The sequence below is a fragment of the Dipodomys spectabilis genome, unplaced genomic scaffold (genome assembly GCF_019054845.1).
Source record: "Dipodomys spectabilis isolate Male_0828 unplaced genomic scaffold, ASM1905484v1 ptg000118l, whole genome shotgun sequence".
Taxonomy (NCBI): Eukaryota; Metazoa; Chordata; class Mammalia; order Rodentia; family Heteromyidae; genus Dipodomys; species Dipodomys spectabilis.
The window spans coordinates 1,077,425-1,204,590 of record NW_024870795.1 but is presented as its reverse complement, the minus strand read 5'-3'; the positions used below and the strand labels follow the sequence as shown (position 1 = coordinate 1,204,590).

The 127,166-nt window shown below is 48.7% G+C and overlaps 4 protein-coding genes and 1 non-coding gene across 10 annotated transcripts; 3 read left to right on the top strand and 2 right to left on the bottom strand.

Annotated features, from left to right (window-relative positions):
* Positions 1 to 20,904: 20,904 nt before the first annotated feature.
* On the top strand, positions 20,905 to 89,237 carry Pla2g2c (phospholipase A2 group IIC). 5 transcript variants are annotated; one of them, XM_042688767.1, is made up of 7 exons: positions 72,119 to 72,184; positions 73,045 to 73,128; positions 74,090 to 74,130; positions 79,184 to 79,282; positions 81,466 to 81,610; positions 82,515 to 82,618; positions 88,178 to 89,237. In XM_042688767.1, the coding sequence occupies exons 4-7, from the start codon at positions 79,243 to 79,245 to the stop codon at positions 88,345 to 88,347; spliced, it is 459 nt and encodes a 152-aa protein (XP_042544701.1). In that variant the 5' UTR covers positions 72,119 to 72,184; positions 73,045 to 73,128; positions 74,090 to 74,130; positions 79,184 to 79,242; the 3' UTR covers positions 88,348 to 89,237. The 5 variants fall into 5 exon arrangements, with proteins under 5 accessions (XP_042544703.1, XP_042544701.1, XP_042544699.1 ...); XM_042688765.1 differs by having other exon boundaries at positions 72,121 to 72,193; XM_042688768.1 differs by lacking the exon at positions 72,119 to 72,184 and adding an exon at positions 72,215 to 72,590.
* On the top strand, positions 45,521 to 45,625 carry LOC122115358. Its single transcript, XR_006148758.1, has one exon. It is a non-coding gene; the product is annotated as a U6 spliceosomal RNA (small nuclear RNA).
* Positions 64,942 to 72,088, bottom strand: Ubxn10 (UBX domain protein 10). The gene is made up of 2 exons (XM_042688764.1): positions 72,009 to 72,088; positions 64,942 to 66,316 (listed from the first exon to the last, which is right to left on the bottom strand). The coding sequence occupies exon 2, from the start codon at positions 66,299 to 66,301 to the stop codon at positions 65,453 to 65,455; it is 849 nt and encodes a 282-aa protein (XP_042544698.1). The 5' UTR covers positions 66,302 to 66,316; positions 72,009 to 72,088; the 3' UTR covers positions 64,942 to 65,452.
* Positions 89,238 to 93,136: 3,899 nt separating the features above from the next.
* On the bottom strand, positions 93,137 to 97,026 carry Pla2g2f (phospholipase A2 group IIF). Its single transcript, XM_042688770.1, has 5 exons — positions 96,837 to 97,026; positions 96,185 to 96,237; positions 95,056 to 95,200; positions 94,224 to 94,333; positions 93,137 to 93,357 (listed from the first exon to the last, which is right to left on the bottom strand). Exons 1-5 carry the CDS (start codon positions 96,950 to 96,952, stop codon positions 93,146 to 93,148), a joined length of 636 nt encoding a protein of 211 aa, XP_042544704.1. The 5' UTR covers positions 96,953 to 97,026; the 3' UTR covers positions 93,137 to 93,145.
* Positions 97,027 to 110,681: 13,655 nt separating this feature from the next.
* Pla2g2d (phospholipase A2 group IID) lies at positions 110,682 to 117,469 on the top strand. 2 transcript variants are annotated; one of them, XR_006148735.1, is made up of 5 exons: positions 110,682 to 110,766; positions 113,553 to 113,697; positions 114,826 to 114,932; positions 116,014 to 116,339; positions 116,374 to 116,392. XR_006148735.1 is itself a non-coding variant. In XM_042688602.1 (4 exons), exons 1-4 carry the CDS (start codon positions 110,727 to 110,729, stop codon positions 116,157 to 116,159), a joined length of 438 nt encoding a protein of 145 aa, XP_042544536.1. In that variant the 5' UTR covers positions 110,682 to 110,726; the 3' UTR covers positions 116,160 to 117,469. The 2 variants fall into 2 exon arrangements, 1 of the variants encoding a protein (XP_042544536.1); XM_042688602.1 differs by having other exon boundaries at positions 116,014 to 117,469.
* The last annotated feature ends 9,697 nt before the right edge of the window (positions 117,470 to 127,166 follow it).

The following is a 127,166-nucleotide window of genomic DNA, read 5'->3' as shown; positions in this document are numbered from 1 at the left end:
CTGTGGCTCTCCTGGACCCCCCGAGAAAAATCAATTGCAATATATATTCCCAGAAAATTGAAGGTTTATTTTTTGTTTTGTTTTGTTTTTTCCCTCTCCCTCAAAGACATTGGTGACTTTGAACTTGAACCTTGGGCCAGTCCCCTGAGAGTGGAGAAGCCCGATCTGACATCCCTGGAAGCAGCCCTGGGCCTCTAAGGAGCTGGCTGTTGCCATGGTATCTGCCTTAGCCCTTCCGAGTCTGGACCCAGCCAGCACAGTCTGGCTAAGTGTCACTCACGCATTGGCTGCTGGCCATGTTGCCAAGGGGATGCTGCCCCCCCCCCCCCAGGCTTCTCGACCTGTGACTATCAGAAAGGAGCCTGAGGGGACAGAGACAGTTCTAGAATCCAGCCCTCTGCTCTTAAGAGGCCTGCTGGCCTTGGGTGTCTGGCTTTAATGCTTCCCCCATGGCTCCAGTCGTTCACTCATTCACTCATCTGGTACTAGTTAGCACTGTGTGCTGGACACCCACAATGCCCACTCTCATGAAGCCCCTACTTCATTGGGAGAGAAAGCCACTATTTAAGATAAGGCCAATGCCAAGAGAGGTACATGATATTTACCAGTCATGGGATTGGGCCCAGCTACAGAGGTCCAGAAGTCTACGAGAGTTAATGGCATACACAAAGACCCTGTGATAGGGACATGCAGATTGTGAGTATGGAAAGGAACAGCACTGAGGAGGCTGAGAACCAGACCCTGCAAAGCCTTCTGACTCACTGGGGAACCTGACCTTCATCTTAAGGGCCAACCAGGGAAGATATGATTGGAGCCATTCTGAAATGATCATGTGAATTCCAAGGGAAGATCTGGAGGGAACAGACATGGAGAGATTGGAGGTGGTGGAAAAGTGCTCAATAAATAAACCCGTTCTTTAAATCTACTCTGCCATCCTTCCCCACCCCCACTGCATGGCTTGGGCCTCCTCACCTCTCACTCAGGCCTAACCCACCCTGAACTGGACTTGTGCCTCTGCCTTGCCCATCTGTCACTCACCCTGCTTGTGGCCGGCAGAGATCCCACTCAAAATCCACTCCCATCAATCACTGGCAGATTACACATGTTCTCTCTCTTCCTTCTCCCAGCCTAAGATGTGGATGTCCCTCATGGCACTCACAGTCCCGACTCTGCCTCCGTCTGCTCTCCTACCAGCTTCTGGAACACTGGGTGACTCTCATTCTCTGGGCTGCTTGCTCCCTCATCTTGCAAGAGCTAACAGGGAGGACAGGAGGACTGGAAACTGTCCCTGGTGAACAGATCAATTCTGCACGTTGGCTCACATCTGGATTCCTCTCTAGAGGAATCTAGAAGAGATCCAACTGCCCAGACCAGGCTCTTGAAAACATATAAATCCATGGAAGCCTAGCAATCATCATTACATAGAGATGGGAAAACCGAGGCTGGGAAGGTAGCTCAGTGGTAGAGTGCTTGCCTTGCATGCATGAGGCCCTGGGTTCGATTCTTCAGCACCACATAAGCAGAAAAAAAAAGCCGGAGATGGGGAAACCGAGGCTCAGAGAAGGGACATCACCTGTTCAAGGTCATGCAGTGGAGTCAGGATCTCTACCACTACTTCTTTCTGAGCTAGGTAAGGGTAGAGGGGGAGGGGATGCTGTTTGTCCTTCAGGGAACAAAATTGAGGCAAATTTCTTGTTCCCTAGGTGTGCTCCTTTTAGAGTGCTCTCTCCTGAGGCATTGACATTCATATGTTTGTGTTATAAGTGTTTGCATGTTAGAAATCACAGGAACATTTGTATTGAGCCTGGATATCTGTCAGACACAATACAAACTGCCTAGGTGATAGTATCCCCAAAATGTTATACCAACTTTCAAGGGAGGTGTCATGCTATACCCTCCAGTTGAGAAGAAATGGACACTAAGGCTGCATCTGTGGTGAGCTAGATGGACCTGGGCTGGCCAAGCCCTCAGTCCCTACCCCTATTAAACCTCACATGTGTACCAGCAATGACTTTCCTGGGTCTCAAGGTCACTAAGGGGCTCAGACACTTCTGTGGTCCTCACAGCTTTTTCCAGGTCCTGGTCTTCCCAAAATGAGAATCTTCACTTCTGGAATTCTCAGGAAGGATGAAAGCAATTTTAATGTATTCTTCCATCCATCCATCCATTTACCCATTCATCTATCTATCCATCCATCTATCAATTCATCTATCCAGCTCACTATCCACATATTTATCCATCATTCATCTGTTCATCCACCAACCCATCCATCCATCCATCCATCCATGTAGCCATCGATTCATTCATTTATCCACGTATCATCCACCTGTCAATACATCTATCCACACATTCATCTGTCTATCTACTTATCCATCTGTCTATCCATCTATCCATCCACCTACCCAGCTTACTCATCCACCTGCCCATCCATTTATCATTCACCTGTTCACCAGTCTATCCATCCTTCCATCATCCATCCATTTAGCCACTTACCTACCCATTTATCCATCCATCCACCTACCCACCCACCCATCTTGTGTCTGTCCATCCATACATCCCAGCATGCATGCATCCAGCCATCTATCAATTCATCCACACACTCATATCAACACATCTACCAACACGTCAACACATCCACTCATCCACCAATTCACCTACCCACCCATCATCCATCCAACAAACATTTATTAATACTTACTATGTGTCATGGCCTACTATGTGCAAGGAAACAAAGAACAGAAAGGCAAGACCCTTATGTTACCCAAAGCTATTGGTTTTAAGCAGAGACCAGTCACAAAATCTGAATTCTGGAAGGGTCCAGTAACTAGTCAAAGGTTGGCGGCATAAAAAGCGTTCTCTCCAGATTCCCTGTATTTTCTTTCCACTGCCAGTTAGGGCTGGGGCAGATGTTGCAAAATGATGGGAAACAGAATTAGCTCAGCTGTTGGCTGTCCCTCATGAACGTCAACAATTAGGAAACATCTTGCAGAGCCTGAGCAAATTGTCATGGCTGGATTTCCCCAGGGCCAGGCAGCTTGCTGAGATTATTCCAGAGGCAGATTGTCACAGCTCCTCTGTCAGCGTCAGCTCAGGAGACATCGCTCAACAGTTTATTCTTCCTATTGACATTTCCGCCAGTGGGGCTAGCTGAGAGGCAAGCTCTGCCTTCCTACAGAAGCTTCTGGAAGAGCTGGCATTTATCCTGTGCTTTCTGTGAACCAGTTTCTTTATAAAGGATGGCGCCATTGCCCACCATGATGAAAGTGCTATTATATCCATTTTAGAGACCAAACACTGAGGCTCTGAGAGAGATCACTGAGTCAACCGGGGGTGGGGGGGGGGTGGGGGGTGGGATGCAGCCTTCAGTGACTTTGTTATAAGCTGTATTGTTTCATGGTCTGGCAGCTCAGCCTAAGGGTCAGCATGATATATAATTGTGACTTTTTAAAGAAGTTTCTAGCTGGTCCCTTTGCTTCTGGGGATTAAGGAAGGCATAGAGGGAGACAACAGGAGACTCCCAGATACAGCCACAGCTTATATAAAGATACTGTCTACAAGTTTGGAATCTATGTCCAGCACTAATGGCTCATGCCTATAATCCTAACTACTCAGGTACTGAGATCTGAGGATCCCGACTACACACCAGCCTAGGCAGAAAAGTCCTTGAGACTTATTTCCAATTAACCCATGAAAAGCTGTAAAAGGCGCTATAGCTTAAGTGGTAGAGCACACCAGCCTTAAGGGAAAAAGCAAAGCAAAAGCACAAGGCCCTGGGTTCAGTCTTCAGCATTGGCATGCACGTGTCTGTATTTATGCACGCAGGCACACACACACATGCACGCACATATACACACATAAAGTCTGGAATCTAAAATCCATCTGTCTAGGTAAGATGGTACTTGAACTTCCAGATTGGCTCTCAGTATATCTCATTCCTAAATCCACGAAGTGGTGCTAGTAGAATTTCAACCTGAGTTGCTGCATTCCAAGAATCTGCTTGCCTTACCAACAACAGCTCCCTCCTCCCCACGTCCAAAGCTGCACCTCAGAGCTCCTCCCTGAGACAAGGAGGGAGGCCTAAGTCCCTCCTTCCCCAGGGTCTGAGCCCTTGGGAATTCCAGTTATGCTCTACATCTAAGACAATGCCTGAAGCAAGTCAGGTTTTATACAGATGCCCATAGAAAAAGAAAGAAAATGGAGGCAGGAGGGGAGGGGGAGGAAAGAGGGAAGGAGGGAGGGAGGGAGGGAGGGGGAGAGAGAGGGAGAGAGAGAGAGGGAGAGGTAGAGAGGGAGAGGGAAAGGGAGAGGGAGAGAAAGAGGAAGAGGGAGGAGAGGGAAAGAGAGAGGGAGAGAGAGAAGGCAGGAAGTCAGGCAGGAAGGAAGGCAAGAAGGCTCCAGAAAACAAGACCAGGAAAAACAATAGTTTTGTTTACTTCTCAGGTACTTTGAGAAGCAAAGGGCAGGTTCCCCATATAAGCCAGCCATAGGCCTGTGCACTTTTCCTTCACCTACATGAATTTGCTTTTGGCTGGCTGACCTGTCTCAAAGATAAAGGGGAGGCAATCCCCACCCCCAGCCCTGCCCCCCAGGCCCTGGCTGCATCCCACCCTGCCCGCAAGGCCTGGAAGCTGAGGCTCCTTCCTTGCGTGTGACTTCTTCCCATCATGGGCATCCATCAGTCTGCTTGCCCTTTCCTGATGGCAGGAGACTTGGGCTGGTTGACAGGCACGGCTGAATGTTGCCATGGTGATGGCTATGATGTCACATGGGAGTAAATCAAATTGTAGAGCTCGGAGTGGAGCAGCTTCATTTGAGGGATATTAAGAAACAGGCTAGAGCTCTTTCACCTTGATGAGGTTCATTTGTCCATGCATTCATTTGTTTCAGTCATTTTTAAGTAACTACTATGTGCCAGGTGCTACACTAGATAAGATGGTGCCCAAGTAGCTGTGTGCTAGTGCAGCATCATGTGATTGCCACCATGCTGGGAAGGAAAGGCCTAGAAGTATGTTGTTTTCTAGGGCTGCCATCCCAAAGTGCCACAGATGGGAGCTATAAGTAGCTCCCATAAGCTACTTGTGCTCACAGTCCAGAACGCACAGAAAACAACTGGCCATCTTGTTAAGCCCTAGATTCAGCTTCAGTGGATCTAGGCTGGTGCCTGAGATTCAACTTGTTTCTTTCTTTCTCTTTCTTCCTTTTCTTTCTTCCTTTCTTTCTTTCTTTCTTCTTTCCTTCCTCCTTCCTTCCCTCCTTCCCTCCCTCCCTCCCTCCCTCCCTCCCTCCCTCTCTCCTTCCCTCCCTCCCTCCTTTCTTTCTTTCCTTCCTTCTTTCTTCTACTGGGGTTTGAACTCAGAGCCTTGTCTTGTGCTTCCTAAGCAGGTGCTCTACCACTTGAATCACAACCTCAGCCCTTTTTGCTTTCATTTAAAATGAAATGAAGGCAAAAAGCTTCCCTCATAGTTGGGATGACAGGCGCCTTCTCCCATGCCCAGGTCTCTGAAGTTTGTGTGTGTGTGTGTGTGTGTGTGTGTGTGTGTGTGTGTGTGTGGTGTGTGTGTGTGGTGTGTGTGTGTGTGTGTGTATGTGTGTATTTCCCCTTGGTTGGCCTTGAACTATGCCTTGAATTTGTGCTTCCTGAGTGGCCAGAGGCAAGAGCCAGTAGGCCCAGTGACATTTGAAATTTTTAACAAGGTGATGGGGCTGCTCCTGGCTCCTGGGCCCTCGATGGGCAGGGAAACCCCGCCCTACACAGCTGAAGCTGGGCTGGACTCGGCCCTGGACACAGCATCACACAACACAGAAGTAAAGGACATTTTAGGTGAAGGGAATCCATAGGCAAGAACACTGAGATAAGAAAGAGAAAGTTAGGTTGTGGGGGGGCGGGTATCATAGCTAAGCACAGAGTTGTGTTATAAGTTGGATTGGGGCCTCCAAACCATGTCCTAACCCCCAGAGCCTGCCTTTGTTTCCAAACCATTCTTGTGAATGGAATCAGTTCATATGCCTCCTACAGGAGCTAGGGCCTCTAACCCGCTAAGATCAAGGCCTTATAAAAAGCAAAGCTTAGATAGGAAGATGGGTATGCTGAGCTTTGGTGAGGTTGCCACAAAGCTAAGGGCCATAGATACGAAATGGCAGAACAGACATGAGAGCTTTGTGCTCTACCTCTCCCCATCCCTTCTCCCATTATGGTGACTCTGGGAAAGGAGGCCTGGAGCCAGAGCTCGCCTGAGGACTGAGCCAGCCCTGGAGGCTGGAGGACAGATCTGCCTCTGGAAGTTTACCCTGAGTAGGCAAGCTACTTTTAGTCAGACTGTTATTTGCCACAAACACACAAGTACCCTAAGACACTCGGTGGTTTGAGGTGAGCCAAGCCTTCAGGTGGAATCTCTGTCACAAAGCTGCAAAATGGGGAGTAGCCAGGGAACAATCGCCTCATTTCTCACCCACACCCTGAACCGAGAAGTAGGAACAAGAGAAAGGCAGATGGTGCTCCTCCCGAAAGATAAAATGAACATTGGGTAGAGCGGCTGTGTCTGCAGGGAAGTGGATGGCCGTATGTCCACACTCAGAATAGGCTGGCTCGCCCACGGGTGTAGGCAGCGTTGGGCCATGGCGGAACTCTGCTCTCCGTGGGCAGCTCCCTCCTCGTAAGGGAAGGGGAGGGAGAGAAAGGGGCATCATTATCCTGATCTACCACCCAACCACTTCATCTTTTTTGTTTCAGTTGCTTTTTCGTTTGTTCTTTCAGGCTAACTTTCGTTTGTTCTTAAGCTAACTTTGGCCTGGGCCAGATTGTGGCCTTGATTCTCCTACCTCCACCTCCTGAGAAACTGGGATTATAGGTGTTTGCTATTATACAAGACTCCTCCAAAAAAAAAAAAAAAGTGTTAAGGTTTTTGACAGTGTTGACACTTGGAAATGGGAAATCGGGGTGAAATGGTGGGAAAATCTCCATCCATACCTAAGCACCAAACGAGGCATCCTGACAGCCACTCTGCCCCTGCCTCTTCACCCCAAACTTCTCACAGCTTCCATCTCTCTTTCTCGGGAAATGGGGCCTCCAGGCTGGGCCAATTTCACACACACTGTCTTGCAGAGGTGTCTTGTCTTTGGGGGGTCTGACGGTGGGTATCTGACAACTGGGTCTATGGTGGTCACACACAGTGATGTTTACTGAACATCCAGCCTGGTCTGAAAATGCAGTAACCATTCTTATGTCAGAGGGGTGTCATGAACACTGAGTGGGGTCACCACACCCCACTCAACAGAAGCTCAATGCCAAGAGCTACAGAGCAAAGCCAAGCAGAGCCAGGACAGTCCTGAAGCAGATCTGACTTACTCTGAATCTGCTTCTGCTTCAGTGGGTGCCAGGGAGCAGCAGGGCCCCCTGGGGGACTTTGTGTTCCCAGATGACATGGACGCCACCAGCCTGGGATCTACTGTGGGAGGCCCAGGCCTGCATCTTGCAGTCACTGCATGCCTCCTGCAGTCCCTCCGCAGGCTTGGCTTCCCACCACCCACCCCCCTCACCGTGTATGCTGTCTAGCTCCAGCTCCAGACACCCAAACCCACAGCGCAGCCTCGTTTCCCAGTGGGATCCCAAAGGCAGGCTGAGCTTCCACACAGGGCAGGAGCCTTGCTTTCTAATGCCCTTCTTTCCTGCCCTCCTCCCTCCTTCCCTCTCTCCTCACCCTTGGACAACCTGGTACTGATCTCCCATGCCTGCCTAGGCATTAAGGAATGCCCCATATGCAGCTTTCTTCCCTATGTTTAAGCTAAAATGAGTTCATGCTGTATAATTATAGCTTCCAGCTTTCTCCTCCCCTCCCCTCCCCAACCTTTAACTCCCCTCCCCTCCCCTCCTCTCTCCTCCCTTCTCCTCTCCTCCCCTCCCCTCCCCTCCCCTTCCCTCTCTTCCCCTCACCTCTCCCCCCTTCTCCTCTCCTCTCCTCTCCTCTCCTCTCCTCTCCTCTCCTCTCCTCTCCTCTCCTCTCCTCTCCTCTCCTCTCTCCGGTGAGACAATATTACCATGACTATGCTGATGACTTTCACCTTTCACATGTATCCCCATATGAGTGACCCCTCATTTTACCAGGATGCCTGGAATAAGAAATTGAGAGAAACTTTAGGCTCCTGATTTCAGTCACAAGGTATGGGGGTGGGGGGGGGGGCTTTTGGCTCAATCAAGGTCATTATCAGAATTTTAGAATAAGGAATGGGTATGTTCCACACTGGAGAAATCAGAACATTCAAGAAAGAGCTGCATTCTGAGCTTCTCTGAGAATCCCATTAGCCCATGCCCAAGCTAATGGCATAACTGCCATATTGAATTGTTGAATGTATTTAGATGCTGAGTCTGTTTGACTGTTCCTACTGGATTTCCCCTGGCTGGATTCATGATCTGCTGTTCTCTGCAGCCACATAAACCCCATCAGCCAGCTGCCCTCAGCCTCTCTTGGGCTTCTGGTTGGAGGTAGCAAGAGGAGGTTGGTAGGCAGGACGAAGAGGGAGCAGTCCTTTGTGCTGCTCGCTTCCTCCTGCCTGGCTGCTTTCTCTGTGGCTATGTTTCTAGAGAATTCTCTCGGATGGCTCCAGTCTCACCAGCCAGCCATTTTTCTCATGCTCTCACGTCTTGTCCCATAGACATTACAGCTTTCTGCTGTGCTACCCTTCCTTCCCTGTCCCTGGGCTCCCATTAACCCCTGGATACTATGTACCTTCCTGATGGAACATTCCCTCAGTGCTGAGGGGATCCTGGCTCACACAGACACAAGGCATATGGTTAATGACAGCATGGCTGGTGTGTCTTCCTGTGTGTGTCTTGCTGGAGTGCTATACTCAGTTAACCCACTCTGTATAGAACATGCTACCTGGCAGTACTCTTGGGTGTGTTTGCTAAGTGCCCTTGCCCAATGGACTTCAGGCTTGATTCCAGATGAAGGAAACAGAGTGGTAAAGGCAAAAGGAAGCTTCTATAATAGTCCTGGACTCCTATCACCATGCTGTAGATGCTGATGTGGCAGGCCCAGCACTAGTTTTTGTTTGTTTGTTTTAGTGATAGGATGGGCTTTTGCCTCCCAAGCTCTTGGAGTATTAGACCTGCTTTTAGGATGTGGGTCTTTTCCAGGCCTCAGCCCTCCAGGGCCCAGGAACTGGCAGCCGGGCTCCAAGAACTCCTGTGGACTGATTGATTGGCTGATATTTGTGGCTGAATGAGTAGATGCTGCCAGGGGAAAATTCCAAGTGCAAAATATTATTATTAATTACCACGGCTGCTCTTTCAGCCGCAGGCACTGTGTCTGCTTAGGAGGAAGAGATAAGGCATCTGTGCCAAAGGAAAGAAGACTGATTAATGCTGATGCATTTCTGTCCTCTGAGAGGAGGCTACAGGGTGTTATTTATTTATTTATTGGCTTCTAGATGCAATTTTTTTAAATAAAAATCCTAGATTTGAGAACTGGCTTGGTGTAAGACCTGGCTGTGTGACCTTGAGTGAATTACTTAATCTCTCTGTGCCTCAGAGTTTCCACAGAGCCAGATAGCATCTAAGATTACCAAGGCAACCTTGCCTGTGGAGCTGACAGGCTACAGAGTCCAATCTCCTGTTGCATGCAGGGCCAGCGTAAGAAAAAGGGAAAGAATTTAAGGCCTGATCCAGAGTCTCTGCTTCACCCCACCCTCCAACTCTATTTTCTCCTTGTCTTCAGCATCACAAGAGCAGCTGTAAGCTGGGCACTGGTGGCTCATATCTGTAATCCTAGCTACTCAGGAGGCGGAGAGCTGAGGATCGTGGTTTGAATGAGGCACAAAAGTCCATAAGACTTGAATCTCCAATTGCCCATCAAAAGCCACAGCTCAGATGGTAAAGCCTTGAATGAAAAAGCTAAGGGAAAGCACTCAGGCCCTGAGTTCAAACACCAGGGTCTATGTGTGCAAGTGCACACATGCTCACAGACACACACACACACCACCACCACCACCACCACCAGCAATTATATGTGGGATCTTCATACAGTGTCTGGTCATTATTTCTAATCAGCACTTACAGAAACGAATCCTTCAATTCTCAGAGTATCTGTAAGTGGCCGGGGAGGGCGGGGAGCTGGGCACCCTCCCTCTCCCTCTTTTCTGATGGAGAATCAAGGCGGGAGCGCATGTGTCCCTCCTCTCAGGTCTTGCAGCTGGAAAGCTGTGTGGGCCTCATGGCTGGAAAGAGTGACAGAACCTCCCTGGCATTTTTAGGATGTGGGTTCTCCACCCCACTGCACTCTGGGGAGTTTAGAGTGTTGATGTGCCGGTACCTTGGCAGAGCTTCTGAATGGATTGGCCCAGGGTATGGCAGTTGGTTTGTTGTTGTTGTTTGTAATCTATGCCCTCATGATATGCCCCCATGATTCTGGTGTACAGCAAGTTTGAGAACCACTAATTTAGCGTAATTACTAGGTATGGAGGAGGGAATTGAGGGTCAGATGGAAATGGGTTCACCCAAATTTCTCTGTGGCATATCTGCCCTACAGGCCAAGGGTAGAGGCCTTTAATCTGACAGAGGATTTCCTGTCCTGCATGGCTCCTCCCAGCCCAGTAAGTCCTTCACCCCTTCTGCATAGGGAAGTGTGGGGTGGGAGGTGTGGAGAGAGCAGCCAGGGTGGAGGACACAGAGACCTTGCTGGGGTCAGCCCTGGGGACTTAATTATCCCTTACCGCATCTGAAGGCTTCCTTTCCATTCTCTCAGCGTGTGCTGTCCTGAGCAGATCCACACTTGTTTGAACCAGCAGAGATCCACACTGTCCCACCTACCGCAAGTGCTGGATGTTGCAGCCTGGGGCTGCAGCAAAACCTGAAGAGTTGTCCCTAAGAAGCACCTCCCACAAGCCAGGACCACAAACGTTATTTCACTTACCTTTCCTGCATACAAGGGGGAGAACCTCTGTTTCAGTGTTTGATGGAAGCATAGGGAGGTTCAGTGATACACCAAGAAGACATTGAAGAGTGACAGCATAGAGACCGCAGGTCACCCACTGAAGTCTGTCCACCTCCTGCAGGGTGTCCTCCACAGTGCTGGGGGGAGCTGGTCCTGGGGCTTGAACTCAAGGCCTAGATGCTGTCTCTTAGCTTTTTCACTCAAGGCTAGTGCTCTGTCATCTGAGCCATAGCTCCATGTCTGACTTTTTGGTGGTTAATTGGAAATAAGAGTCTGATGGATACTTTTTTTTTGGCCTGGGCTGGCTTTGAACTGTGATCCTTATGTCTCAGCCTCCTGAGTAGTTAGGATAACAGGTATGAGCTTCCACAGTGCTTTTGCTTCGTGCATTATTTGCACCATCTTTGAAGGGGACCATTCTTGTCCACACACTCCCAGCATAGCACCCCACCTAGTAGACCAGTTGCCTAGCGAAGATCTGTGGAAGCAAGCAAACAAACATTAACAAACTAAAAACAAAAATAAATGTTCCAACTTAACCAAAGTCACTGTCTATGCCTGTAGTTAAACAGATTTCCCCGAAGTTTATATGAACTAGTTGAGAATGAGCTCCAATCTTAACTTTCTCTAAGAAAGGAGGGGATTGTAGATGGAGGAAGCCTCAGAGTCTTTATCATTTTAAGAATGGAAATATCAAAAAAAAATTTAAGAAGAAAGGTCTCTTTTTTGGTAGTGCTGAGGATTGAACTCATGACCTTGCACTTAATAGACAAGCACTCTACCACTTGAGCCATGCTTCCAGCTGTATATTTTCAAGAAGGGTCTCACACTTGGGCCTGGACCATGATGATCCTCCTATTCAAGTCCTCCCACGTAGCTGGGATAATAGACAGGAACCACCACACCCAGCTTATCCGTTGAGATAGAAAGTCTTGCCTCAATACCTTTTTGCCTGGGTTGGTTTTGAACCATGATCTTCCTAATTTCTATTTCCCAAGTAGGCTAGGTTGACAGGCACGAGCCACTGTGTCTGGCTGCTCAAGAAGAAAAAAATCTTAAGGGGTCCATTCAAGCTGTGCATCCTTTCTGCTCCTGTTATTGGCCTGTGCTGAGCTGGCAGCGATCTGGACCATCGTGATTCCCCGAGCATTAGCGCGTGCCAGGTGGTGCTAGTGTCTAGGATTGCATTTTTCTACATTAACAGAAGCCAAGCCCGCGGAGGGCATAAAGTGGGGATTGTTTTTCCACACCCAGAGGAGGGAAGCTCACAGCTATACAGGCAAATCCTTGAGGGCCTCAGGTCCTCCCAGGCATCTGCTGAGTAACCCCCCCCTCGCCACTGCCCCGTGAACCCTTCGTCTTGTGGTCACGAGATGACCTCTCTACCTCTACATGTGTAGTCCAAGATTCTAGGTGGGAAGATAAGTGAAGGTAGACAGACCCTTTATGGCCTGACCCTTGAACAGGAGAATTCAACTTGCATCTCATTGGTCCACACTGGGTCCCTCTGAGGTCAGAGTCAAGGATGTGAACATTTGTAATTAAGCATGTTAGAGTGACAAGAGCAAGGAGTGTATGAATGACTTACCTGGGAGACATGGTACAGGTAGGGTAGGAGTTTTCGTGTAAATACTCCAAGGGCCCAGGCTTTCACAAGCTGGTCCCAAACATGCTGTTAACCCTAGTGCCTGAGATCACTCCATTGTGGGTTCTTTGTACTCATGCATAACACTGTTTTTTAAATCTTTGGGATGGGTCTTGAAGGATGCGTAGGAGTTTGCCATATAAACAGTATAAAAGCCTTGCCTCCAATATATCATTCAGACTGAGCCCTTGGGATTTCTGTGTACACTTTAGAAGCCCAGCCTACCTGCCATCTCCCTATCTTCCAAACCTGTTTTGTCTTGGTGACTTCCCACAAGTTCTTTTCCTGCCTACAATATTCTTCTCCTTTCCTTCTCCAGGATATGGCTCTCCTGGGGACAAGACTCATCCTTGGCCAGCTGTTTAGAGGGGGTGGAGGGACTTCATCAGAGTGAGACGCAGGCAGGATGGTGGCAGTCTCACTGCAGCTGCAGAACACAGACTTGCTGTTAGAAATGAGGGGAAGTGGGGAACCAGCTCTTAGTTGAGTCTCAGCCGTGTGAATGAACATCAAACCTTCCCTCAGCCTAGGAAGCCAGAATCCTGTGGGGTACAGCAATCCACCCATCTTCACACAGAGGCAAGTGGTACCCAGGCCTGAGTCTATGGGTCCAGTGCTGAAGCTCATACCTCTTCTTGCAATCTATGAGACTTTTATAGTGGCTTCCTGGCCCAGAGGTCTGGCTTTTCTCTGTGAGTTCAGTCCTAAAGGTGGAAATGATGCTTTTAAGGCTCCTCAAGATGAAGGCTTCTTCTAGAAGCCTCCCTCTTCCTCTTCCCTCTGACTCTGAGCTGTAGCAATGGCTCCCAGCCAAAAGACAACGAATACATAGGTAGGGTGCTCAGTGCTCTTACCTCTTGGGCAGCATCTGGAGAGCCTGGAGGCTCTCACTGAGACCCCTGTTTAGGCCCCTTGACTTCTAGAGCAGAAAGTCACAGACACCCCATCCAGTATTGTACTTCAAATTCCTGGTCTCCTTGGGATGGTGTGTTAGTAAGTTTGCTAAGGTCACTAGAAGAAAGCACCAAAAGCCGGGTGCTGGTGGCTCACGCCTGTAATCCTAGCTACTCAGGAGGCTGAGATCTGAGGATTGCGGTTCAAAGCCAGCCCGGGCAGGAGAGACCATGAGACTCCTATCTCCAATAAACCACCAGAAAACCGGAAGTGGCGCTGTAGCTCAAGTGGTAGAGCGCTCGCCTTGAGCTGAAGAGCTGAGGGACAGCGCCTAGGTCCAGAGTTCAAGTCCCACGACCGACAAAAAAAAAAAAAAAAAAGAAAGAAAGCACCAAAGCCTTGGACACTTAAATAGTAGACATTCAAATCTCACGATTGTGCAAGCTGGAAGCCCAAGTGCTGGCATGTTTGGTTCTTCCCAGGTTGGTGAGGTAACCTCACCTGCCCCTGGCCTCGCTCCTTGGCTTGTGGATGGAAGTCTGCTCCCAGCATGCTCACATTATCTTCCATCTCCACTGACTATGTCCGTACTTCCTCTTCTTAGAACACCTGACCGTGTGGAATAGCATGCACCCCCAACAATCTCATCTTAAGCACTTCTTTAAAGACCCTATCTCCAAATACAGGTGTGGCTGGGGTCCTGGGGCTTAGGGCTGCCACCTACGGAGGAGGTAGAACCCAGTGCAGCGCTCACAGCCATAGAGGCTGAGAAATGGGGGTTGCCATTATTGGACGGGAGTGAGACATGTAAGAAGTCCCTGGTCTCAGGGGGCTTATATCTGGGGTCGCGACCACAAACAAAGAAATTCATAAATCAATAGGTCATCTCCTAGGAACGAACACAGGACAGACCCACAGTGGACCTAGCTAGAGGCTGGGCTTTAGCTTGTGGGTTGGAGGTCCTCATGAGACCTTGAACATGCTGTTTGGCAGAGAAGCAGCCTGGGCTGAGGGAGTGTGGGAAAACGACAAATAATAAGACATTTTGGCCCAGGAAGCAAATTTTCTGAGGCACTGAGACAAGGACTTATTTTTCTTGGAGGGGACTCTGTTTTGTGTATGTGCCTGTACTGGAGCTTGAATTCAAAACCTCTGATTCTTGGTTAGCTTTTTCTCTCAAGGCTGGTGCTCTACCACTTGAGCCACACCCCCCACTCCCACTGCCAGTTTTTTACTGGCTAGTTGGAAATAAACATCTCATGGGCTTTTTTTTTTTTTTTGTCGGTCGTGGGGCTTGAACTCTGGGCCTGGGCGCTGTCCCTCAGCTCTTCAGCTCAAGGCGAGTGCTCTACCACTTGAGCTACAGCGCCACTTCCGGTTTTCTGGTGGTTTATTGGAGATAGGAATCTCACGGTCTCTCCTGCCCAGGCTGGCTTTGAACCGCGATCCTCAGATCTCAGCCTCCGGAGTAGCTAGGATTACAGGCATGAGCCACCAGCGCCCGGCCTCATGGGCTTTTTCTGCTGGCTTCGAACCTGGATCATCAGGTAACTAAGATCCTAAGTAACTAGGATTACAGACATGAACCACCATCAGACACCAGGTTTGAAGGGCCAAATTTTATTTTTGTTTTTTTTTTTGTTTTGGTCCAGTTGTGGGGCCTGAACTCTGGGCCTGGGCACTGTCCCTCAGCTCTTCAGCTCAAGGCTAGCGCTCTACCACTTGAGCCACAGTACCACTTCTGGCTTTTTTCTTTTTGCTTATGTGGTGCTGAGGAATGGAACCCAGGGCCTCAGGCATGCAAGGCAAGCGATCTACCACTGAGCCAACTTCCCAGCCCTGAAGGGCCAAATTTTAAACCAGCCTCATTACCTTGGACTGTGTGGCAGAGGGCGGCTGGGTGCTTAGTGCCCCTCAGCAGCCATCTCTGTCCTTGGACATCACCTTTATGTTCTCCTTGAAAGTCTTCCTGCCAGGGACGTGTCCAGAAGAACGGAGGACAGAGGCTGAGGAGCGAAGCTGGGCCTGGCCCATTCTGTGCTAGCCGTGCCAGGCCTGCAGGCGGGGCTGGGTGGTGGGGGGAGGCTCCTGGGATTCCTGGCTCATATTAAAGTTTTCATCTACATTTAAAATGTTGCCGTGGCCTCTGCTGGGATCTCAGGTCCATATGTTTGCGAGAGCTCTGGGGCCTGTGGTATTTGGTTTCTGAGTGTTTTATAATGAAGGCTAAAGGTGACTCATAATAAAGCCGAGTGAGCAGCAGCACAGAGGTGAAGCTGCCCTTCAGTAAATATTGACCGACGCCAGGCGTTCCTTCTCAACCACCATATCTGAGGCGGTGAGCCTGAGCAGACCCCAGAGGCCAGCTTTTCCAACTGGCTCAGCTTCCCTCCCATTTAACCTTCCCCCTCCCTCCTCCCTTTCTTCTAGAAATGTGCTGAGTTGGCTGTCATATCTGTGTTCTGTCAGTGCTCTAACAAATCACCACAAACTGTGGTTTAAAACAGCACTGACACTAAACACAGATGCCTCACCTTGTAATCCTACTGACTCAGGAGGCTGAGATCCAGAGGATCAAAGTTGGAGGCCAGCCCAAGTAGAAAAGTTAATGAGACTCTGTCTCCAAAATAACTGGCAAAAGGTAGGTCTGAAGGTGTGGTTCATGTGGTGGAAGGCCAGCTGAGCAAGTGTGAAGCCCTGAGTTCAAATCCTGATACCATCAAAAAACAAACAACTTTCCCCCCCCCCCCCCAACCTCCAAAAAACTAGCATGTTTTTTATTTTACAGTTGTGGAGCTCAGAGTCCAAAAATGGGTCTTAGGCTTCTCATTACCTTACTTATGTAACTGTAACCCCTCTGTACAGACAAAAAAATGGGTCTCAGGAAGGCAAAAGTCGAGGTGTTGGCAGGTTCCATTCCTGCTAGGTAGAGGCTCTAGGAGAGAGTCCATTTCTTAGCCTTTTCCTGCTTCTGGGAAGCAGGATTGTAAAGATGCTGTACCAGGGGGTTACAGTTACATGAGTAAGGTAATGAGTACATTTCTTGTTACCCCTGCCCTTATTTTTCTCCTACTATCCCTTCCCTCCCCCACCACAATTTTTTTTGTGCCTGTACTGGGGCTTGAACTTGAGGCCTGAATGTTGTATCTTAGTCTTTTTTTCTCATGGCTAGCATTCTACCACCTGAGCTACAGCTCTGCTTTGGATGGTTAAATGCAGGTAACAGTCTCACAGACTTTCCTTCCCTGGGCTGGCTTCAAACAAAGTTCTTCAGTTCTCAGCCTCCTGAATGGCTAGGATTACAAGTGCGAGCCATCGGTGCCTGGCTCCATTGAAAGACTTGATGGCAAGGTTTTCATGGAATCAGTTTGCTCCTCATGTAGAGGAAGGGTTGCAGGGGTGAGGGGTCATGGGACAGCCCCTGTGCCAAGGGAAAGCCTGTGCATGGGAAACCCAGTACTGGACCCCAGGATCTGTGGCCACACTAAAGAACCATGTGCCTGGACCTCCCCAAAAGGCCTTGCACCACCCACAAAATGAGAGAGTGTAGTAGTAAGCAGGCTTCCTGCTGTTCAGAACGAAGAACTATAAACTCCAATCTCTTTCAAAACCAGTCAGGGAGGAGTGAGCTAGAGAGAAATGCATTGAGTTGATAACTCACAGCCCCTTACTCCTGGATGCTCCACTCATAAATTATTGCTTCCTCCTTTGAACACCTTCTGCTAATTCTCCTCCTGTTTACATGCATTCAATTAACAACCATTTCTTTAGCATCAACTACGTGCCAAGTTCTGTGCAAGACACCTCATTAGACAGGAACCATCCTGGCTTGTTCTATGCCCTGTGGAACTTCTTACTAAATGGAAATAAAACATGAAACAAATAAATACATGTATTCTAACATCATGTTTAGTGTAGCAATCCCCATGAAGAAATCTGGGGTACTCAGAGGTAGTGTGATTAGGGAACCTGGGTGATGAATTACATCATCAATACTGTCCTTTCCTTGGATCCTCCATTGGGTCACGTGACTCTGAAGATTCTTGCCCAACAACAAAGTATATTTCCACAATCTCTTGGGTTTGGTCATGTGACTTGCTTGGGTCAGTAAGGAGAAGTGGAGATGACAGGGAGCCAATTCCAGGGCTGGGCCTTAAGAGGTCTTGGCATAATCCCATTTGCCCTTTTGTGTCTCTGATGTCACCTGTGAACGTGCCTGGGCTACCTGCTGCCCCCACAAAGAGTATGGGAAGAAGTACAGAGCCTTCCCAGTCATGTGAGTTCCCCCAGCCATATGACCTAGGGGCGTAGATTGTGCCCTCAGCCCTACAGTTGGGTGAGAGTCCAGGGGAGTTCAACAGAGCTGCTCATCCAATCACAACCCAGCTTAGCATCCAGTCCAGTTGCCCTTTTGTGCATTTGGAGTTCTATAAAGCCTATGGTCTCAGCTGCTGAGGGCTTGTGGCCATCTGTCACTTGACACTATTGCTTATAACTATCTAGTACACTGATTTATTTCTGATCCCATGAAGAAATGGATCTCAGTGAAGTCTGGCAAGGGAAGAGGTGAGGAGCCTTCCAGGCTGAGGAAACAGAATAAGCAAAGATCCTGAGGCAGGAAAGACATGAACATGTGAGAAACAAAGAAACTAGAAGTTCTTGGGGGAGACTATATAAAGACTCAGCAGTGACCAGCCATGATGAAAGAGTGTGGCAGGAAAAATAGATACCCATGCCCTTTTCAGCTTATGTGAAGTACCAGGCAAAATGGCTGAGCTTCAGTACTGTGCACTGAGGTTCTTGAGTTCTTGTGCATGTGCTCTACCACCTAAGCAACACTCCCAGACCTTTTTTTGCTTTGGGTATTTTTGAAGTAAATTCTTGTGTTTCTGCTTAGGTCAGCCTGGACTACAATTGTGTTGTATGCTTCCCTAATAGCTGGAATGGCAGTCACCTACAATTATACTCAACATTATATTGGCTAAGATGGGACCTCACAGACTTTTTTGTCCAGGCTGGCCTTGAACTACCCAATCTCTACCTTCTTGCTTAGCTCATAGATATAAGGTACCACACGTGGAATGTTAGACATTTTGGATGCTGCCAGATATATAGTCATCCTTTTGGGAAACACTAATTACTTATCTCATCTCTTCTCACCCTGCCAGAACAATCTTCTTTGCTACAGTAAATATCCAGTATTTAGTGAGTGATGGCAGGAGTGGAGCTAGTGCTAAGCTGATAAACTGCCAGACAGAATGCCTAAATCCTGAACGATTTAGGAACAAGAGGTGCTGAAAGAACAGCTCCTGAACTTCGGCACATTAACTACATTGTTCTTCCTTGGTAATGAGCTCATTCCTACCGCTGTTGTTTGAAAAAGGCACTCTTCTTTTTCCCCATCATTCTCTATGGGCATAGTATTTCCTCTTGGTATTTATGACTCCTGGAGGTACTATTTACTCAACTCTCTGTCTTCTCCATCTCTTCTACATAATGACAAGTTCGTAGCTTTGTTTCTTGTATCTTCAGTGCCTAAGACTGCTGACATGGGTGTCGGTGCACCAAAACCTACAATAAGACTATGAACAGGAGACTCTGAAGAACTTAAGAGTGAGCTAGGGGAACTCACATCGCTGGGATAGCTCTGTACTTCTTCCCATCCTCTTTGTGGGGGGAGCAGGTAACCCAAGCACATTCATAGGTGATGTCAGAGACACAGAGGGTAGATGGGATTATGCAAAGACCTCTTAAGACCCAGCCCTGGAATTAGTTCCCTGACATCTCCACTTCTCCTTACTGTATTGATTATTTGTTGGTTCTGTAAGAGAGCAAGGCAGAGTTCTTTTTTTTTTTTTCTTTTTTGTTGGTCGTGGGGGCTGAACTCTGGGCCTGGGCGCTGTCCCTCAGCTCTTCAGCTCAAGGCTAGCGCTCTACCACTTGAGCCACAGTGCCACTTCCAGCTTTTTCTGCTTATGTGGTGCTGAGGAATCGAACCCAGGGCCTCATGCATGCAAGGCAAGCACTCTACCACTGGGCCACCTTCCCAGCCAAGGCAGAGTTCTTATAGGGGACTGGAGGAGAACTCATAGACAGAACAGAAGGATCATTCTTACTAGGCCAGGTCACAATAGGTAACTGATGGGATTTGGGCACACCAGTACCTCATTATCATAGTCTTCTATTTACAAGATGTTTGCCACTTTAGAGGGCTTGCTTCCACACTAACTTGTTTAACAACACACATTCTATCTAAGATACATAGTGTTGCAGGTGAGTTATTCTGTCCTCTTACAAGTAAGGAAATCTAGGTTGGTGAGACTTCACTATTTGCTAGTTAGGCATCCTGTCTTGCAGTTTATCAACTTGCCACAGTGCATGGGGCTTTAAATCTTCAAAAGAAGGCAGGAGCCTGATGTCAGGTGTGTGTTGACTTCACTGTGCTCAGAAGGCTCTGCAGAATTGGTTTCTGCTAGCATCTCTAGCCACAGTCCAGGCCCTTCCCCCTGGTTCCTGAACACATCTACTGTATCCTTCTGCATCAAGCGTGTTCCTGATTCAGGGCCTCATGTGGTGCTTCTGGTTCCTCTGCTTGGAGCACACATCAATCCAGTTTTCAGTGGCATATCTCCTACTTCAGAAGGGAGTTGAAATGCCTTCCATTCTTACTTATCCTCCTCTTCCTTATACTTTTCACAAAAAATCCTGGGTTTTCTTTTTTCATTCCTCCTCTTCAATTTGGCCCTGTTAATTGCCAAATCATCCCATAATTTATAATTATTCATTTAATATCTGTGTCTCAAACTAGGCAAGAGTACTGAGAGTAGCTTATTTGACTTATTCACTACTTGATGCTAGGCACATAATATTCTTGTTTGCCTACATAATAAGTAGCGGCCAATGGGAGCAGCTAGAAAGGCAGATTATGAGTCAGACTACCTGGGTTTGAATCCCAAGTGCATTAAGTCCCCCAATTAATATTGAGAATTTTGGGTTAATGGCGTTGTTGGTGGTACAACAACAAGTCACAGATGTGTGTTTTAAAACTCTTCAGGAATTTTCTAGTAAAAACCCCAGGTCTAAAGTAGCTACAGAAAGGGATATGTTATATGTGATTATTTTTCTTCTTAAGTTACATCCCCGAAGTTTCTCCTCCTCTTCCTTATTTGGAGTTGTCGTCTAAGGTTCCACCTCTTGTGGAGCGGCCAGGCCTCAGTCGCCTTGAAAGGGGACGACCCAGAGACAAGTGCATAGCTTCCGGGAGAGCGGCCCTAGAGTTTGACCTCGGAACGGAAGTTCAAGGTTTTGTGTTCCCGCCGGGCAGGAAAGGAGGAGACTCTGGCGCAGGCGCAGTGACCTCATCAGCGCCGGAAACCAGGTCCGCGCCAGTGCAAAGCCGTCGACGAGCTGGGTCTGGTGGTCGGGTGGGCTTCTCCCCCCCTTCCCCCCCCCCCCCAGATTTGGCGGTCCACGTGAGCCAGGGAAGTGGGGTCCCAAACAACGCCGAGGGCTGGAGCTGCGCCAGCCTTTAGGGAGGATCCGCGCATGCGCACAGATCGGTAAACTGAGTCTGGGTGTTCTCTCGCCTCCCTCCCCGCCCCCCGCGGGAGCTCTGAGGCCTGCTTTATATTTACCTTTCGGAGCCAGAGTTTCTCACGTGTGCACGGAGATGCGTAAGTCCCGCTTGGTCTTTGCCCGTTCAGGAAATATTAACTGCACCCTAAATCCAATGACATGATGAAAAGAGAAAGCCCTTGGCGTGCTTTTAACGATGTTATAAATGTGAGCTCTTACGAAAGCCTTATGTAATTGCAGTTGGTTTTTTTTTGTCAAGAAAGAGATCAGGCTTTGCCATCTTCCTGCCTTAGGTCACCCTGCACTCCCCACCCAGATTTCTTGCTAATGGATCCAATCAATCAGTGGAGGAGTTGACAGTGGGATAGGCTCAATGCAAACAGGTGACTTAAGATACTGCCCTGGCCATGCAGTCTCTCTTTTAAGATTCCTGCAAAGGGACTGAAGTGAGTTGGTAATTTGTAGCTGCCCTGAGTGGAATTATCTGGCAGTTTCAGAATGTATTTCAATTTGTAAATTAGTTTAGGCAGTGTTGATGTTCAAAATGGAGCGTTTGGCACCTGCTTCCCTTCATTCTCCCCTTGGTTGACTGAAAACTCTGTAAGAGGGAAAGGCAGCAGGGGGCGGAGAGAGCTAGCTATCCTTAGTACTTCCTCTTCTCATTCTCATTGCTCTGTTTGTGGACAAAAATGTAGTATTAGCCAGGCACCAGTAGTTCACACCTGTAATCCTAGCTACTCAGGACACAGATCTGAGGTCCTTGGTTTGAAGCTAGCCCAGGCAGAAAAGTCCATGAAAGTCTTATCTCCAGTTAACCACCAAAAGGCTAAAAGTGAAGCTATGGTCTGAGTGGTAGAGCACTAGCCTTGAGTGAAAAAGCTTAGGGACAACACCCAAGCCCCAAGTTCAAGCCCGAGCCTTAGTACCGGTACACGCACATACACAATTTATGCAATAACAAGAATGGGCACTGTGGGGCTGGGAAGGTAGCTCAGTGGTAGAGCGCTTGCCTTGCAATGCATGAGGCCCTGGGTTCGATTCCTCAGCACCATATAAGAAAAAAGCCAGAAGTGGCGCTGTGGCTCAAGTGGTAGAGCGCTAGCCTTGAGCTGAAGAGCTGAAGGACAGCGCCCAGGCCCAGAGTTCAGGCCCCACAACCGAAAACCCCCCCCCCCCCAAAAAAAAGAATGGGCACTGTGCCATGCCTTTGAGACTAGAAAAAATACATAGGATCCCCTTTTTGAAAGATCTCACAGATTGAGGGGGGAAATGTAGTAGAGGCTTGGATAGTAGTGGAGTTTATTTAGCACTAAATAAAAGGTTCACAGAAAACCTCTTTATTAAAGATGATAGTTTCTTTACTTGATGTCATGTTTTTTAGTTAATGCTAAAGTTACATATTTTCCCAGACCCTAAGTTGTCATGGAAAATGAGTGTTTTACCTGTTTTGTATTCAGTCAGTGTCCACCTCAGACAAACCACCTGGCTCTGGGAATATATTCAAAGGACCTGTGTAGGGCACATTAAAAGAGCTTCAGAGGTTTAACTGTGCTTCTCATGTTGACATTCTGACTTTGGGGTTTGCTGCCCTACCCCATAATATGCGTCTTTTTTCTTCTCTTTTCTTTCCTTTCCTTTTTTTGTGCTTATCCTTGGGCTTGAACTTAGATCCCTGAGATTTTTTTGCTCAAGGCAAGTATTCTACCAGCTTGAGCCACAGCTCCACTTCGGGCAGTTTTGGTGCTTAATTAGAGGTAAGAGTCTCATGGCCTTTTGTGCCTGGGATAGCTTGGAACCTTGATCCTCAGATCTCAGCTGCCTGAGTAGCTAGGATTACAGGCATGACCCACTAATGCCTGACGGAATGTGCATTCTTGATTCGTAAACTCTCATCCTTCCTCCAAAGTCCACAATCCTGCCAGGCTTCTGAATACTGGCCATGTATCCATTGTCCCTTTTTTTTAAACTACAGCAGTGATGCTCAACAGCTCTTATCTCCACACTTAATTATGTATTCGAATTAATTTCCATGATATGTTTGTGGGTTCTGCAGGAAGGGCTGGAGGATAGTTCAGGAGTCTTGAGTTTGAGATCTGGTCCCAATTGTAATTGGCTGGTAGATATAACTTTGTCGAGCTCAGTTTCCTGTGCTCTCACATGCAAAGCCTATCTCACAAGTATGAGTACATACACTTGTGGCAAGAATTAAGTTAAAGAAGATGGGCGCTAGGCACCAGGAACTAATGCCTATAATGCTACCTATTCAGGAAGATGAAATCTGAGGATCATGGTTAAAAGCCAGTTCAGGAAGGAAGGTCTGTGAGACAGTTATCTCCAATCAACCACCAAAAAGACCAAAGTGGATCTGTGGTTCAAGTGGTAGAGCGCTACCATTGAGCAAAAAACGCCTGGGCCCAGAGTTCAAGCTCCAGGACTGGCGTGCTTGCGTGCACGCACACATACACACACACACAAATTAGATGGGAAGCAGTCTTCACCCCTTTGTCCCTTTATAATTTATCTCCCCAGGCTCATGCAGTGCTTGTGCCTGCAGATTTTATTTAATGCCAGTTGCATTAAAGGAGGGCCTGTCACATTCACTTCAATTATGAACTTGGATTAAAGGTTTTCCTATTCATCAAAAATCATACAATTTTAGAATTCACATCTTTCGTCTCAGCCTAATGTTCTGTCCACTTCTGGGTATAATTCACAATATTTCTTTAACACCTTTTTAAGTTTGAAGTGTTTGTCTTTTAAAAGAAATAGAATAGACAGAATAGCTCAAGAAATTCAGGCTTATCTGGAACTTCATTTATGTAAGAAGCTAGGGATTTCTGTCCCTTATCTGTGTTGCCTCTATCCTAACTAATAAACCTCTTAAAATTGTTCTAAAGGCTGTGGGCCAGATTATCTTTTGGCTTTATACTTACTCCATAGTTAAACTTGTAGTTCAAGCCACCCCTGTGGCTTTAAATATCCTCTATATGCCAGAGACTCCCAGATTTACATCTAAAGTCTAGACTTTATAATCTTCAAGCCCATGTATCTGTCTTTGAGCATATGTACTTTATTCAGAAACATCTTTACATTTAATCTGAAACAAGCCTCCTTCGCCAAATCTGCTCTGTATCCAGGGCTGTCCATCTTCACGGAGCAGCTGAAACCAGGGACTCATGGATCTTTTTTGTGGTCTTGTCTTTCATAGTTTCCCATGCATGTGTAATAAATCACCAAGTTGTGTCACTTCTGCCTTCAAAATGCAACCAGACCTATCCAGTTTTTTCCATCTCCATTGATACTGCCAAAGTCTAAGCACTATCATCACCATCATGTTCCCTGTACCACCCTAACAACTGTCTCTCAGCACACTCCTTGAGTCCTTTTTTTCTACATAGCATCAAGAGTAATCTTTTGAAGTACAAGCTGGTAAAACCCTGCCGAAGGCCTCTGACAGTCCACACATATTCCCGCTGCTGACCTCTAACCTCAGCTCCCACAATTCCACGTAATTGTAATTCTCTCCAGGCATGTTAAGTCACATCTCAAGGAGTCTTTCCTTGTTATGCAAATTAAGTTCCCATAGGCCTTATGAAACCCTGACCCTTTGATTTTTTTTGCACTACTCAATTTTTTTGTACTATTTAACAGACACCCATAGTGCCCATTAAAACAAAAACAAATATATAAAACAAAATAGAGCGAGGTGGTGCCAGTGGCCCATTCCTATAAACCTACTTGGGAAGCTGCGATCTGAAGATCAAGTTTCAAGGCTAGTCCAGAGAGACAAATCTGAGAGACTCTTGCCTCCAGTTAATAAGCAAAAAGCCAGAAGTAGGCATGTCAAGTGGTAGAGTGCTTTGAGCAAAAGGGAGTGCCTAAGTCCTGAGTTCAAGCTTCAGTACTGGTGTACACACACACACACACACACACACACACACACACACACACACACACACGAATGGTTCGAATGACTGGAAGAGTGGCTCTGGTGGTAGAGCGCATGCCTAGCGAGCATGAAGCTGGTTAAAGATGAGAGCAACAAGGTTGCTTTATGACAACTGTCAAAGAAAAATTGAACACAATGAGTGATGAAAATTCAGAGAAAGGAGACATCACTGGGATGGGGTCTAAGACGAGTAATTTCTTAGGGAAAACCAAATCTTTTATTCTTTCTTTCTCCCCACACTTTTGTTATTGTGCATTAGTTGTACAATGTATGGGACTCATATTTCTATACATAGACATAGTATACTTTGATGATATTTGCCCCATCTAGTACTCTTTCTTATCCCTCCTCCCACCACTCCTAAAAGTCCTGCTTTCAAGTATAAATAAATATTCAAGAGACAATATGTATCATTTGATAGAATAGTTTTATTTAAAAGAACAATTCAAAATAAAAGTAGAGAAGTAAATTGAGGCCATCTTGTGGATGAACTTGGGTTCCCCACTAAGGAAACTTTATTGACAGTAGAAAGCCATTGATAGTCTTTAGAGCTTAAATATTGACACTTGGAAACCAGTGGCATGAGAAACATATGTAGTGGAACTCTCAGTTGGCAGCAAGAGAGAAACATCCTAAACAGGTTGAAGCAGGAAGTCCAGGGATGGGCCCATCTGTAGGTCTGGCTTGTTCCAATAGCTGGAGTAATGTAATTGGTTTCCTCCCTTGCTTTCCTGCTCTGCATCCATTGGGTAACAATCCTGGATGGCTGGGACAGCCTGGCTCAATTCATGTGGCACATCTCAGGGCCAGTATTTGTTACCTGAAGAAGGAAGTGGACTGTGGCCTCATTCAAATTTCCACTTTTCCCTCCTCTAGCTCTGGGAAGGTATTAGCCCCAAACAAGCAACATCCAAGAAGAACTTCCAAAGGAAGACAGGATTTGTCTTGGAAGCTGTATACTGAAGAGTGTTGGCTCAACAGCAACCAGTATTCATTGCTAAAAGAGGGATGGGTCCCGGGAGACTGTGTATCAGTAGGGAGGCCTGGAAGGATTGGACCCTGCTGCTCAGTTCTTTGCAACCATCAAAAGCCCTTTGAGAGTGCTTTGGGTGCCAAGGGTCCGTGTCATCACCAAGGGCGCTCATCACTGTGGGGATAACTTGGAAGTGATGGATGGGATGAGGATGGGCTCGAGGTTCCCAGCTCGTCATCACATCTTGCGTTCATTTCTGTCTGCTGTCACAGTATGCTTGGAGACAGGAAGGCTTGCTAACAGCCTTGGCAGGGAAGTTAATCTGTCCAGACCTATAGTGATTTCATTCTTTTTGATTCTGTATTACAAAAATGGGCTTTAAAAAAAAGACCTGGTGCTTTTTTAAAAAGCTGTCTGACTTTTATTTATTGCATAAATCCTAGCACAACAATAAAGGAAGAGGAAGAGGGGAAACAGTGGGGGGTGCTGTGACCATTAAACAGACAGATGGCCCCTGGTAGATGTGTAAATATCGTTTTCAATTTATCTTGTATCCTTTAAATGTGGTCTTGTCAAGAAAAAAAGAAGTCCTTATGCTGTCATAGCACCAAGATGTCTGTTCATACAGGGGACTACAGCACAGCTTTGGCAGATTTTTAAGTAAGCATTGGCTAGACACGAAAGACAGTAGCTTTTACTCTTACCATTTAAGAGGGCAGGGGTTTATGAAACATGGGGGTAGAAGAAAGGAGTCTGTATGCTGTTTATTTCTCTTTGCCTGTAGCTATTTCTTCCACTGTGTGGTCTTAAATGTGGAGGACGCACAGCTTTTAGTGTATGAAGACTTTTTGTCTTCTCGTACAGATGGTACAGTTCCTGAGGGCTGGCTGGGTTGCTGAACTGAAAAAGCCAAGGGACACAGAAAGCATTAAATACATGACTTTGAGCAAGGGTGGTGAATTACAGTGTGGTGGACTTGGCTGGTGTGTGTGGCTGATGTGGAACTACCCTGAGGGAGGAGTGTCAACTGATGAACTGACCTACTTGGATACAATTTCTCTCCTCCCCCCTTTAACCTCCAGCACTTTCAAGTCTCTTAAACACGGTCCATCTATTAATTCTATATGATGGAGACGAACGTCAAATGTTACCATCTAAAGAAGGTAATTGAAAGAGCATGGCTTTTCCATGTCTGTGGGGGAGGAACTGCATTTGCAGAGCCTCTGGACATCAGTAACATCTGACAGACTCGTAGGTGGTAAATGGAATGAATAGGATCTATCATGTGGTAGAGAGTGGTTTCTGCAAATGGGAAATTAACGGAGCTCACGGTGAGTCAGATCTGAGATAATGGCATTCAAGGCTGTTGACTCCCACTCAGGTATTTTAAGGACTAACTCAGCCATTCTTAACCCCCTTAAAACACAAGGTGCTAGGAGGTGACAGGAGGTGACCCCGAAGCATTATCTGTCCCCTGTGGGCTCATTTGCATAATACACACTCTGGTACAATCAACATGTATCAGCTCTGGCCCTTGAAAACTGGTGGAGCCATTGCACGGATGCTTCCCTGCAACTGTCCCTTTCCAGTTCTCTCACCGCTCCTGCTCCTCTGAAGCCAGCGGTGCCCCTGCCTTTGCTCCCTCCTTGAGAGCAGAGGTGCTCCCTGTTAGCCATCCTCCTGGGTCCTAGCCACACCAGCCCCTGCTCCCCAAAGGGAACCACGGGCCCACTCCCTTGAATTCAGAACTTTTCCAGAAAACTGGACAATCGGTACCAGCATATGGAATGATTCTTTTCTGGTTTGGAAGGTGTTTTTAAAAATGATTTTAAAAAGAATATAAGAATACATATAGAATACCGATCATGATGGAATTGTGGGGACTGTAAGTGGACCCCCTGCATGGGTGTGGGAATAGGCAGCTCTTCTCCACAGTGCTCTCAGCCATGAGCATTTCAAGTACAGACGCGGCTAGCGGCAGCAGATGCGCTGGGCCACGCCTGCCCTGGATCCTCATTAGCTGTTTTCACTTCCAGGCAAATCGCCAGGAAGTACAAGTTCTAGGGTGGCTGCTGAGAAGTGCTGAAAGGGGGTGCTCTCTGCCTTCACACCCCAAGCATCAGCTGGTCTCCCTCTCTCCTCCTGGGGGGCTCTTGAACTCAGTTTTTTTTTTTTTTAAAGATAACATTCTTTTGCTGTCTCTCACTGGAATGTCCTCAAGTTCCTAAGGAACTGCCTGTCGTGTGCAAAGCACATTCTACTCTGTCTTTTAAGATTTGTATAAACTGTAGGAAGTAGGCATGGGCTCAGAAAGATCTGGGTTTGAAGGCTGGCACTGACATTTTCCAGCTGTGTGACTTGAGGTACCTCAAATGACCTCTCTGTTTTATTTCCCAACTGTATATGAAGTAGAGTAGTTCCTCTGTAGGATGTGAGATTTTTAGCAGGATAGTTGTTGGAAGGCCCTTAACACTGTCCTTTAACATGTAGTGAGTGTTTAGTTAGAGTAGCTATTAACTCGGAGAGTTTGAACTTGGCTAGGTTACTCAACTTATTCAAAGTTATACATCTAGTAAGTAACAGACTTAACCAAGGCTGTGAGCTCTAAACTTCTGGATTCTATTTCCTTTGCTTCCTCTCCTTCTTTATTAGAAAAGATGCTGCATTCCTTCCAGAGTACCATGAAAAAATAAATTGGAGCTCTTCGGTACTTTGGCAGTGAGCTGTACAATTAAACTGCAAAGCTAATAATCATAAAAAATACAATGCAGTAGCTAATCTCTTTTGAGTACCACTATGTAGTTGTGTATGCTTTCTAATCTTTAATAGGCATGTTGTCATCAATTTAGCGCCAGTAAAGCCTGCATTATTGACCAAATATTTGGAGGAGCCCAGGAAAATGAATAGTCAAAGCTGAGGGGGGGAGGGGAAGAAGGGGGAGGAGACGAGCAAGTGTCAGGCCTTACAGTTGCACTAGAGCCCAGTGAGAATTTCTTCTTGCCTTCTTGTGTTGGTTAGTATCCCAACCCCTGGATCATTCCCAGGTCTTCACTGCCACATGACATCAGGTAGGAAGTTGTTAGTGGGTTGTGCCAATGGGACCGACATGCAGAGAGGGAACGTGATTTACCCAGTAGTAAACAGCTCATGAGTGATGAACGGGAGCTTTAGAATTGAGGTCTCCGAAGGGAGCACAGGAGCAGCGTGGCAGACCTCGATAATCTTTTTTTTGGGGGGTCCAGTCGTGGGGCTTGAACTCTGGGCCTGGGCGCTGTCCCTCAGCTCTTCAGCTCAAGGCTAGCGCTCTACCACTTGAGCCACAGCGCCACTTCTGGCTTTTTTGTTTTTGCTTATGTGGTGCTGAGGAATCGAACCCAGGGCCTCAGGCATGCAAGGCAAGAGCTTTACCACTGAGCCACCTTCCCAGCCCCAGACCTCGGTAATCTTAAAGACAGAATCTGGGGTTCTGGAATACCAGTGCATTTGCCTGATTTTTAGTCTTTACTTTTGCTATAAAAGTTCATGGTCACTGGGCTCGGGGGTGGGAAGGTGGGACAGTACCTGGCACTGTGTGTGTGTGGGGTCTTGAGAGCTGATGTCCACGCAGTTGGACACTGGGTTGTGGCAGCACTGTAGCTGCCTCCCTTCCTGCGTGAAGTGCTACTAGCTGGGGTTGGTGGGGGGTGTCTGAGATGTCAGAACCCGAGCTATTTCTAGGCATGTTAGTGTCATTGGCTGGTGGGGGACTATTGCCTACTTTAGATAGAGAATATTTCAAGCACTAAAGTGCTGAAAAGAGAATAAGCCTGCCTTTGAGTGACATTATTCCGTCAAATTATTTAGCAGAACCAACCAAGGGAAATAAATGCTTCTCTGTGCCTCGGTTTTCTCATCTGAGAAATGGGATGTTGCCATTTTTATCTATCTTTAAGGCAGGCTTGAAGATAAAATGAGCTAGTGCATGAGCACCTAGCAATGTGCTGGCTGCTAACAAAATGATAATTTTTTCTCCTTCCTCTTCCCTCAGTTAGACACATATCTGCTACTTTATTTTATATTCTTAATTTTATGTATTTTGAGACAGTGGTCACTTTGTTCCCTAGGCAAGCTTTGAACTACAGATCCCCCTGTTTTTGCTGAGTTTGTAGATATGTGTCCTCACACCCAGGTCATATATGATACTTTAATCCTCCTCCTCTTCTCGGGCCCACTGACACCCCCTCCCCGCCAAATGTGTGCAGTCTTCCCGAGGAAATGAGTTGGGAATGGTACATATTCAGGTTAGGTTTGGTGGTGAGGATCTAACATGTGGTGCACACTGGTTCGCAGCCCTCATTCCTCCTGGTAGAAGGATTGGCAGCTGACTTCTCTTGGCTGAGTCCCCTTGCCCGACTCTGACCCTTTCTGTTGCCTGTGCCTTACTCCAGGATCCCAGTGGAGGCTTTCTTTGTGACCGTACTGCAGCTTACTTTCTCCTTCCGTGTACCTCATGGCCTCACTCTTCCACCAGAGTGATCTGGAACACTAAGAAAGTGTCTGTCTCAGGATCTCTCAGGATATCTAGCCTTGGTGGAGTCTCCTAGGTATTCTGGTGTCCCATAAGCCCATATCCGATTAACAGGAGATGGTAGAGAATGGTCCCATGTGGCCTAGGTTAGACCACAGGGGTTAGACTCTTCCACAATGATGCTTCCAGCAATGTGACCTTGTGAAGCAACCTCCCCAGAGCCCCAGGTTCCTCATGTATAATACGAGTATACTCACAGTATCACAGGTGGTAGCATTTGAGATAACTTAGGTCAAGCCCTTTGAGCACACACATAGCCACAGGAGGTAATGCTGGGCATCAGTAGCACCAGATACCGCTGACCGCCTCTTCTCCATTCTCCCAGTTTCCTTGCATTCCACTGCTTTTCTCAACATTTGGCTTACTTGCTTTGTTGGTTCCTTATCGCCTAAATCTAGATAAGCTTCAGGTTTGGTATTGTTGGTGGTGGTGGTGTTGATCGTGGGGCTTGAACTCAGAGTCTGGGCTCTGAACCTGGGTTCTTTTGTTCAAGGCTTGTGCTCTACCACTTTGAGCCACAGTGCCACTTCTGGTTTTCTGGTAGTTAATTGGAAATGAGAGCCCATTCTGGCTTTGAACCTCAATCCTCAGATCTCAGTCTCCTGGGTAGCTAGGATTACAGGTAAGAGGCACTAGCACCTGGTCTAAGCTTCAGGTTCTGTCCTTCTCCTGCTCCCTCTGTCTTTTCCAAACTCTCTCAAGTCTTCTCCACACTGTCAGAGAGTGCCCAGCAAGCCCCAGAGTCCAGTCACCATCCCTGTAGCAGCACATGTGATTGTGAAGTGGCGCTAGCAGACATGTCATTGGCTTGAAGACACGCAGCCTTTCCCATGTAGACTGCTCCCAGTCATTCTGTCAGAGCTTTTGAGTTATGTTAGCAGTTTTGTGTGTAATTGATGCCCTTGAGTAACAACCTGTCTGGTGATTGTTGCGGTTGTCAAGGCTAAACAGGCAGAGAAGGAAAGAGAAAGGTGGAGAGATGAGAGCTACTTGTTGGGGTTCTATGACAAGAGCCAGGGGAAGGAGATTCTGCATGAGCCTAGAGATAATGAGGCAAGCGAGTCCTTGTTCTCAGGGCTTCATATTTAGATTGTTTGGATAAAGACCTTAAATCTCAGTTGCTGACCTACACAGAGACTTCCAGGAAAGCATAAAACCTATGGACATTAGGTACAGACGTGTAAATTGGCTTACAGTACTGTGACAAAATACTGGAAGCAATCAATAAAGGAAAGGAGTTATTTTGGCTTCAGAGGTTTTCGTCTGTGGACATTGAGCCCCATTTCTTTATCAGTGCTGGTACTTGAACTTAGGGCTTTGAGCTTGCTAGTCACATTCACTATCACTTAAGCCATGCCCCAGATCCACTCCAGTCTTTTTGCCTTTAGCTGTTTTTCAGATAGGGACTCTCATTGTTGCCAGGACCAGCTCTAGACCCCAATCCTCTACTTTCATCTCCTGAGTAGCTTGTATTATAGGTGAGCCCTTACTTGGCCCAATTTCTTTGGGCCTGTGGCAGCACAGTGCATTGTGGTGGGATCATGTGATTAAAAAATGGGTTGTTTACCTTGTGGTAGTCAGGAAGGAAAGAGGAGAAGGGACTGGGGTCCAATACCCTCCATCTAGGACACGCTCTCAGTGACTTTCTACTAGGGCTTTCCTCCTAAAGTTTTCACCACCTCCTAGTATTGCCACAGGCTGAGGACCAAGCTTTTAATGTGGCCTCTTGGGGACATTTAATATCTAAACTCTAGTAATGCATAGCTTCTGGGGCTCCATAGCATAGTAAGGTGACTCTAGTGATATTTCATTGTGTATTTGCAAGTAGAAGAGAGGACTTTGGTTGTTCACAACACAAAGAGATGATAAATGCTTGATGTAATGGATATTACTAATTAGTCTGATTTCATCACACACTATATACTTGTAAGGAAATATCATGACATACCCATAAGTAAGTATAATTATTGTATATCTTTTTAAAAAAGAAATTTTTTGGTGCTGGTCCTGGGGCTTGAACTCAGGACCTGAGAGCTATCCCTGAGCTCTTTTGTTCAAGGCTAGTATTTTACCACTTTAGCCACATTTGGCTCAACTTCTGGCTTTTTTTCTTTGTTGTTTTTTTTTGGTGATTAATTGGAGGTAAGAGGATAAGCATCTATGTACTTTCCTGCCTGGCTGGCTTCAAACCTAAGCCTTTTGAGTACCTAGGGTTTCAGGCATGAGCCATGGCCTCAAGCAAAGGAGCTCAGGGACAGTGCCCAGGACCTGAGTTCAAGTCCCAGGGCTGGCACAGACACACACACAGGCAAACACACACACACACACACACACACACACACACACACACACACATTTTGGTCTGTGTTTTGGATTCAGTTGATCTATAAGTAAAAACAATGAAAAAGTAATTTATACCTTCATAGGTTTTAAAAATGTGGTTTAGAGCCAGTGGCTCACGCCTGTAATTCTAGTTACTCAGAAGGCTGAGATCTAAGGATTGTAGTTTGAAGCCAGCCTGGGCAGAAAAGTCTGTGAGACTCTGATCTCCAATAAACTACTCAGAAAAAGCTGGAAGTGGTGCTGTGTCTCAAGTGGTAAAGTGCTAGCGTTAAGCACAAAGAGGCTCAGGGACAGCAAAAAAAAAAAAAAAAAAAAAAAACTGGTTTAGGAGAAGATGAAAAGAACAGGGCCTGGAAGAAGCAAGATACTGCAGGAAACCATAAGGAAAAAAAAGGGTGAGGAAAGAGGAAGGGATGGGAGAGGAGGGAAGGAAAGAGGGAAGGAGAGGAGAGGGGGAAAGAAAGAAGGGAACTAGCATTTATTGTTCAACACTTGACACCTTCTTTTCTCTTTAACAGTCACAAAAGCTCTGTAAGGATCAAGTATACTTTATAGACTCAGAGCAGATAAAATCCTGCCCAACACACTGAGGAGAAGCAATGGTCTTAACTCCACCCTACCGGATGACCTAGCTGGTGGAGACACAGGGTGTTCTGATGCCATTTGTAATGTTGAGGTGATCGGTTGTCAGCTTTGGTTTCTGCCATTGCCCTTGTGACATGTGGGGACAGTGCTGAAAACTTTGACTTGTTTCTAGCATAAGCCAATGAAGGTTTTATGATGACTTGGTACCCTACCCCAAGCATTTTATCCCCCCCAGGTGCATGTATGCATGTATGCATGTGTGTGCACATACACACACATGCACACATACACGTGTTCAGGTGCACACAAACAGATAGACTTCCTGACCACACATTACCCCTAATTTAGCAAACTTTTGGAGTTTCTCTGCTTCTTATCATTTCCATAATGATCTATGGTTCCATCAATTTCCTTTTTCAGCTTAGAAAGTACTAGAGGTAGGATAGGGTTATTATATCCTGACTTAGTACAAGTCAGGCCCCCGGTTGGCCATCCAGTGGAATCCTTCTGTCTCACAATGCTTATATGCAGAAAGAGTCACACCACACAATTTCTTATTTGATGCCTTCTTAGAATTGCTACAAAAGAAGGACAATTAATTCAGGCGCTGCTGGCTCACACCTGTAATCCTAGCTACTCAGGAGGCTGAGATCTGAGGATCACGGTTCAAAGCCAGCCCAGGCAGGAAAGTCCGTGAGACTCTTACCTCCAATAAACCACCAGAGAACTGGAAGTAGCGCTGTGGCTCAAGTGGTAGAGCGCTAGCCTTGAGCTGAAGAGCTGAGGGACAGCACCCAGGCCCAGAGTTTAAGCCCCACAACTGACAAAAAAAAAAAAAAAAAAAAAAAAGGACAATTAATTTGAAGAAGGGAGTTTAGGGAAGAAAGAAAGATATTTCCTTTCCTTTGTGCTTGATTGTTAAAAAAAATAATCTTAGCAGCTGAAATGTGGTACTTGTAGGCTTGAAAATTTCCCCTGGCATTGTGTTGGAGTTCTGTGGACCTCTGATGTGGTTGAGGTGTTGAGCGAAACAGGGGTTTCCCCCCCACACTTCACACTGGCAGTAGGAGCATTATAGAGCCCCCACACAGCCACTACCACTTCAAAAAGAACACCTTGGAAGTGGGGTATCGTTGAAGATCCACATTTGCCCTGTCATGGTTGGCCAGGGGTGATGCTGGATCTCCATGAATCGTTCATCTGAGAGATCTTTCCCAGATTCTCCATGGTTATCTGGCATCTGAGGGCTTCATAAGGTCAAAGAAAGTCACTCAAGAGGACATCTGGGGACGGACACAGCCAAGAGGTTCAATTTTGCTCTCTTTTTTATTCCTGCCTGTGAAATATTTTCCAATTATTTTTTCCCCGGGTTGTTCTTCAGCAAGCAGTTCTCTGTGCCTTCCTGCCCAGACTTTCCGAGCAAGACTCTGCTATGGAGCTTCACCTGGCAGGAACAGGGTTTGAATGCTGACTGAAGTTTAGAAAGCCATTTAAATGTCTTACAAGTGGACTAGCCCACCATGCCCTCTCTTCCACATACAGTTCACACCCTTCTTGGAGTCTGATTTAAGATCACTTAATTAGAGTACTAATTAGAGACTAATCAGGTTGCTAATGAAGTAGCTGACAGCCTGGATCCATTTTAGAAAAAAAATAAGGGAAAAACATCCATGGCCTTTTGTTTGCACCTTGCACAGGAGATGACATTCTCTTTTTAATTGCTTTGAAACAGGCTTCACTGAGCAAACCAGACTCCGTCATTCATGCTTGGCTCCTGGTCACGTTGCCTATACCAGCGAGAGGTTGCGCTGCAGGAGACAGTCGTATTCAGACTCTGGAAAACAAGGGTTTTTTTCTTTCTTCTGTGCTTAGAGCTTACACATCGTATGCTTTGAAAGGGGGACAGAAGTGCCCACAGATGACCCTCTCTGTATTGTGCTTCTGAGATTAAGTGATAAATCTAGACTAAGCTGAGTTCTTGAACCTGCACATCTCCCAAAGTGTAGATATAATTATCTGTTGGCAAAAGCAACAGTGATCCTTGAGACCAGATGGATATTTGAAATAATATTTCCTCCCTTTTTTATGTCAAACTGGGTGATGGACACTAGACAAAATTCTGGAATTTCTGATTGTTACTCTTTTTTTTTTTTTTTTCCAGTCAGGGAACTGTCCCTGAGCCTCAAAGCTAGTGTTCTACCACTTGAGCCACAGTGCCACTTCTGGCTGTTTTCAGAGTCGTTTATTGGAGATAAGAGTTTCACTGATTTTCCTTTGTGAGCTGGCTTTGAACCGAGATCCTCAGATCTCAGCCTCCTAAGTAGTTAGGATTATAGGTGTGAGCCACTGGTGCCTGGCTGATTATTACTTTTGTAGAAATGACACTAGTGACTAATTCTGCCACAATCGACATTACTCCATAGAACCTGAGGCCAGTTTCTGGGTGTGGAAGCATGTAAGAGTTATGGGAATTAAGGCCTGACTTGAAAGAGAAAATGACAGGAACCACCAGGCCATGAGATAAGGGAAAGAAGAGAATGAGAGGAAAGGGGAAATCCAAATCTGAGGTCAACGAATATTTATGGGTACCAGGAAGTAATACAGGTATCTAAAAGAAGTTGAATGACATACCTTAAAAATATAATAGCCTATAAAATGTGCCAGGACTTGTGCTATCAAAGGTTATAGAGCCATGATGAAAACGTGACTCTGAAAGAGACAATAAAGAAATAATAGTAGGAAAGAGTGTACAAAGCACTGCAGAAAATAAATCCTTTGTAGCGCAGGCGTGCCCTGCGGGAACACTGCAGATTTCCTCAGAGAAGGCTGGCAGCTGAGAAGTGAAGGTCAAGTAAGAAGTGACTAGTCAGGCCTAGCAGAGCAGGCTTAGCAGAGCAGGCCTGAGAGGGACAGACCTAGGAAAACAGGCCTAGGAGAGCAGGCTGGGAACAGCACATCTAGAGGAACAGGTCTAGAAGAGCAGGCCTAGGGGAACAGGAATGGCAGAGCAGGCCTGGAAGACTAGGCCTGGTAATAACATGGGCCTAGGAGAGCAAGCTGGGCAGAGCAGGCCTAAGAGAACTGGCCTAGAAGAGCAGGACTGGGAGGGCAGGCCTATGAGGGGGAGACCTAGGAGAGCAGGCTTGGGGCGGGGGTGGGAGGGGGAAGGCCTAGGAACATTGCCTGCCCCTGAAGAAGTCCACTGAGTTTAGACCACTCCAGGTACAGTGGCTCTGGATTCAATTAATTAGTTGTGTTTGTTTGTTTGTTGAGATGATCTCCCTGTGTAGCCTAAGCTGGACTTAGACTTCTGAAATTATGCTTGATTTGGGGTTTTGCTTTAAGGTTGCATACCACACTGCTGATAAAGAACCAATGACCTAGCTCCTTTGCTCCAAGAGAATATAACTGATCTGACTTCTAGAATGCCCTAGGTTAGCAAGTTTCAGGGAGCCATGGAAGCTGCCTCTGATTGTCCTACTCCCTTGCAATAACTGCTTTGTGATCCTTCATCCTCATCCTAGACATTGAGTTCATGAACCTTTCTAGGCCTCCCAGTGCAGAGCTGCTCTTGGCCCACCCCTGACTGCTACTCTCCTTAACATGCTGTACCTACCATGCACCACATGAACTGCCCTCCCTGCTTCTCCCCTGCTAGTCTTTGAGTTACTTAAGAGCAGGAGCCAGGTCTTGAAGTCTTAAAGCCAGGGGCATTTGCTTGGCCCAATTGCACATTCAATAAATGTTTGCCAAATTGAATTAAACAGTGTTAAGCCGGGAAGAGACTTCAGCTAGACTCCAGTCCTTTCTTCTTGTCTTCCAGAGGGCTTGTGGCAGACAGGGTCTGGGATATCTGGACTCCTGATTCCCAGTGTCGTTTCCTTGGGATGTTATGTTTTGTGCTCTAAAGCCCCAAAGAAAAGCTCAAAGCACTGAATAAATACATAAATGTTGGAGGAAAATGCCTTCCCCTGCAAGCTGTAGGTGGCTCTCCCTGGCTTGGACGGTGCTATCTTCATCTCACCCACCAGGCCCATGGCATCAGGTGACTGTCATTTTCTTAGTAGAATTCTGCTGGTCTCTCCTCTTCATCCTTACCGCTTGTCATAGTTCTGGGCCTTCACAGATTCTCATCCCTTTTACCTTCAAAAGAGGGCCGCCTCTCACATTCCCTAGTGGAATGCTTTGTTTGTTTTTAATCTCCTCTAACAGGCTTTGGCCCAAAAAATGGTTCTAATATAGAGGCTCTGGGGTTTTCTTAAAGTGAAGTGTTAGGGCATTTTTAAAAACTGGCCTCTCTTCCTTGGAGACAGAATCATAGTTCCTTTTGCTTTTCTTTGTTCTCTCTTTTATTTACTTATTTTTTTGAGGACTGGTTGAAGAGCCGTGCTGAAGAGTGAAAGCTGCAAACACTTGTCTTTCACTGATGGTTGTGCTGAGACCCCTAAAGTAGAAGGAGCTAGCTGAAGAGCATAGAGTTCGGCCCTTCACTTCTACCTTCCACTTACCCTTTTCCCTCATCAGTTGTTTGTGTCCCTGTAGAGTTCTCTCTTGTCAGACTCAAAATGCTCTCAGCTTGGACTGAGAACTACTGCCAGTCTAACAATTTCATGAAGGCTGTGAGGCAAAGAGCATGAGCTCAGGATGTTGAGCTAGTTCAAATCCCACAACTGGATACAATGTCTTTTAAACCTCTCTGAGCCTGTTTCCTCTTCTGTAAAATGGAGCTAAAACTTCCATTGCTGAATGTTTAGAGACTGCTCAAAAGATCTATTATAGGGCTGGGAGGGTGGCTCAGTGGTAGAGTGCTTGCCTTGCATGCATGAGGCCCTGGGTTCGATTCCTCAGCACCACATAAGCAAAAAGAAAAAAGCCGGAAGTGGCGCTGTGGCTCAAGTGGTAGAGCGCTAGCCTTGAGCTGAAGAGCTAAGGTACAGCACCCAGGCCCAGAGTTCAGGCCCCACGACCGGACTGCCCCCCCCCAAAAAAAAAGTCTATTATAGGCCTCTCTGTGCAATTACCCAATAACAGACCAGTGGGTTTTTGTTTTTGTTTTTGTTGGTCATGGGGCTTGTACTCTGGGCCTGAGCACAGTCCTTCAGCTTTCCAGCTCATGGCTAGTGCTCTACCACTTGAGCCACAGAGCCACTTCCAAGACCAGTGGGTTTTTAAAGAATGAAATCAGGGGCTGGGAAGATGGCTCAGTGGGAGAGCGCTTGCCTTGCATGCCTGAGGCCCTGGGTTCAATTCCTCAGCACCACATAAGCAAAAAGAAAAAAGCTAGAGTAGCACTGTGGCTCAAGTGATAGAGCGCTAGCCTTGAGCTGAAGAGCTGAGGGACAGTGCCCAGGCCCAGAGTTCAGGCCCACGACTGGACCCCCCCCCCCAAAAAAGAAATAATGAAATCATTATAGTTTTACTTAACATTGGTCCTGGCTGCACATCCAGAAGGGTGTGTTTGACCCATCTACCCACCATTTTCACAGACATGAGTGTCTAGTGCAATAAATAATTTGCTGCTCTAATTATTGTGGCTGTCACCATCACTATTGTGATGCTTATTGATGGCTTCCTTCTCTTTGAAAGATAGATGTCTGGGGTGATAAGTAGTTACATGTAACTGAACATATCCAAAGAATAAAACCTGCTCACCTTTCTGTATTTTGTTTTGTGTTTTTTAAAAAATGCACTCATCTGTCAAAACAGAAAGAAAAAAAATGTTTAACCAATGGGGCCCTTGGACTAATTGAATCTAGGTGCTATAGCTACTGGGGTATCCTTGGCAACTGGGCAAGAGCTGAGCTGGCTGGTCAGAGCTGGGCTTTCAGATGGAGGACACAGAAAGGTGAGACTTGCAAAGTCTTTTGTGTCTGTCAGCTAGTGTCTGCAGGCAATGCAGTCTTCTCTCAAAGAGCCTTTTGAATTACAAGGAAGGTGTGAGTGCCCAGATTCTTTCCTTTGAATGGCAATATTACACTTTGAAACTAATGTCTGGTCTTGATTAAATAGCTCTCTGGCTAAGTGGTGGCATATAACAGTATCTTAACCCTAGATGAAGAGTAATCGTAAGAGTACCTTTCTTTGTATACTGGAAGCTGGAAGCTGTCACTTCTCTATTCATGAGGGCTCCCTGAAAGAGCTCTGCTACTTGAATTAGGCCTTAGTAACATCAGCTACTGTGACTGGATTCTCTACCCTTTTTTTGGCAGAGCTGAGGATTTGCACAATCTGAGTATTTGTTTTAGTATAAACTGATTGCATGTAAGAGCACTTTGTTCCTTCCTTTTTTTCTCCTTTCCTCATCCCTTCCTCCCTTTTCCCTTCCTTCCTCCTTTCCTCCTCTCTCCCACCCTCCTTTCCTTCCTTCCTTTGGTGGTACTAGAGTTTTGAGCTCAGGGCTTCCTGATTACTAGGTAGACACTCTTACTGCTGAGCTACATCTCCAGTGTATATCAGCATTTATCCTAAGGAAAACTTGAACGCACAAAAACTTAAGACTTTGTCTCAACATTACTCATAAACCCTAAAACCCTTATCTCAGTATTAATCATACTAGGAAAAGTTTGGAAACACCCCTGGAATGTCCAACAATGAGGACATGATTGAGATCAAAGCACATCACCAGAAAAGGAGTTGTATGTAGCCATTAAAATTATATTTGTGAGCAGTTTTTAGTGGAAAATGTAAGAAAATGTTTATGATGTAATATAAAAGTAAGACATCAGTTTGTGTGTGGAGCCTGATCCTGACTTCAATCAATCAATCAATCTATCTCTCTATCTATCTATCTAATATATATGTATATATATAAAGATATAGAGATGAAAAGATGAAAGGTGAATGACTATGGTGATAAGTGTACCAAAGTTATCACTTTGGTGTGGGATGATGATTTTTGTTTTCTTCTTTATATTCCTGATATTTTCTATTTTTCCACAGTACATACGAATGACTTCAATTTCTGCACAAGTGTTATTTAGCAAAAGCAAAGACAAGGAAGTGGCACTGTGGCTCAAGCGTAGAGTGCTCGCCTTGAGCTGAAGAGCTGAGGGGCAGCGCCCAAGCCCAGAGTTCAAGCCCCATGGCCTACAAAAGCAAAGACAAAAATCTCATAGGTTTTGAAGGCAACGGAGGTAGAACCTTTAAATTAGGGTTTTGTTTTTGAGTGGCAGCTGTTGGAAATTAATGTTTAGCACTTACATAACACATTGTAGGAGGTTTCTAAAGCATTTTATTGCACCTGAGCTCATTTTTATACCTTCCTTATGTGGTAGGCAGCAGGAATTGTACGATTTTATGGGAAAAGGCGTGTGTGTGTGAACCCTGCACTTTGCCTTTGTGACAATTTTAAGATGTATAGGGACCAGGTGAGGAAGGGGTGGCTTCGTTCCTCATCCCTCAAAGCAGAGACAGTTAAGATTGAGGATACTGTATCATCAGCTGCCTCATGAAGTGGACACAGTCAAACCATGTGCTAGCCTGATGTTTGAAAAGCGAATTTCTATGCCTCGTTGCTGGGGTGGAGGGTGTTCTAAAGGAGATTTCTAGTTTAATATATAGCATTAATTATGCTAAGACCTTCAGGGAAGGGAAAGGAGACCCTGAAGTAGCACAAGTCATGCCCATCAGACTGAGACAGGGCTGAGTGGGCCTGCCTCTGCTGGCTGTATTCCCTGGCTGACCAGCTGGCCCTGGGCTGCTCTAGCAGACCATCCTCAACCCCCTTCCGTGAACCTGCCAGTCCTCTTTCCTGGATTCCCATGCACTTGCTGGCTCTGGTGTACCAGGCCTTCTGATGTCTTTCAAACGTAGGATTTAGGGCTCACTCTTTTTCAGGTGATCAAAGAATTCCAAGCTTCTCCCCTCCCCATTTTCCTGATGCTGTTCTCCATGGTGGCTTCGGTCCACATTCAGAGGTGGCAATCTGTGTGTTCCCCAGCAGTTATCATCTCTGATATCTTAATGAGTGCTTCACCAAGGCTGATTTTTTTTTTTGGGGGTCAGTCGTGGGGCTTGAACTCTGGGCTTGGGCGCTGTCCCTCAGCTCTTCAGCTCAAGGCGAGCGCTCTACCACTTGAACTACAGCGCCACTTCCGGTTTTCTGGTGGTTTTATTGGAGATAGGAGTCTCACGGTCTCTCCTGCCCGGGCTGGCTTTGGACCGCGATCCTCAGATCTCAGCCTCCTGAGTAGCTAGGATTACAGGCGTGAGCCACCAGCGCCCGGCAAGGCTGATTTCTTTTTACCCCTATGTGTGTGCAGGGCTTCACAAACAGGCAAGTATTAAGGGGATGGTGCCACATAGCCAGGAAGTTTGAATGGAAATTCCCCCACTAGCTTGATGTAAAGAATGTATATCCCCTGAGCTCTCCTCTGTCCATCTGTAGCTTTGGACTACGTGTCTCCCATCTAGTATTGCCCCATGTCAACACATGCCATCTAAGGCCTCTCACGTGGGGACACAATAAAAAAAAAAAACAAAACATCATGCACTGACCTAAAAGTTGTATCCAGGAAACAACAACCACAATAACACATGTCATCTCAGTAACATTTCATTGACTTGAGTTAATCATGTGGCTTTGCCCAGCTGCAAGGGGATTGGAAGATTGGGAACATGCCTGAGGCTACCAGCTGATCTCTGCTACCTTATAACATCCGTGGAACCCTTCCTACGTGTGAGACACTGTTCTTCATACTTCAATGCTCCCATTAAATCTCAGCCTGATGGGGCTGAGGACATGGAGATTATTTCACAGATGGCCCACGGCGTGTTGGAAGGTTAGATAACCTGTCAGTGTCTTATAGCTGGGAAGCCATAGGCACTGGATAGAAACCAAGTAACCTCATTTTAGGGCCTGAATTCTCAGATTCTGCACTTTTCCCCCTGCTGGTTGTGGGGCCTGAACTCTGGTTCTGAGCACTGTCCCTCAGCTCTTCAGCTCAAGACTAGCACTTTTACCACGAGCCACAGTGCCACTTGCTGCTTTTTCTGTTTACATGGTACTGAGGAATCGAACCCAGGGCCTCATGCGTGCGAGGCCAGCACTCTACCACTGAGCCACCTTCCCAGCCCAGACTCTGCACTTTTATCTCCCTCATGCTCTCTCTTCTGGCGGGATTTCCATAAAATTGCAGGCAATACAAAAGAAATGCCTGACAAGCAGTGCCTGACATGGAAGTTGCTCACCAATGGCAGCTATTTCTATTCTTCTTGCTCTGGTTGGCTACCTCAGATCCCTTCTGAGTCAAGGTGGGGTATAAATAGATGATGATGTGATGAAGTATTATTAAAAAGGTAGCTCTTTTGTCCTGGCATCTGGGTTTGGGTGGAATGCTTTAATAGAACCTTGCGGAGAAGTCTCGAGTAATTACCCTCATTCCCTAAGTATTTTCGCAAGTCATGCCCGTTCTTACCTGGTAACGACATGAAAACCAAGTCTACATTTTAATTACTGGCCTGCCATGTCTCATTATGGGTATCTGTGAGGCTGCTGTTAGCAAAACCTAGGGACACAGCAGTAGTTTATTTTGCATTTGTTTTAATTAAACATGAACACCAACCTTGACTTGTTCCGTGCAAGCACTGTGGTGCTGTAAAGTGATTTCTGAACCTCTTTGTAGAGCCAAGGGAAGTGGAGTGACCCTGCATATCTCTGTTGCTGTATGGTAATAACTGACAGTGCTCTGACCCTCCTGGGGAGGGCTCTGCAGCCATCTGGCTGGTGAGTGTGTGTGGGGGTGTAGGGGAGTGGGCAGGCAGCACCCCGCCCCCAGCAGAGGAGCTGTTCTGGATTTGCTAGATGTGCATTGACCGGCGAAGAGTGTCACTGAGTTTGCAGATGTCAGTGGTGTGCACTAACCTGGAGGATACAGCGGTCATGCCATTTCTTCTTTGCCAGGTGGGAGTCAGAAAGCAAAAGCTTGGATATTAAGGAAGAGTGACTTCTTCCTTAACATGGGGAACTGAGAGACAGCTCCTGTTTATTTCTTACCTTCTTTTTTCCCCCAAGGAGACCCTTTCTGTCTTCCTTCCCTTCTTCCTTCCCTTTGTCTTCCTTTCCTTCCCCTCTCCTTTCACACCTTCCTCCCTCCCTTCCCACCTCCCCCCTCTCCTTGCCTCCTGTCTCTCTTCCTTCTTTGCTCTTCTTCTCTCTCCCTCCCTTCCTTCTTCCTTCTCTTTCTCCTTTCCCTCTTTCTTTCTTTCTCTTTCTTTCTTTCCTTCCTTCCTCATTCTTTCTTTCTTTCTTTCTCTCTCTCCCCTCTCTCCTTCTCCCTTCCTCCCTCCCTCCTTCTCTCCCTCCCTCCCTCCCTCCTTCCCTCCCTCTCTCTCTCCCTCTCTCCCTCCCTCCCTCCCTCCCTTCCTTCCTTCCTTCCCTTCTTTTGGTGGTACAGAGGTTTTGAACTCTGGGCCTTGAACTTGCTCAACAGGAACTCTTACCATTGAACTAGGCCTTCAGCCAAACTGTCTTGCCTGTTATTTTTGACACAGGCTTTCTCTTCCTATCCAGGAATGTCCCTTCCTTCCTTCCTTCCTTCCTTCCTTCCTTCCTTCCTTCCTTCCTTCCTTCCTTCCTTCCTTTTCCTATCCTATCCTATCCTATCCTACCTTATCCTTTCCTATCCAGTCTTCTCCCAGCCCTATCCCGGTGCTGGGGATCAAACCCAGGGCTTTGCATATGCTAAGCAAGTGTTCTCCCACCCAGCTATTCCCCCAGCCCAAGAAGGCCAATTTTGTCACTAGTAGCAGCCCATTGTCTGACAGTCTCTTACTGATTACACTATCCACTATAAAGTGCTGTGCTAAACCATGGGCCAGGATGGAAAGGCAAGGAGACATGGCCAGTGTCACCACACAGGTCGTAAACTAGAGGCTGTGCAGAATAGAACTCTGAAAGTACTAAGTAGAGTTACCCAGAATAGAACTCTGAAAGTACTAAGTAGAGTTACCCAGAAAGCACAGGAGGGACCAGGAACAGAGAGCCCCAGGTGAAGGTCAGTGAATCCTGTGTGTACAGGCCTCATAGACCATTTCTACTAGTTAGAACCCACAGCACTTCACTATTTCTGAGAATGAAGTAGGTCACATTGGGTAATGTAATCATGCATTATCACTTTAGCTTTTAACTGAGCCTTGTTCTGAAGCATCTTTGATTAAGTATTGACAGTTTTGGCATGGAAAGCTCTGTCAGCTAGATATTGGATAAAATTTTGGCAGGTCTTTAATAAAAAGAAATACTCTGTCAAATAAAATGTACTCTATGATTATGTCAAAATAATTGTCTCGCAGGCCAGCATCCAGAGGGGAATATGTGTGGTGAATGTAGTTACTTTATGGTAGTAAGTTTATTAACTATGAGACTTTTTTCAACATGATATCGTCCTCACTTTAGAGAAGGAAGAACATTAATTTAAAAAAATCAAGTGGATGGAGGGGTGGGGGAGGATGGGAAGGGATGGGAAGGGGAAACAAAGGAGGAGGCTACAATGCTTGATAAGAAATGTACTCATTATCTTGCACATGTAATTGTAACTCCTCTGTATGGTATTTTCACAATAAAAAAAAGTTTAAAAAAATTAAGTGGAAAGCATCAATGGTGAGATTCAGAAAGGGAATGATGAAAATAACAGTCAGTGCATCTGACCTTTGGAAAAGAGCTTTAGGGGAATACAGAAAGAATTTTACAAATCAATATGTCCTGGTCATTAGGGATTTGCTATTGATATTTTTCAAACATCAGAGCAAAACTGAGAGCACTCTGACTTTAGCAAGGAAAAAAATTAACCATAACACACAAAGGCCACAAGCCAAACCATCTTCCTGCTTATTCCTCATGTGCTAATAATTACCCATCTATACAGAAAAAAATTAATGTGGATTTAGATATATTTAGTTCAATTTCTTCCCCACCTACCCCCATAAAAGAATGTTTTTAAATAATACTGAATTATTTCAAATATCCCCCCCAAAGGGGGTAAGTGACTGCATTTTACAACATGGTTATACTGGAACATTTATTATTATGAACTATTTGGCCTTCTCTTAAAAAATAAAATTGAATGTTCGCTTCAGCAGCACATGTACTAAAATTGAAACGATGCAGAGAAGATTAGCATGACCCCTGCGCAAGGATGACATGTAAATCCATGGAGTGTTCCACATTTTAAAAAATAAAATGAAATTGAGCTGGATGCTGGGGCTCCTGTCTATAATCTTAGCTCTTCAGAAGGCTGACATCTGAGGATGGTAGTTCATGAGATTCCTTTGTGCAGTTAACCAGCAAAAAGCTAGAAATGGAAATATGGCTCAAGTGGTAGAATGCCAGCCTTGAGGAAAGAGGCAAGTGAGAGCACTATACTCCAAGTTCCAGCCCCAGTACCCCAGTACCTACAAAATAATAATAATAATAAAAGATAATATCAATATGGAGACAGTAGCTAAAAGGGTTTTGTCATGTTCAACTTGTGGAGAGATGAGGGAAGATGACAGTCACAATGATGAGAGCTGTCACCCCTTGAGGACACGTGGTAGATTCGGCTGGGGAGAGGTGGGGCGGGGGGAGGGGGAGGGCTCCACGGTGGGTGCCTTCTCATGCTTCAGAGTCTTTGCTTCCAAGAGGCCAACCTGGAAAGTAGAGCTGCAAGTGGAGACCCAGCCTGACCCGCCCCAGTGTTCTCCAGCCTCTGGTTCCAGTGAAGTACCCAAGTCTGAGGCCTGCCTCCAGGGACTTGCCTATCTGTTCTTAACTAAGATTTGCCCTTTTAAAATCAAATTTCTGTTGGAAATTTAAGCTCCTGATCATTTCCTGGTCTGCCCCGATTTGACCTGCAGAACCTGATCGTACCATCTTGTTCTGGTCCTGGCAGAGCGGCCGCCCTCTCCCTACCTGCCCTGTGCTTGGCCAAGTGGAACCAGAGAACACTGGCAGGAACTATTCTGGGCCCCGGAGGCTGCAGTTGGAGACACAGTGCCATCTAGTGGAAAGAAGGAAAACAGCCTCGTTGCTCTTTTGTTTTTGCAGGTTTTTTAATTAGTGGGAAGCCATTGAAGTGGACTGATCCCCACACAAACCCAGAGAAGGAAATGAATTTCCTGAATATCATGCAGCCAGAGGCCCTGACACTATACACCTTCATGATCTGAGTTTAGGTTCCGCATTCTTGATACCATTATTCTACAGTAAACATGAGGTGAAAGCTTTCTGATTTTGGTTGAGTACCACTTTAGCTCTTTGCTGCGATAGACATGGGCATATTCTTGGTTTGATGGCTAAAGAAGAGATGGAAGCCAGGCACAGTAGCTTATGACTGTAATCCCTCTCACTCAGGAGGTGGAGATAGGGAGGCTTGTGGTATGGGGCCAGCCGAGGCAAGACCTCCCACTGTATAGAACAAGCTAGGCATGCTGCGAGCACCTCTCATCCTTGGTGTGTGGTGGGAGAGGGGAGTGGAGGAAGAAAGATTTGGTCTGCAGCTGGTCTTGGGGGGAAAAAGCAGGAGACCCTATATGAAAAGCAATTAAAGCATACAAGGGCTAGAGGCCCAAAGGAAGAATGCTTGCCTAGCAAATATGAGGCCCAGAGTTCATACCTCAGTATGAAGAAGAAGGAGAAGGAGAAGGAAGAGGAGGAGGGGGAGGGGGAGGGGAGGGGGAGGGGGAGGGGGAGGAGGTAAAGGGAAGAGAGAGGGAGAGAGGGGAAGGGGAGGAAGAATCAGTCTACTACTAGTCTATAGAGTTGTCTTGGCTTGGCTCTGGGTGATGGGTGCAGAGTTCTCTACTGTGTATCACCTGCCAAGAGGCTCTAGGAAGATGAACCTATGTGAGAGGCTTGGGTTAGGGACCAATAGTCATCACTGAGGTCTATCTGTGTCTAAGGGCAAGAAAGGAAAGAGCGGTGGGCAGACAGCCCTGCTTACAGAAAACTTGAAGCCTCTAGGGTCAGTCCTACCTTCTCCTACTGCTTGGAAACCCCTGCAACTCCGAGTTCCTGATTCCCAAGCGCATAGCTGTCCAGATCACAGGGAAGGAGTGGAGACAGCACCCCTGTTTGCTGCTCTCTGGAGACAGCATGGCCTTGATTAAACTACCACAAGGAACTGCTCAGCACTGGAACTTTTCAGCAATCTGTGGCTGAAAGGCCTGGCGCTGAGTAGATGATTATCTGCAATTGGGAAGGAGACTGCACACTGCATTATTCAGTGTCAGTGCAGGGAAAGGTGAGCCAGTACCTTGTTCATTCCTTCAAAGCAAAATCTACAACGCTGGCTCCAACATATGACTGTGCTTTGGGACATGTTTTAGACTAGTTTCTTGAGGGTATTTGTAAACAGCAAAGAATTTCTCAGCTATAGTCTCTTCCTTCAGAGGCCTAGCCTGCCCAGGACTCCCAGAATGTCATCCCAATCTTTGCAGAGATTGCTTACAGAGCCTAAAGCTATAAAATCCTTTTATTTTATTTTATTTTTTAAACTGATCAGGAGCTGGGCACCGGCAGCTTATGCCTGTAATCCTAGCTACTCAGGGGGCTGAGATCTGAGGATCACGGTTCAAAGCCAGCCTGGGCTGGAAAGTCCATGAGACTCTTATCTCCAATTAACCAATAGAAAACCAGAAGTGGCACTGTGGTTCAACCTGTAGAGCACTTGCCCTGAGCTGAAGAGCGCAGGGACAGCACCCAAGCCCAAAATTCAAGCCCCACGACCAACAACAACAACAAAAAACTGATTCGGATAGGGGTGCAAAACTCAGTGGTAGAGCACTTGTCTAGCATGTATGAGGCCCTGGATTTGATTCTTAGTACCTGAAAAAAGTTTCAGAGCTGAGGATGTGGTTTAGTGGTAGAACACTTGTCTGACATCCTCAGTAACACGATATCTATCTATCTGTCTGTCTGTCTATCCATCAGTCCGTCCATCTATTTGCCAGTCTGTCTGTCCATCCTTTAAAAAAATCAGAATAAAAAGCTGATTAGAATTCAGAGAACTTTTAATACCCTTAGCTTTTCTGTCCTGGAGAATCTGACTCAGGAACGTTTGTGGGCTGGAATGTCTTAAACTGGCCAAAACTGGGCAAAACCTTTAGTGCTTGAAGCCCTGGCTGAGTCACAGTACAGCCTCACACGGCCTGGTTTGCCCCCAGCAAAATGTTCTCTACGTTCTTCAGACAACAGAACCTGCTGCCAAGAGCCTCCAGATAGAAAGCCTACCCAGGCAGGTTTTGTTGTACTTGCTTCTACCACCTGTCCACACTTACTGCCCACTCTCTGAAATCTACTCTCCTTGGTACTCTTGGTCAAAAGTGAGTTTTATAACAGTGTCCAGGAGTGGGTTGAAATGTAGATGTCCACACACATCCCGGCAAAGAAGTTATGAAGAATATCATCAGGGTGCTGACCCCATTGCCCCACAGAGGCTGTATAATGAGGCTTCATGTCTAACCAGAGGTTTGGCACCAAATGCATCACAGTGGTATCTGGCGGTGAATCAGAAAAGCCACCATGTCCTGAAATCTCTGTGATCACTCATCAGAAGAACTCTCTGACAAGCCTTTTTCCTCTCCATTCTGGAAGGCCTCCTGCTTGTATTACTCACTGTCCTGACCTAGCTCTCCCTCCCCAGCCATACCTCCAGGAGTCCTTCTTCCTTCCACCCTGGTCTGGATCTTGAGGCTAGGGGTGGGCATTATCCGTGCACATTGGTTGGCCTTGACCTTCCCCCACCCCCATCCCTACATTGGTACAACCTGAGCTGTGATGAGCAGCTCCCCTCCCCACAGTGTGAAATCCAAACTGTGATTGGCCTGTAAGAGAAGCCCTGGAGAACAGGTGCAGACCAGAGCCCCAAGATCTCCTGAACATACCTCACATCTACTGTGCCTTAAAGTGGAAGGAAGGGTAAAAGGAGCATTCATTTTCTCCCTAGACCATATTTATTTAGCTCTTTCTATGTGCCAGCTGCTTTCTGAGGCACTTGGGATATCACATGGAGAAAATCAATTTTAAAAAGATCCCTGCTCACATGGTGCTGTAGAGGTCACACCATCATTTGTGTCATGAGTGGAGACCACCTGGGCAGGGGAATCGGGAAGTCTGACCCCATCCAGACATTGATGAAGAGGCTGGACCCCGTCAAAGGGAAGGCCTCTCCGCTAAGACCTTCCCCCATTGCCGTATATACTATAGAGTCATTGGCTTCTCAGTGGAGAGCAGAGAACTCTCCTGCGTCGTCTTAAGTGAGACATTCAAGCAATGCTCTCTCTATCTTCACCATTCTCTTCTGCTTGGATGATTCTTTGCTCTTAAGAAAGAAGGGAGAGCCCTCTCCACTGGGGCTCACCCACCTGCCTTCCCCTCTAGTTCCTGAAGATCTTCTCTTCCCCATCTGTATGGGCTCACAAATGTTGTACTAAGAACAGCTAAATGACTCTTTCTTTAGGGTGGCTTTTGTGGGTAGGATGCCTCCTTGGGGCCGCTGGATGCCTTTGGGGGAGTGTCTTCCCTCTTGAGCATGCTCAAGGAAGCCATAGACAGATCACAAGGAACGGGTCAGTCTAGTTGGTACAACAGAACCCCTGGAAACCAATTAACAGCCTGAAAACCCAGAGAAAAGAACTATGGCCAGAGAACAGGCACCCTGTGGTAGACAATTACCAGTGTGGACAGGCATAGCAATGTAGGTCAGCTCTCAGTCAGGAAATAGTTTTACAGGTGCAAAATGTGGCTGTCTTTTGGAAGTAAAATCTAGGTAAAGGTTTGTTTTCTATATTTGGGCAGATGACCACCTGGTTGTCCTGCAACTCCCCTTGCTTTCTGAGACGGCTGGCTTTGCCCTCTCACTCCACCCCCAAGACAAACACCAAACCAGCTGACTGAACCCTTCTAACTTTGACCTTCTGGTTGCTGACCCGGAGAGGAGGCTAGTTCCTGCTTCATGGGCTGGCTTCCAGGTGGTATGCTAGTGTCACATGCCTCCATCTGTAACAGGACTTTAGGCACTGCCATGCTAGATTCTTTGTTTTCTACATTTGATATGTTTTTGTTTTTGTTTTGAGAGTCCATATCTATGCATTCAGGGCTCTTTGGCAGAGATTTAGTCAGAGAAAAGGAGATCTTGGGGTTAGAGCTGGTTGGTTGTGAAATCTAGTTCCACAGGCCTTTTGGTGAGCAGGTGAGGTCTCAGATGAGTAAGAACACTGTGACCTTCAGTGTCTTCACTTGGCTCTGGGCAGGCTCTGAAGTTTTCTCACCTTTATTCTCTCTCTTTACTCCTCTGTCCTTCTGGGGGAAGTGTTAACATCTGTGCCTTGGAGATAAGGAAATTGAGGCTCAAGGGGGCTAGTATTCTCTGAACTTGTGCACGACAGCCAAGACTCAACAGGGGCTCTGAACACTAGTTTGTGGCTCCTTCCCATGCAGTGGTGTGTTTATGTTGTCCTCTCACCCAGCCCTGGACAGATGGGGCAGTTGTTATGGAAACAAATTCCTGGGGTCGAGCAGCCAACATTACTCTGGAAGATGTACGGGCTTCATAGTAAGTCTTAGGAGGTTGGTTCTGAAGCACTATTTCATAGAGGCACTTGGCCTGCTAGATGCCACCTTCTCTGAGAGGCTGGAGGCACAGGACCCTGGCAGACATTTAGTCTATGTAATTCTTCACTTGGCCTCAAGGTGACTTTGTGTCTCCTAAACACGCATGGCTCCCCAGGGATACAAGCTGCCAGTTGGAAGCCTTCTTGGGTTCCCTTCTTGGGTCAGCACTGGGGTGTATTTGGGCACCCAAGGATTATCTTTCTTGGTCACAGAGTTTAGATTCTGGATTCTTTTTTTTTTTTTTGTCGGTCGTGGGGCTTGAACTCTGGGCCTGGGCGCTGTCCCTCAGCTCTTCAGCTCAAGGCGAGCGCTCTACCACTTGAGCTACAGCGCCACTTCCGGTTTTCTGGTGGTTTATTGGAGATAGGAGTCTCATGGTCTTTCTTGCCTGGGCTGGCTTTGAACCGCGATCCTCAGATCTCAGCCTCCTGAGTAGCTAGGATTACAGGCGTGAGCCACCAGCGCCCGGCTTAGCTTCTGGATTCTATGGGCATAATAGTGGATTTTCCCCCAGGTCCTTTCTGCAGCCACTGGGGTACTTTTCCTGGCATAAAGTTCTAGAAGTGCTGGGGTCTGCCTGCTGGTTTTTACATAAAGGAACAGAGACTTATCATCCCCTGCTTAAGTGTACAAACTTCTGTCCATGAAAAACACCTGCTCACAGCAAATCATATCCCATTTCTCAAAATGGTCCATGAGAACATTTGCAAAAGTCGTCATTTGCCAGTTGAGTCATCTTCCTGAGTGAATTACAGAGAATCCCGCCTTGATTCATGTCTGACCAGCCGGGCCCAGCTGTAGCTCACCCTGCCCTTACCCCTTAGCTCCCGCCCCCACCCCCAAAAATTGTTCCACGCAATAAATTCTTGACACAAGTCTACTTTCAAGGTATCCTCTAGGCCTCATTACAGAGGGGCAAATGCTAGGGGTGAAGGAACTCATTGTGTGTCTGCAGGAGTTCAATGTCTTTTCTAAACCAGGAACTGAGAAGTGTGACTAATGAGCACATTGCAAAAGCTACAGACCACCTCATTAAATGTGAGAGCCATTCCCCAGGCTGGGTAGACACAGGGATCCTCAAAGAAAAGCCACCTCATCAATTAATGAGGAGCAGTGAAAAAAAAAGTAAGGCAAATATTCAATAGACATTTCTGGTAGACAAAGCACATGTACCAAAAGCATTTAAAATAACATTCCCGATTTCTGATGGGTTGGGGAGGGCCACCCCCCCCCCCTTACATGGTGTTTCTCCAGGCCCTCTGGTTTCAAGGAGTGCCAACTACTGAATCAGGGTTCTAGTGCTTCTCAGTTGTCCCTCCCTTCGGGTCCTTCTGGTCCTTCTAGATCCACCACTAATGCTGTTGTACAGTCACAAGAAAGCTCCTGGCTCAGTGCCCGCTGCCCAGCCAGCAATGGGGGACTTTGCTGCTCTGTGTTCTAATACATCACTAGGGGAGGAAATGCATGCCGTGACACGAGCCCAGAAACGCAGGCAGAGTCAGGCCAAACTGTTAACTTTCTGATCACTGCAGAAGGTCAGCTCTGGAGGAGAGCTTGTCTCCTAAGGGCTGAGCCATCCATTTCCCAGGGGGCTGACAGTCTGCTTGTGCTAAGGTAGCAGTGCCAGCATTCTCCCGCTGGGCTGCTGATGCAGAAGTTCCGGGGTGTCCTGTAGGAGGCGCTGTGCTAGTTGCCTAGCGGGCGTGACTGAGACCAGGCCTGTGGCACAGCAGCCTCGGCTTCAGCTCTCTCTGTACCTTTCTCCCCCACGCCACCCCTCCACCACATCCAGTCAGTCTCACCTTCCCCCACCCATCATGTGACCTCCAGACAAGAAAGACCAAATTCGGATGTGGGCCATGATATGCCTGTGTTTAATAATTTCGGCCAGCTCCCTTCATCTCCACAGTCAAGTCTACCCACCTCAGCATGACCTTCAGAGTCCCGAGCATCTCATCTAATGCTGTCCAGGAAGGCCTTTCCTGCCTCCAAGCTTAGTGCCTGTTCTTCATGCTGCCTGGGAAACTCCTGCTTCGTGTTAGGACTCAGCTGCAGGTGACACTCCCCCAACCCTGGTAGCTTCCTACTGAAACCTTGAGGGTACTTTAGGTACTTAGCCACAGCTCTGATACAAACACTGAGCTCCAGGGCAGATCTGAATCTCCTAGGCCTAGTCTGCAGCTTGAGGGCAATGAACATTTAGTCTTTATTGACTGGAGCTCCACATGTAATGCCCTGTTTCCCAGCAAGTGTTTCTAAAGGTCTGACTTGATGGATAAAAGAATTTTATTTTTGCAGGGTGCCAGTGGCTCATGCCTGTAATCTTAGTATTGAGGAAACTGAGATTTGAGGATCATTATTCAAAGCCAGCCAAGGCAGGAAAGTCTGTGAGAGTCTTATCTCTAGTTAACTAGCAAAAAGCTAGAAGGCACCAGCCTGGAGCAAAAACAAAAGCCAAGGGACAGTACCTAGAATCTGAGTTCAAGCTCTAGTACTGGTGTGCACTTACATGCCTGCACCCACATGCATGCACCCGCATGCACACACATACAAGAATTTCATTTTTTTGTCTGTGGCCTGAGAAATACAATCCAGTTGGGCAGGTGGGAGGCAGTTTGGGAGTTGCCATTCCCTATTCCCCTGTGCTCTCTAGCTCTGAGGGAGACCCAGGGGGGTCGGCTGCCCTTCATCCTCCTTACCTCCATCTCTACTCTTCTGTGAGCAGAAGCCCCTGCCCAGTGAGGGCCAGAGTGTCTCCTGCCATTTGAGAACCTGGGCCTTGCCCCACACTGCTGTGGGGCTGCGCAGGCTCAGCTCCTGCCGGGCAGTGTGGCCTGGCCTTGAAAAACCCTCCTCAAGATCTGTCATCTGCTGTCTGTTTCAGCCGCCTTCAAAGACTCATTCTGAATCGTTTAACCCATGAGGATTGTGTAATTGATTATTAGGAGCTGGTAAACACCGTTAAGAGGCTCATTATTTTTGTAATAGTCCAATAGAGAAGCACACAAAGACTTGGAACTGAAATGTCCTCTGAATGCTGCAGCAGGGTTCTCAGCCAGAGGTGGGAGCCCAGGGCCTCCTAGTCACCCCCAGGTTTTCTCACACCCGTGGCACTGATGCTGCTGCCCCTCTGTCCCACTGTTGTAAAATGGCCCTCCTTATTCTTTGCCACCTCTGCCCTGCTGTAGGCACTGAGCAGGGTTTTGCATCAGAGACTACTAGTGGTTGTATGACTCTGCAGACCTCTACTTCCTCATCTACAAACTGGAGGTAAGACCTCTGCCTCCAAAGAACACCTTGAAGATAAACAAGATTCCATTTATACAGTTCCTGAGAGATAGCCACACACCATTAGTTCCATTCTCTGTCCTCAGTTCGGCTAGAAATCCAGTCCAGGTTCTATGGAAGTAGCTATTGCCTGTTGTGGCCATTTGATGCAAGGTCATGCCAGAACCCTGAGGCCTTGGGCCTTTCCTCCTCTTTCTATTGCCGGCCAAAAGCTCTACCCACAGATGCTTGGTAGCAGTGGGCTCCACACTGCCATGGTGCAGTTATGTCTCCAACAACTGTTTGCAGAGCACCTATCTTGGGTATAGGCAAAGTATCAATAAAAAGGGGTGAGGTGGGGAGATGAGATGTTGTCCAATTGCTGGAAGTTCTAGAATGTGGTTAGAGTATCTATGAGCCTCTCTTGCTCACCTGGCCCCAGGTGTAAAAGGTGCAGAAACCTGGTCCCAGACAGGCTGGGTAGCGGGCCATGTCAGAGCATTTTTGTGCATAAAATTCTAAGGATGTGCTTGAGTTTAACAAAAGCTTCAGTTACAGGCCAGGGAGATTCCACAGTCGCAGTGGGCTGTGGAGTCGTGGAGTGGAAAGGGCCCTGATTGCCTGGCTTCCATCCTCATCAGCTGGGAAACACATAAGCTATCCTTGTGATAAGGTTCCATTTCTCTTTTGGGGTAGATCCAATGACAGAGCTCAGAGCAGTACTCCCAAAATGTGTTTACCCAGCGTCTGCAGTGCGATGATAGTTCTGCCCCAGGTCTAGTCCCTGAGCCTAGGTCCCAGTGTTTTCATTTGGCAATATGGCCTCTCAGGGGACCTGAGCATGAGTCATTGATTACAGAGAGGGCCCTGTTTCCCCTGCTCACTGGGCTTCTGTTCTCATGAAAGTGTAAAGCAGTTAGAGAACAGGAACCTACCTGTGTGTACAACTCCTTGCTGGGAAGAATCTATTATCTCTATTAGGGTAATGAGAGGCCTGCCCTGAAATATGTGCAGAAGGATCGCAGCAGATGGGCTGAATTAATCTCTGTTTGCCAGCTCCACACGGAGCACTGCAAGGAGCTTTGAAACCATGCCAAGCTCTTCAGGGCCATGTCGCTGTGAACCTGCTGAAGGGCTTGGCTGACCCAGGTCACCTAAGTTAGTTTCATGCCTGTGATGCTGAGCTCTGCCTTGCACTTTGGAAAGCAGGATCTTTAACCATTTTATTGGGTCTGAGGTTGGCACCAACCATGCCTGAGTCCACTGCTAGGCACCAGGAGGGCTGAACAATGACTTGATCATAGGCTGGCACTGAAGGGTGTAATAGCCTTGTGGGAGAGGCCATCTGTGTCCTGGTTCTCAGATGTAGCTTTTCCCTTGGCTGGCTCTCTCTTGAACCCTTGTATCTCTGTGCCTACTCCCCCCACCCTCCCTGCCCAACCACCATTATCCTCAGATCTGTTATTCTAATCCACCATGCAATTGGTTTACTCATTCCATTTACTGGGCACCTGTCACGTGCAGTTTGAGCACTAGACATGCTCAGTGAGGAAAAGACAGTTATGCCAATCCATGATGGAGCATTCCGCTTTCTGTGTGTCCTCTGCCTTCTTGAGCAAGGAGCTTCTTGAGAACAGCAAGCCCATCTTCAGCTGTCTTCATTTCTGTATGCACGCCCCCTCCCCCCAATTCCACCCCAGCACTGGCACACAAAGCAGAGGCTCAGCTGCTATCTACAGAGCAAGTGAAGGGGAGAAATGACACAATATAAGATAGATAGTTACTAAAATAAAGGCGAGCATGCATACATATTTTTACAGATGCCAAAACATCCCCACACATAACTATCTCGCCTTCCCGAAGGGAAGCAATTGTTTCTGTTTGTGGTGAGGAAAACTGAGGCTTGCAGAAAGTGTGACCCATTCCAGACATTGAACGTGGGATTCCCACTCCCTTTCTATTCCACAGAAGAGTATTTCCTTTATAAAAAGCTTGGAGGAGTTGTTGACATGGGAAGGGAAAGACTACCAGGGAGGGTGGAGGCTGACCATGGGGAGGCAGAAGTCCTAGGCAGGTCCGGAAGGTAAGAGGAAAAGAATCATGGCTCTCAGAGGTGACCTTAAAGTGACCGAGAGTAGTCCAGTTCTTAGCCTGGCTGATCTTTAGTGATCCCTCGGGTGTTTCTAAAAGAATGGTATCAAGGGTCCGGGCTTGGCTATTTTAATTCAGAGTTAAACAGACAGACCTAGTAGAAACTTTCCAGTGTCTTTTGGAGTCTGAGACAATCCCTTCACCCCTTGCCTTTTTGTAATTCTTTCTAGTATTTGGAAATGAAATGGCCTCTAGTTTGCTAGACAGCCGCTCTATCCTTTGAGCTATGTCTCCAGCCCTTCTTGTTCTTTTTTTTTTTTTTTTTTAAATTTAAGCCTCACAAGTCGCTGGGGTGACAGATACACACCACTGTGCCCAGCTATTGGTTTTACTTGGACTGGACTTGAACTTCATCCTCTTGATCTCTACCTCTAGAATAGCTGGGACTATAGATATGAGCCACAGATGCCTTGATAAGACCCCCTTTTAAAGTTCCCTGGTAAAAGACAAATTTTACCTATTGGACATGGGCTTAGAATGAAAAAGCCATTTGGTCTGTATTTCTGGCTATACAAGTCAAGTGTTACTTTTCTCCACCTATAGAAACCACGTGTTTATTGGTGACCATCCTTTCCCCCCACAGCTTGCAGTCTAGCTCTTGTCTGCCTGCTGCATCCCCACCCCTATTTTTCATACTGGTCTTCCAGCTCCTCTTCCTGAACATGGAAAGACAGCCTCTTGGGTTGCCTACATGTCTACATTGATTTGTTCCCTCTGGACAAGAAAGTCTGTGGCTCAGATCTTGAACTTCTTGGAAAATGAGATTGAAGAATCTAGACAGTTTGGAGCCAATCCTTTCGCTGGCCAGCCTGGTCAGGAGTGATTTGAGCAGTGTAGCATAATCAGAAGAGCAAGGATGAAGTCCAGGAGCATTTGCAGCAAGCAGGGGTAACTCCCCAATGGCCCTTTTCTAGAATATGAGGCAATGGGGGCGAATACTCTCTGCAGAGCAGACTGATTTCCAGGACTCTCAGATTGCCCTTTGTCTTCATCTGCCTCTCACATTCCCTCTCCACTCTTTTTTTAAAATTCACATTTTAAAAAGCAGTAGAAGACAGTGGCTTGGTAGCTGTGGTCCTCAGACTGAAAGTTAATGGCTTTGGCTCCTGTGAAGCTGAATGCTCAGACCTGAGATAAAAGACGGCTTATCACTGATGAATAGAATTATTGTTTGTCACATTGGGCTTAGTTTCAAGTTTTTGTCAGGTGAGATAAAGGACTACTTACCATCCAGGCCGATTTCTTCATTCTTCACGTGGTTTCCCTGCTTCCCCTCCCCCCCCCCCCCCCCCCTTTGATTGGAAGGAAATTCTTTGAGAGCAGAAAGCAGTCTGGCCTGTTATGTTCTATGGCTGGTGTGTGTGTGTGTGTGTGTGTGTGTGTGTGTGTGTGTGTGTGTGTGTGTGTGTGTGTGTGTGTGTGTGTGTGTGTGTGTGTGTGTGTGTGTGTGTGTGTCCAGTTAGTTGGTCAAATGAAAACATTCTGTAAGATTGAATTCATTAAAATCCAACATACAAAACCTGACATGGTAGTACCCATCTGTAATCCCATTCTTCTAATACTGAAATAAAATCCAGCATACATGTAGCTCAAGACCATATATCTTTTTTTTTTTTTTTGCTGGTCGTGGGACCTGAACTCTGGGCCTGGGCGATGTCCCTCAACTCTTCAGCTCAAGGCCAGCGACCTACCACTTGAGCCACAGCACCACTTCCAGCTTTTTCTGCTTATGTGGTGCTAAGGAATTGAACCCAGGGCCTCATGCATGCAAGGCAAGCACTCTACCACTGAGCCACCTTCCCAGCCCCGACTATGTATCTTTTGAACAGTGTTTACCAGTAGTAAGTACAAAGCAATTACCCTCTTGGCCTCCAGCAGTTCCTAATTTTCTTGGCCTCCATCACAATACAATATCCCTGGTTATGATAAGAAAGTAGTCATACCTTCAGTTTTCTCTTTTAGTATTAACAAGATGTGTAAAATATGAATATTTAATAGCCATCCATGACATGAAAGGAAGAAAAGTTTAGTTTTTGTTGTTGTTTTGTTTTGTTCTGGTATTGCGGCTTGAATTCAGTGTGTACACTATCCCCCAGTGTTTTCACTGAAGGCTAATACTCTGCTACTTGAACCACAGCTCCACTTCTGGCTTTTTGGCAGTTAATTGGAGATAAGAATCTCATGGATTTTCCTGCTCAGACTGACTTTGAACTGTGTCCTCACATCTCAGCCTTCTGAGTAGCTAGGATTACATACAAGCATAAGCCACCAGTGCCTGGAAAAGATTTAACTTTTATTTTCAATAAAAAGAGACAGTTATAAAAAGCACTTATCTCAAAGTAGGTGCTACTGTTGTTGCTTTGCCCTGCAATCTTTTGAAAAGTAAAATCCTTAAATGTTTCATATGACATTTCAATCCTATTCCTAGACATCTGTCCTAAAGAAGTCATTCAAAAGATACAAAAAAAAAAACCCTATATAAATGAAGACTAACTTTGACGTCCATGCTAAAAAATTGGAAATATGAAATGTTCCATAAAAAGGAAGAGAAAAGAATAATTACAGGACTGCAACATGTTGAAATATTACTCACTCTTAAAATAATTATGAAGACTGTAGGAATTTGGGGGAGAAAAGAATATAAAACTGTTTGCTAGGATTACAAATGTTAAAAATATGCCTGTGTGTGCCTATTGGCAAGAAAGTGATGTACAACAAAAATTTAATCTCTAAGGATAAAACCATATATGCCAAGATATTTAAAAAACTGTTATCTCTAACTAAAATGATTATGGTTTCCTTTTCCTCTTCACTCTTCTGTTTTCCAAGTTTTGCCTTCGGAAACAACATGTATTTTGTTTTGGAGGCAGGGTATAATGGATTCTGTATGAAGAGAGCCTTTATGGCCTGGAAAAAATAATGTATGATGATTATGCTTATTATGGGCTAGCATTGACTTTAAGACTATTTTTATAATAGAGTGACTTTTTTTAAGTAAAGTATATTTCCAGAAGATAACACTTGTTAGGATCTCTGTAGCTACCTGCTCACTAGTCTCGGTCTTTGGCTTGAATTTTTCTGGTGGCTTCTCCTCCCCTTCCTCCCTCTCCTCCCATCCCTTCTTCTCTCTTTCATCCGTTGCCTTTTTTTCATCATATTAGCATGTTATTGGGCCCTAGTGCTCTGCTTAGCATGTAACCAGATGACAATGCCAATCTCTGTCCCTCTCTGCGACAGCTCTCTCCTCCCACGCTTCGCCCTCACCGGCCACTGGCCTTCACTCTATTGGACTAGATTACATCCCCCCCACCCCCAACCCCATCCCTGAGCTCTTAGCATCCCTTCTGTGGCAATGCTCTTCCCCACACGTAGCCATCAGTGGACTGCCCTCTCTTCTCCCGTTCACTTGGATGTTCCTTGGCCATCCTTCCCCTGCTCTAGCTCTCCAGACCCTCTGATCCCTCTCAGCTATTCTGTGTTCCATTATCCGCTTCCTCCCCATTATGCATTCCATAGTATGTATATCGTATGCTTTCTGGGTCCCCCAACTAAATGTAACTTCTATGAAAACTTTGAGGGAGGAGCTGTTCTATTCACTGTGAGTCTAGCATGTGCCTGTTGTGTGGGTACTTAATTATACTTGCTGAATTAATGTTATTACAGGTGACTTCGATATGTTCAATATGATGAAGGCCTTACTGAGAAGTGAATTAAGAGTAGAAGAGCCAGGGGTGCTGAGGTCTAGGTACAGGAAGCCCCTTCAGAGTCTCTGTGAGTTTAGACACCAGGGTCTTCAGGGCAATCTCTGGGTTGGCATCACTGCATCCCAGGGCTGGGTACAAACCCAGGTGTCAGCAGATGTTTTCTGGCTAGACCTCCCAGTTGGGAAGGAGGAAGTGATGTCATTCTTCTGGGATTTGTCTGCCGGTGGTAGGTGGTTTCTGTTAACATGGGCTTGGCTTGGGAAGACCCAGGGCTGTCTATCAGGAGTACTCAACAGCCAGGATAGCACCAGGACATTCATATCTCCTGTTCCAAAGGACACATGGCAGAGAGGGACAGTGCTCTGTTGCTCACTACAAGTACCAAGGCTCCACAGCACACTCCCCTCAATATAAAGAACAAGTGAATATGAAAGTAAGCCCCCGGGACCATCATTCCTGTGGTCACTAGATCTTCCCAAGAAAAAACATCCCCAGTCAGATGCTGGATTCAAATACATTGAATGAGGATGGAAGAAAAGGAGGAGAGAGGGATAAATGATCACTCTCTCACTGGAACAAGGACATCTTAGCAGCAGCCTTGGCCTGTCATCATATCCCTAGAGTTAGATGGTAACTCATTTTAACTTGTACCTAAATGCTGAATGAATCAGCGACCTTTTTAGTTGTATTGGATTCTCAATGAAAGCAGCAAGTTAGCCTTGATTTTTGTCTCCATACATTTTGTTCCTAAACAATTAACTTCCTTCATTTGAACATTTGCTGCCAGCCCGTGTTTGCCCCTCTACCAGCCATATGTTTTCCTGCTGTCATAACTGTTGGCTAGTGTGTTGTTGAAACTGTCCACACTGGCAGTACTGTTCAAGCCAGGTCTACTTGGGCACTTCTCATCTAGTCAAGCCATACCCCTTTTTGCCTTTTCCCTAAAGAGGAGAATATATACAGAATCTACCCACCTCTCTTGATTTCTATGACTGCAACCCTGTCTTGAGTCACCATCAATCAACTTCTGTCTTCCAGGATGGTGTTGGCAGCCTCTAGAGTCTACTCAGCCCAGCAGCTTGGTGCCCCTTCTGACAAGGACAAGCTGAATAAGTTTTGATTTTTTTTTTTTTACCCACTGACATTTGTTACATCTGTTATTCAGTCTCTTAGGGTAGAATTTAGGTGTGCCCAGAAACACCTGGAGATTTGTTCCTCCACTCAGGCTGTGCAGGAGGGCTGCTGGTTCCTGCGTTGTTTGGATGTAGAGGAATGGAGGAATGACAGAGAAGGCTAGTAGGAACTTTCCTTTCCCGATAAAATTGAGAAAGGAAAATGGCATGTCACCAATGTGGACAAAAAAATAAAACATCCTCATTTATATTTATACCGTGAGATGCTGTCTTTCGTGTTGAGGACTGAATCACCAAAGTCTGCTATACTTTGCCAGCTTCCCCACGGTGGCTCGGACCTCCCTGTGACTTTCAGAGAGGCCGGCTGGGGTCTGGCTAGATGTGAGATGAAGAAGTTCCTGAACTGTCAGTGTCACTGTGGTATATTGCCTTTGACCAGGAAATCAGATATTCCTGCTTAATTCCAGGATGCCTTCAAAACCCATGCCAAAGCAAACTAGTTTTCTTAATGATGGTTTAGAAGATAGAAAAGCACATCCTCTTAGCACATAAAAATGTCATCCAAAGCTGGGCACCAGTGGCTCATGACTAATCTTAACTACTCAGGAGACTGAGATCTGAGTATCATGGTTTGAAGCCAGCTCAGGTGGGAAATTCTGTGAGACTCTTCTCTCCAAGTAAGCAGCTAAAAAAGCCAGAAGTGGAGCTGTGGATCAAGTGGTAGCATTGAACACAAAAATAACACAAAAGCTTAGAGACAGTACCCAGGCCGAGTTCAAGGCCCAGGAATGACACAAACACACCAAAATGGCATCCCAAATATGCCCCCAAAGGATTGGAAACTAAGCACTCTTTCATCTCAGTTTGTCATGAAAACTTCAATATAAAAATTAGAAATTTATTATTTGACATTAGAAACTTATTTGAAATAGCCAATAAAAAGCAAACTTGTGATACTGGCATTCTGTCACTCATCTTTAACGTTCTGTGTTGGAATGGACTTCGTTTCTCTGTGAGGCATTTTATATGGGGCTCTATGGTAACTCTTGGCCTATAGTCATTTGTCCACAGGCCATCTCTTTGGCAGGAACTGCCCTGGCCTTGGTGGCTGTTTACTGAATCCCAGGTACTTTCAGGGTGAAGACTGTTGTGTCAAAACCACCTGCCATCTGTTGGTGCCATTTTCTTTTTTTGGATTCTAAATGATGAGTCACTTATTTCTCCTGCTGCTCTTCCTGCTGCCAAGACTAATTTACCTATTGGGCTTTATTGGGGACTATGTCATGATGCTTTGTCCCATGCCAAGTTCGTGTCTGCACAATCCTCTGAGTGCCATCACTGGGAGAGGTGGATGAGCATCTCCTTCAGGAAAAGTGAGATCTCGTGTGATACAGTGTGGGCCTCACCCTGGGATATGGCAGCAGCCATGGACATCACTAGGCTCCAGTGGGAAGTTCAGTGGTGGTCTCATCTTTCTTCCTGGGACACCCATGCATGGCACCATATGTGGCCCAGGGGAGGCTTTCGGTGACCATTGGTTACACACATCACTAAGATCTATGACCACAAAATGAGCAAGGCTAGCCTCCCCAGGGCCACCAAAAGTAGCATGCAGACCCAGCTGAGCCCCTTAGGGCAAGGTGCTAGTTGGTATTGCCACATGCACAGAGCCACCAAGATCCTCAGAATTCTGGCATCGTCTGTTCTTGCTTTCAAAAACTGGAAGTTAGGAACAATTGATATAAGCAAGGATGCAAGTTGGAAACGCAGCAATCGGGGTGGGGTGGGGTGGGGCGGGGCTGAGGAGGAGGTCCCACTGTATCTGAAGTGTGTGGGGGAGGAGGACTTGGCTCTGACAGTAGAACTAGTACTTTCCCAGGGAAAAACAAAGGAGACTTCTGCCTGTTGGGGTGGTGGCCGAAGGCTTAGGCTAAATAAAATACAAGATACACTTCTCCACAGCATGTCTCACACAAATCAGTTTTAATTGCTTGTATTTTGTCTAAAAAAATTATGATGGTTCAAATCTAGTATTCTTCACATATCCTAAAATATTTCTACGCTCATGCCTTCCTTTTGTTCTGCCACCACAAAATGCTAAGCTAAATACCAATAGCAAACCCCAATATGCACAACATTCTAACTCTGGCTAGGTACTGGTGACTCATGCCTGTAATTCTAGCTATTCAGGAGGCTGAGATTGTAAGGATTGTTGTGGTTCAAAGCCGGCCCAGGTAGAAAAGTCTACAAGACTCCATCTCTAATTAACTAGCAAAATCCCCAACTGGAGTCTGATGACTGGAGACATGGCTCTGGTAGTAGAGTGCCAGACATAAGCAAAAAAGCCTAATGAAAACAACAAGGTCCTGAGTTCAAGTCCTGATATCAGGAATAAAAACAAAAGATTCTAGTCTTGTCAACCAAGTGTTCTAAAGCTTTCCAGGCTGGAGAAATTACCAAGTTGTAGGTGAGTGGGCTTTTATTCTTACCATAGAGCAGGTAAGGTTTTATGGGAGGCTCCTCCCTAGCCTCTGAGATCAGAGGCTGAGTTTTGTATCTTTGTGGGAGATGAAGATCCTGTGTTGTAGGCTCTAGGATCGACTCACTGGCCTTCTTGCCACAGTCAGGGACTGAAAGAAGTGGCCAGTTGCCTGGGCCTGTCCAGGGCCCTGCCAGGCCTAGCTGACCTTTCTAATCAGAGGAGCTGTTGACTAGACCAGGTTGGCATTAAGGCATTTGGCAAACATTTCAGAGAGGACCCAGGATAGAGTGATCTATGTGGGGTGGGCCACAGGGGACAAGACAAGCTGGTCTCAAGTGTGGTTGCAGAGGACAGGGTAAATTTCTAACCACTGGCCTTCTCTGCTCTAGGATGCCCTTGTCATGTGCTTCTGGAACGCCTGCTTCCTACCTCCGGTGTGCGCCTAGGAGGTGGGGGTATGTACTGGTCCCCAGGATTGTGTGAAGGCTGTGCCCTGTGGGATAAGGTGCCCAAGTCTACTCTGCATGAGGATTGGGCCATAGAGGGTTCCAGATGAGTTGTGGGAGTCCGGCTGAATCTGCAGTTCTAGAGAACTTTGGCAAACTATCCACATTCCCGCCTCAGAGGCACAGACAACACTTGACAGTCTTCAGGGCAGTCAGACTAAGTGATCCAATGCCAGTCTGCCAGCTGTGTGGCCATGGTCTCAGCAGAGGCACCGCAGAGCAGCTCCCGCAAGGTGCCTGCCTTGCCCTGGATCTCAGACCACAACGCACATGGTTGCTTCAAAAGACCTTCTATGTTTAAAGACGTCCAGATACTGAGCCTGGGGAAGGAAATGATTTGTCCATACCCAGATAAGCCAAGGCGCCTTTAGTAGATCTCGTATAGACTTCTAAGTTTGTGCATGTTAAAGGCAAGGAGAACAGAGTACCCTGGCTTTTCTCTGCTTTGGAAGACTTCTGCATAGTCCGGAGCCACCAAGACTGGGGAAGCTAGCCAGCTTCTAATTGAAGTAGCCAGCGGCACATCCACAGCTGTGGAAGCAATTGACTTGCCATTGCTGTATTGGGGATTTGTGATTGCAGGCCTGCTCTCCCCTTTGATGTACACACAGGTTGGGATCCCCAAGCAGCTCTGGTCTCCTGGCCCAGCAGAGCTGCTGCTTCTAAAGATAGGGTCAGTAGTCTGTTAATCCTTAAGATACTTGCGAGAAATACAAATGCCACTTAGAAATTTCCTGGACCCTGGTTATTTACCAGACTGCAATCCCTCTGGGAAGTATTTAATCCTGCAGCAAATACAGAAAGGCAAACATTGGCTTTAAGAGAATCAGAGTTCATTGTGCAGGCGGCAGGTGCTCCGGAAAGGACTGTGTTAGACAGAGCCAACACTCTGGGAAGAAATATCCTGGTTGCAGCTGCTTCAGGCACAGCCTTGGAACTTGTGGTTGCTCCAGAGGAGGAGGGAGCATAAGGCTGGGATTCCTCAGGCGCTTGGTGCATGTGCAGATGTGTCTGACCCCCCAAGGACATACTGTGGACATGAGGCCCACGGGCCACAGCTGCACCGGCTCACACGGCACTTGGAGCCAGGCTGCATGGAAGGCCTCGCCACACAAGCGTGCTCTTGGCTCACAGACGGGGACTCCAGGTGGGCGCCTGTGGGCTCAGGGGCTCCCCTCCCCGTCTTCCTGAGAGATGCCCAGCACTGACTTGTGGGGGATGCCGCACTCTTGCAGAGACTTGGTGAGGTCTGTGAACCGTCTCCTGGGCACCTCTATCGTCTCGATGCTGCAGTGTTGGTAGGTGGTTCTATTCTTCTGCTCGGCCACAGTAAGGACGGTCTGGAGGTCATCTGTGGGCCGGAAGTGACGCACAAACCTCTGGCCTGATGGCGATCGGACAGCAAGCAGCAGCCTGGGTTCTTGGTCTGAGGGTTCCTCCAGGGTTCCAGGCCTGGGGCTGCCCTGCCTCTTGGTGTGGATGACAAACTTCCTCTCTAGGGCAAGAGCTGGAACTCTAGAATCTTCTTTCTTTGTCTTCATGGTGCAGGCCTCCTCTTGATAAAGAGCCTGAATGCTGCTTAGTTGTAGGGAGCTAGCCTTCCTTCCCACTGTACCCAAAGCCTCCTCCTTCAGGCCTCTTCTGCTGATGGATGGGAGGACTGGGTACTTATTGAGGGAAGAGGAGGCCCCCATGGGTACTTGCAGTAGCTCGGGGAACTCATCTGGGACTCCCTGCGTTGGAGATGTGGGTGTACAGGCTCCTGGTTTCTGACTGCTTGGTGACTCAGAGGAACTGGCTGGTGGTGGAGAGGAAGGTCCGCAGTGAGAGCCTGACTGTGTGCCCTGTGGTTTGTGCAGACTGGGCCGCTTGCGGCCTTTGGCAGACTTGGGCCTGATGACATGCATTTTCAGTGAGTTTGGCTTCCAGATGAAAGCAGATGAGCTCTCAGCTGCTGTGTTAAGAGGGATGCGTTCTGGTGGTGCTATGGTCACAGGGCCTTCTGTGGCCATTGCTTCTCAGGGCCCCTAAGGAAGCAAAAACAGAGGCCTTGGGTTAACTTTCCTGGGACACCAGGATCCACACAAGGCCCTTCCCTGCAAGTGCTCAGAGCAAGCTTGATGGGGTCTCTCTCTGGATTGCTGGCATTTGGAGGGAGTGATACTAGCTACCATTCATTCATTCATTCATTCATTCATTCATTCCTCACACTTGGAATATATCAGTGAACCAAAGTCCTTTCAACTTAAATTATTAGAATGACAAACAACAGGTTTAACCCATAGTAACTAGGCAAGGGATTAAGGTAGGGGACTAATTCTTGCTCGTATGGGGAGGGGCCTTTAAGCTGGAGAAGATGGTGATGAAAGGGAATATGTCCTGAGACAGTCTAGACCCAGAGTCAGCCAACATTCTCTGTATATATTTTCTGCTTTGGGAAACAGAGTCCTGCCTGCACCGGCTTAGCTCCAGCATTGCTGCACAAAGTCACTGTGGGCAGTGCCTTCAACAAATGTGGGGCTGTGTTCAAGCATGATATTATTCACAAAAAATGGGGCAGGCAAGATTGGGCCCCTGGGCTCTAGGCTGTCAAGCCCGGTCTCAAAGTGTCCAGGGGAGGGGAGCAGCTGGGTGAAATCCTGGGACAGGCAGAGCTTGCTGTGCTCAGGGAACTAGCAGGATCCCAGCGTTGGCAGCCCTATACCACCCATGGACGAAGACAGATGGAGATATAGTCAGTGGCAGCAATGGCCATCATTGCAAAGAGAGGGAAAGTAACCATGTTAGGGCCTCTGCACCATGAGACAACTGGGCAACCACTCAATCTTAGCCAGGAATCCGGGCTCAGCTCTACGCCAGAGCAGGCAGTCACTTCTCCCGTCACAGCCCGTTAGATGGCCCACCCTAGCATGTTATTCACTGGAGAAAAACACACTCTGAGACCCCATTTTCCTTCTGCCACAGGCCTTCCTCCTTCCTCCTCTCCTATTCACCCATAGCTTGTCTGTCCTTCACTTTCCTTCTATCTTTTGGTTTACCCTTGCTAATATAGGAGGCTCCGCACAAATTGCTTAATGCAATATTAGTCCCTAACTGGGCTAGGAGGAGAGGATCCAGAAGGCCCTCCTACCAGAGCTTACAGGGAAGGTGCTTAGATTCTAGAGCTGGGGTGGACAAGCCCTTCCTGGCAGAGCCAGAGAGTAACTATTTGGAGTTCCATAGCCCATGTAAGTCTATCCTAACTCTTGTCTTTCAATGTAGCCATGGAGAATAAGTAAATGAATGGGTTGGTGACAACCAATCAAACTTCTTGTGGGACTCTGATATTTGAATTTCATGTCATTTTCATAGGTCACCATATACATGTCTTTGAACTTGGTGTTTTAATGCATAAAAGCTATTCTTAGCCCATGAGACACAAGGTAACAAATCACCCAGTTTTTATCTGTGGGCCATAATTTGTTGAACCCTGCTGTCCTAAAGCTAGTCTAAGGAAACTCTGGGTACACGTTAATTCAGCAGCTCACGTGAGCCAGAAGATATGGTAGTTGCCTGGTGGTCACACTCCTGGCTGGTGACAGAGTCTGAAACAGAATCCATGTCTTATGACATCTAGTTTTGTATTCTTTTGTACTAGAAACAAGTCACTCCTCTCCTCTTGCAGTCCTGGGTTTGACCTCAGGGATTCATGCTTGCGGGACAAGCATTCTACCACTTGAGCCATGCCCCAGCCAGTAAGCCACTTCTTGAAGGGGCAGTTTTGGCTTTCTCCAGGCACATCACATCTTGTCTGTCTGCTGCCCACTACCTTGCCAACACCCTGAAGCCCTGTGGATTAGCAAAGCACTGAAGCCCGATGGGAGCGTTCAGTCTTGGGGGAATGGAACTACCACATCTTGTCACACGTTTCAACACCCTTCCCCACTCCCTCAGCACCAGCACCTCCCACCTCCTCCTCCTGTCCCCCCGTATACCTTTCCTAAGATGTGGCTGACCTCCTGTTGGACTCCCTTGCCTCCCGCTGTAGGGACTTCCGTGGTGATTAATGCTTTCTCTGCTCACAGGCTGGCCAGCTTACTCTCTTGCTTACTGAAGATTTTCTGGTGATTTCCTCCCAACCCACGGTCCCCAAGAAACAGCATGTGTGGGCACAAGGACAGAGGACCAGGAGTCACAGGACCTCAGGTTAGTCTATTTCAGGCTCTGACACCAGCCAGCCATACGACCATCCTACCTTTCTGATACACAACTATTCCTCATTGAGCAGATTAGCAACATGACCTCAAAGATATTATTTAAATGCTTGTGAACTTCAGTCCCCCAACCCAAAGCAATGCACAATTCTGAGGCCTTAGAGAAAAAGGAAAGAGGTTTTGTTTTGGGTTTGGTGTGACTGGGAACCTATTGCTAGAACATTCCCCAGGGTGCTGGTGGTGTGTCTCCTAGTCCCTGCTAACCTGGGTCTTAGTCCCAGAAACACCAGGATGTTGACTCCAGTCAGCTACCTCCTATGCAGTTACCTCAAAACTGTGGGAAAACTTCCTGAACTGCTCACTTCCCTTCCAAGGCCATGTCTTCACTCACCTCAAATCCACTTCCTCCAAGTTCCCCTTGTTGACCAGTGTCATTCCACCCCTCAGGCTGTATGCTCTAATCTTGCCACTCTGCACTTTCCCAGTGTGGGGTAAATGGAGTCAGACTTCTCTCACTATGGCCTCTGGAGGGCCTGCACATCCCAAGGACTGGGAGTCAGCTGGCTCAGCAAATCTAGGTAACCTTGAGTCACGTATGCATGTGCCATCTTAGGTAGCCCAGTATGTAGCCTTGAGACTGGCCTTGTGTGGCCATCCTTGGCCAGATGCCACTTTTATCTAGAGAGGGTATAAACAGGCACCACACAAGGGCAGGTTAAAGCGTGGGATGACAGCGAGCTGCCCCTGAAGGACAGAGGTGGTGTCTATGATGGAATGCAGGCTGTGAATCTATGCTGGGGTAGACCAGTGTGCTGTGATGCTGTAGACCAGTGTGCTGTGATGCTGGGGACTGTGAGGCTGTTGCTACTGCCAGTGATTACTGTGCAGACAGACAGCTTTGAATAAACATGGCATGCATCCCCACTTTGCCTGGCATCCTGGTCTCTGGCTTTCCTGAATCAAAGGAGAACTTGAGAACACAACCCAACAACATAAGGGCATTTCCTCTTCTCCACCACCAAACCACCATGAACCCAAGCGCACAGTTCCTGCGTGTTCCCAACATCCTGTTGCATCCGAAATCTTGGACAGTGATCCTCCATTTTGCATTTTATTTTATTTTTTAATCCAAGTATTCCTAGAGCTACCTTTTCTATTAGGGGCCTTACCATTCCATCAGCTGTCTGTATGTATAGACAAAAGTTTATTAACAACATTGGCCTCTCTCATCCCATCCCAGATACTTTCTACTTTTCTTCTAGCATTTTAAAGGTCTCATGTTTGCTTCATTACACTCACAGCCTGAGTCTCTCTCCACTCTCACTTCCCACTTCTTGCCTATCGTTCCCACCCCAATCTGGCTGCCAGGATCTTAGGAGCCACTTCCTTAGCAAAGTTTTGACACCTGAAACACCTGCCCCTGTCCATGTTCACTTCATCTGCATTCTGTGAGGGCTGTGGTTTTTCTGAGTTCACTTCTCAAGTCTTTCACTTGCAGGAAGCAGCTCTGCCCTTTACATCAGGGTGACAGGAGAAAGACAGACCTGTCCGATGATGAGCCAAAGATAAGATCCACCCCCAGCCCCTATCCTACCCACCCTCCCCCACAGGGGAATGGCTATTAATTTGCCCACCGCTTCCACATAATCATCACAGGTTTGGCTTCCAACACCCACACATGCCTCAGGAAGGTTTATCTGTCAGTAAGTTTGGTAACTTAGAAACCTCTTCCTTAACAACCCTGATGTGAGGGAAAGTCATGTGTTCTTACAGGCACTCTTGCTAGATTATTTTTAACAGTAAAACTTGAGTATGTGCATGCACTTGCTATACCTTTTGGTACTATATAATTAGCTATGTTCAGGGGGTGTCATAATCAAGACACTCTGGTCATAAGATAACATGACTGCAAGCTAGCTCAAGAGAAAAACTTCAATTATGACTAATTCCCAAAAGCCCACTCATGGCTATTTAGAGATTTAACACCTCCTTCAGGTAAAACCGTTATATCCAACCTGATTTCGTAACCCACTGCCTCCTCCTGAGGGTAGTGACCATCTGCTACATGGGGGAAACACTAGTTCTCCCAGAATCTAGTGCAAGGGCTGGGGAGGTGGGGAAAACTAGTATTTGGGTAAGCCAAGCCAACTATGCCTTTCTTTTTTGGTGTATGTGGTATGAGGGCTTGAACTCAGGGCATGGGTGCTGTTCCCACATTTTTTTTTTCTCAAGACTGATGCTCCACTTTTGGAGCTAGTCAATTAGAGATAAGAGTTTCACAGACTTTCTTGCCAGGGCTGGCTTTGAACCGTGATCTCAGCCTCCTGAGTGGCTAGGATTACAGGCCTGAGCCACTGGCACTCAGCTTCCAACTGTGCCTTTTCTATTGCCACCTTGGGTCCCAAACTCTGCCTAATATCCTGGGTCCAGGCTGACCTCTGAAGCAGCCATCCTTAAGCCTGTTCAGTGCATTTTACCACCTCTAGTTCTGGCAGACACCCAACCACCAAGTGATCTGACAAGATCTGGGCGTAGGCATCCATCAAGCTGCCAGCTGAATAGGCAAGTGGCCTGTTTACTTAAACATAAGGGCTGGCTGCAGTGGCCTGCTAGGAGGCAAGAATCAAACACTGGGCACTGTTGCCAGGAGGGCAGGTGCCCATTCCTTAAGATTATCACCTGCTCCCCTGGAAGGAAGGAAAATCAGATAGGAGACATGCAAACAAGATCTCTGCATTCCAAGGGCACCCACAAAACCTATCTCAAGGTCAGCCCAGTCTATTTCACAACCCAAATTGAAACCAATAAAAGCAATAAAATATAACCACCCACATACCATCTGCTGGTTTATCGCAAGATGCATACATTTGAATTGGTCTTTTAAAACTGTTTATCAGTTAATATCACCTCCTGCCACCCCCCCCCCCCCCAATCCCTACCAGCCTCCCCTCAAGGCAGGCCTGCAGGATGAAATGGCTGCAAGAACCAATTAGAACATGGTAGTTGGCTGGAGAATGAGAAAACCTTGGGAGGAAACTTGGGGAAGATTTCTGGGCAGAAAGGGGAGGGGGAGGGAGGCAAAGATAACTCAATCCCTTCTGCTTTTCTTGGCAGCACTACAAGCAAACAACCTAAAAGTGCAGAGGGGTTGGGGAGAGGGGGCAAGAAAGAACTTCTAGAAAAAGAAAATTGACTCGGGTCAAAGGGCACAGGTCTGGGGGAGGCTCCGGCCTGTGTGACAAAGACGTCTTTTTGTGTCCTTGGTCTGTGTCCAGAGGCGCTGTGTACCCCCTCCGGAAGGGCATGGCCCCAAAGCTTTCCTAGGCTCCTCAGCGGTGGCTGCAGAGCCTGACTCTCCTCCTGCTCCAGTCTTCCAGGGATTTCCGCCCCCCTGGGGCCAGGTTTGAGGGGGTCCAACCCGGGTGGTTTGTGGGGTGTTTGGGGCTCTGCCCTCTCCTGGGGTCCCCGTGCAGGCGGGGGTGGGGGGTGGGGGGAGGCCTCGGGTCTGACAGCAGGCCTCGCTCACCTCTGCACTCCATCCGCCTGCGCCCGGCTGGCTGCGTCCAGCTGGTAAACAGCCCCGTCGCCCTGGCAACCGCCCGGGGTGGGGGCCACGTGCTTCCGGCCTGACCGGAACCTGGCTGCCCAGTGCGGGGCGGGAGGCCGTGGAGGAGCTGGGCCCGCAGGGCGGAGGTGCTTCAGGTGTGCCAGGTGTGGCCCTGCCCTGGGGAGGTGGCCCCGACCCCCGCCTGCACCTCCTCTTCCTCTCCTTGTCATCTCTAGGGGAAGGGGTGGGCCGGCCCCGGGTGTCACCCCATTCACTTCAAACTCCCCTTGTTTTTCTGTGACGTTGGGTTAGGCCCCGGCCCTCTCCAATTTTAACATGGGGGTTAAGATTCATTCCTGTGGTCCCTAGAAGCAGAGGGGCTGTTTTGGGGGTGTCTGAGCATGGGAGCCTCAACACCCGCACCTCCTTCCTGAGCCTTCCAGAGCCTTCTGGTCACTGGCACCCACACCTGCTCTGAGGGCCTGACCGCTTTGCTTTGGGGACGCTTTCCCCTCTCCCTCATCAGGGCGGCTACAGACTGTCACTTCAGCCCTTCTCTGGGTAAGAATTTCTCCCTGCTCCTGCTCTGCCTGCCCATGGGATGAGGCCAGGCCGCGTCCATCTGCCTTCACCGGCCCTCTGGTGGAAGGGACAGTGTGCTTTCTGACAGCTCTCCCCAGCAGGGCTTCCGGTTCCTCTCCTGCATCCTATCCATTCTCCTCAGTGACTCCTTCAAACCTGGTTCTTACTATGAAACCTCTTGCCTCCCCCTCCTTCCTCCCACTTGGATGATAGTCCTTGTCCTCAGCAGAGGAAAACCCTGAAGCCATCTTACGGAAACTTCTCCACCTGCCATGAGACCTACAAGCTTGACTATCTCCACACCCATCCATATCCCCAAGCTTTGTTCTTGCTTGTCTCTTTTTGCCTGCATGATTCTTCCCTCCCCAACCTTTGCCCCTTCTTCCATTTGCCTAATTTCCACCTGTCCTTCATATCCCATCAATGGATGAAGCCTTCCTTCCAAGTTGGAATTAAGATGACTCCAAACCAGGTGTGGTGAGGATCAGCTATAATCCCAGCTACTCAGGAGGAAAAGGTAAGAGATGAATGCAGTCTGATGCTGAACTGAGCAAAAACACAAGACCTCATCCGAAAAAAAAAAAAAAAAAAGCTAAAAAATTCAAAAGGACTAGGAGTGTGATAGAGTGCTTGCCTAGCAAGGTAGTGGCCCAGAGTTCAATCCCCAGCACTGTCCAAAAAAAAAGATGGCTTCAAAAGGAGTCCCAGCTGACCTTACTTTCTTCCAAGCTCTGCTCTAGAAATTTGGAATATGCAGATAAATAATTTAATGACTATATTATTAGAAGCCAGTTTTAGTAGATATTCAAGAATCATAGATTCATTCATTATCTAGCATTATGGCCAAATATTTGCTCTCTGGTCTATTTTGGACATGTAGGCACAGGATTTTGATAGGAACACAAGCCTAACCTTTCTTTTAAGACATTCAAAAGCTGGTTGAGAAGACACTTTGTACCTAGATAAAGAGATTATTTTCAGTACAATTTGAGCCAAAGGTGGAAGAGCAGGCACAGGCTAGATGCGAGGATCGGCAAAGAGCCTGGCACATTCTTTGAGGGCAGGGAACTGGGATCATTTCAAAGGCTGTGTACAGTCTGCTGATGTGGGAGAGGAAGTGCCTGCCCCATGGCCACCACAGACATCCAGGAGGATGGAGGAGATGGTGGCAGTTTTAGAAGCTGGTGATTTTTTTTGCAGTTTGGTGCTAGCAGCTTATTTCTTGTTAATGATTCTGTCAGAAATATCTAAGCAATGCTCTTCAGCGCCCACTCAGAAAAGATTAAAGTAGATTCTTCATCAGCTATTTTAACATCAACTAGCAATTATGCAATCCTTGGAGACTCAGATTGGCTTCTTACCTGCTGTATGCGTGTGTGCATGCATTTGGTCCGTCTGCCCCTGCTGACACCTGGTGCTGTAATGGTTGTGCCTGTGGCCTGTTTCATATTCAGCAGCACATACCTTTTGCTTTCCAGGGCCCTGTGGAAGAAAGGAAAGGAAACAAGCCAGTTCAGTGGTGAGATTCTGCTGCCTTTATCTTCTGACTTTCTCTACAGAGAGTGTCTTCAAAGGCTGCCCTGGGCTCAGCACACACACACACACACACACACACACACACACACACACACACACACACACACACACACACACACACACACACACACACACACACACACACACACACACACACACACACACACACACACGGCTATGTCCCACTCCACTCCACTCTCCAGGTCCAAATGGGCCTTCAGCCTTTTTATCTTGGGTCTTCAGTCTTGCCTGCTTCAGCTTGCTTCTTTCCTTGAAGTGAAAACTGCCTGCTCCTCCCAAGCCTGTTTTAAAAGCTGCCTCTTCTGTGAACGCCATTCTTGACCATCCTCTCCTCAATCTCCCATGCTATTTCTGGTCCCTTCTGGTCCAGTGGAATTTACCCAAGATGGTGCCATGCACCTTCACTAGATCAGCTCTCCTCCATGGAAGAGAGCTTTGCCTTAAAAGAAACTCAGAGCCTTCTGCTGGTGAGCTGGTGAGCGAGCTGGTCCCCAGATTCACTATACCCCCAGGATCCCACCTCTGCCACTGTGTTCTCAAGTGGCATTTAGAGCTACCTGATACACTGGGGTTGTAGGTATGGATCCTAGAGTCAATGCTTGAGTATGAATTCTGGTTCCACTACTTGTCAGTTGAGAACTTTGGATAACCAAGTACTTCCACATCTGTAGAATGGAGTTTTTAAGATTGGATTGTGGTGAGGGTGAAAATAAGTATTTCAGTGCCTGGCAGGTGGAGGTTCTTGGTGAGGGTTGATAATCTTTTTCTTGTTTCCATCTTACCACAGGGCTCTCCCTCAGTAGGTTACAAGCTCCTTGGGGGCAGGAATTTATAGATCGCAGAGTCCTCTGCTCTGCCTACACAATGCCTGCTCTCCTGTAAGTGCTCAGTAGATGATAATTAAATTAATAACGATGTTGGTGCTGATTCCAACAGCCGGGTCTTCTACCAAGAGAGCCACAAGCTCCCAGGTGGTATCCTTCAGGATACCAACTAGAAGCCTTAATGACCCCCCCCCTCCCACCCTGAGGGCTGGCCAGAGGTGGAAGCTCCAGTGTCTTAGCAGCTTGGCCCCAAAGAACCCTTGACCCCATCTTGAACTGGTGGCTTCTAGATTTCAGAGTCTCTACCCAGGGTCTTGCTATGCTGTTCCTTTAGACCTGTGGATGGAGATCACAGATAATGTTTAAGACAAGTCACAAGGCCTAGAGTTGCTCAGTTAGTTGTGATTCCTTGTGCATTACTTTTAAAGCAGACCTAAGAAGGACGTTTCTAGATAATGAAACATAATCCTTGAAGTACTGCAGAGTTGTGTTATTTCCCCCCACATCACTGGAAAATATCCAAGAAATGTGTTGCCCACTCTCCGGACTTGTGGAGTGGAACTAGCAGACACTGTCAGTGACCTTGGCTACCGTTAGGAGAGCGTTCACCTCCAGAACTTGAAGAATGTACCAGCCTCAGGGGGTGGAGGGGGAGGTCATCATCTCCATCTTAGATAAGGAAGTTTAACTGAGGAGCTTAAATCCTTCTGCTGGGAAATGGTGGAACAGCTCTGACTCTTTTTTGACTCAGAGCCAAAGTTAGTGGTGGAGACCATTGCTATCTCTTGCACAATGCAAACGTTCTGGCAACTCACGGTCACTAATGGTACTCCAGGTACAATACAGTTGGTGTGGGCCCAGCCATCTGCCCCTACACTCAGAGCCCCAGGATCCTACCCTTTGATGGTTATTGTTTGAATCATTTCCCCCGCCCTTCCTATTAAGAAAAGCCACTCTTGAACTCCAGTCCTTTTCAACTGCTGGGTCTCAGAGAAAGAGGCTGAGCCGTTCATTAGAATTGTATGTGAAAGAAGATGATAGTGGTATGTGCAGATTTGCTTGGTTTGTTTTGCCTTCTCATTTGAGTTTGGGTTACACAGCCCTCTCGTCTTCCAAGTAGAAAAAATGCTGAGGGATGAAGACTAGCCTTGGGCTTAACCAGGGCCCTGCCGATTTGCAAGGAAAATTGCAAATTTACCTAATCTCTGCCCTCCTTGATAATACTGAGATTGATAGCACCTGCCTCCGCAAAGACAATGTTTCATTGTCTTTGGAAGCACTGGGGATTAAACTCAGACCTCATGCTGGCTAGGCTGGTACTCTACCACTTGAGCTACACTTTTTGTTCTCATGGTGAGTTCCATATGGGTACTCAATGGGTTATAGTCACTGTTATTTCTATGAGCTGAAGAATAAGATTCTGATCATTCATTTATTCATTCATTCATTCCTCAAGTATTCATGGCCCACATACCATAAGGATAACAGTGTGAGGACTTAGTGAGTAGTATATGTTCAAAAACTGTGCAAAGAAATGAATGTAATGTATAAGATGCCTGTAATCCTCTTTTAGTGTCCAGTTCTACCAGTCATGGCTCTAAGCAGGCTCTGGGACAAGATGGACTTTGCTCCTCAGGATGCTAGCAAACAGGCTCTTTCCATCCTCTTTTCCTGGGAGGGAGGGGAGCTGACCTCAGCTGTCTGAATGATGCATTGATAGGCCGAGGGAAGCCCCTAAGGCTCTGCTGGCTGCTGCCTCAGAAGTTGGTGTCGAGTCTCTGGCCCTGTGCTCCGGGTGTTGATTCAGCACAGACCTGAGAGCCCCAAACCACAAGTCAAGTGGAGAGAACCATGTCCCTGTGGCCTAAGTGGCTCCCCACGAAGGTCAATGTCTGTGAAAACATCCCAAGACCTTGGAAATGCCAGATAACCCGGAGAGGGGAGGAGGCCTGGACTTGGAGTTAGGAACCAGAGACTGAGTAGTCTTGTGGATCTTTTCCCAGTCACTTCTCTTCTCTGAGTCTTGGTTTTCCTCCTCTGTCAAATGGAGAAGTGACAGTGGTCACCTGGTTGGGGTGCAGTGAGCAGGGGATGGGTGAATCAGAATGTACTGGACTCAAAACCTTTCCATGACCTTCCCAGGGGGGTTTGCTGCTCCTGCCTGTGATTTCAGAGGCCTTTCTTTGCACCGCACCACCACAAGGTTCCCTGCCCCATGGGAGCTGGCCTGGGCTCCCTAGAAACAACTCTGAGACAGCACCATGCTAGGAGGTTCCCAGGGTGTGCAGCCATGGAATAGACAGGCGAGACTGGGGAGCAGAAGAAGCCGGTGCTGGGAGGATCTGGCACACACAGGGTCAAGTGGCTATGCAGGGAGACACTGACACAGAGGTGACTGCTGGGGTCTCAGCTGATCCTCCAGGGAGCCGTGGGGCCACTATACCTTTCAGAGCTGTCCTGCAAGAGGCAAAGGCGGACCCTTAAAACCATTGCTGCACCAGGCACCAGCAGCTTGCACCTATAATTCTTGCTATTCAGGAGGCTGAGATCTGAGGATCACTGTTTGAAGCCGGCCTGGGCAAGACAGTCTGTGAGATTCTTATCTCCAATTAACCACCAAACAGCTGGAAGTGGAACTGTGGCTCAAGTGGTAGAGCACCAGCCTTGAGTGACAAAGCTAAGGGACAGTGGCCCTGGTCATGAGTTCAAGCTCCTAGCATTGGCACAAAAAATAAAGAAAGAAAAGAAAAGAAATTGTTGCTGCAAGCAGCCTGTGGTTAGCTCTTGGAGCAGAGGACTGCTGACTAGTGCTGAGAACGCAATTGCTGTACTTTTAGAGTTGGTAGGCGAAGCAAACTTAGAATTTTGCCCTTGCAGGGCTTTTGGTGGATCTTTGCTCTACATTTAACCTATCTGGTGTGTGCAGCCAGCTGGGCTAGACTCTGCTCATTAGCAAAGCACCCAGTAAGTGTTTTAACGAAAGTCTGATTTTGTTACCAGTCTTGGGCTAAGCCCCTTTCTCTGTCTCTTTAAAGTGTCGACACCTGCTTGTTCAAAACATGCCTTTCTTTGTGGACCAAACCCAGCACGACTGTTTCCCACCCCCCTTCCCCGTACCCATGGTAACAGAACTTAATTTAAAAAAAAAAGTCCAGGGCAGCAGTTGAGAGCAAGCTGTGGACAGAGTATGTGGCAGCTCCATGGCAGAGACAGAGTCCCTCAGTGTCTGTCTGTGGCAGAGGTGCCTGCTGGGGGCGCTATTTCCTCAGCTGATCATAGTGAAAAGGCCATGTTTACCTGTCATGGAAGCTGAGGGTGCAAACCAGTTTTATTTTCACTATTCCACCCCGTCCCCACGGCAGCTGTGAGCTGGTGAGGATTTGTTCACCCTCTCTGAACCTCTGCTGCCCGATCTCTGAAGTGATAATGGAAGTTGTGAGGATTGCATAATGTAATACCTGCAACGCCTGGGAAGTTTCTTTGTGAAGGTTTAACATGATTGATAAGAGATTTTTAGTCTCAACTTTCCAGAAGTGGAAACTAAGCATGAGAGGGTAAGTTTACGGCTCAGATTCCAGAGGTTGAAGAAAGAAGATGGAACTAGTCTTTCCTGAGCCCATTTCCATAGTGAACCATATCTGTGCTGTTTAAACCTGGGAGCACAGGGCCTACTGACTCCTCCAAAGGGGAAAAAAGTTGGAGAGTTAGTGTGTTGCCAAAGAAAGAAAGAAAGAAAAATTACTCACAATTTTTGCTTGCGTTTCTTGGGCTTCTGCTGGGACTTGAACTCAAGGCATGCCCATTTGGCTTCTTTTTTCCTTCAAAGTTGGAGCTCTACCACTTGAGCCACAGCTCCACTTGTGGTTTTCTTTTTCCTGTTTTTCTCTGGTTAATTGGACTTTTCTTCCTGGGATGGCTTTGAACAGTGATCCTCAGATCTCAGCCTCCTGAGTAGGTAGGATTGCAGGCATTGAGTCACCAGAGCCTGGCTAACACTTGCGGTTTTCGTGCCCTTCTTCTGTTTTATATTTGAGTCTAACACCAGGAAGAGTACCACATTCAGAGATAATTAGGTCTGAAAAAAGATCTAGCTGAGCCTTCTAGAAGCTGAAGGCTTTCAAAGCCTGTGCTGAAACTAGGGTTTGCCCCCAGATGACCTCATCCAATTTTGGCCATTTCCTCCCTAAATAGGAATTCAGCTGGCAGCTGAAGCAGGACCCTGACACCCTGCACCCCTGGTCTCCTCAGGAATGAAGGTCATCGCCATCCTCATTGTCTTCATCTCCTGCTGTAAGTACGAAGCCAGCTGTGCCACAACACGGTGCTCCTGTCTGCATCATTGCTGTGCCACTGGGCAAAGGAAGGGCACAAATCTTAGAAGAGAACCAGGCTCCTGCAAAAGTTCTGCTTCTGTCTCTGTTGTCTGTCCTTGTGCTGGAACCTCCTAGAACTATGGGAAATCCATGCTCCCTGACCATGGAGAGGACATTGCGCTGTGGTTTCCCCACTCCCCAGAAACTTGTCCTTTGAATGGTGGTTGCCTTGAGCAAAGTATCTCAAGGACAACACTCAGATCCTCAGTTCAAGCCCTAGGACTGGCTCCTTAAAAAAGTAAATAAAGTCATATGGATTCCAGCCCTATACTGCAGATACATTTCTAGCTAATTAGATTAATTCTTATCAGAAAGACAGTCTTAGGATGGCTTGTGGAGTAAATGGTCATTCTAAAGTCCTGGCTGCTGGGAGATGGTCACAGGCTGCCAGGTGGACGGGGGCCTCTTGGGGACCGTTGGGGTCTGTTGGGAAACTAAGAGACATTGCTGAATTAGCTGTGAAACTATTTATTTAAATCAATTTTTCTGCCTCTTCAGCTGACTTTTTGATCCTTAAGTCAAAAGTGTCAAAACCAGGTTTCCCTCTTCCCCTCATGGTGAGATTTACGGTTCTCAGAGTCACTGTGGGGAGGAGGACCTCCTGTGTGTGTGTGTGTAGAACTGGTGCAGAGTCTCATGGGCCAACTGAGCACCCTGGGGCTCACGCTCTGCCCATCCCCAGCACTGCTTCATCAACATGGTGTCTCACGTGGCAGTGAGACAGGAAGACGCCCGAGAAAACACTCTCCTCTCCTCCTTGCAAAACTAGGTTTATCTTCTTCAAGTTCATGTTTTGGAGTTTGCTTATTTTGTTAGGGCTTGGGCTTGAACTCAGGCCTGGGTGCTAGCTCTTAGCTTTACCCTCAAGGCTGGCACTCTACCATTTCAGCCACAGCTCCACTTCTGGCTTTTGGTGATTTAGTGGAGACATTTCGACTCTTCTGACAACGCTGGCTTTGAACTGCAGTCCTCAGATCTCAGCCTCCTGAGTGCTAGGATTACATGAGTGAACAGCCAGCACCCAGTTCTAAGTTTATGTGTTCACTGTTGTTATTACAAAACTCATATATACCTGTAATTTAAAAGTCAAACGAGTGTACCCCATCCATCCCACAGCCTGATACATTTCTTCTAGAGCTGTACACTTAGGTATTCAAACACTGGGATAAAAAAGTAATGCAGGCTTATTATTTAAAAAAAAAAACAAACAAACTGCCTAGCGGTGTACAAAATAAACATTGTCTGTTTCTTTGCTAGCCTGCCTCCTCACTCCCATCACCTAGAGATACTGCTATTAAGAGAAGCATATTTTCAAGACACATTTTTATTTTCCTCCTTTCAGTAGACAGGTGGGTGGTTTGCAGAGTTTGATATCGCAGATAATGTAGTGGTAAAAAAAAAAAAATCCACATTTGTCATTGTGGGCCCACTTTCATAACCATTTTTTAGAAGTAAAAGTTTCTCGCTCGGAGTTGGGTGTTGGAGGCTTATGCTTGTAATCCTAGGAGGTTGAGATCTGAGGATCAAGGTTCCAAAGCCAGTTGGGCCAGGAAAGTCTGTGAGACTCTTATCTCTAATCAACCACCAAAAAGCGTAAGTGGAGCTGTGGCTCAAGTGGTAGAGTGTTAAATTTGAGCACTAAGGCTGAGGGACAGTGCCCAGGCCCAGAGTTCAAGCCCCAGGACCTATGCGTGCATGCACACGTGCACATATACATGCACACCTATACACACACACACACACACACACACACACACACACAGTGTGTGTAGCTCTGAGTGCATTTGGTAGGGCTTTCAGCTTTCAGCTTTTCTAGTTACCACTGCTCCCCATGTGGTGGCCAGGGGCGGTAATTTTCAACTACTCAGGGGAAAACCCTATTTGCCATAAGAGCATTCAACAGGGGAACTGGGTGCCCATCCTAGGTTGCCAGGGTTGAGTCTGGTCCTAGTTTCCTTCCCATCAAAGAGGCTGAGGCCCTGGCTGGTCATGTGCTTTGTCTGAGGGCCCTGGCAGAGGCCCGCAGACCCCTGTGGTGCAGGCTGTGAAGGCCACCTTGTGCTCATGCTGGCTTCCTTGTTCCTGCTTCCTCCTCGGCAGGGCCCGCCCCCTCCCTCGGCAGCTTCTGGCAGTTCCAGAGGATGGTCAAGCACATCACGGGCCGCAGCGCCTTCTTCTCATATTATGGATATGGCTGCTACTGTGGACTTGGGGGCAAAGGGATTCCCGTGGACGACACTGACAGGTGCGTGCGAGCGTACAGGGTCCCACGGATTCACATGGAAGCTGGAGGGTGGGTTAGGATGCTTGAAGTGCTAGTGACAGAAACGAACTCGAACTTCTGCCTGGGAGGTACAGGCTAGGCATCGAGGATGCAGGCCAGCTTCTTGATGGTGTGACTCGGGAAGCTACCGGGGACCTGGCACAGCCGTGGGCGTCAGCGTGCTTTATGCTCTGCTGCGCTGTCTGAAATCCTTTTTTTTCTTTTTTCTTTTTGAGCCACTCTTGGGCCTGGGCACTGTCCTCTGGGCCTGGCACTGTCCTGAGCATTTTTGCTCAAGGCTAGCACTCTCCCAGCCACAGCAGCTCCACTTCTGGCTTTTCTGGTGCTAACTTAGAGATAAGGGTCTTACAGACTTGCCTGCCTGGGCTTAGCTTTGAATCACGATCCTCACATCTCAGCCTTTTGAGTAGCTAGATGACAGGCGTGAGTTACCAGCACCCAGCTCCAACTCATTATTTTTAATATTAAAGTTGACTCTCTGAATCCATGTCCATGTCCTCAAGTCTACCAGACATTGATGGTAAATATTTGAAAATAAAACGACATCTGGATTGGACATGTTCAGGAGTTCCCTGTCATTTCCTAAATGACACCATATGATGATAACTTACGTGGAATTAGGTATTATAAATCTAGAGACTGTGCAAGGCATTATGGGAGGGTGTGTCCTGCCACTTTGAGGGGCTTGGGTATTGCAGGGCTTTGGCATCCTTGGGGGTCCTGGATCCCATCCCCCTTTGATATGGAGGGACAACCACTTCTGTATTCTCCACTCCACCTTACCTCCCCCTGGGAGAGGAGGCAGGCAAGCCCTTCCCTGTTGCCACCCATGGTCCTAACAAATCTCATCTCTCTCGGCCCCCAGGTGCTGCCGGGCACATGACTGCTGCTACCAGAAGCTGAAGGCGCTGGGCTGCCAGCCGGTGCTGAACACCTACCAGTTCTACATCGCCAACGGGACCGTGGCATGTGAGTAGCTGGGCGGTGCCTGAACCGCCGCCTCCTCATTGTTGCTGTGATCTTTTGGGAAACAAGGTGTTTTTCCCCCCAGGTGTTTTGAGGTAGAAAGGGGGGGGGGAAGGGCAGGGGGGGGCAGCTGGAGGGCAGTTGTGAGAAACCAGAGCTCCTTGGAGACCCCTTGCATGGTCTTAGGGTCTCTTGTGCCCACGACTGAATCTCAGCACCCTGTGGGAGTGCAGAGCTTGCTCAATAAAAAGTTGTCGGCTGGCAGTTAGTTACACGCCTGCAGCTTCCCTTGGCAGCTGTTGCTGGAGAGCACTCTTCCTTCTTTCCGTCCCGTGTTATCAAAGCAGTTCAGCCATCTTTCAGCTGAACAAATATTTGTGCAGGGTGACTGTAGGCAATGCCCTGTGGTTGGTCAGGCGGGGGACACTAGGAAGGGCATGGAAGGGTAAAGGGAAGATGCCAGAGTGGGCAAGTGCACAGCGTCTACCTTCACGGAGGGCTCCGGGGCTCCTGAGCAGGCTCTGGGGCCAGGCGGTGGGCACAAGGAGGGCAAGTCTGCTCTGAAGAGGGAACACTGAAGGCTCTGGACGTTGGCCTCTGGCGAGCGCATCCATGCCAGGCTGGCGGGGGATCTGTGTCCCTTAGAATCTGCACCTGTCCCCTCTCCCTGCTCCCACCTGGCCTTGTGGAGTCACCGGAGCCACTGTCCTCACAGGGATGTGACCCACAGCTGTGTCTCTGGGCATTCATGTGTCCCTTCCCCTCCTTCCCTCATCACCCAGGGCTCAGGGCTTAGACACAGTGCCCAGCAATTCACCACCCAGGAGCCACAGAATCAGCACACCATCTTCCTGGGGCCAGCTCTAAGACCACACCACGCTGGCATGTGTCCCTCCTGCACAAACTCAGGGGGACTTCCTGAGTTGGAGCTCTTTGCCCTGGCCCAAAGCCACACAGTACTCCATGTGACACTCCAAGCCCCCATCTGAGGCAGGGAGTCCTGGGGCAGGGCTGCAGGAGGCCACCTGGCATATCATTAGCGTCACATAGTACAATACTTCAGTATAGTACAGGCCAGGGACAGGATCTGGCTGCACAGAGGACTGAGATGGAGTGGTGGGGTGCCTAGCTGTTGGTTAGTGTATATTGGGGTGTTTTGGGGGGTGCACAACAAATGTACCCCTAATCTTTTTCTTAGCATGGCTTATGGTCTTTCTTTCTTCCTTTTGGTTGGGGCTTGAACTCTGGGCCTGGGCAGTGTTCCTGAACTCTTCAGCTCAAGGCTAGTGCTCTACCACTTGAGCCACAGTGCCACTTCCGGTTTTCTGGTGGTTCATTGGAGATAGAGTCTCATAGACTTTCCTGCCCAGGCTGGCTTTGAACTGCAATCCTCAGATCTCAGCTGACAGGCGTGAGCCACCAGTGCCCTATGTGACTTTGTGCAGAATCTCAGGAGGTAGGGAGAGTTCAGGAAAGAGATATGGGGCAGAGGCTGGAGCCCAGCAGTGACCCTTGTCCCTGCGGTGTGTGTGCTGGACGGTAGTGGGAGTAAAGGCAGGGGCTGGGAGCCGACCCGGGAGCCTGAGGCCTGGGCTATGCCCCCCTCCTGGGCCACCCTGAGCCTCAGCCTGGGCTCTGACAGGCCAGAGCCTTGCTCAGGGCTCTGGGGGACTGTCCTCACCCTCTGGCACCCTAGGTTCTAATACAGGGACCTCTGCTCTCTTGCCTAGGGTTGAGTGAAGGCCCACTGGGGGCCAGTCCAGTGCCAGCACCTAGGCTGGGCACAGAGCGAGACAAGCTCAGCTCCTACTCTTTTGGCATAGGCGATCTTACAGACGCCCCAGAGCAGAAACTGCTCTCCCACACCATCCTCCTCCTCTTCGCCACAGCGAGACTGAGCCCATGGAGGGCGGGGAAGGGATGGGTCTAAGGCACAGGCAAGGTTAAGATGTCTGTACTGGAGTCTCCAGTGCACCGCAGCACCCTTCCTAGCCTGAGTTGTGTGGGCCTCCGTTTTCTCATCTAAGAAACACAGCACCGTGTGGTCAGCTTCTGAGGCGGTTACACATCCCCATTCTCAAGAAGATGCCAAGGCTCAGAGAGCTCGAGGGAGATGGCCATGGTCCCACAGCCAGGAAGAGGAGAGTGGGGATTCAGACCCCCTGGTCTGGAGGAAGGTGGTGGGCTGGCTCTCACTCTAACTCAAGTCTCATGTCTACCACAGGCTGGTGAGGTGCTCAGCACTGGCCACGGGAGGGCAGGGAGAGATGGAGTTGGGCCTCTTGGTGCCCCACATCTTCCCATGCCTGCTAAGAGGCCTCAGAGTCGGCCGAGCTGGCTCTGACTTCAGTTTCCTCCTTGCCCAACCAGGCCTCAGTCTCCCTATCTGTAAAGGAGACTGAATGACCCACCTCTCACAAGGTGGCTGGGTGACAAAAGTGACCCACAGGTGGGACTGGCTGCCAGCAGGTGCTTGCTGACTTCTAGTTAGAAGAGATTTCTGGCTCTCCCCAGACTTCCTGTTCCCCTTTACATGGCGGGAGAGTACTAGGGTGTCTTGATCACCATTTGGAGGTCTCATTGAGTCACCCCAGGGGTGAGGGTCACAGACGTTATTTACTGTCATGGAATGAAACCTCATCCTCCACACCCAGCTCAAAGAGCAGCCCCTGGGAGGGCAGATGCCTCCCCCTGCCACCCCCTCCCCTCCCCTAGCCTCCAGCGTTCTGGAAGCTCTGAAACCTGGCACCCAGGCTGGCTACACATGGGCCTGGGCCCCGGTTGCCTAGCAACCAGTGGCTCTTCAGGAGGGAGGGGTAAGTGAGCAGGAGAGAAAAGAAGCAACTTGATCTGTCCACAGTTCTTAATGCCACCAACGGATCAGCCACGCAGAGGAAGGTCTGTCACCAACAAGCCCAGGGTGCAGCCAGTTTGAAGGGACAGCTGCCCTCCAGTGTGGAGGACATCCCTCCATTGAGTGGGTTATGCAAGTACTTGGCACCCCTCTGCCCACTCGTACACACAGCCTGGAATCTGCTCCAGCCACCTAGACCACTAAGCACCATTGCCTAGGGTTGGGACTGGGTTGGGGGACACCACTGCAAGTTTAGTCTGCAGGGACCTTTCCTGTTACTGGGAAAGTACTGGGAAAGCCGCCTCATCACAGCTTTCTTTCTCTGTGCTCCTGGCCCCCTGCAATGATCTTGCCTCCTCTTTGTGTCTTTAGGCACAGACTACAGTGTGTTCTGACAGCAGACAGCAAGTCTGCCTTGTCATTCTAGATACGTGTCAGAGGCCTGCCAGGGGCGGGAGAGCAGGGGATGGTGTCAGTCACAGGCAGGAACTGAGGCTGCACCTTGTGTTTTGTGGAGGTAGAGTTCATGGAGGAGAAAGCGCATTCTAAAGCAGTCACCAGATCCTTTCTTCACGCCTCGGTTTCCCCTTCATCACGTTAGATGCAGGAACTGGATTTAGGCATGTTCTCTTGGTCTAGGGCCATCTTTTCTCCCAGGTCATGACAAACCCGTCCTAGCATGGCTGAGGGAGGCTGCCCAAGAGATAGCGCAGAGAAAAGACTGCGGCCAGAGACTTGCTCCAGAGGACCACACCTGAGAAAGGATAGGAAGAGCTGGGCGTGGTGGCCCACACCTGCAGGCTTGTGGCAGCAGCAGCTCCGGGAGGGACCCCAGGGTGCGCTGTCCCTGGGGACAGTGCATGGGGAGAGTCCCTGGGGAGCTGGGGCCCGATGGCCCTGAAGGCAAGCGGGATGACATAGGGTGGGCAGGCGCCAGGGAGAGCGGGAATGGTGTGGACAGCACATCACCGGGGCCCAGCCAGCCCCATGTCCACACAGAAGCGGGATGAGAACTCGGCAGGGCTGTGGACTTCAGAGAGGGAGGAGGACAGCAGGCAGCCTGCAGCTGGAGCTTGTCCAGGGGACGCACATGGAGCTCAGGACACATGGGGACCCGTGGCAGTCATCATGGGCGGCGTCTGTGGAGCATTCCAGCAGCCACAGCCACCTCACCATCCATCCTAAGAGGGAGTCCTACTGTTGGTCATGGGCCGGGGCAGCGGCACAGAGTTTGAACTCACAGCCTTGCAGTTGCTCAGCTTGTTTGCTTGGCGGGTGCTCTACCACTTCCAGCCCAGCTTTTGGCTAGTTCATTGGAGATAGAGTCTCTTGGGCTTTTCTAACTAGGGCTGGCTTTGACCAACATTTTCCAGATCTCAGCCTCTTGAGCAGCTAAGATTACCGACAGAAGCCATGGTGCCCACTGACCCCTTTCCACTCTTAACCCCACAAAGATGCCTGGGGTGGGCTTATGTAAAAGAAAGAAAAGGAGGAGGAGGAAGCGGTGCCTCAGGCAGACCCTCCCTGCGGGCCTGTACACCTGGGCGCACCCTGGGCGCGGGAGCTCTGACTGCTCCGACACCTCTTGGCTGCTCAGACAAAGGGCAGACAGCTTTATCTGAGTGCACAGCAGCTATTTCTGAGCAGCTTCAGGGCACCAGCACTTCAGGGTGCCAGAGGTGCAGTGATGATCCAGAGTCCCAGCCTCAGGGACCTCAGAGTGGGAGCAGATTGTAGAAAGTATGTTGATGAAATCCACAGTGACAAAAAGGGGAAGGGAGCTGGGAGAGAGCTCCAGACCAGGCAGCTGGCCTCTTTAAAGGACTGAGTTTGATCAAACTCAAAGGGGATGATAGGCCCTTCCGTTGAATCTGTTCTGAGGATAAGAGTTTTAGACCAAGAGGATATAGCACGCGCAAAGGCCCTGAGACACAACAGAGCCAGACACATGACTGCAAAGAGGCAGGTGTACCTTGGAGCACAGTGAGGGAGGAGGATGGGTTTGGGGGAGGGGGAAGGCATGGGAGTACGTGGTTACCACTACAAAGGTCTTGCCTGAAAAACTGGAAACCAGGAGGGTTTTTCAGCAGTAGCATGAACCTAACTCACGGGACACTGTAAAAACACTTCCGCCTATGAAGGAGAGATAACTGCTGTTAACAGGAGTCCGGGTAGCAGCCGGGACGATGGAAAGAAGGAGGCGGAGTGTGAAATGGCACACGTGGGGGCGTGTGTGGGACTCGCGGTGGGCCGGATGCGGGAACTGGACGGAGGGCAGGCTGGGCTCGGAGCAGTGGTAGAGGACATGATTGGCAGGCGGAGGGGGCGCTGGCATTCCTGGGCTGCCCTTGGGAATGCGTCCTGGTGGAGGTGGCTGGGGTTGGCAACCCAGAGGGTTGCCAAGAAGGCCTGTGGACACGGGAGCTGAGCCCTGGGGAAATGGGTCCTACCTGTCCCCGTGGCCCACAGGTGGCAGGCCACCATCATTGGGGACCTCTCCTGAGCAAGGCACCCTCCTGGCCTCTTGTGTTTCCTTCTAGGCCCCTCACAGCATTGAGGGACCCCGGATGTGCTGGGGGAAGGGCTGCAGGTGAAGGGGAAGGAGTCCCAGCTTCTCCCTTTCCTGTCCTCAACGCCGAGCGCCCCAGCCCACCCTCTGCCAGGAGCTGGGGTGGAGGGGGCCGGGGTGACGCTGTGTGTCTCTGCAGGTAGATGCTCCCTGGGTGTTGGAGCCAGCTGCTTCTGCGGGCTGCAGGCCTGTGAGTGCGACAAGCAATCCGTGTACTGCTTCAAAGAGAGCCTGCCCACCTATGAGAGAAACTTCAAGCAGTTCTACTCCGGCCACCCCCAGTGCAGAAAGCGCAAGCGGGAGTGCTAGCGCCACCCCCTGTCCCTGAGCGTCGCCCTCCCTCACATGGCCGCCAGCCCTGGGGAGGTGAGAAGTGAGGAGAGAGACTCCTTGCCCCACGGTGGGTGGAGATGACCAGGACACAAGGGGGACAACCCCTCCCAGGAAGATCTGGGAGGAGAGAGGCCCTGGATCTACCCCCATCTCCCCTCCAGCTCACCCCCACTCCGCTCCCAATCAGGGTACAGGGTCGGCCAAGAATTCAGATTCGTAACCCAGATCTGGCGGAGAGCGAGCGGAAAGGTGGGCAGAAAGGTCCCCAGGCATCACACCCGAGTGCAGTGTGGGCCGCAGGTCCCCAGGCAGGGGAACCGTGCTGTGCTGGCATCCCAGGAGTCGGGGTACCACGAGGACCCGAACTCCCACCCCTGCCTGGCCAGGGTTGGGAAGATGTCAAGAAACCAGGAGTGGTGGGGAGGGGGACATGGCAAATCAGCGGGGTCCCAGGCTCCACCCAGATGTAGGAACCTCTTATTCCACCAGATGTCCACTTTAATAAACATGGACGTGTGCACCCCGGGGGTGGGGGGAGGGGGTGGACCCTGGGCATGACAGCGCCTCACTGGAACGGGAGGTGGCCAACATGGCCTCACACTGGCCTTTCCCACCGTGATGCTCAGCCTGCTCACCCAACAGCGGGGTCTCCCTGAGCCGCACAGGCCTGGTGACTCGGTGCTCACTAGGAGGCAGGCAGAGGGAGGATCTGCTGGCTGAACTTGGCCTTGGCCTCTGTGATCCAGAGCACGTCCCTCTCCACCTGCCTTTTCTGCTCAGTGTCCCAGAGGACACCCCCTTTCCCTCCCCTCCTCCCCCTGCAAGTCTCCAGAACTGTGAGCTGCATTAAAGTTGTCGTGTTCTTCTGGTGTGGCTCGTGCTTGACTACTGAGCTCCATTCCCTGAGATTCCTGGGTTCTCAGCAGCTTGCCGGACGTGGAGGGCATGGACACCCTGTGGCGTGGCCCTTCCCTGGTTAGGCACAGGAGGAGAGGGCCCAGCTCACAGGACAGTGGGAGACACAGAGAGCTGTCATTGTGCAGTAGCTTGCCAAACACACACTGATTAGGCACCTCTCTGTGCGGGGCAGGGATGTTCAGAAAACATACCTAAGGGGCCAGGCATGGTGTCGTGCCCCTGGGGTTTGTGGCATGTGGCCGTGTGGGTGTGGGTGTGGCTGTGGGCCCTGCAGGGGGCAGGCAGCTGGTAAGGAGTGGGTGGCTGGGTCACTGGATGCATGGGCTGCTGGCTCCAGCGGCAGGCCAGGCGTTACTGAAATGGCTTAAGAGGCATGGCCCAGGCCCCCAAAGCCTGCATGGGGGAGTGTGGGCATCTGCAGCCAGTGCCTGCAGCTGGAGCAGACAGGCTCCACCCACCAAGCACTTGCCTGTAGGCAGGTGCAGTTAACACCTCCAAGCCCACTGAGGGGCCTTGCTGGGGCCACACGGCAAAGCCTGCCTGTCTTGCCCCTAGGGCCCCAGTTGTAGAGTCTGGTTGAGAAGGAACCAGATCTAGAGCCACTTGGGAGAGAGGAGAGAGATCTTAGAGGCTCCTCCAAGGGTTCAGTACCACCCTGGAGAGAGTCTGTCTTCTGGCGCTGGTACCAGGGAAGATGGGGAGGAAGCTGAGTTTGGGGTGAGATGGATGGAAGCCACTAGACATGGTCTGGGCATGGTGGAGGCAGTTGGAGTAAGGAGGGCCTCGAGCTCATATCCCTCTGGGCCTCAGTTTCCCCATTGTGATGAACAACTGATGTTTGTGTCCACCCACCTCTTTCGGAGGATGTTGCTTATCTTTGTTCTGATTTATGGTCAGAGGACTCTCTGTTTTGCTGATGAAATTGAGGAGTGGGTGAGAACTGGGGCCTGGTTACAGGTAGCAGTAAGACCACGGTGGGCTAGGACCCACTGTCTGCGCATTCCGACTCTCTTGCTTCCCATCACCTTTCTCCAGAGGAGGATGCTGGACCCGGAGCTTTCCGGGGCTAAGGCTTGGAGTCAGGGCTCCATTCCTGCGTGGCCTGGAGCAATTCACCTGGCCTCTCTGGGCCTTAGCCTCCTTGTTGAGAAAGGCGGCTGTGAGCAGAGTGCCACCACCGGAGAGAGGAGAGGCAGACCACGCTCTGCGCACCGTGCTAAGAGCAACACATCCATCCGCCTCTCCCTCCCCAGGCCCCGACACTGGGATCCTGCTTCTACCCAGGAAGCTGCCCTGGCAGGGCCACCCTTGGCAGGCTGCTGGATGGTTTTGCCCCCGGGGGTGCCACCTCTGCTAACAGTCAATGCCCAGCTGCGAGAAATGATGGTTCCCTGGGTGGCCAAGATGCTGATCGGGCAAGCTGCCAGGGGTCTGTCTGTTTTCTTGAGACAATACCACGGAAGCTTCCTCTCCGCCGTCCTCCCCCCTGCCCACTCTGTCCCCCCCTCCCCCCTGCATGTGGGAAGCTGGCTTGTCTCGCCGTGCCTCCAGCTTTGGTCCTGCTAGGTTTCATTTCGGGGAGGTCATAGGTCATCCACCAGCCCCCAAGGAACTCCTATCTCCCTGGCATAAGCCAGGCCTCCGTCCTCAGCTCTGACATTTTCTGCCTCCACACCAGGCCCTGTCCGGGCAGTTCTGATCCCAGCCTCATTATTAACTATCCTGGGTGGAAGTGGGGAACTTGGACTGTCCTAGGGAGGATGGAACTTGCCCAAGATTGCAGCCTGTGAGGGGCTAAGGGAGCTGCCCAGTCTGTGCTGGTCCCCATGAGACGTGACAATGACCAGCTGGCGAGGTAATGCTGCTCTCCTGGACACTGGCTGCAGGGGGAGGGCTCTCCCCCGGTGGGTTCCCACTGTGTGGGCCCAAGGTATGCAACGCAGCACCAGAGGTGACACAAAATGTCCGCTAGGTGGCGCCTAAGTTCTAGAAAAGAGTTTGGTCCTACAAGAGAAGGTCCCAAAGCTGTGACTAGGGAAAAAGGAGAAGGCGGGATTCAGGTGCAACTGTGGGCAGCATGGCTTGGGGCTGCCTGCTTTACCTCACTTACTCAACAGACAAGGGTGAGGGGAGCACTGTGGAGCCCTGAGTCCAGTCCCTGCCGTTGTCCCAGGGTGGGGCAACACTTTCCAAGCTCAGGCACTTGGCCTCTGCTGCACCATGACCACTTCTGCCCAGGCAGGGGAAGGAGGCCAGGTAGACCAGTTGCAGGGTATCAAGATCCTGCCGGAAACCCAGCCAAGAAAGACCCAGCCATGGGGAAGCCAAGTCAGGAGACCTTTATTGACTGGAGGAGGTGGGCACGGGACTGCAGGGGCTCTCTAAAGCTTCGGCCTCCAAGACAGCCTGAGAGGAGGCAGAGGGTAGGGGGACTCTGGGCAGTAGAATCTCACTGGCCCAGATTCCAGGAGAGACATATGTGTGCCTCTGGTAGGCCCCACAGGTCAGAGGTCAACACCCTGCAAGAGGTGCTGGGGGGGGGAGGGCACCAAGGCAGGGAGGAGACCCTAAGCTTGCTGTGCTGACTACCACGCCAGCAGTCGGGGAGCCTCCGACGACAGCTCAGAGCCCCTGTGGCAGCCTCCGTTCTCCGGCTGCTGTTCTAAATGCTGCTTCTCGTCGAGGTTTCTGGCCCATCCCGCCATCTTCTTCCTACACATCTCCCTTTGCCTTCACCTCCGCCCTGCTTGGCTTCCTCAGTGACAATGGCCAAGGAGTCACTGCCAGGGCAGGCTGAGCTTTCTCCTGATTGCTGTCCAGACAGGGCACAGTACCATGGGTCCTCGGTGCTGGTCACTGGGGGCTCCTGACCCTGAGGGGAGGGACGAGGAGGCAACAAAGGGACCTGCAGAAACAGCACGTCTGGTGCGGTGCAGACCCCAGCCCAGGCCCAGGTCCCCTCACCCCTGCCCACGAGTCCCCAGATCTAGAGGGCCCCGCACCCCAGCTGCCCCTCTCCTGCTACTGTCCCTTTTCCTGCCCAGAGGCCACTCCCTCCTAGATGGCTCCCGGCTCTCACTTGTCTAGCTTTCCTCCTGTCTTCTCCCTTCCCCTTCCTACTACCCTCTCTACTCCCTTCCAGAACAGTCCTCCAGGCTTCCTGCCCTCCTACTTTTGTGGCCATCTTTATGGATGTGGGTCCTCAGCCCGGCCAATTGTGTCCCCCCACCCCGCCCCTATACTGGTCTGGCTGCTGCAGGGAGGTCAGCCCTGTGACCCCACCCCTACCCCAGGTATGTGGGGAGGGGCCTGGCTAGGGCGGTGGGTCACCATGAGCAAGAAGAGCTGTGGCCACTCCCATCCTGATCATGCCACGCTCAGAGGGGACACTGGATTCTCTGCCACCTTGCTGAGGGTGGGGGGAAGCTTCTGATCCCTGAGTGGAGCCACAGGTCTCCAAGGCCAAGATGAGTCTCCGTGCGCCATCCAGCAGGGCTGGCCGCAGCTCTCCCACAAGCTGGACTTTGAGACCAGTGCGAGGCCTGATGGGAAGCGTGGTCCCAGGACACCCTCAGCCCCAGGCCAGCACTCATGGCCCAGAGGGGCTAGGTAGCAAGGTCATCAACCCGTGCTTCCCTCTCCTGCCTTACCCTCCATGCTCAGACAGACTCCGACACGCCACGTCCCCCCAAGGCTGAATCAACATGGGACAGACACAGCCATGCCCAGTGCTGGGCTCTGGGGAGGAGCAGCAGGGCAGCCCCAGGCTCTGGTCTAGCCCTACCCCATGCGCCCCATCTGGCTGGGGTCCCCCAGCCAGACCCTCCACCTTCTTCTCTCTCAGACCTCAGAGACACTAGGCTGGGGCCTGGGAGGCTGGGGAGCCCTGTCCACAGGTGGTGTCCTCGGGGGGTGGCTCGTAGATGCTGCAGTTGGGGGTGGGCCCGTGGCAGTAGACGTTGAGGTAGCTGCGGTACTGGTCCCTGTACGCGTGGCTCCTGAGGCACAGGGCCACGCTCCGGTCGCACTCACAGGTCTCCTTGTCACACTCTGTCTTGTTGAGCTCACCTGTCGGGGTGGGTGATGGGAAGGAGCTTACGTCAGGACGTGGGGTGCTGGAGTGGACTCAGACCAATAGCAACATTGCCGTATTGGGCCCTACTCCACTGTGCCAGCCTGGCGGGACTCCAACGTTTCAAACTGAGGGAGCTGTGCGAATCCAATATGGTATGGTACAAATTGGGGAAACTGAGGCCCACCCCCAAAGGAGGTCACCTCCTACAGTCCCAGACCTCCTTCCCTTTTGTGGCAAAAATGAAGACTGGTCCCCACTCCAGAAGAGGGAAGCCGTAAGTACCAAGTAAGGAGAAGCAGTACTTAAGCTGATTTGGATTCATGCTTGTTAGTACTTACACCCAACTAGTGCTTATTCCAATTCTTTTGGTTAGGGAGCTTGAAGTCGGGGCCTTGTGTTTGCTGGGCACCCTACCAGGGCCAGGAGCCCCTGGCCATTTTTTGTTTAGTTACTTCTTTTCCTTGCCCTGCCCTCTGACTTCAGCGCCCCGAATCTTGCTCAATTTAGTTATGTCTTAAGTCAGGTGTCACCTTTCCCTGGAGCTACAATCCTTCAGAAGGGGCTGGGGGTGGGGTGGGAGGGCTCCAAATACCATCCTTTCCTCTCTCTGCCTCCGGAGTAGCTGGGATTATAGGCATGAGCCACTGTACCCAGCTTCTTCCTTTTATGCTGCTGTTTATCTTAGATGAACATTTAGATTTTAGCATCAGCATGTCTCATGCAATCTTTGGGACATTCTTATATCATGAACCCTGTGTCTGGCAAGCCTGCCTGGAGTCCCGGCACTGATTGGTAAGGGTGGCCATCTACTTCCCGCCCCCCTCCCCATTCCCAGCTTGGGTGTGAACGAGTGACTCACTGCAAACAATCACTGTGTCATTCTCAATCCTGTGGTCATAGTGGTCAACGTAGGGGCGGCAGCCGAGGTCAAAGAGCTTCTGATAGCAGCAGTCATGGGCATGGCAGCACCTGGGGGCAGCAAAGGTGAGCAGGGGGTTTGGGGGCAGCTGGCTGGTCTGTCTCACTCCCAGAAGTGTCTTGGGGATTATCTATTCCAGTCCCTCTTGGGCCAGACCTTCAAACAGGTCCAGAGAGGGACAGTTACTCGTCTGAGGTCACACAGCTAGGCAGAGCTGCGTCAGCTGCCCTGGACTTCTGTCCTTGATCCTGTCCCTGTCCTATCTCCGGTTTCCCCTTGGAGCCTTAGCGGAGGGACATCCTGTAGTATGGTCCAGCAATGAGGCGGGCAGGTAGGCCTGGTTCCGAGGAGCCCGGGCTGTACTCACAGGCTGTGTGCCTGGCTGTGCCTGATGGCGATGCTAGCTCGGGGCTCTGGGGAAAGTGAGCTCAGAAGCTGGGGCTTCAGGGAGCTCTCAGCCCATAGATCTGATGGGAGAGGCTGTCACGGGCCTGGTGTTTAGGGAGCATCAGCTGTGTCACCATTGTCCCCTCATATTCTTTTTGGAGGGACATGCCTAGAGAGGGGATGGACGGTGACATTTCTAAGCCCAAGACCTTGGGGACAGACAACAGAAAGTCTTAACAAGCAAAGACCAGGCTCTTGGCCCCTAGGTCATCAAACAATCCCAGTCCTTTGTGAAGCAGTCCTCTACTTCGTGGAGGTAGAGGTCACTCTGACCTTCAGCTGCCCTTTCTTGGTCCTGACAAGGGCCCTGGCATCCAGCACCTACCAGTCCACCTCATCCATGGGCTGGCCGCGTCCCCCCAGCCCGCAGTAGCACCCATAACCCACAAAGGCCAGGATGGCGCTTCGGCCTGTGACCGCCTCCACCATGGACTTCAGGTTGAACAGGCTGCTATGGGCTGTGGCCACAACTGCAAGAGAAGCAGGAGGGTGAGCTGTGCCCTCGCCCGCCACCCGTCCTGCTTGCTCCCGGCCTCCACAGGCCCCTGCACGGATGAGGAAATGTTGGGGGGAGGAAGCCAAAGATTTCAGAACCCGGCTGGGGGCTGGATGCTCCCTTCCTTCCCCTCCCCCCCACCCCAGCCACTCTTGTAGGTTCTCAGTGTTACTATCTTACTCTGTCCCAGCCAGAAGCACTCAGACCTGCGCATCACACCCACCTGAGCCAATCTGAGGGCACCCAGGTAATGACAAGAGGTTTAATTTTTGCACAGAGCACCTGGCCCAGATGACTTGACAGGGGACCCCCCCCCCCCCCACATGTGGAAATCCTCACCTTCACAGCTATGTAGATGCTGCCTGCAAGGAGCCAGCTCAAACCTAGGCCTAGGCCTCCACAGTCGGAAGAGTGGGAAATATAGTGGGCCCTGAACAGGAGGGACACACACACACACACACACACACACACACACACTACTACTGGATATATAGACCACAATAAACATACACTGAGACGAGCTCACATACTCAGGCATCAGCCTGGAGACACATTTTATGGCCATGTATGTGTTATATACACAGACGCCCCCATACACTGGAACACACCTCCATGTGCGTACAAACAGATGTATGTCTGGCTGCACACAAACTCATTAACTCACGAATACATACGCTTAGGTCCACAAATGTCAGCAAACAGCACCGTTTTACAATGCTTGCTCAGCTCTGCACCCTGCGCCCTCACAGCTCGTAAATGCCAAAGGCCCACAGCACGTTTACAAGAGCCCAGAGGAGTAAACAGCCCGGAGGAGAGGAAGAAGCCTAACAGGAAGTGAAGGCCCAGAGACAGGAAGTGGAGCCCCCATGGCCAGTGGATCCACAATGGAGGCACTTGAGTTTACAGAGGAAAGGTTGAAACATGGAGAAGGGGGCGTCTCCCCAGAGCCAGTGCTCACCGCTGCCAGCCAGGACGGCGATGGCAAAGAATTTCTTCACACCCAGGCTGGACCTGAAGGAGAGGAAAGCCAGAGCCTGAGTCCTTCCCTCAATTTTCCTGTAGTCCAAGCCTGCTGTTCCTCCCTGGCTTCAACACAGGTATCGCCCATGTTGTCCCTCTATGTCCCTGTCAGCCTGGCCTCCCCACCTCCCCTGTGCCTCCTGAGAGCACACCCCCATGGGGTTGCAGAGCCAGGAGGCACTGGGACCAACTTCCTTCCATGCATCTGCTTCCAACATAGGAAGTCATTCTCTCAGACCAGAGCCAACCATTCTGGTGGATTCCAGGGGGCTTTCTGGGATGAGAAATCACAGGACCCAACATAGCAGCTTGGTCTTGAAGCCCCAGCCAAGAAAGATGGGTGTCCCTTGGATTCTTGTTCTAGTTCTGCTTCTGAAATGTTGAGTGATCACAGTGAGATGTCTCAGCTTTTGACCTCAAGCATCCCATTAGAGGTTGACCCTTTTATTGCTAGAAGACACAAGGACATGTCTCAACCCAGCACTTGGAAACAGAGTTCTCCTTTCAGGAGGAATGAGCTCTAGGATAGTCCCTTATAGCCTTCCCTTGCCCCCCTCCAGAAGCTCCATCCTGGAGCAGCAAGTACCTACCTGGAGGTTCTCCAAGGAGGAGAGGCCCTGATGTTTGGCCTCCTCCATCCAGAGGGGCATCTAACCAGCACCTTCTTCCTGAACCCTTTGGGGTTGGCCTGTGCCCCATCTGTCATGTCCTGGGCTCTGGGGGGCCAGCGACATAGGGCTCGAAAGGTCCTGAATATGCTCAGAAGGCTCTGGGGAGCAGGCCCCAGCTTCACACTGCCATGCACAGTGGCAGGACAGTGCTGGGGCGATGCCCCTGGGCAGGAGGCAGCAGACAGGTGCCCTAGAAAAAGGAGGCTCCACCTCCTCCCGCCCACTGCCACAGCCCTGCCCACAACTGGCTGGCAAAGTCACCACCCCTCACATAGCCTAGCCTGGCCCCCTGGGTGGAGTTATATAGCAGGAATTGCCTCCTGTGTGTACCTGAAATTAGCTGGAAGATATGGCCATCCCCTTCTGGAAAATGCTAAACAACAACCAAAAAAAAAAAAAAAATTCATTCACTGATCCCTGTTAAAGCCCTTGACGTTTACGGGACGGTGGCGGGGGGGGGGGGGGGATGCATCATATAAATAAGTGTAGAGCTGTTACATCTGGGTCTCTGGGTGAGGAAGAGAGATGGGGTTGGACCCCCAAATCCAACAAGGAAAAGTGGGAAATTCCAGCGCAGGGCGGTGGGGAGGGGAGCTAGTGGCTGGAAAATGGCCCAAAGGATCCCTCAGAGGTAAAGGGATTTCTGGTTCAACTGACTTGACAGGATTCTTGCTGAAGAAACCTGGTAAGTAGACATCCCTTGTTGGGGGCGGGGTGGGGTGGGGAACCCATCAGATATGAGGGTGATCTATTAGAGGGGACTGAGATTGTAGCTGAACCAACGCAGCAGGAATCTTACTGAAATCAGACAGTGCACACTCACTCATGTGTCATACATGCATCAAGGCCTTCTTGAAAAAAGTTCAGAGTCTCATCAAGAAAAGGATCTATGTCTGATCAAGAAAAAGACATTCATTCAGGTTCCCCTGGCCTCTGGGAGGCATCACAACTAAAAGTGTCTCTGGACACTGACAAATGTACCCAGGCACCATTACCTCTGGTGGAGGGGTTGGTGGGCCAGAGAGTCAGTATGGATGGCTTCTCCTTAGACTCCAATCCCAGCATCCTCTGTTTCCTGGCAGAGAACTTGGCTGGCACTCTTCCTTCTCTGCCTGGTCCTTAGCACCAAGACCTCACCAGGTAAGACTTGTCCTAACCCAGGCCAGGGGTCCTGTGCTATGGGGCGTGTATAAAGATCTGCTTGCTTAAGAATTCCAAGGTGAATTAGAAGGTGGGAGCAGGGAGAGGAAAACACTCCTGGAAATGGCTACTCCACATATGGACCTCTAGCCTGGACATGACCCTTCTCTTCCAGTGTCCCTGCACCTGCTAAGGAGACACACCAAGGAGCTTTTGGGCTCCCATTCCTAACCCTGACTTTGCCAGCTTCCTCTTCTGGTTGTCCCCAAACCAACTGGCCTATCTCCTGTGTCATTCACCCCCAGCTTCCTCTTCGTGGAGCCAGGTCTCTCTCCTTCCCGGGAAGTTATTCTAGAAATACCAGGCCAAATCCATTCACAGGCCCTTCCATACAAAGGAGGTAATTTGCACTTGTGCGTGCATTCCTTTATCGACATCTCTATGTGTTTTGGCTGGGGGATCCGGACAGCTCATTCAGACTAGGAATCCTATAGAGCAAGGGCCCTTATTTCCTCCATGAGCCCAGGGGTTCCCTGTGGGCTAAGGGTGTCACTCTGCCTCCTCAGACTGAGTGACAAGGTTGCTTTATCACCTGTCTGCCCAAGTCTGGGTTTCCATTCTTGCTTTCATGCTTACATTCATCTCTTAAGGAGCTTCCCATGCTCTGAGGGAAGAAAGAAGATATGTCTGAGGACAGTACCCATGCTGAAAAACCCAGCTTCTAACCTATAGCTCTCTGGGGGTCTCTGGATTCACATGCCAGGGTCCAGAGCCAAGGACCCCTGAGAGCCTGTGCTGGGCCCCACTGCCACTTTCACCTCTGCAAATCCCACTGGAGAAGCTGCACTGGGCTGGTCACACTGGTCTCCGTGAAGCTTCCCCCCCCAGGGTAAGGAAGGGTGCCTGGCTCACCTCCCTCCCCACACCTAGCCTGGGTGTGCTCAATAATCATGTCAATAATAAACTGGTCAACCCAGAAATTCTACTTCTGGGTTTGTAAACCAAAATACAAAACCTGAGCTGTTTTTCAGAGACAAATGCAAAAGGACAGTAACTAAGGTGAGGGCTTCCACAAATCCAAAGCAATTTACAGAAGGGAACTCATTAGGCAAACCATTGAAGACTATTGATGTTTCAAAAAAAGCACATGGTGGTTTTGGAAGAGAGGGGAGGGAAGAGAAGGAGAAAGGGAGAGAGAAGGATAGAAGAAGAGAGAGAAGAGAGAGAGAGAGAGAGATAAGGAAAAGATCTTCCTGTCCCAAGTCTCTTTCCCAGATTTTGGCACCAAAACGTACAAAAAGAAAAAGAGCAGAAAGGCAAACTCAATAAACCAACAGCAGGCCAGGTGCCAGTGGCTCATGCCTGTCATCCTAGCTACTCAGGAGGCTGAGATCTTAGGATTGTGGATCAAAGCCAGCCCGGGCAGGAAAGTCCGTGAGACTCTTATCTTCAATTAACCACCGAAAACTGGAAGTGGCGCTGTGGCTCAGGTGGTAGAGCGCTTGCTTTAAGCTGAAGAGCAGAGGGAGAGTGCCCAAGCCCAGAGTTCAGGCCCCACGACCGACAAAAATAACTCAATAAATAAACCAACAGCAGGTTTTGGCTGAAAACCTGGGAAGGGTAACCAAGTCTCCTTCAGCCTGGCTGAAGGGGAAATGGCTCACCCTCCTTACAACTAGGGTCTCTTTAATTATTAGGCAGAATAAATGAAGTCAGGCAGGGCAGATGGAAGTGGGGTGAGATGGAGGCGGGGTAGAAGAGCACTCTTATCTTGAGTGGAGGGTTTCAAGATCTCAACAGCGTCTTTGTCTGACAGGGGTATCAGCAACAATTGTGGCCTTGGTCCCAGGCTCTCTTCCCAAACTCCCGGTGCCTTTGTTCAGGGGGAAGGGAAGAAGAGATGATCCAGTAGAGATGGCAGCAAAACCTGTTCTAAGATATGACTGTTGGGGAAAGTGAGTGCTTTTAGTTTAAGTAGTTTTCCATTAGTAAGAGCTATTATTTGTACAAAGAATAACTACAAAATGGTCATCTTTATAGAAAGCAAAGAAAATCTCCACAGACAGCCAAAACTTAGCTGGGTGCCAGTGGCTCATGCCTATAATTCTAGCTACTCTGGAAGCTGAGATCTAAGGATCACAGTTTGAAGCCAGCCTGGGCAGGAAAGTCCGTGATACTCTTATCTCCAATTAACCACTGGAAAACCAGAACTGGTGCTGTAGCTCAAAGTGGTAGGGCCTAAAAAACTCAGGCATGGAGTTCAAGCTCCATGACCAACAAAGAAGAAAGGAAGAAAGGAAAAAGAAAGAAAGAACAAACAAACGAGAAAGAAAGAAATCGGGAAAGAAGAGAGGGAGGGATGGAAGAAAGGAAGGAGGGAGGGAGGGAAAGGCAAAACGTGTGGTTTCAATTTTGTCATCATTGTGTTAATATAAATGTGACAATACATTCAACAACTCAGATAAAATGGCAAAGTTCCTTGAAAGACAATATACACTCACTCGACTAGAAGTAGCCTTGTAACTACTAAAGACATCGAACTTGTAGGTGAAGCCTTTCCTGGGAATGCCCTCTGGTTTTACAGGCCTCAGCAGGAACTTGACTACACGCTAGCTCCTTCCCTCGCCTATTGGTTTGCCAAAGTTGCCTTAGCAAAACATCACAGACCTAGGGCTTTCGGATTTCTTTTCTCACACTTAGGAGGCTGCAAGTCCCAGATGCAGGTGTTGGTTTTGCCCCCAGACCTCTCTGAGTTTCGCTTTCAGATGCGCTCCCTTCCCACCATCTCCTCTCATGGTCTCTTCTTTTTGTGTGCACAGCCCTGCGGTTGTGTCCAAGGATGTCAGTCATGTACAAAGCTTGCTTCTCTTTTGATAGGAAATCAAGTGCATTGGGCCTACTCTCAATAGAAATTAATCGCTTCTTTCAGCACCCTCTATCTCTAAATATAGTGGTATTCTGACGTCTTGGGTACTAGGGCTGCAGCATATGCGATTTAGCTCACATCTATTATTCATAAACTCCTCCAGAGGATTTAAACGGAGGAGATGCTTCCCAGCCCAGTCCACTAAGTCACCATTATTCCCATAGCAAAGCTAAATAAGAAGCGTTATTAGTCAAGGAGACTCCAAGACGCTTCATGAACATAGACATGAAAATTCCTGACAAACAGAATCTAATAATATCCAACCAAAAATGTACAGTGACCAAGACAGGTTTATTTCAGGAGTGGGAGGGTGATTTTTTTCAGTGATATTGGGAATTGAACTCAGAGCCTCAAACTCAGCAAGGCAGGTACTCCACCACCTTGAGCCTCACCTCCAGATACTTTGTGCATTGGTGGTTTCCAAAGTAAGGTCTTGCTTTTGTACCTGGGCCAGCCTAGACTATGATTCTCCTGTGGTGTTTTTCCAGATGGCTAGGGATGACAGAGAGACAGAGAGACAGGTGTGCACCACTGCATCCAGACACTGCATCCCCCTCCCCCCCTCCCCGTGGGGATAACAGGTTCATGATACCACCTGAGTTCATCCCTCAGTACTGCAATATATGTGTATGATATACAATATATAATATACAATATATAATATTACCATATGTGTGTTATCTGTAATTTTTTCTTTAGTAAACCAAGCCAGGTACAGTGGCCCTGCTGGGCAGGGGCATCATGAGTTCAAGCTAGTCTTGGGCTTCACTGTCAGTTCAAAGCCAGCCTGGACTGCCTATCTCAAAAGACAAAACAAAGCCATAGCAATAACAAAAATGTCAACCAACACAAAATAGGAACAAACATCTTCAACTTGAAAGAGGATCTGCCAAAAACCTCCAGCCAGTCTCATGTTTGATGGTGAGAACTGAATTCTTCCTTCTCCAAATTAGGAATTGGACTCAGTGTTGCACTGGTGGATCTTGTGAATGAGGGAAAGGAAGAGAGGAGAAGAGGGGAGGGGAGGGAAAGAGATAGGGAGAAGGAAAGAGGAAGAAAAGAGAGCAGAGAGAGAGGAGAAGAGAAAGGAAGGGAAAGGAAAGGAAAAGAAGGGAAGAGAGGGAAGAAAAAGAAGAGGAGAGAAGAGAAGAGAGTAGAGAGAAGAGGAGAGGAGGGGAGAGGGGAGGGGAGGGGAGGGGAGTAGTAAGAGAAGAGAAAAGAGAAGAGAAGAGAAAAAGAGAGGAGAGAAGAGGAGGGGAGGGGAGGGGAGGAGAGGAAAGTGGAGAGGAGGGAAGGGGAGGAGAAGAGAGGGGAGGGGAGAGGAGGGGAGTAGTAAGAGAAGAGGAAAGGAAAGGAGAGGAGGAGATGGGAGGGGAGGGGAGAGGAGAGAACAGAAGACAAGAAAATTCAGATTAGGAAGGAAAAAGATGTTTTCTTCGGCACAAACAGAAGAATTGTCCTTGCTGTGAATTTTTGCTGCCTGATCACTAGCCTTATGGAATGCATACATGTTCTGTCTTACTGTGGCAATGTCCCCAGCTGGTTGAAGTTGACATTTGATGACACAAAGGAACAGATTGACAAACTGGCCTAGAAAGGCCTGCCTCACCCACTAAAGATTGTAATCCTGAGAGGTTCGCACGGATTGCAAGGAAACCTTAGGAATCCCTAAGTCCGAAGGACTTGCTTGTGACCTTCCTGAGCATCTCCACCATCCATCTAAGCAAGTGTCTGCTATTTGGGAGCATCTTGAGAGGAACAGAAACAATAAGGATGCTAAGTAAGTTCTGTGTGGTTTTGATGAGAGATGAATCTGCAGGCTGACCCAACATAGGCCCCAAATGAGTGCTCCCCACAACTGAGAATATGAGTCAACCAAAAGCTTTGTCCTGGTTGCATAAACTTATCCCCTCACCCAAGCAATAAACATAGGGTTTAATAACACAAAAAGGTCCTGTAGGACCTAAAGAAAGGCTACTGGAATTAATAACTGAATTTACTAAGGTTCTAGGATATAAGATGAAAATTAAAAAAAATATGCTTCTACATTCTCACAATGAATACTTGAGGGTGACATTTTAAAGCTGATTTATAATAATATCTAGAAAATATGAATGTTTAGGGGTGAAAGTGATTTAAAAATGTAGAATTTTTGTACACTGAAAACTATAACAGTGCTTAGAGAAATGAGAGAAAAGTCGAATAAATTGAAGACTCGATCATATTCATGAATCAGAAACTCAGTGTTGAGATGTCAAGTCTCCCATTGGCTCTAAGGAGTCAAGAAACTGCCAATCAAAATCCTCACAACGTCTCTTATTGAGATTGTCAAGCTACTCCTAAAATTAAGTAGAAATTAAAAATATATGGGATAGCTGTCAACTATAATATGTATATACATATATGTATGTATACACACACAGGTTTATGTATACACACACACACACACATATAGTAAAATTGTGTACCAGGCACCAGTGGCTCATGCCTGTTATCCTAGCTAGTTAGGAGGCTGAGATCTTAGGATCACAGTTTGACGTTAGTCCAGCCAGCAAAGTTCTGGAGACTCTATCTCCAATTTAACCAGTAAAAATAGCTGGATTGGTGGTGTGGCTCAAGTGGTAGAGCACTATGGATGAGTGAAAAAGCCAAGTAAGAGCATGAATTCAACACCATTACTGTCACACATATAAAAAAAATAGTAAAAAGACAACAGTCTAATTTACAGTGACAAATCATTTGAATTAGACGTTTCCTCAAAGGAGATAAACTCATGACTAATAAGCACATGGAAGCGTGGGTCACATCATTAGTCACTGGGGAATCACAACTCCAAACCATAGTGGGCCGCCACAACACCTCCACTCGGATGACTGTGATTTTAAAAAGAAAACAATGATAACAAGTGTTGGTGGTGATAAAGGGAAACAATTGGAACCCTCACCCAGCTGACAACAGTGTGAAATCACCTTTCCTGCCAACACAATCTGGCAGTTCCTCAAACGGTTACGCAGTTTCCATGAAACAGTGCTTGGACTTAGGTGTGCAATAAACAGAAATGAAAACGTAGATCCACACACTGCACCCAGGAAGCTTTGTTCATTGGGGAGGGACCTAGGCCCATCAGTGCTGAGGGGTGGGGCAAGCCTGGGCTGTCCAGGCAGCGGATCTGATCACACCACTGGAAGGACGCAGTGATGGTGTTGGATGTAACATGACTGAAGTTTTATGAAATGCTGGATATGCAAATATGGACAGACAGACAGGAAGTAAACTTGTGATTCCCCCCAGGGCTGAGGGAAGGGCACCCATGGTGGAGCGGACCAAGGAATACCGCTAACAGGAAGGGTATTTTGGGGGGGGGGGTCTGAAATAAGTGATGATTGTATTAAAAAATGAATTATGGGGTGGAAGGGTGGCTCAGGTCCTAGCCTCAGAGGAAAAATATTGAATTAGACATTTGAAATAAATGTGTGTGGCATATTCATATATATATTAACTTCATACTGTTATCTTTGAAAGTAAATCATATAGCCTGAAAATCACACTTCCCTAACCATCATGATGCTTTTTGGACCTTCACCCCATACGTAGGCACATGATAAAATCTGTATGTTTTTTTCCTCTTGTCTGTCTATTGTCAGTATTTTTGGTAGAGAAACATCAAACTTTCAGGGAAAGAAGTAATATAACACTTCCCTACAACTACACATACACACACACACACACACACACACACACACACACACACACACACAAGGCTGGCAGGTTTTGGCAAAAATTATAAAGGAGAAATGGCACAACACAAAATAAAAATAAGTTTATGCACACACAAAGAAGAAAGTAGATCATAATGAATAAAGGGTGTGTGTGTGTGTGTGTGTGTGTGTGTGTGCGCGCGCGTGCGCGTGCATGCTGGTACTTGATTTCAGGGCCTTTATACTCCTGCTTGGCTTTTCTGCTCAAGGTTGGTGCTCTGCTACTTGAGTACCTCCACTACCAGTCTTTTACTACTTAGCTTTGTCTGTCCAAATTGGCTTCAAACTGAGATCTCATACGTCAACCCCCCGAGTCAGGATGTCATTAGGATTCCAGGCGTGAGCCACTGGCACCCAGTAAGAAGGAAAATTTTTTCTTGGCAATACCAAGTATTGAACTCAGGGCTTTGTGCTTGTTGGACAGGCTCTCTACCACCTGAGCCATGCGCCTAGTCTTTAAGGAAGGTGGATGAACTTTAAAGATATTTGGATTTATAGTGAAATGAGTGCAATGTTGGTCACCAGGAGACAAACTGCACGACTCTCTTTGTGAGGTACAGAGAGCAGTCAAGTTCATAGAAATGAAAACTGGAATGGTGGTTCCTGGGGCTGGGGAGGGAATAGGAATAGGAAGTTGCTCTTAATCGGGACAGAGTTTCAGTTTTGCAAGATGAAAGTCCTTCTGTGGGCGGATGGCAGGCACAGTTGCTCAACAGTGGGAATGTTACTGCTGAACTGCATGCAAAGTTTTCTGATTATAGATTTCATGGTACATGTCGTTTACATAATTTAAAGAAATAAATGTGTTTTTTTTTTTTAAATGGGTCACAAGGCTTGATGCAAAATCTAAGAGAAGGAGGAGGAGGAAGAAGAGGAGGAGGATTGTAAAAGACTAAAATTAGAAACTACTAAATATTCATTTTCTGGCAAATGGTTTAAAAAATTGCGCCTAGCAACACAATGGTATATTACTCTGCCATAGAGATTCAGGCAGCATCAAAGATATGTCTCCAAGGGCTGGGAAGATGGCTCAGTGGTGGAGCGCTTGCCTTGCATGCATGAGGCCCTGGGTTCAATTCCTCAGCAGCACATAAGCAGAAAAAGCCAGAAGTGGTGCTGTGGCTCAAGTGGTAGAGCACTAGCCTTGAGCTGAAGAGCTGAGTGACAGCGCCCAGGCCCAGAGTTCAGGCCCCACAACTGGCAAAAAAAAAAAAAAAAATATGTCTCCAAATAATTACAAGGAGTGAAACTAGGTAAAGCATGTAAGTAGGGCCTGATGACATTCTAGAAAATGCGAATGGATCTATAGCAACAGAAAGCAAATCAGTGCTTACCTGGGATCCAAGTGGAGAGAAAGGGAGGGTCTGGAGGTGTTGGACTGCAGTGAGCATCTCACAGATGGGAACACATGCCACCCATGACATCGTACATATTAAATACAGTCATTACTTGGTGTCTCTGGGAATCCTCACAAATCCTCAAGTACTAAAATCTGTTCTACATCTACATTATTTATATACCATATGGTGGTATTTGCATATAATCTCCACCTATCTTCCCGCATATTTTAACCCCCCCCTCCCACATTATTTATAATGACTTAATTTTTTAAAATGCTGGGCTGGGTCTGAAAACAAGCAAGAACCTTTTAGCAAAACTCACCCTTTAGCTGTTGGCCATGAGAAGTTTGAGTCATCTTGAAAGTGCTTCTTGATTCTTCTCTATCTCCTGAAGCTCTTTTCTCCTGGAGAGAGGGATCAGCAGCTATCACACATTTCCTAACCACCTACTGTGTGCCCATTTCTGTTACCATGACAACAAGATTGCAGAACCCCACAGGCCTCTTTTTTCCAGATGAAAAAAAAAAAACTGGAAGATCTAAGAGATTAAAAAAAAAGCCATCAAGGTAACTGTAGTGTTCAGACAGAGTTTGAAGAATGCATCTGATATCTAGGCTGTGGCATTATTTCTATTACTTAATCTCTATTGGTCATCATCTAGGATGTCTGATTATCTAGAAGGTTCTCTGAGCCTTCTTACTGAAGTTGAAACCCATTCCATCACCATTATCATAGTTAATGATTCAAATCATTGAAACGTAAACAGGAAACGAACAGTAGAAGAGCCAGATAAATTTTCCACTATGTGAACACAGTCATGTTTCCAATGGAGTGACATCGGCACTCCTGACGACTTCTGGTGCCCCAGGTATCTCCGTGTGTCCCCACTATCCTGACTCAGGGAAGCTCAAAGAAGCTGGACCATTCCACAGCACCACAGGCCTGACCCTTCTCTTTCTCACACATATCCTTGTGTTTGTGAGATGCATTCAGCCTCATGTTTGGGAGGCTCACCCAGGCCATTGTGTGCCGTGGCTCGTTCACCTGTTATTGTATCTGTGAGGGGCGATGCTAACACTTGTCCATCCATTCTGCGGTGGCAGACATAGGAGTGGCTCCGGTTGTGGGACCCGCTTCCTATGGTTCTGCTTTTCCCATGGACCCCACCCTAAGGAAGCCCAGCTCCCTGGCTTTGCGGACATCCTGGTGTACTTCAGAGCAGTACTTCAGATGTGCTCTGCAAGGATTTTGTCCTGAAGAATGGGGCTTTGCAGGGAGTAGGGTGGGAGGGAGGACTCTGGCCTTGTCTGGCTAGGAGAACACACTCTCAAACATGGGGGGGGGGATCTCTCAGGAGAAGGGACCCCTTTCTTTTCTGTAGTGGATTGAGCAGCAGGTGTCAGGGCATGGCCAACTTTTTTCATTTCCCCCTCGATCTATGCTGAGTGGGTCAGGAAACACAATCAGGTATGATGAGGTCCAGCAGAGCCACTCATCTCTGACTTTGGTCCAGAACAGCACCCATACACATTGCACATGTGTCAAGAACCCCCACTGCTCCACCTAGGGTCCTGGTAAACCTGTGTGTTCACTCCAACTCAGCTACACCCTGCTGTGTGGCCCTGTTCAAGTTTCCAACCTTGTTTCCCCCATCAGTAAAATAGGAATAACAGTCTCTCCTTCCTGGTGTGGCTGAGAAAGTTGAATGACAGAACCACCCAAACCCTGGCATCTGGGAGGCTCAGACACGGGTAACCATTATGCATAGAATTTGCTCTCTGGTATCTGCATGTCTTCCTGCCTCCTTCCACCCACTGCCTGGGGACTGTGCTCAATTACAGCCCAACAGTTCCTGCAAGAGGTTTATCTAGCGGTGACCAGGGAAGCAAAGCATGGACCAGCTGACAAGTCTCAAAGACACCTAGCTTCACAGGTGCTCAGATCCTACAGCTGGGGTAGGAGCAAGGGCAGGCCTAAATCCACACAGAATTTAGAGAATGGAAAACTTTCCTATCATCTGATTTGGCAATTTCACTTCTGGAAATGCATTCTAAAGAACCCATCAGGCATATAACAGTTCTGCTCAAACTTAGCTCATGCATTCTCAACCTCCTTGTGAAGTTTCTTCTAGATTGGAGTTCATCAAGCTACAAATGGCCATTATAAGGAGCCTCATATAAGCTTTTCTCTGGAGTTTTACCATGGTCCACCGGAACAAACCATTTCCTGTCCTCTTAAAAGAGCCTTCCCAGAGGACCCCAGACTGCCACACCCTCCACTTCTCTCATCAGGAAGTAGCCTAGTGCAGCCACCACCCCTGACTCCTAACAGGATTTCCATCCTAGAGGTGAAGCAGGGGAGGTAAAGGAAAGAAAAGGGAATGGTTATACAGACAGGAATAAAAAGTGGTGGATATAACACATGGCTGATAACACTTGGCCCATAGTGACACTTCTTGTTCCCATAATGCCGAAGGCTTCTGTTCAAACACTTTTCCTTCCCATAATGCCCCAGGGGCCCACTCAATCAATGAAAAGAGCCAGGGTGTTGCAGGCCCAAGATATTAACCAGGGGAGGAGACATGACAGGGGCTCCTTACTATAAACTACCCACTGGACTCTTCTCCGGAGTCTTTGTGTCAAAGGAGCGTCTCCCTGCCTTCATGACTTTCCTTTTACTTTCAAATAAAGTTGTTGTGTTCACTTAAAAAAAAAATCAAGCAGTAGAAAAAGACCCAGAAATGACTCAACCCAGATGATAGGATTAGTAGCTATGCGTTTAAGAAGATAAAGGAAAGCTTGAGTACACTGAGAAACAGAACATACGCGACGGGGGGGGGGGGGGGGGGGGGGGGGGGGGAAGAGTAAGGAAGGGGGAGAGGGGAAAAGACCCAGATCAAATTTATCAAGAGAACAAAACGCATAGAGATAAAACCTGCAGTAGATTAGCAGCCGATTTGATGATGCAGATGGAAAAGTTAGCTGCTTACTCCATTTATAGTCAGGTGTGAGGGTGAAGAAGGAGGTGTGATATGGGAGAAATCTCAGCCAACATCTGTTGAGCTCTATCAGTGGACCAAATCCCATTCACAGATCGTATCCACCCATTTTCTGTTACTATAGGAAATACCAAAGGCCGGGTACTTTATAAAGAAAAGAGGTTGTGTAGCTTAGTTTTTGGAGGCTGTAAACGAACAATTAGACAGCCCATGTTGGTTGGACCATTAATTACGTGTAGCCATCTTGGTTGGGCACATCACAATGGATGGCATCATGGTAGGAGTATGTGTGCGAGGGCAAGATCACCTGGAGAGATAGGAAGCCAGAGATAGAGATAGAGTAATGATCCCACTAGGGCACACCTCTCAAAGACCACTCATCTCTTATTGTTGGTTCCTGACCCACGCACCTACAGAAAACACATTCAAACCCATAGCACTGGTCACCACCTCCAGTCCTCACATCAATCCTGTGCAGTAGGCACCACCCACACCCTATCTTACACAGAAGGAGGTAGAAGAGGCAGCGTAGAGCCTCTAGCTCTGGTGTGAGCTACAAAGACGTGGGAGGTCAGGCTCTTACCCAGGGCAATCTAGTCATGTACACAGCCTTGGGGATTGAGTCTAGGAGATGTCCACCTAGGTCCTGACACCAGCAGCTCCACCCACCACACCCTCCTCCCAGGAGGTTGGGCCCACAACACTTGTCTCATTAGGATTCTCATAAATGAACCAGGTCAGACGTCATGAAGGCCAAGTTGTCTGTATACATCCATCCATCTGTTGCCTGCTTGATGCCCATGGTAAGCAACTGTGCAAGACATAGACTAAGAGGCAGTCGTCTCGTGGTTCATTAGAATAATAGAACATGGGAAACCACCTGTGACTATCAGGAAGGGCTTCGTGAAACACTGAACGCGAGGCGGCCTTGCAAGATGTTACTGTAAAAGAATAACCACATGGAGCTATGTCCAACTGACAAAAGTACTCTGCAAAGTACTCATGTTTTGTTAGGAAAAAGTATGGAGATAAATCAACAGACAGACAGATAAATAGATGATAGAAAATGATAGATGATAGACAGACAGAGAGATAGATATAGATATAGATAAGAAGATGGATGGGGGGAGTGGGTGGGGAGGATTGGGTGGGGGGACGGGGGAGGATGGGAAGGGATGGGAAGGGGAAACAAAGGAGGAGGCTACAATGCTTGATAAGAAATGTACTCATTATCTTGTCCATGTAATTGTAATTCCTCTGTACAGTATTTTCACAATAAAAAAAAAAGGAAGATGGATGTAAGATTGATAGTTGAATGGATAGAAAGACAGTAGATAGAAATAGGACCAAAATATTAACGATGTTTAATGTCTTTGCAGGTGATTCTGTTTCCTGTGTGTTTTTTAAGATGTTTCCCAAATCTTCTACATCGGATTTATTCTTCTTTCATGAAAAATATATTAAAAACTAAAAATTACAATTTCCAAGTCCCAGAAAAGAGGAAGCAGAGATGCCTTCACAGAAACTGGAGCAGAGAGAGGATGGGGGAGGGGCGGTTGGGGAGGGGCATGCCTTTCATATAAGTGGCAGCCAGCGTGGAAGGGGACTTCTAGCAGCTGCCTCTAGGGCCCGGCCCAGTGTGAGACCATGCAACTCACCCTGCTGTGTGCGCTGCTGGTGATGGCTGGTGAGTGAGACTGCAAGTGTGATAGGAAGAAGGAGGGAGTGAGAGAGGGAGGGAGGGAGGGAGGAAGGGAGGGAGGAAGGAAGGGAGGAAGGGAGGAAGGGAGCTCAAGCTGGCTCAAACTTGCTGGGCAGCCCAGGCTGACCTCAGACTCTGCCACCTGAGTGCTGGGATTACAAGTGTGTGCTACCATACCCAGCTTGCGCTTGCATTTTCACAAAGTGGATTTATGTTGTCTTGGGACTCCCAAATTCTTGAGAGGAGCATTTCTCCAAGGTTAGTGAAAACCATTAGAAAAGTCGCAGTCAGTCAACAGATAGAGAAATACCTCTCAATGTAGAAAGATAATATAATGCAATTGAGTCTGCCTTCTGCTAAATATGGACCCCACCATCTCCTGGTAGCAGGACCTTGGCCAAACTGCCCAACCTCCTCATATCCTCATCTGCTAAATGGCATGATAACATCCCCTTCGTACACTCGAATGAGAAAAATAGATACTGAATGTTGAGCAAGGTGAGCTAGACACAGTCCATGCACAAAGCTGGAGCCGTGTGTTTCTTGCTGTCGCTCCTTCCTGCTCAGAGGCAGTGTGGCTGGGAGAAACCATGGATACAGGAATTGCTGACAAGTGAAGCTAATTCCCCCAAAGCCCCTGTTTGCCCCCACACATACCTTGAGCCCAACTTCTCAGGCTGGGTTCTGCTCACTATATTGATGAAAAGGGAAACCACTCCCAAAGCATTGAGAATCAAATTAAATGCATTCCTTGTCTGGCAAAAGGGGTGAGCTGTGCCAGGCAGATGAGGGTTTAGTGAATCTTTCTGAGCTAAGATTGAAAGAGCTAGATGTTGAAGCCAAAGAGGGCATGAGGTCCATCCAGAATGGCAAGATTCTGAATTCAGGTCGTTGGTTGGTCCACAAGGTTAGATTCTAAGTTATTCTCTAGCTAGTTTGCCTTAGAGTTCCTTATCATGGAAGTCAAGAATCCCAGGATTCCAGCTGGGAATCCCAAATAATTCCAGAAGCCTATGATCATCACCGCATAGCTAAAGCTTAGCAAAGTTTCTATTTTACGCCCTGTTCAGCTAGAGCCACCAGCGACAAGCAGGGGTGGTGACACACGGGAATACCGCAGACCAGTCTTTTCTAGCTGCAGCCTCAGGCCACCTGCTTCTAAGTTTTGCCTCCCTTTGTCTACTATGTGAAGTGATCCCAACCAACTCTTCTCACAATCTTCTTCAATGTGGGGCTCACCCTTCATTTTCTGTTTGCTCCCTGTGTCTGAGTTTCATGTGACATCATTTACCTGGGAAAGGGGACCTAGTCAGGTCTCCAAAGAGATTTACCCAGCTCCTGCTCCTGAGACTCTTGGCTCCATCTGGAGTGTGATCCCTGTGTTCTAGAAGTTTATCTCTTGGGGGGTAGGGGCAGCACATGGTTCCATTTCTGCTTCCTGCTTGTCTCTCTCCAACTCCCCCACCCCCACCCCTTGAATTCGTTGACTTCATAGCTTTTTCTTATTTCTCCTAATTCAACATAATGTATTTCTCTCTCCCAATAAAACAGATTCCCCTTATGATCAATTCTGGCCAGCAGTTATTAGGATTGAAATGAAAATCATTGATTTCTAAATCACACCGCCTCCCAGGAGAGCCATGCAAGCTCACAGTACTTTGATTTCTCTAGAGAGAGAGGGAGGGGAGGGAGACGGGTGAGTCAGGATTCTGTCTCGCACAATGAGTGGAAAATCAAGGACCCAGTCAGAACATAAAACCCAACTGCAGTGGATTCCATCTTGCCTCCATTTCCCCTCTATAACCTTGAGTCTTTTTACTCTTTGGAAAACAGGCTTTTTTAAATGGTATCTCTTTTTTTGGTGGGGGTGGGGTGGGGATGGGGTTTCCGGTCATGGGGCCTGAACTCTGGGCCTGGGTGCTGTCTCTCAGCTCAAGACTAGCACTCTACCACTTGAGCCACAGCGCCACTTCCGGCGTTTTTTCTTTTTGCTTATGTGGTGCTGAGGAATCAGACCCAGGTCCTCATGCATGCAAGGCAAGCGCTCTACCACTGAGCTACCTTCCCAACCCCTTAAATGGTATCTCTTAAATCAGCCAAGTGCCAGGGCTCACACCTATAATCTAGCTACTCAAGGAACTGAGATCTGAGGATTGACAAAGCTAGCCCAAGCAAGAAAGTCTGTGAGACTCTTAGCTCCAATTAACCAGCAAAAAGCCAGAAGTGGAGCTGTGGCTCAAGTGGTAGAGCAAGAGGTAGAGAAAAAGGTAGGAGACAGCACCCAGGCCCTGAGTTCAAGCCCTAGTACACACACACACACACACACACACACACACACAAACACACACAAAATTGCCATTGTACCAGTAGTGATTTTAACAATTGACCATAATTAATAAACTGGCTAAAGGGTATACAGGGGCCCTTGGAAGACTAAGTTTGCCTCTTTTCTGTATATCTAAAACTACTGTTTCATTGAAACAATAGCACGTATCTTATGGGACAGTCAGCAAATTGAAATACAAACAAGTAAGCAACAACTGTCACACTGTTATGTTTTATTTCGTTTCTGGGGTTGACCCCAGAGCCACACTGTCCCCCAGAGCTGCATCGCCACTCAGCACTTTATTTGTATCGGCAGAAGTAGTTGTGATGTGATGGCGATCTTCATCCGAGGTGGACACACCAGTCCAGTGCACAGGTGCCCACTCAGGGCCCGGGGCAACCTCGTAACATTCTTTCCCTCTCTTTCTTGCTGGCATGCTTGGCAGGCATGACTCCAACGCAAGGTGGGCTCCTGAACCTGAGAAAGATGGTCAAACAAGTGACCGGGAAGTCACCTCTCCTCTACTACTGGCCGTACGCCTGTCACTGTGGATTGGGTGGCAAAGGCCAGCCCAAAGACGCCACGGACTGGTAACCCCCTCCCCCGCCCTGCCTGCGACTCGCCCTTTTTCCTTCCACTCATTCATTCATTTAGTGAATTCTTTTCCCTGAGCATGGACTATATGGTAGGAATTCTACTGAGTACCTGAACATTCCCAACCCTTCTGGAGCTTCTGGAGCTGGTCTTCTAGAAAGTTCCCCAGTGTCTCTGAAGGTCTTATTCCCTTACCCTCTGCCTCCAATCCTACTCTCATACCCCCCTCCCATTGCACATGATTTTCCAATGCCCCCTCCCCTCTTTTAATCACATTCCATTAGACTCTCACATCCCTGGGGCTGAGGAGGATTGTAACCTTGGCCTGGTGGATTGACCTGAGTATTTCCTCATCTGCAAAGTGGAGAGAACACTACCACTTCTGCCATGGGATGGCACAGGGATTTGGAGAGGATGCATGGGCTGGAGACCAGTGCTCACGCCTGTCATCCTAGCTACTCAGGAGGCTGAGATCTGAGGATCTCGGTTTGAAACCAGCCCAGGCAGGAAAGCTCATGAGATTTTTATCTCCAATGAACCGCCAGAAAACCAGAAGATGAGCTGTGGCTCAAAGTGGTAGAGCACTGGCCTTGAGCAGAAAAGCTCGCCAGACTCTGAGCTCAAGCCTCAGGACCAGCACAGAGAGAGAGAGAGAGAGAGAGAGAGAGAGGAGAGACAGGAGAGAGGGGGGAGAGGGAAAGGGAGAGGGAGAGACACAGACACAGAGACAGAGATATAGAGAGACAGAGAGAGAGGAGGGAGGGAGGGAGAGAGAGAGGGAAGGAGGGAGAGAGAGAAAGAGAGGGAGAGAGAGAAGGAGAGGGAGAGACATACAGAGACAGAGACAGAGAGAAAGAGAGAGAGGGAGAGACACACAGACACATAGAGACAGAGAGAGAGAGAAAAAAAGAGAGAGAGAGAGAGAGAGCATGCATGTATGCATGAGAGGGCAGCCAGTGCAGGGAATCAATATCAACATTATAATGCCCAGGAAGCCCAGGGGCCTGCAGGCTCCCACTCTTCCCAGTGGGCATGTGGGTAGGGCAGACGGAGACCCAGCTTGACTGTGAGATCTGTGTAGCCGTGCGCCCTGCCTGCCCCCACTCCACGCCCTCTCCCCACAGGTGCTGCCAGAAACACGATTGCTGCTACGCCCACCTGACGACCCACAAGTGCAGGATCCTGACCGACAGTTACAAGTTCACTTTTTCCCAGGGGGAAGTCCAGTGTTGTGAGTGTTCGGGACTCAGGGCTGGAACTGGAGCCCCGGGGAGAGAGTTCTGGCCCCTGTGACCGTCCTAGGCAGAAAGATGATGTCTGAACTGTGGGAGAAGGGCAGGAGAGTGGTAATGTTCAAGGGAGAGTCCCCACCCTGACCAACTCTGCCATGGACACCCTGCTTAACCGCTCCAACCCTCAGGATCCTCCTCTGTAATCTACCCCAAAGTTATTCCAAGAGCTAGAGGGAGAGCAGCAGATGGAGTCTGGCGGGGTGCCTGCCACGGAGTTGTAGCAGCGAATCATGCAGTCCTGTCCGTGATGGTTTTTTCCATTCACCATAGGGATCCTCCTAAAGGCTCAGTGAGAAGACAGTGAAACCCTGAGCCTCCCTGGCTGGATAAGAAACCCAGACTAAAGTATGAAAATGTGTTACCCGGACCCTTGGCTCCAAATGACAAGGCCTGCTCTGGGGCCTGAGCATCCAGACCCTGAGTCCAGTCCCACTTTGGCCCAAGATCCCAAGGCTGGGAAATCCAAAGGGTTTGTCATAGCAACTGCTGTCAGTGGGGACTCAGTAGTAATATCTGGCATGAATTGAGCACCCCTTGTATACAAAGTGCTTTCAATTCTCACCCCAGCCCCTCCCACCACAGGATGCTCCTGCCTCCATCCCTACTCCACAGAGAATGAAACTGAGGCAAGTGGCCCCCCCTCCTGCCTGGAGGCTTTGCACATTCTGTTCTACTTGCCTAGAACACTCTCTTCCCCTCCTCAGTTCTGTCTGGGAAGAACCTCTGCAGCTGAGATCTCGGCTCCTGACAGGTTTAATGTCCTGTACCCTTGGCACCTTCTCAGCATCGAGTTTGTGGTTCTTTTAACCCTTGCCTCACGCTCCTGTCCAGCCTGGAAGGGCCTGTTGGTAATTTGCTGAGTCAGTGTATAAGTCAAAGCCATGCTTGGCAGCCAAGCCAGGTATCAGGGGTCAAAGTGTCTGGATGCAAAACTCCAAAGCGGAGTGTGGACCGTGCGGCCTTCAGAGGCCCCCATTTTGGGAAGTGACAGACACAGCCTTCGCCCGCCTTTCCCCACAGCTGACAAGGGGAGCTGGTGTGAGCAGCAGCTGTGTGCCTGTGACAAGGATGTGGCCTTGTGCCTGAAGCGCAACCTGGACACCTACCAAAAGCACCTTCGTTACTACTGGAGGCCCCACTGCCAGGGTGAGAAACCGACGTGCTAATGGAGGCTCGCCCTGTGCGGCCCACAAGCCCGTGCGTCTGGAGCTTCAGGAAGTCCTGCAGGATTGCTGACCTGCGGCGAGCAGTATCTAACCATCTGGACCAGCCTGCAACCCTCAGTTTTGGCTTGGCTATGCCTCATGCTTGCTTTCCCCATCTTCCTGCTGTCTCCTCTGAGGGGGGTGGGGGGCATCCAAGTCCTTTGTGAAAGTCAAGGCCGGGGACTCTGCTGGGGGGTAGTGTTTGAGCCAAAGCAGCCGGGCAGGGGGAGAGATGGCAGGTTCTCCAGTGTGAGGCTGGTTTTTGCCACTGCCACCCTGTTGGCCTCCGAGCCTGCTCCATCTCCACCAGTGCACTCACTAAGCTGTGGCCAATTGGTTGCTAGATAGGGCCCTTCTGAGGTCTCAGTCCACTCCACGTGTGTCTTAAATTCCCAAAGTCCACCCCTCCACCCCAACCAATAGCTTCCCTAGCACAGAGCCCCTTGCAGGTATCAGCAGCCCAACTGAGGTTCAGTAAACTGAATGAAGGATCAAGGGAAAGTGGAAGGTGCCAGGGCCTGGGTTGCTCATGGAGCCTCCTGAGGAATGGTCCCTTCTAGTTCCTTAGCATGGAAGGGTAACTTGCTAGGAGACCATCTGTCCTGGCTTGCCCTCTTTCTCCTCTCCCCCCTCCTCCCCCTGCTCCAAGGGCTCCTCCCTGCAGGTTCCCTAGCAGTTCCCAGGGATGCGATTTACTGTGCTTTCCTGTGATGAATGAGAAATGGAACTTTTCCCACCTCCTTCAACCAGGCTGCAACTCCAGCTAGAGGCTGGAGACCAGGTCTGATTCATCTCTGTTTCTTCTGATTCCCACATACTAGACACTCAATTAACGCTGTGGATCAGATGAGCCCACAGTGCATAGATAGATAACAAGACAGATAAGGATTTGAGCAGATGTTGGTGGCCCACCCAGGTCCCCTCCGGACTCAGGACTCCCTTCCCCCAGCCAAGTTCTGATATGACTCCTTCTCTTACGGATTGCTCAGATCTCCTGAGGGCTGCCTTGCCCCTCTTCCACTCCCACAGCCACTCCCACCCTCTGGAGGCCACCTGTGACCCGTGGCACAACACTACACCCAAGGCTTGGCCTGTGTGCTGGACTTCTGGGTGGTGCACTGGCCCAATTCCTCCTGGGATCGGGGTGGTAGGATGCTCAGACACTCTGGAACCACCTCTGGGCTCCAGCACATCCCTGGCCTGGCCTGTTTTCCTGGTTCCCTCACTGGTTCATCCAGACATCCTCCCTCAATAAAGCAATTGTGCAAGAAACCTCATCTCAGCCTCTGCTTCTAGAAAACACTTTAGACTGATTATGATACCAGCCTCTGACCCAAACAAGGTTTTGTTTCTCTCTCACTGAATCATAGGCTCAATAAAAAATTTTTTTAAAGGTAGATGGTACAATCAAGAAAAGTCTTTGTCCAGAGAACCAAGGAGAAGCCCAGAAGAATGGCTCAGATCAGCTTCCCAACTGAACAAAGGATGGGCAGTCTCTTAAGAGGAAAGGAAAGGGAAAGTTGTAGGTGAGGAGTGGGAGGGCTATTCAAGGTGAATGACAGGCTCACTGGGTGCCCTTTATGGCTCAAACCTGTTTTTCTTCTCAGTACCAGAGGTGGGTGATCCCAGATGTCTGTGATGAGGCCGGCTTGGCTGGAATTTTGTTCTGAAACAGAACAGTAGTTAGCAAAAGACATTGTCTCTCAGGGTCTGAGAGAGTGTGTGCCTGGTCACAGTAACTTTTATATACAAGGACCCACAATCTACCATTCATGCAGACTGACTGTGTTTTCCAGCTGTGCAACTAAGGCATATTTGGCTGCCCTGTGCTCCACAGCCGCTGACACGTCCATGTCCGACGTGAGGGGGCAGTTTTCCTGGAAACCCATTAGATTGAGCAGAGCAATGTAAGAAGAATCAACAGCTATGGGTACATGCTGGATAAGGTCAATGCATAAGGCACTCTGAGCACAGTGTTGTCCAGCACAGAAAGAGTTAACTGTGTGATTCTTGTTGCTAGGCAGAGACCCAATCAGAAGTCATTCCCAAGAAGTCACTGTGAAGAAAGTTGCTTTTCCCTCTTGTCCTGGTTCCCTGGGTCTGATTCCCCTACCCAGAATCTATCAGGACAGTCAGAGGCTCTAGCTCCTATTTGACCATCTGAACCCCACGGCTCTGTGCAGTGATTCGTGTGTGTGTGTGTGTGTGTGTGTGTGTTATTGTTGTTGTTGTTGTTTGGTGCCAGTCCTGGCACCAGGGCCTGAGTACTGTCCCTGAGCTTCGTGTGTTCGAGGTTAGCACTCTACCACTTGAGGCACAGCTCCACTTCTGGCTTTTTGATGTTTCACTAGAGATGAGTCTCACAAACTTTCCTGTCAGGGCTGGATTTGAATTGTGATCCTCAGATCTCAGCCTCCTGAGTAGTTGGGATAACAGGTATGAGCCACTGGTCCCTGGCTCTGAATAGTGATTCTTATTCTCAGTGTTGGCCAACGTGAGCATCTATAATCCAGGGGACTGAGGTGCAGAGAGAGGCCCTGAACCTTCTATAGCCCAAAGCTAGCAATAAGCAGTCAGAAGGATTCTACTCCTGGATCCTCCTAGAAGATTCCAGTATCATGTTCCCTTGAGATGGTCCAGAACCTTTCAGCTCAATAGTAGACCATGTACCTAGTATGTGTGAGGCTCTGGGTTTGATCCCTAGTAGCAGGGCCCACTTGCTTCACTCCCCCCCCCCAAAAAAAAGCAGCTTCTAGTTAACAACTATGGCTCACTAGACTTCAGCTCCATGATCTCACATGACAAGAGATTATGGCGCAGGACCACTCCTGGTTTGGCTGTGGTGGCTCTTGCTCATGGGTCAGCCCTTTGTGGCTCCAGGATGGCAGCCAGGATTCTAGGCCTCAAGCCTAGCCATGGCAGCATCCAGCAAAGAAGATGCAGTCTCCTCCTGTATCCAGTCCACCACTGCCCAGCCGAGGTCCTCTCAGGACTGGCCACCCTAGACCAGTGGTGGCCCAAGACAGTGGGAGCTATTTGGTGTTAGAGTCCTTGGGATTTATCGAGCCCCAAGAGGGGGATAGTCAATATTCCCGAGGGGTGGGAAGCTGACAGAATCAGGGTGCTGGGGCTGTTGACAGGGCCACAAGGCCAGGCTGAGAACCAAGAAGTGCTTATAGACAAGGAGAGGTGGGACCTGCCCTGCCCTGCACTGGGACGTAGGGCCAGGAGGATGGAGGGGCAGGTGGATTCAGGCAGCCAGGATTATGGGTCCTAAGATAAGGGGAGACCCTCCCACCCTTGAGTTCTTGTTCTGCCCCAATATCCAACTATTGTAACTGGACAAGAAGCAAAAGGAGGCTCAGAGGACATCGCTCCACCCACATCTGTCACAGACATCTGGATGGATGGGGGCAGAAAGCAGGGTGCACCCACTCGGCATCCTGGTCTCTCTAGGTCTGGTTGTACCTGGTGATACCCAGGAGGGAGAGGCAGGCAGACATATAACCCCTGACATCAACACCCCAGGACCCACTCACCCAGGCCCTCCCCCGTTCCCTCTAGACTTGGCATGCAATCTGCATCTCACAGGGCCAGAAACTGAAACTTGAGGAATGACTCACTTGCTGATAAGTGACAGGGCTGGAACTCGAACCCTGGTCTCTCTAGCTGCAGGGCAATGTCCCACCTGCACTCCCACGGTCTTTTGTCAGGGTGGCTTCTGAGTCAGCCCTGGTGTCCTTAGAGATCAGCCACACCCAGGGACAAGACAGTGGGTTAGGATACTGCAAAGCAGGAGAGCAGGGGACACAGACACATTAATAATCCCAGTGATGGACAATAGTGGCATCCAATGATGCCTCTTTGTACCACACTCAGCCCCTTCCCAGCCCCCATCTGATGCTATTGTCAAGTCTCCTGGCTCCAGGCTCCTTCCTCCAGGAAAGACCCAGCCCAGGCAAAGGTTCTTCCCTGTTCCTTCCTGTTTTCCCAGCTTCCTCTTGCTCCTCGTGCAGCTCCCCGGCAGGGGTGGTCATGTGTGTATGGCTGGACTGCTGCCCTCAGCCACCTGGCTTCAGAATCTTCACGAGGGATCCCGAGTTCTCTTCTAGACTTAGGTTTCTGGCCACACCTAGTGTTAGGGCCTTCACTGACCTTGGCAGGACAGGTGCCCTCCCCAGCCAGAGGTCCCCCCCATCCCTACCATGCCACCTGAAGCTGCCTCCTTCCTGGCTTGGCCTACTCCCCTTTTCCTGTCCCCTTTCTGTTTTGTTTTGGACAGTCCTGGCGTTTGATCTCAGGGGCTTTGTGCTTGCTAGGCAGGTGCTCTGCCACCTGGACCAGCCCCTTGCTCTGTTTTAATTCTCTCATTTATACTTCCAGTGGTTCTTAATCACATCCTGGAGGCAAGAGGAGACCAGGGAAGGAAGGGGATATGGACTGTTTCTCCAGGGGGATCATGGCCCAGCTGTGCACACTGGGGCTCACCAATCCCCTGTTTGTAATGGGGTGATTTGCCTAGTCATGAGAGGTTTTTATCCTCATCTCCCTCCAGGTGGGTGCTACCACTGGTAGGGTTAGGACAAGGGAAAATGGGGTCATTTTATCACCTCCTACTTTCTTCTCTCCACCAATCAGAAGTTAATCATCCACCTCTGTCAGAAACACTGCCCCTGACCTCTAAGAGGCCACCAAAGTGGAGTGTCCACATGGGCAGTCCCCTCCAAAGCTCCTTCTGGGGCTGGGCCTGGGCTGGGGCAAGAGGAAGTGGAGGCAGCCCCCCGCCCTTCCGCTCCAGGCTTTACCCGAGATGGGTGTGTATAGTCCTGACCCTGCCAACAGCCTGTGGTCATTCTTCACCCTTTCCCCAGCCCCAGATGACCAAATGTTTGGTCATCTTTGGAAAAATCGCATACCTTCCTCTTGTTACTCTGTCTCAGTGTCTCTCTTTTTTTGGTTTAACTTGCAGGCTCTCCATGAATCAAACTAAGAGGGTGGAGGAAATAATTTTCTTCTCCTGCACTGTCTTGTCATTCTCCATGGACCCCTAAATAACGCGGATGAAAAACACTCGACTAGAAAGCAGAACAGATAAAGCAACATCCCCACCATCTGGGTATCTTAAGAATACAGGGAAAGGTATGGCTGATAAAGTAGGGTAGAAAAACCACACAAACACCATCATAATCCCGAGGGTGGGCTCAGGATCTTCCACACAGGGCTGTCTTTTCTGGGGTCTGCTAACTCCCAGCTATGGAATCGTAAGTGAAGAGGGCGTTAAGGTACTGTCTCGCCAGCTGTGGGGAGGATCGGGAGACGGAACATCTGGAAAACATGCAGGAACGCCACAGCTACTGCTGGTTTGTCAATCTCCTCATCAGAAACACCGGGTTTTGTTGCTATGTGCTCCTTCTTCCCCCAGGGCAAGCTGGTGAGAGCTCTGGAATGTCCAGCAGGTGCGAGGAAGTGGCTACCGCACCCAGGGCTTTCATTTTGGCTTTGGAGATCAGGGGCAGCTCATGGAGGCCACTGAGATGGAATTCCTATTCTTCCCTCCTATGTGGCAATCAAGCTGGCTGACTCTGAAGCTTTTCCTGGGCTTCATTTTGAGTAAGGGCAGCCACGTTATTTTGTCATACAGCTATGGACACACAGAATGGTTCTGGGACATCCCTTAGCCTTTCTGTGCCCTTGATGGAATGTTTGCGGTGACCGACATTAGAACAATTATGTGGTATGTTTAGATGACCCCATCCTGGGTGGTGACAAGCAGAAGGCAAGGCACTGGGGCACCGAGAGGAGTCCCAGGCCCTTGAGGAACTGTAATACTGCAACAAGAAACCAGCTGAGGTTGCTGGGATTTCCCCCCTCCCCCCCCCCCCCCCACACCCAAACTTCAGGGTCTGAGAATCTGTTTCAAACCTTGCCTCACCATGGACTTGGGTCCCACCTTAAGCAAGACATTTTTTTCTTTTTGTCTCTCAGTTTCCCAACTCAGTAAAATGGGATGTTGGTATGCTCAAATTGGCTCATGGGTTGAAAACACTGAAAAATGTAACATGTTCAAAGGCCTGGAGAATTCTTTATGGGGGCCATGGCGGAGGGAGGGGGAGATGTTGAGGGACTTCATCTAGAGATGAAGCAAACAGATGCTCAGCAAAGGTAATCACAGGTTTGAGGTTTACAACCCAGTTTATTTGAAACCTGAGTAACCTTGGCGTCTGGCAGCTGGTTCGCTTTGACTTCTGGGAAATCCATTATGCAACTTTCTGGATGTACAAGATCAGCAGTTCTGAAGTGATGACTCAGAGATTTTTCGATGTAGAGATAGAACAATTTTCAGAGTGTCTGAATCACGGGTACTCACATCTGACATGTGAGTTACCCACTGATTCCTAGAACCCGCCACTTTGGAATGGATAGCTGGCTGACTTTGAGATGTGACTGTTCTAAGGTTCATCTTACCTTCTCCCCAGATCCCTGCAGGGTCAGCTGTAGGTGATGCCTCCTGACAACTTGACCTCTGGGACACCATCCCAACTTCAGATATCTGGAAAATTCCTACGGAACCACAGGTTGTTCTGATGTTTGAGGTCATCATGGTGGACTTGTGAGGATATGTGAGCATCTGTTTGGCTCACCTTTGGACGGGAAGAAAAACAATAGATCATGGGAGCCATACAACCTCCCAGGATTCATTTTTCCTGAGGACCCCAGTTCTGACCAATGGGGAGTGGAGTTGAAGACCAGCAGTTCTGATTGGGTGCTGGGGGCCTGGACTTTCTGAAGGGCCCTTCTACCCTTAGTGCTTGGGGCCGCCTCAGAGTTCACTGGACTCCTCAGGAAGAACTTTCTTTTTCCCACCAGGCCCTCAGATGTCACGCTGTTCCCAGGGGGGTTGTGCTGTGCCATGGGAAGTTGGGGCTGTGAGAGTCACAAGATACTGGGAGATGTAAATTGTGTCCTTTATGTCACTGGTTGCTTTGGGAGACAGGAAATCCTGGAGTTCATGACAGATCATCATCGTCCTAACCAGATGACAGCCACTGGGTTCACTTCAAAACTTCTCCACCCAGCCTCCAGTTCTTCTCTCAGGGTGGCGTGGTCCCTTGTCTAAGCATCTTGAGGGTCAAACAAGACTGAAAGGTTGCTGTCACTGAATTTCTGTGTCCTCAGTGCCTAGCCGAAGGCTGGGCATAAGTAGTGTGTTGAAGGACCACCCATGGGTGTTAATAATGGAACAGGATTGTGGCACCCAGAAGCAGATGGAGGACCCCTGCTGGTGTGAGGAGCACTGGAGGCGGTGTTAAAGCTGGGCCTTGGCCTTTGGATGGGTTTTGCTGGTAGAGTAAGAGCACGTGCTCTGAGCACAGGGTATCATACGGGCAGAGGCTAGGGTGTGGAAAGCCACAGCAGTTAGGGCCAGACTCAGGCTTACTTTCTTCAGGCCCAGCTTGGGTCTCTCCACAGTGGCTGCCACACTCATAACTACTGCTATGCCCTACTCAGAGCTGACCAGCGCTCTCCCAAGTGGGACCCACACAATGACAGACTCAACCATGGCCACATCCTCTGTAGCTAGTGCTTCCCAGAGTGAGAAAAGGAGCCAGCTTCTCTGCCTCTACCTTGAACCACCTTGCTTCTGGGGCTCACTTTTTGGAACTGACTGCTGGAGTCAATAGCATTGGGGACTGGTGTTCTACTCCTATCACAGGTAACACTGAGTGTCTACATATATCTAAGGAGGAAGGTGTTATTGGCCCGTTGCACAGCTGAGGAGACTGAGGCTTAGAGAATTGAAGCCACAGGAATGAGGTCCCTTGGGGAAGATACTAGTCCCACGCTGATTCTAAAGCCCATTCAGCACAGCTTTGCATGCCTAAAGCCTGTGACTTTGGCTGTGTCACTGAGGTCCCAAGCACCTTGGATGTGGATGTCTGTCAGTACATCCACATCCACCACCTGGTGGTGATTGAACATCTGGGACTCTTGCTATAAAAGCTTGAGTTCGCTAGCCCAATTCTGACTTCTGGTTTGAGAAGGGACCCTGAGTCCCAGGGAATCCTTCAGGTTTTGCATCATGAAGGCTAAGATAAGGACTCAGACTTCACAGGTAGAAAAGCACCCTGTGAGGTCATGGGAGGGAAGGTTTTTCAAACCTTTGATGGTAACCCACAGAATGTAATAAAACTTACACCCAGACCAGCTGGCACATACATCTACAGCCGCAGGGTTCAGACGTATTTAAAACGTCCTGATCTCTTACTGATGTGCTGGCCAGAGAGAAGTCCTATTCAGAACCTCTGCCAGAGGCAGGGGAATCCACAGCCACAAGTCTAAATTAGGAACTTTGAGAGACAGAAGTCAGAATTAGGTACAACAAAGAACGCCTAGTTTGGGGGATCCCAGCTGCTGAGACTCCCCTATGCACAGGGTTACACCTACAGGGTATCCAATACACTGGTACTGCCTCTGCCAGCCCCATGCCACATCAGATGGGTAGGCTGAGGGCAGGAATTTCCAAACCCAGGCCCAGTGAGCTCAGCCTGTGGATTTGCATAGATCTAGGTTCAAACCTCAACGCTGCATTTCTCAGGTTGCATGGCATGGGGCACACACTCAACCTCAATTTACTCACCCATTAAGTGTGAAAGTATGCTTTCTGGCTGATGGGCTTTCTAAGTCCAGCAGGACTCCTGGGAGAATCCAGCCACTTGGGTAAGAGTTGGGGTGTGTTACATCTGTTTTGGCTGGTCAGAGGTAGGAGCTCCAGTTTCCCTCCTTGGCTGGCAGAGATCCCAGGAGCAAATATCAGAAGCAGATCTCCAAGTGCACGCAGAGGCTGGCATGTGGCTTGCAGTAGCACCTGGGCATGTACAATGGATAGAACTTCAATGTCAGGTGCAACCTATGCTAGAAGACCGTGCCTCCATGTGCAATGACCCCCAGCCTCCTGAGGATATTCCCTAGCATGTCATCATCAACTGAAGTCTTCCCTCCCAAAGGAGCCCCAACCTGGGAGCCACTGGTGATAGACAGAGAGGCCAAAAGGTGAGCCCTACCCTTGTCCAGACTGTCCCTCGGGATGCCCAAATCCCACATTGTGGAATTAACTGCCTTCAGGTGAGGCCAGCATGACAGCTGCACAGTGTCCCCCGGGCCCTGCTCCAGCTTTCCCACTGAGAGACCACATGACTAGTGCTCCAGTGGGCTTTCAGATCTCCCAAGTCAATACCTGGGGATGAGATTCTGGAGAACACAGTTTCAACTTAGCTAAGGAACGTGAGACAAACACACAACCCCCTGTTAACTCCACACCCAACTCATTTATATTTTTCCCCATTAATTTCCAAGTAAAGACCATAAAAAAGTCTTTCTGCCCAGAAGAATGTATTATCCCTTATATAGTGTAAAACATGCTAACTTCCCCTTACCAGGCTGGAACATCTATCCATCCAGCTCTTGGTGATAGTTATTTCTGTTCTGATGTGAGACTTGTCAAATCACAGACCCCTTGTGATTCCTCTGGCTTGAAGCAAGAAAGATGGGGAAGGGTTCTCTGTGGTCAATGGTGAGTTTTGCTTCGCAGCCCTAGGGGTCTGCCTGTGCATTGCCTTGAGGCCTGTCGAGGCCTTCTTGAGTATTTAGCTGCACGTTTTTCAAGGTCCATTGATCTGCTGGGTCACCTGGCTCAAGTGACAGTGTTGCTTGTGTGAAACCTACTGCAGGCCCTTCAGTTCTTCTGCCACCCTGCTGGCAGTCTTTCAAAACATCTGGTCAATGGGTTGAAATAATAACCGTATGAGCTTGTTACATATCTTCCCAATTAAATAAAAAATAGTTGTAGGGACTTGACTTGATCAGCCAGAGAGCTGGCCTAGCATGCTGCGGGAAGCCATTTCTTCTGGCTGGTGCTACAGCCCAAAATGAGCAGGCTAGAGAGTCTAAAAAACAGCTGGATATGAAAGGGAGGACAGCAAACATGGACAAACAGGAACACACAGAACAAATGACATCTGGAAGCATGGACTAGATCCTAGTGGGTCTCAGTACGTTTGGCCCCAGCTTGGTTACCACAGCACCTCACAGAAGCAGCTGTCTGTCTCACTCACAGAGCTAAACTCACATCCAGCTCCAACATCAGAGACACTGAAGACAGAGACCCAGCAGACACAGGTGGGCAAGCAGCCTTGTGGCTTTACCCTCGGAAGCGGCTGGGCCTCCCTAGGAAGTCCCAAACACAACTTCCTTTCTAGGAGAGTGGTCAACCAGTTGTCCATTCTGGATGCAGGTCAATAAGTTGTCTGCCGGAATGGGTTAGGATAGTCATATGTTTCTACAGTGACTTTTTCATTTTTACATTCCATTTTGTTGCTGTTTTTGTTGTTCCTGCAGCTTGAATTCAGGGCCTAGGTGCTGTCCCTGAGACTTTGTGCTCAAGGCTAGTGCCATTTGAGTCACGGCCCCACATGTGGCTTTTTGGTAGTTTATTGGAGATGAGTTTCATAAACTTTCCTGCTGAGGCTGGCTTTGAGCAATGATCCTCAGACCTCAACCCCCTAAATTGCTAAGATTACAGACATGAGCCACTGGTGTCTAGCTTATATTTAAAAAAAATATAAAACTTCTCTCTCTCTTTCTCTCTCTTACACACGCACACACACACACAGAGCAGGCCAGAATATGACAGCAGTTCTGAAATCCAATCTTTTAAGTTAAAAAAAAAGAAAGAAAACAACATATACAGATGGCTGTTACTTCCCTTCCACCTTTCTGGGCCCGGCCAATCTAGAACTCTGCAGGGAAAAGAATTCTAGGACACATGGCTTAGGCTAAGATTACACAATCGGAACTCTTCACACCCACACTGAACAAAACAAAAACATGTTTTCCTCCAGTGCCTGCTGCAAGAACTGGCCCAGTCCCCCAGCTTCCGAGTCTGATGCCATCTCTTCTACAGCTTAAGAA

Coding starts and splice junctions, on each gene's coding strand:
- Ubxn10 (XM_042688764.1), bottom strand. CDS start 66,301: ATGGCCACAGAAGGCCCTGTGACCATAGCACCACCAGAACGCATCCCT.
- Pla2g2c (XM_042688769.1), top strand. CDS start 79,243: ATGAAGGTCATCGCCATCCTCATTGTCTTCATCTCCTGCT. Junction 79,283..81,465: donor CATTGTCTTCATCTCCTGCT/GTAAGTACGAAG, acceptor CCTCCTCGGCAG/GGCCCGCCCCCTCCCTCGGC. Junction 81,611..82,514: donor CCCGTGGACGACACTGACAG/GTGCGTGCGAGC, acceptor CTCGGCCCCCAG/GTGCTGCCGGGCACATGACT.
- Pla2g2f (XM_042688770.1), bottom strand. CDS start 96,952: ATGACAGATGGGGCACAGGCCAACCCCAAAGGGTTCAGGAAGAAGGTG. Junction 96,238..96,836: donor CCTCCTTGGAGAACCTCCAG/GTAGGTACTTGC, acceptor CCTCTCCTTCAG/GTCCAGCCTGGGTGTGAAGA. Junction 95,201..96,184: donor CGCCGTCCTGGCTGGCAGCG/GTGAGCACTGGC, acceptor CTTCTCTTGCAG/TTGTGGCCACAGCCCATAGC.
- Pla2g2d (XM_042688602.1), top strand. CDS start 110,727: ATGCAACTCACCCTGCTGTGTGCGCTGCTGGTGATGGCTG. Junction 110,767..113,552: donor TGCGCTGCTGGTGATGGCTG/GTGAGTGAGACT, acceptor CATGCTTGGCAG/GCATGACTCCAACGCAAGGT. Junction 114,933..116,013: donor CCAGGGGGAAGTCCAGTGTT/GTGAGTGTTCGG, acceptor CTTTCCCCACAG/CTGACAAGGGGAGCTGGTGT.